This window comes from Pelmatolapia mariae, linkage group LG12 (genome assembly GCF_036321145.2).
Source record: "Pelmatolapia mariae isolate MD_Pm_ZW linkage group LG12, Pm_UMD_F_2, whole genome shotgun sequence".
NCBI lineage: Eukaryota > Metazoa > Chordata > Actinopteri > Cichliformes > Cichlidae > Pelmatolapia > Pelmatolapia mariae.
The window spans coordinates 13420086-13564264 of record NC_086237.1 but is presented as its reverse complement, the minus strand read 5'-3'; the positions used below and the strand labels follow the sequence as shown (position 1 = coordinate 13564264).

At 39.4% G+C, this 144179-nt stretch overlaps 1 protein-coding gene and 1 long non-coding RNA gene across 2 annotated transcripts; both read left to right on the top strand.

Annotated features, from left to right (window-relative positions):
• Window positions 1–35376: 35376 nt before the first annotated feature.
• On the top strand, window positions 35377–135861 carry galnt9 (polypeptide N-acetylgalactosaminyltransferase 9). Its single transcript, XM_063489793.1, has 11 exons — window positions 35377–36495; window positions 49265–49445; window positions 60451–60617; window positions 72553–72727; window positions 83168–83365; window positions 91450–91567; window positions 120302–120487; window positions 121901–122038; window positions 125807–125902; window positions 134581–134748; window positions 134869–135861. The coding sequence occupies exons 1-11, from the start codon at window positions 36255–36257 to the stop codon at window positions 135013–135015; spliced, it is 1815 nt and encodes a 604-aa protein (XP_063345863.1). The 5' UTR covers window positions 35377–36254; the 3' UTR covers window positions 135016–135861.
• On the top strand, window positions 94377–99154 carry LOC134638864 (uncharacterized). The gene is made up of 3 exons (XR_010095291.1): window positions 94377–94804; window positions 95616–95796; window positions 98411–99154. It is a non-coding gene; the product is annotated as an uncharacterized LOC134638864 (long non-coding RNA).
• Window positions 135862–144179: the final 8318 nt, after the last annotated feature.

The window sequence follows — 144179 nt, the reverse complement described above, 5'->3', positions numbered from 1 at the left end:
TACATCTTCCTACTCGGAAGGCAGAATTTCCGAGTTCTGAGTACAATTGAAAGCACCGCAACTGCAGTTTTTGTGTTGGATGTAAAAAGCGCACATGACGGTGTGACATAGGCTAGAATCATGGCGACGGTCAACGACGGTCCAGGCGTGCGATTTCTCTCGTGGAAATATGCACATTATTTTTTCCTTTCTATTGGTAGGTGGCACAGTGCACTTGTGGCAAGTAAGCAAGCTAGATGACTGGCAATCTTGCTGGGTATCCAGTTACGGAAGCAACACATTAACAAGAGAATTCTGAGTAAAGCCAAAGTTACTTTCCCTAGTAACTAGTTACTTTGAAAGTAACGAGTAACTTGAAGTAACTGAGTTACTTTTGATAGAAGTAACTAGTAATGTAATTACTAATTTAAGGTAACTTACCCAACACTGGTCCATAGATACAACTTATGTTGTGCGATAATGCAAATGTTTGTGTTTATCCAATACCAAGTAAATATATGGCCAGTACTGAAGATATCAGTCCTAATACTCACTTTTATAATTTTCAAGGATTTTTATTTACAGCTGTAAAGTACCTCTACACACTGCTCTGTTTTCTCATGCACTGCAACCTGCACAGTTCAGCTCAGTGCCATTGAATCATGTGACCATAGGGCAACTACACACAGAAAAGTAGAGTGCAGGGGTCGAAGCAAATTGTGCCTTCAAAGAAGTGTTTACATAGACATGTCTCCTTTCTGATGAACGAGCACAATCTCCTGAACTTACAGGAGAACAAACAAACTAAGGCACTGACCCTATCGCACTTGTATTGATCAGATACTTATACCAGCCTTGGCATCAATACTATCAATATTTGGATCAATCCGACCACCCCTGGATACACCAGCAGTTTGCAGATAAACCTCTACTGACTGTGATCTGTGCTTAACCTGAAAGAGAATTATAAACCCACCTTGCACACCTCAATATTAGAAACATTGTGTAGTGTATACTTATATTCTGTCTCTCTGTTACTTGTTGTTGAATATCCTGAAAAAACCTTTTTAAACATTTTAACAATGTGCTTTTCTGCTATATATATGTACAGACAGGAGAGAAGTCAAAGGTCTTTTTAAGGTCTGGGGCCACCAGAAGAGCTGCAGTGCGCATTGGTGTTGACTCCACAAAAATGTGGAACTGTACATGTGCCCTTGGGTTGGCCATTATCATCATGAATGAGATCACTCCCATCAGAAGGAAAATGTTTCATTACATGATAAAGGGGATGACTCAGAATAACTCTGAGGGGGCAACTCAGTATAAACCATGCCTGCAAAACGCTCTCCACTGCATAACATGCAACAGAGTTAGTTTTTTCATTCATTCGTGTGTTTGTTTACTATGTGCACATACAGGTTGTTTGTCATAAGGTGTTTGTAATGTAATTCACAACAGTCAGACCGATGAAGATTAGCGTTCTTCTCCGATTTTCTCACTATTTTTCAACCTGTTTCCTCGACAACTTAAAGAAATGCACTGCAGGTATAAACCCTGACCTATAGACGATAGAATGATGTGTTTATGGTTGACCACTCCACACTCAGTGTGGACCGCCTCACCTTTGGGTGACACTGGGAAACGGAACTGATGCCTGTCCTTGAAAACCAAGGATACTGGACAGAGTAAGTTGGGTTGATGTGGTTCAGGGTGAAGCAGTCAGGTTTAACAGGATTCTCTGTAACTCAAAGTCAAAACTTCATCCCTGCTCTGGGTCAACCAAATCCATAGCCCACATGCCAACACACCCACCTCCTTCTTAGCCCTCTCAGCACTTGAGATTGAGCTGACACCAGGAACAAGAAACAAACAAACAAAAAGCCCCAAACAGTCAGTGTATTGTAATTGTTTGGTAATAGAGATAGAAAACTGTTCTCTCTGCTTTCTATCTTCCTCTGTGAGGTCAGAGTTTTGTGGTGACTGAATTGCAACGCAAATGGATTCACAATTGCAAACCTGGCACCATTACCGAAGCCTATTCTAGGTCTCTGTTTCTCCCCTGGTTGTTTATCTCTTTCTTCTTTCTCCTTTCCATTTTCTTTTCCTTGTGAGGAATAATGATAACTGTGATGCACTCTGGGTAATCTGTAGAGAAGATAGAACAAGTCTTGTGGCATGCCCTTGAGACTTCAAATCAAATGGCATCTTAACCTTTATACAAATTGATTTCTTAACCCATCAGCTAGCATGGCCTGAACCTTGAATTATGTCACTGTTAGGCAGGAAATGTTGAAAACAAATCTGGTGATTCTCTCCTTCCCTCAGACTCACAAGATGGATTGTTTTTCCTGCTTGAAATATTCCTGGAACAGACCAGGAAATCGGATTTCATTTCTCACTCACACAACCCCTCTGCCACCTCTAATCCAGTGGTGACTTCCACAGTCATCCCCCCATCAGGCTTAGAGAAACACGATTTCCTCACCACATCAATAACTGGGGTTTATTCAGCAGCATGGTGGTCCATGTGGACAGGCCGGCTGCCCTGCCTCCTACCGAGGTTTATTAGTATGAAGGGACAAAAAGGTGCACTAAGACATGGCGACATAAAGGAGAAGCAGCAGCAGATAATAACGTACTCTACATTGATAGCAGTCTAATTCTGGGGCTGAACTCACTTTGCACAGCCATATGAATTTAAAGGAAAGCAACAATCAGGCTGGTGGAAATACATTACCCCACGTGCACGTGGCATTAACATAATTCAGTCTTCTGCAGAAGTAACAGTCAAAAAACCCCATCTTGATAGATTTAGCATCAGGACTGTTGGATAGACAGCAAAGATTTCTGAGAAATTAATTTTTCCAGTTGTGGAATGATAAAGGGCTTATTTCAATGTTGTTAGAAAGGATCATTCATTAATGTTAAAGAAATAGGCAACATTTAGCCCTTAAACTATTATGTAATGCTAATAATATAGAGTGTGACCAAGAAAGTTTTCTTTTCCTCTGTAAAAGCCTAAAAGTAATAAAAACAAAGAAACTGTTCTATGTGGAAAAACTTCCACAGCTCCATGGCGACCCATCCTAGATCCTAGTTCTCACCCTTGTTGTTACTGGTGTCATTCACGTGTCACTTAAATAAAGGAATTACATCACTTTCCTTGGCAGCAGAGAAGGGAAAGAAATGGAACAAAGATAAATGAGTAATTACTAGTGACACATGTGCACACTATAAAACAGAGCTCTTCATGTCCACATACTGTACATGTGTTTAGGAAGCATCAACTTCCTCTCCTTTACCCCAGATACATGTGCATGTCACATCACTATGTTTCCCTTCACTAACCATGTTTGTTGCTGGTATTTGAATGTAAGCACTCTATTACATTATTTATTTATTTAGCTGTTTTTTAATCAGTTCTTCCAAACTGAGCTGAGTGATGAAAACAGTTTCATTAATTAGTATTTTTCTACCTGATGTGAAAAGAAAACAAAAGAAAACTATGATATTGAGCTTTTCACTTCATCTGACGACTCTTACTAAATGGAAACAAAAATGGAAACAGTTCTCAGAAGTCAGGGGCACTATCATTATTTCCTTGAAAAAGGTCACACTTGAGACTTTCCAGTCAAACAAACTTAAACAATGCCAGCAAGGCTAGAAGCAGCAAAAAAAGATCAAAGACAGTATTGTAAATTTCAACATCTACCTGACCTTGCACATTACATGATTGTAAGATGACCCCATTTTTTTTTACCATGCTTTTTTAAAGAAAAACATTTGGTAGAACGGGTGGGTGCATGTTGTCCTGTTGCCCCTGAGAAACGTTGTTATCAGCATCTGTTGTCATTGAATAAAATATACTTTTTTAAGCTTCATGTCTACTCCCTCAGTGCATGCAAAATGTGTTAAAGCAGCTTAATATGGAAAAATGAAGTTCATAGGGCAATGGACATGTGATGGTAGGTGATGGTATGTTGTTTGCAGGTAGCATCGTAACAAAAAATATTTTCTTTTTTGTTAATTTAGGTCACTAACAAAACAAAAGCAGCAATAAAAACAAAACAAAACAGAATTATAGTTATTAATATCTCTCCAGACTGAAAACACCACTATGACATGGGTATCATCAATGTGCAGTCAGCAGCTGTGGAGGCACTGACTGTAATGGAAGCCAGATTTGCACATTAGGGATTGCGATATATAATTATTTTTTCAAAAGATAACCAGTAGCTTACAGTCAGTAATAAGCTCAGATTATTAGGGAAATTACTGATTACCCACACTGCATGTATTGCACACGCCACAAAATATGCCTGATACACGTGTGCACATGAAATACTCTGCTTTTCCATGTTCCCTTTCTTACATTTACACTCAGTCTGAAAGGGTTTAATTCTGGAGATGACCACAATCAATGCCCCAAACGCCCGGTATCGCTATAACAAACATGGTAAGACATTGTCTTTGTCCAGTTCAAAACAAGCATTTTGAACAGCTTTGCCAATCACTGGTAATGTGGCTAAGCACCATGCAGATGCAAAGCCTAATGAATGAAACTACAATAGGCAATTCTGTGTAAACGCTCATGCCTTTCCTTTCAAATTAAACACATCAACCATAAACTCCAGTTCATCAATTTATTTTATAAAACCTGTCACGTAAAGTAATCCTCTCGAACCAGTAAAATGATTAACATGTCGTGTAATTCACTTACAGCCAATATAACTGGCTCATTGTGCAGATCAGTGCTGTGCTGCACTCTCCCATATTTATCATACCTGAGTCTTGCAGAGGGTCTGGGTCGTACTTTAAGATTAAAAATGAACTTCCCACGCCGTCAGATTAATAACAAACTAACATCAGTGGGTAGTAGGTAATTTAAATGTGATTGTGTGGACGTTAGGGAAAGCTACAGTTAGATCCACAACAACATCACAGTGGATTTAAAATCAAATAGCCATCAAATAGACACTCAACTTTAATTCAAGGAGTTTAACAAAAAAACAATTGTTGTCATATTTAAAATTATGTTAGGTTGTCCAGTTATTGTTGAGCTTCTGAAAATAAGTTATAAAATTGGCTGTAATAGCTAAAAAGTTAATAGAAGATTAATGTTAAAGACCTTAAATAAAAGATGAAAGTCTGCACTTCAATTAAATTTTTAATGTTTGATTTAAAATCCACTGTGGTGGTGTACAGAGGCAAAATTAATTAAAATGATATATGTGTGATATGTGTAATTAATTTTAAAATATGGAACTGTCCAAGTACATACAAACCTAATTGAATGCAGAGATTAATAAATCTTCTTTTATATAATTATCTTACACTGTGCTACTCTGCGTTCAGTTCCAAATTGTGGTGTGAAGTTTTTCTTAAATACTAAAATACAGCCGGTAATCGAAATGCAAACAGCATGTTCATCCTTAGATCACAATACTGTTGCATATTAATCTCCAGCCACAGTGCTGTATATGACAAACAACATGACAGATGAGCAGTTCAGCAAAACAAATATTTCGATCCTTAATATTTTATGGGATCACTTAACAGATAACAAAGCTGTTTGCTAAAATACATTATAAGATTTACCTACAACTTTTAGGAGGACCCACTGGCTGAAATGTCAGCATCATTTCCAATTTGTTTGCAGAGCAGTGGCCTGGTGGCAAAACATCAGCTCTCACATTGCCAGACTGCTGTGAAGAGTCCATTGTGTTTGTCACCAACTGTCTACAGCTGTCAGATATGTTGTCTTTCATTTTCAGGTCCCAGCATGAAGTCTGTGGGTGCATGCGCACTTATGTGCATCAATATGAGAGCATGCTGGTATGTGTTTCAAAGCCTATAAACACCAACAATACATTTTCTACATACTATGTCCTCACATGTGCACAGACTGGTTTTCCCCACAGCAGTGACCCATCAATCGGAGATACTATCTCAGAGAATTGTGCCTTGGGTTTAGGCTCCTTTGTCCCTGTGACTTAGCAACCTGTGAGACGAATGTTCACACTCCCACTCTCATCTCTGACTCTGCTGCTGACATTTCCTGACTATTAGGGCCCACAGGGAATAATCTGTAAAATAGGTGTCATTTTCTATAATGAAAATTTCAATCACAAGAAGTCACAGTAGGAGTATGAAGAATAGAGGGAGGATGTAAAAGTTTATTGATATTTGAATTCAATTAAAAAACATCAGCTAGAATTAGTGTTATTATTGCTATTTAAAGAGGCTGAGAGCTAAGGCCCCCAAGCCACTTAGAATTAATCCATTAAAAAACAGTGACCAAGATGGACATCACTGTTCTGTTTAATCAAATTTTATGTTTATGGCTGGAGACCAGCCACATGTTTAGTAAGCCAAAGGTGGAGAGGAAAAGAATTCATGAGGATTTATGGTCAGTGGAGGCAAATTTTAAGTTGTGTCTGCACCTTCAGACACAAGACATGAAGAACTGTACCTCTGTTTTATCATCTGAGAAGAGCTCCTCTTCACCAAAGAACGAAAGCAGCAATGTTATCCTCTTCCTCCTCACCTCTAGCCTCATCTCCTGAACCAAAGTCAGGGCTCTAACACACTAAAGAGTGCATAAGCATGGTTATTTATTTCCAATATTGTTATTATTATAGTTATTTATTGTCCGCAGGTTAGACATGCGACCAGCCCATCATATAGAATTGACAACGAAATAAAAGCTAAACAAACAACAACAACAACAGCTGGTTATAAGCTATCATTATATCTGTTATACCTCTGATGAACAGTTCGATTCTCACATTGTATGAGAGTTTATTTAGTTAGATCGACTTCAAAGAAAGTCTCACCAATGCTGGCTAACAGACAGAAAAGTAAATAGACATGGACACATATTTACAGCTGCAGTAAACAAAGGACTAACAGCTTACACTCACTACAGATGATCAGTGGCCAGAGTTTGTCCTACAGCAGCCACCGTAGCTAGGATAATACAAGTGAATTGGGAACCAGAACTTTTACAGAGGTTTTACGTACTTCACCTTTAAGGTTTCGGCAAACTTAGTGGTAGTGACTAGGTTACAAAAAAGTCTTAATGAACATATTTAGCATATTAAAAAAATAATAACTGTGCTAAAGTTAATGTTTCAGCTTGAGAATCAGGAGCAACTGAAAAACTGTACATACGGCAAGATGTTACAGGAAAGAAACCTTGGACTGACAGACAATTTATTCATTTACCAAAAAATTAAATAAATAAATAAATAAATTTTACAACAAAAAAAAAAAAATCAAAACTCTGCAAACAGTGAAAGCCACAAACTGATACATGAAAAACACATCAACAGCATATCTGCTCGATTTTAAAAATAAATCCAACAAATGGGCAGAAGGCAAACTAACAGTTATTACCTCTCACAAGATACATCTCCATTCCCTTATAGTTTCTTTACACATAATATTCAGCCGATTACATTTGGCAAGAGGTATCAAATGACACATGAAGTGACAGGATCATAAAAAGTTCTTTTTCACCCATCTACACAAAAAAATGTGGATTCTTTTAAGCTTGACTTGTTTTGTTTGCCATTCACAGCCAGCTCAAAAGAATTCAATATGAAGTTGTGCTAAAAAAAGAAAATCATAAAGCTGATATCGACAGAAGAGTGGCTGAGCTTATGTAATACAAATAATATGTGATGTCCCTTCCTGTAAATCCTCTGTCCTGTGGTCAAAGCTCAATTTGTCATCAATAAACATGCCAAGGTATTTGTATCTGTCGAGCTCCTCCACAGCTTGGCTCTTGATAACATCAGCATCTGAAATCGATCAACACGCCTGGGGGCAAAGCTACAAAAAAAATGAATTCTTGCACCAGTCAGGCTGTCCATTTGTCCCGTGGGAGTACATCTGTAAAAGCATAGTCTGTGGTCGATCATATGCTGGGGTATAGTGCAGGAATAAAAACAACAAAAAACAACCAAATTTAATTTTCGACTACATCCCTAAGATACAAATGCACAGTGCAAATCATACAGGAATAAAAGATTTAGGAGATAAAACAAAGAATACTGAATCAAGTCAAATAAATGTGACCGATTAAACTATCAGCCAGACTTTGTTTTTCTGTTGGTTTTGTAAATAAAAAGTGCAAGATTCAGAAAGTATACTGGAAACTTTAAGAAGGGTAGGGGTATTATAGAAGAAATTTAGCAGGGAAAGTATTAAGACAGCTGCCCAAAGCCTCACTCCCTCTGCTGGTCTCCTTCTACCCATAGTTCACCCTGGTGCTCGGTGTTCCCCAGGTTAAGTGACGCACAGGCCACCTTCCATCTATCTTGCTTTAAATGGGTTTAACATTTTGAGCCAAAGCACACAGCCAATAGCAGCAAAATATGGCACGTCTCTTAAATATTAAAAACACACAGGGGGATGCTCTTTAAGAGTTGAGTACTGAGGGTGACAAATGATTGGAATCAGAATGGATCAGTGAAGGTTTGTTTTAGTTCTTTTCCTCTCTCACCCTCAATGCAAAAGAAGGCTGAGCTCAGGTTGAAGGGGGAAGCGCCTGACATATCTTTAAAAGCAGCGTGCTGTGCTCAGCTACTGCCTGCTGTGCACTGGCTTTGATAGCAGCCTGAGAAAAGTTGTATAAATGATGATGCTCATCATGCGGTAGTAGCAGGAGTTCGACATTCTGCATTGCAGCTCCAGTTCCCAGTAACTTGGTGAAGGTAAAAAAATACCTTACATTTTTAAGGATCTCCTCGTTGGATATTCCCTACGCGTTGCAAAAACAGATTCTAATATTTGAGTGAAGGCATTACTAACATTTTAAAAAGTTACATGTCATTCTGCAGCAATGAAAAATCAAAGACAAATGTTTTGCTCCTTTGAATTTTGATGTGTTTTTTTATGAGCTTGGTAAAAACACATTGGCGTTTGTGAACAATGTTTTATTAAAGCCCTTGTTTTCCATTTTGCCCATGAAATGAATGAATGAAGACTTGAGTGTTTCGTTTTTCCCGAGTTCACAGCTGGTGATGCAGTTAAAATTGTTTTAAACCTGTGACAAAATATTATTTTATCAATTTAGCCCATGAATACAATTAGGTGTAAAAACACCCCGATACCCAAAACTGTGTCTATATTATCAACACCAATCCAACATGTGCTGTACTACTTATAATAAAGATCATTTATGAGATGCAAGCTCATTCCTAAATGTATTTGTAGTTTTATTTTCGTGTTTTATTTACTATTTTCCATGTAATTAAAAATGGCTCTACAGTAAAATGGATTTATTAAACAGTTACAGTTTGACATATTGTGAGTTACACTAGTACAGCGGTCCCCAACCTTTTTTGGGCCATGGACCGGTTTATGTCCCACAATATTTTCACGGACTGGCCTTTAAGGTGTCGCGGATAAATACAACAAAATAAAACCAGTACCGGTACCAAAAAAAAGAAGATTTATTCATAACACACGGGAAAAGACCCAGGGAAACAGAGTTAACAATAAAAACAATAAAAAAATAACGATAAAAACCCTGAAAACCATAAATTTCACACCCGAGCCTCAACTATCGCAGCCCGGTACCAAACGGCACCAAACGGTACCGGTCCGTGGCCCGGGGGTTGGGGACTGCTGCACTAGTAGACTTACTACATACATTGAGACACACATTTCTACAACAATAAGATAATTTCTTCATACCAGGGCCATGTAGAAAGCATCACCGTAGTGGCTGTGTTAGAGAACACTTTAAAACTATGTGGTAAAATATTTTGTAGCTATCACTTACAGGACACATTTGAATGGATATAATTTCCTATAGACTGATACTGATGGTGTCATTTTCACCCATCTGTGAGAGATACTGTTAACACTTTGGTATGCTGAGTGGACACCTGCCATCCACAGCTGAATCTGCACTCTGGAGCTTAAAATCTTTATCTCTGCCTTTCCTTGTAATATTTAGAAGCTTGGAGCTATTAGTTTACTACTTCTCACCCAGCTAAACCCATAAAGCAAACCAATCAAAAGCCCAGTGCAACACGGAGGCTTAGAGAAATCTATTGGCTTTACTGGGCTATTGATCTTGCCCTCCAGAGCCAGGGCCTGTGTGTAGCTCAGAGTCTTTACAAGTAAGATAAAGAGATATCTATACCAGTAAAAAATGACAAAGATTTGAAAGAGGGCTGTTTACCTCTTTATTAGGGGTAAATTACTTGATTATTATTATCACATGTGGGGTCATGCAGCTTGGTGTCAGCCTGAAGCCAGTTGGATTTTGTCATTTCATTTCTAATGGGAAAATAAAATAAAATGTAACACTTGCACAGGTCATGGATGAGGCAGTCTCAAAAAATCAGCTGGCCCTTTGCATGACACGGATGGTCGATGTTTCCGTGCGATAACAGCAAATTGGAAATGTGGGAAGCGTGTAGTGTTCTTATTCACTAGGGCCTCTGTAGCAAATACCCATTTGCACAATATTGTTGGGTGAAGAAAATGGCTGAGCACTCAAGTTAAACTCATTAGCAAGCCCAGCGGGGGCTTTTTTTTTCACCAACTACCAAGAAATCCGAGGCTGCTTTCATTATGCATTCTCCCATAATGCTTCCAGTCTCTATTTGGTTGGATAAAGAGCATTTAAGATTTGGAGAGCAGAGACTGAAATGACACTGGCTTCAAGGAACATGCTTTAAGATATTAGTACATATTCTTAAACTGTGCTTCTTGATGACAGATCAGTCTAGATGGAAACATGTAAAGTCAAGCTTGATAGTTGGGAGTTGAATAGATTAAGCCCCCACTAGCCCTCCACCTTCCAAATGCGGTTTTTTAAAAATCATTTATTTTTTGCTATAGACCATCTAACAATTACACATTATAAATTAACTTATAGTATTAGCTTATTAAGGCAAGTATGGTGTGAAGTGACTCGTTAGAGCTGTTGTTTTTTCTTCTGATCATAACGATGATACATGAGCTGCAGCAGAGCTGGTCCTCTCTATCGTGCTGGTGACTGCAGGTGTATGCCTGGATCAAAGTGTAAATGGATCTTGGAGTCAGTTTGACAAATCCTGGCAGGCAGCACCACACACATCCCTGTAAGAACAATGCGGGTGAGAAAAAAGGCAGAAAACCACCCCTTTGTAGGCCGTGATGCTCAGGGGATCGATCAAGGTCAACACCACCTGCATCTGGTTTTGGAAGTACTTGTGTTCACTGATCAATATTTATCTGTTTATGAATCCTTGAGAAAGAGCGTTTCATCCCAGTGGTGTCTGCGGCCATAGAAAAAAAATCACATTACATGTAAGATGGCTCCTAAATTTTTTTTCCGTGTTTATTATATATCATGAAAAGGTTTCATTTAGATTGCTCTTTGGTCTAAATGCCAAACTGAAAAAGGTCAGCCTCTGTCATAATGGTTACACTTGGCACTTGCATATTAACACTCAGACAGCACCAACAAGGCTAAAAACAGGTTACAACTGCATTTAAAATACTGAAAACAGTTATTTAAGTGGCTGTAATCAGAAGAGTCGCAGTTGAGTCTAGAAAGTCAGGCACAGTGAGTGTGCATATTTTCACCATTATCATCCTAAAGCTTGTTTTATGACATAATGTCTAATCACTACATAAGCCGATTCTCAGCATATTCTCATTGTCTGCAAAACCATGCTTATGTTTTTGGTTTTTGTTTATTTCATAAACATGGATGTCCAGTTTGGTGTCCTCAAAGTTCTACCTTTGCTCTTGGCATTTTGCTTCTTATATGGTTTTCTGTCCAATAGTAATTGGAAACAGTGTCAGCACTAGGTTTACCACTTGTATTTTTTGTAGGCAGAGGGGCACACTTGTCATATGACAGTGACATAAATCAGAACTCTCCACACGTTTGCAGCCTGGTTATGTTGAAACTTGGAGTGACATGTAACCGTCTGGAAGTTGATCACAAGATAAAAATGTAATTGTAACCACCTAACCTTTGACTAAGTCAAGAAACGAGGACCTGTAGTTGTCCAGATGAGCTAAATTCAAGGAGGAATGGAGAGTGTAGACATGAAGTGTAGAGGGAAGCACTGAATGACTCATGCAATGCTAACTATTGTTTCAGTAAATACAGTCCATAAAGCGCCTTGGCTATGTTTGAGGAAGAATGCTGGATGAAGCAATAGATAAAGTATTAGTTGTTTGTTAGTGCAGAGAAAAAGTAATTCAAATGTTCCTGTTAAAGTACAGTCAGTGAAGTTTTATTGGACCCGCATGGGAAGTGATAAAAGCTATGTCCTTATCTGAACCTGACATCACACATGAAAAGTGTTTGGAAGCTCTTAAAACACTTTTGGACTGGTAGAGTCAGGAGATAACTTAAATCTTAAGGAGGCTTGAATGTTGCTTATCAAAAGACATGAGGTTGGGGTTAGGGTTAGAGTTATGAATAAAGCATGTGTCAAGGAGCTACTTAAAGGTGCAGTAAATGCAAACCCACGAACTTCCTTGAACTACTGCATGAAATTCGCATAGAACAGGAATTCGAAACTTTCTAAGCTAAATTGAACCTGTCAAGCTGCACTGTTCATGTTAAACTCGAGGGAAAGTAAACTCTCTGAGATATACAGTTTGAAAGTCGAAATCAAAGAAGTAAAATCGATGTTTGCAGCATTCACGTAACAACCTCATTGGAATTGTGAGTTGAAGATTGACAAATTAACAAATGAACTGAAGAAGCGTCTCGGATGAGAAGTGAAACGTCTCCAAAAAACTTCCAACGCCCAATCGCTTTTCTTTCCAAGCTCTTAAGAAAACAAGAAAAAATGCCTATCTGGATGAACAAGAGCCCTTTGGAACCAGAATGGATGAATCATGCACTAAAACTTTAAGAAAATAAAACACTGCCTCCCTAATGCTCCAGTTCTGGCTTTCACAGACCCTAAAAAGCCATACGTCTTGGATGTGGCATAAGTGGCCTTGGCGCTGTTTTATATCAGGAACACCCAGAAGGTTTGAGGCATATAGCATTTTCCAACCAGAAACTCAGCGCCTGTGAAAGATGCTATCCCATTCACCAGTTGGAATTCTTGTCCCTCAAAGAGGGCAGTTGTTGAAAAAATTCCATGATTATTGATTTTGGAAGCTTTTCACTGTATGTACTGATACCAATCCTCTAACATCAGCGCTCACTTTAGTGCTACAGAGCATTACCGGCTCTCAGATCTTTTCAAAAACCTTTCAAAACAGTTTAATATAGTTCATTATTTTCTGAAACTGATTTCAGTGTGGTGTTCTATTATTCTTTTTATTACATAGGTACTAGGTTTAGAGTATATTAGTAATTTGGCATTGCATTAGCATTTAAGTATGTGTTACTTTTGCTACTTTTGATACCCACATTTGATAGTTTTAAGTATGGACACTCATCTAAAGTAAATAAGACAGAAAACAACAATGAAAGAATAAATTATTCTCTCATTTATGTATTCACTATTCACATTTATGTGTTTACTCAATACAGTCAGTTTAATATATTTAAATAATAATCTAGGGTCCTTGCCTGTTATATAGATGCAAATGGGCTACAGATACATGGATGTCACTTGTCAGGGTAAAGAGGGAATGCAAGAGTGCCAACGTATTATTTCACAGTTTAAAAAGGCGGGGGGGGGGGGGGGGGGGGGGGGGGGGGCGGCTATTGCTCTGGTTGTCCCCGCAGCTTTATGGCATAAGTGCAAGATGAGGCTTAGCTGCTACAGCGAATGACTTATTTGACTTTATTTTATACATTGAATGGTTTATTCCCAAAGGTCATATTCCATAGGTTTTTGGCATTATTTACTTTATACAGTCAGTGGATTAACTGGTCATGGTAGGGGTCGGCATAACAGGTTTCAAGAGAATGTTATGTTAATCTCCGTTTACTTTCATGTTGCATCGGTCTGTGCTGTGACATCAAGGTTTGTGGTGTTAAAAAGGGTCTGTGTCAAATTCAGTTGGATGAGATATGTTACGATGATTGATATGGAGAGCTGTTGCGCTGATGAAATGGATTCATTGTGGCAACTGAAGATAATGAGCTTTACTCAATCAGCTTGAGAGGGTATCCAACTGCCATTTCAATTGAGATCTTGTTGACTGTTCGGGGCCTATTGGGGACAGACTAGCAGTGCTGCTGTCCAGCTGTGGGCTGTAGACTGTTTAGGAAGGACAGACACTTTTTCTTTTTCTACTTTGCATTGAATTTTTTGCAGACTTAAAAGAACAGAACAAAGTAAGAACAAACAAACATAAAACAAAATGGGTTTTTCAGAACCTGTTTTGTGTGCAGTGTAGTTAACCTGGAAAGTGTACAAAATTTGATAATTTTATATAAAACTTATATTAAATGATTTACTCACAACCAATATAAGTAGATTTAAAGCACAAATTGGAACACATGAATTTATATAAGTTCACATCACTGCTCATCATGATCCTTCCATATGAGACTGTGGTTCGTTTGACATTATGGCATCAGGTTTTCATCTGTTCCTACCATAAAACACTTACCACACATTACTACCATGGTACTCTCAGTTTAATTAATAATAATGATGATAATAATAACAATAATAATAATAATAATAATAGTCTCACATCCAAATATTTACATATGGATGCTTGAACCCCATGAACATTTGAGTTCTCTGGTTAAATCTCAGCACATTTTTTTAACGTGAAGTGATTTATGTTGCAAAGACTGGTATTTGAAACCAAACCCAGAGGTGGCAAAAGTACAGACATTCTGGACTTAAGTAGAAGTACAGATACTAGTGTTAAATGCTCCTAAAATTCTCCAGTAAAAGTTGAAGTACAGATTCAGTCTTTGCTCAAGTAAAAGTGAAAAAGTATAGATTCTGAAATGTATTCAAAGTAAGAAAGTAAAAAGTAGGTATTTGAAGGATGTTTCTACCAGCTATTTTTGTGCAAAGCTAACTGAACCGTGTGCTATATTAATGCAATAATAAAATAATATCAGTAGATGGTAATAGAAACTCTATTTCAGTCTAAATTTGAATTCTAAAAAATGTATTCAGCTTGAATCAGTAATGCAGAACATGAGCAGAGAAAAAGAAGGAACTTTAAAAGAAGCTCTATTTTCTGTTGTCTACATTGTAGATGGTGACCTGCTGCTCTTTGTGGAGTTATACACCTGAATTCAACCAGATGTAACAGATGTTTCATAAATTGTCCTGGCTGATTTCCATTCTTTACACTGACAGTGTGCTGTTTATGCTAACCTTTTTCTTCACACCCCTCACAGTACAGCAAACTAACCTGTTTATTCTGAATTTACCTGCAGAGTGTTTTCATGCAACCTTTAAATAACACAGTCTACTTCAGTTTTGCATCATGTTTCACAACATTAAAAAACCCACAATGTCACATGTACACAACCAATATCTAATTTAAAACATGAGGACTTACATGTAAACTTTAAATTTCCAGTTTATCAAACACCTTAAAATCTAACCTGTCTTCTTCCTCTGCTGTCCCGTCTTTCTTATCTTTTTCCATCTCTGAGTGAAGTTAGCTCTCTTCCTTTTCTCTCCCTGTACAGCAGGGACCTTCAGCTAGCAAGACACTGTACGACAAACTGCACACAAACAGTTTGTGTGTTTGCAGATGTTTGTTGAGCTGATAGAAATTTAATGCTCACTAATCTTTTGTAGCACTAGCTAGATGCGGAAGTACCGCAACTCATGACAACCTGTTGTGCCAGAAAAAAAAAAGCAAACACAACCCATTTAACCCGTGACAACGTCACATGATTGTGACCCTTCATCTCTTTTTATGCGTCATTCGTTGGTGATTAATGAGTGAATAGGATTGCCTTCCATGTGTTACTGTTCAGGCTCAAATTGGTTTGATGTTTGAAGGTTGACGTGAGATAAAAACCTCCCTTTTATGCCTTAAATGAGCCTATTTTTAAAATGTAAGGAGTAGAAAGTACAGATATTTGTTTAAAAAGAAAAAAGTTGTCAGAAAAAAACCTACTCAAGTAAAGTACAGGTACCTGTAAATTTTACTTAAGTACAGTAACAGAGTATTTGTACTTGGTTACTTCCCACCTCTGCCCAAACGACAGTATTTTTCTTAACCTACCCACGCGGCAAGTGACGGTAAAACAGAAACCTCCAATAAGTATGCAAACCATAGCCACCTGGTTGACTTGTTTTAGCTCGTTTTAGCTTAAAAAATATCTGATATTTAAAAATACATCATAATATGTGCTGTGCGAGTTTCATGAAGTACAGCTACTTTAAGAGGAGTTCAGGTAAGGGTGTTGATTTCTGTCAGCTGCGTCTTATGGCAGGGATCAATGCGCTTCATGTTTTCTAAGGTCTGCAGTGTGACTGGAATTTGGAAACAAAAATGTTAACAGTGTTAATCATTTTTTTCCATTAAAAAAGGATTTAAAAGCAGTTTATTCAGCAACAATTTGTTAGTAGTACTTATCCAGATTTGATACACAGCAGAGCTTCGGGGGGATTTGTTTTGGTTTTGCATTCTAAATGTTAGAGTCCCAAATTACATTCATGAAAATCGAAATTTTAAACATGCTCCGCTTCATCTAGTTTTAAATTTAACAAATGGTTAAATGAAATCTATTTATGGCCCCGTGGCAATGTTATTTTAAGCCATTTCATTTAAATAATGTGCAGTTAATACCAACATTTAGGGCACTCGATTTGGTGTAAAACTCAGTCAGCAGCGATGGTGTGGGTGCACAGGATTAGCAACAAATACAATGCCTATCAAAATGTCCCTGCACCACAGTGTTCTGACACTTTTCTTATAGAAAAGACAGTGCAGAACAGATCTGTCACAAAAGCTGCTCCAAAAAAGAAACTGATGTCCTTGTGTGGGTGGTGCAGCGTCACTCCAAGCCAATACTGTATACAGCGGTACGCTTTAAAATAGCTCGGGAGGAGGCAATACATCTGATTACTTTGTTTTTCTGATCCACTGTCTAGTGCAAGAAAGGGTTTAAATATTATTAGCCGATGACCTAGCTAGCTGCAGACCTCAAGCACAGCTTTGCAGGAACAAAAGGAACACCCACCATCCCTGACATTTCAATCCCAACGAAAGCACACACTCACATTTATCTGTATCTAGTTAGCATGAAAAATGTGGTTGACCCCACACATTTTTTCTGCTTGAGAGGCTTATATTAAATTGTTCATACTGCCTCAGTTGGCAGGAACACAGAAATAGCACAGAACGCAACTGCACCTCACACGTTTGACCTGAACTGTGCAGAAAGTGTCAAACAGCTCAAACCCTGGGGATTCTTCAGACATCCACCGAATTATTTCTGATAGTTTTGCTGTTGCGCTTTTGTGTGTGTGTGTGTGTGTGTGTGTGTGTGTGTGTGTGTGTGTGTGTGTGTGTGTGTGTGTGTGTGTGTGTGTGTCACGTGACCTCGGTGTCAAGAGGCGGTGAGAGAGGAACATTTCAGAAATAAGGAAATATGTGTTTATGTGAACCTCAACAGTAATCAACACAGTAATGAATGGCTTGTAATGTGTTACTATGAGCTAATGTCAATAAAGGTGCAAATACTCACTTTTGTTGTTTTATTTGTCTTTGTGGTGAGTTTGCAGCTGCTACTTAGTATCCCAGAGATACAATAAGACACCATTGATGTATCTTTTGTGAGCTACTATATGATAATTTTTTCAGATATTGAACATCTGTTTGCAGTTTCTCACAATCATTGCTGTCTCTATTCATTTTGCCTCTATCATATTAACAGTTATTCATGTCCATACACAGAGAGAAATTCTGATGATTCATCAGCTTCTTGTATTTGTGGAGGACAATGGTGGCAAATCAGTCCTGGCTACCTTTGTTGTGCCGCCTCTACTTACTTGTGATGTTCTTTTGTTCTGTGAGGTGTTTTTGCAAGAGAAAATATAATTATTTAGAAATAGTGGTTATCTCTCCATGATATGTAAATCTCTTGCCAGAATGCTAAATATCAAAATATATCAAGCCTTAACTCTAGAGAAACATTTTAAGGTAATTTAATTCTAACTAAGCCTTTCATGCTGAGATAAATGGCACATTTGTAAAGGGAAAACTATCACAGATTAAGCGGCCTGTCTTTTATGTTTGAAAGATGTTTTTTTTTTCTTGCTTCCTCTGCTTTTTAAGTATTTTCTTTCTTCATAGTGGTAACAGGAGACAATACCCTCTAAACATCCTGTACTCTTCCACAAAGGGCTAGTGGTGCCTTTTTGCAGTTATCTGTTGTGTGTGGAGCACTGTACATGAAAGGACCCAAATACAGCCCACCCCAGGCAGGCTGCAAAACAAAAGACACATTTTAATTCAAAGCTTGTAGGGGCCCCAAAGTCCAAGTGACAATAACAAGATGCACAAAAAAGGTAGAAAGAAAAAGTACAATAAAAAAACAATTAAAGTAAACAAATAAAGTAAATACACTTGGTAAACAATAAGCAAAAACCCACAGAATCAGTAATGTATGGCAAGAGTAATTAGAATGCATACAAACAGTCATGTCAGTTACAAAGGTACAAAAAACACAAGGTGGAGAAGTGCCTGCACCATGCCACATTAAGGACAACGATCTATTCAAAATAAAATAAACTTAAAAAACCAGAATCACATCGTCCTTTCCTCAGACTTCCTCTTCTTCACCGGGATTACGTCAAGCAATCTCATTAAAAAGTCCACTGCCTTCTCTCCTAGACATCTTCAAATCTCTGCTGGTAGGTCATCAGGATCATCTGCTTTTCTACTCTCCATAACTGCTCCTTACTAACTTCTATACTTCCTGATTTGCTAACTTTCATCCATCTGTTCTCCTCTCTCTCATTTTCTCAATTCATGAGCCCCTCAAAGCACTCCTTCCATTGTCTCAGCAGTATGGCAGGCTCTCTTCAATCTTTTTGTACATTTCCATCTCTCTCCTTAATCACTCTAATCTGCCAGACATCCCTTTCAGCTCGATCTCTCTGTTTAGCCAATCAATACAAGTCCATATGTCCTTCTTAAGTGTCCACCCTCACATGCAGCTCACTATAGGCCTTTTCATTTGCCTCGTTCTTTGCTGTACACCTGGCCTCCCGGCACTTCTGAGTATTTTTTTCTTCCTGACTATCCCACATTTTCTTTGGTAACGTCTTCTTTTAAATACTTCTGTGTACCTCCTGCGCCTGTCTCAACCCCTCACTGGCACTGGCCTGTCTGGCACTTCCATCATCTCCATCCACCTTCTTTTAATTTTAGACCTATTCCATTTCTCTTCCTATCTACACCATTGTGGAACAGTTTGAATCATTTCCAGTGCTCCTGTCCTTGCTTCCCTTCCACCTGATCTCTTTCATACACAACATATCTGCCTTATTTCTCTTTGTCATTTAAGATGCCTGTACTCTCACCTGCACACTCGCTGCTTCTGAGCTGCCGACTGATCCCGAATGGAAATCGGCAGTGTTTAGCAGATACTGAGTTCCCAAGAATGGGACAAAGGATGAAAAATGTGGACCATCGCTGGCATGGAGGCATCCACAATTTCTTAGTATGTGTACAGTGTAATAAAACCAGGAAAGAGGATGCAAGTTTCTAAAATATGGGCCCCACTGCTGATGAATCTTCATGTTTTATGTTGTTTTAGAAAAGCAACACAGTGGCTCGCGTTGCTTTATTATGGATGAGCAAATAAATGTGTTTTTCATGTTCTGGTGTAGGGAACCATCGTTATTATCGGCTCACTATGAAGAAGCATTGACAGGATAACAAATAACGGAAATTAAATTAGTGGAAAGCTATTGATATGACTGGATGATTTTAGCCAAATGGTAAATTAACTCTTATGTCTGTGACAAAATAACTGTTATATGATCGTCATCCGCACCCTCTTTGTTAAAGCTTGGTTTAGCCGCTCAAGCTTTGAGTGTCAAAAACAGGCAGTGAGTATGATGGAAAAAAGCTTATTTGGAGAGATGTTTAGTGAGGACAGTCAAAGCCAGTCGGATCTGATCCTCACCCTAGAGGGTAGTTTGAACTTTACTCACTGATCTGCACTTCAGGCAGATGACTTAGCTTGGATTAAAAAAGGTCACTTGATGTGCTGTATTATTATTTTAAATCACATTTGCAAGCCAAATCAGTACAAATTATGGATTGAAATAAACAGAATTCAGGTCACTCTCTTCAGTGTCCATCAAGTCAGTGCAGTCTTCCACATAGATTCTTCCTTAGAGCGCTCATGAACACATACCTAAACACGCTCTACCAATCAGTGCTGGCCAGCTCTCTGGTCTTTGCAGATGAATGCAGGGGTGTAAACATCAAGGGCAAGGATGCAGACAGGATTAGCAAACTGGTGAAAAAGACAAGGCTCTGTTGGAGAGCTGAGCCAGTACACCCTGAAGGATGTGAACTGAACTGAACTCACTCCTAGACAATGTGGGGTACACACTTGAGCACCAGGCTCTGCTTTAAATCCACAGATTTTCTTTTTCATTTCTTACATTTGTGACATTTCAAGTATGTGTGTATTGCATATCGTATCTTTTTTTTCACTTCACTGAATTGCTGACACATTCCAAAAATGCCCAAAACAGTGCAGTTATATGGAGATGTAACCATCTAATCTGGTTTGCTGAATTGTGCCAAACATTTCAAGCAGCAGCTTATTCAGTTTTCTTTGTTAGGATGGGTAAGAATGCATCCCTTTGAAAAGCGTTGATGAAAGAACGACAGTGAAACAGCCCCAGAATTAAAGGTTTCTTCCACATGTTGAAGATGTAGCGTGCCTACAGTGCTGTAACTGCTATGTCACTGGTTAATGTTTATGTACTGGCTCTTTAAAATTACATGTCACACATGTACTACATACAGTCAGGTCCATAAATATTGGGACATCGACACAATTCTAACATTTTTGGCTCTATACACAACCACAATGGATTCCAAATGAAACGAACAAGATGTGCTTTAACTGCAGACTGCCAGCTTTTATTTGAGGGTATTTACATCCAAATCAGGTGAACAGTATAGGAATTATGACAGTTTGTATATGTGCCTCCCACTTCTTAAGGGACCAAAAGTAATGGGACAATTGGCTTCTCAGCTGTTCCATGGCCAGGTGTGTGTTATTTCCTCATTACCCCAATTACAATGAACAAATAAAAGGTCCAGAGTTCATTTCAAGTGTGCTGTTTGCTTTTTGAACCTGTTGCTGTCAACTGCCAGGATGCGATCCAAAGAGCTGTCACTACCAGTGAAGCAAGCCATCATTAGGCTGAAAAAAACAAAACAAACCCATCAGAGAGATTGCAAAAACATCAGGCGTGGCCAAAACAACTGTTTAGAACATTCCCAAAAAGAAGGAACGCACTGGTGAGCTCAGCAACACCAAAAGACTAGGAAGACCACGGAACACAACTGTGGTGGATGACCAAAGAATCCTTTCCCTGGTGAAGAAAACACCCTTCACAACAGTTGGCCAGATCAAGAACACTCTCTAGGAGGTAGGTGTATGTGCGTCAGAGTCAACAATCAAGAGAAGACTCCACCAGTGTGAATACAGAGGGTTCACCACAAGATGTAAACCTTTGGTGAGCCCCAAAAACAGGCAGGCCAGATTAGAGTTTGCCAAACGACATCTGAAAAAGCCGTCACAGTTCTGGAACAACATCCTATGGACAGATGAGACCAACATCAACTTGTACCAGAGTGATGGGAAGAGAAGAGTATGGAGAAGGAAAGGAAATGCTCATGATCCTCAGCATACCACCTCATCAGTGAAGCATTGGGGTGGAAGTGTCATGGCGTGGGCATGTATGGCTGCCAGTGGAACTGGTTCTCTTGTATTTATTGATGATGTGACTGCTGACAAAAGCAGCACAATGAATTCTGAAGTGTTTCGGGCAATATTATCTGCTCATATTCAGACAAATGCTTCAAAACTCATTGGACGGCGGTTCACAGTGCAGGTGGACAACAACCCAAAGCATACTGCAAAAGCAACCAAAGAGTTTTTGAAGGGAAAGAAGTGGACTGTTTTGCAATGGCCAAGTCAATCACCTGACCTGAATCCGATTGAGCATGTATTTCACTTGCTGAAGACAAAACTGAAGGGAAAATGCCCCAAGAACAAGCAGGAACTGAAGACTGTTGCAGTAGAGGCCTGGCAGAGCATCACCAGGGATGAAACCCGGCGTCTGGTGATGTCTATGTGTTCCAGACTTCAGGCTGTGATTGACTGTAAAGGATTTGCAACCAAGTATTAAAAAATGAATGTTTGATTTATGGTTCTTATTCTGTCCCATTACTTTTGGTCCCTCAAGAAGTGGGAGGCACATTTGCAAACTGTTGTAATTCCTACACCGTTCACCTGATTTGGATGTAAATACCCTGAAATAAAAGCTGACACTCTGCAGTTAAAGCATGTCTTGTTCGTTTCATTTGGAATCCATTGTGGTTGTGTATAGAGCCAAAAATGTTAGAATTGTGTCGATGTCCCAATATTTATGGACCTGACTGTACTTACATGAATATACAAGCAGTTGTTGTATGGTAATTCTCACTGCAGCTCCACTGATGAATCACTTTGCACATGACAATACAATTTATTGAAATACGTGCAAACACACATGAAAATACAGCATATAGGGCAAAAACAGAGGTCGTTTATTCTTCAACACAGCCTGAACTCTCTTAGGAAAGTTTTCCTGCCATTTTTAAACAGTCTTCAGGAATAGTTGTCCAGGCTTCCTGAATCTGACTGACATTCTCTGTGTTCATATTTCCATCAATTCTGACAAGACTATGACTGAAATTAAGTCCCAAACCAGCCTCAACTATGTTTTTTAGAAATGTCTGTAGACATGCACTATTGTACTTCTCTCCCAACCTCCTCCTTACATAGCGATGACAATTTGAAATAGAAATTTCACATTTGGATTCATCACTGCCACTGATTTTCAGTCCAGTTCTTGCCCAATTTGGCAAACCTAAGCCTTTTCTCCCCATTTCATTTCCATTGAGACCATTTCTGAAGAGGCTTCAGCAAACACTAGTTCTTTGTTGGATTTTTCCTATTTTTCAAGAGAATGACTTTCAGGTGCTATTACTTCAGATACTCTAGCTCTGCTACAGACAGACTTAGGCCAATCCCTTTCTTTTTCTTGGAGCTGTAGGGTTTTAGCTAATAGCTTTTTGGGAATGACCTTGTGGATGCATTGTCTGACAAACTGCGTTATTATTGATTAAGTTTGGTGTTGTTTTTTGTAGATTTTCAAAGGAAATTTGAAAGAAACAAATGATACACAGGTCAGTGTATCATTTTAATCCTTGTGCTTGACTGTTTTAAAATGAGTCAAAACGCAGACAACTATTGCATAAGGGGGGGGGGGGACGACACAGTAGAGTAGTGCTTTAATTTCAAGTATAAAGAAATGAGAGGTGGCTTGAGACTGTTGTACAGTACTAAAGATAAATAACTTAGTAAGTTAGATCCAATTCCATTGTTACTTATGAAAAGAAATAATTAATTATAGTATTTCTCAATAATTAAAGATGTGGTTTTTAATGTTTTCAGTCACATTGCTTTAACTTTTAATAAAAAATACCAGCTCAGTTAAATGCGACCTCTTGTGTTATCAGCAAATACAAACTTTACATTTTTCTTTTTGCTTCTGCTAAAATTATAACAAGATTTCATTCAACAGAATTATTGGAAAAGTCAGTTTTATGTCATTCACTGTGAGTCATGAAAGACATGGGAACTTTGACGGAGCTGTCTTTTTATAGATTTGTTTTACCTTTTTTTAATGATTGACTGAGTCGGCCTGCTTAAGTGTCCACTCTCCCACGGACTGTTTAGAGTACAGGATATTGAGGCTACTGATGTTTTCTTTTATTCATCTTACGTTGCATTAAAATTCCAGTCTTACCTGCTGTGGATGACGCAGCAACCCAGCATCCCCTGCAGAATGCGCTGTGCATGTATTTAAATCTTTCATTACAAAGTTTCCGTCTGTTTTATAATCACGATTGAAATGAAACAAAGTAAACCATTACCATATTACTTACCCTACACCGTATTTGGAGGATGCCTGAAAACAAGACAACCTTTATCAAATGAGGGGAATGTGCAACAATAACATTTACTCCAGGAGAAAGCAGGGAATAATTACTCGTGTGTGGCTTGAAATAGAACAGTTGAACAGCGCAGAGATTAGAGTGCATCCTCCAGTGCCCATTAATCAAATGCTTTGGAATTAACTTTCAATTGACTTTCTTATCCTTCCGCATAAAATAGATGCCACGGCTGAAAAATGGAGTGAGCAAGCAATCTTTAATTTGAAGACAAAGTTTGTCATGCCAGTCAAAAAAAGGAAAAAGAAATGAAACGATGGAAGAGCTTCAATTTTCATTTGTGTTTCAAAGTAATAAAAGAGGCCCAGAAGTGCTTTTATTTCAATGAGGATTCTCCATAACAATGGAGAGCATATTAATGGGAGATGATTGGTGATCTTTGTGTTTTTTGAACATCCATTGTACTCCTTTGTTTCCCCCTTTTAGTCAAGTCCTTCTTAGAAAAAAAACGTATATGTGCTGTATAGATCAATCTTAAACTCTTATATTTTCATGGTAAAAGGAAGTAAAACCTGCCACTAAAATGCTTTAATGAATGTCGACAATTGTGTTAATGGGATTGTTGTCACTAATCAGCAGCAAAGTGTTCATGTAATGAATTTGTAGGTGGTTTTAGCAGATTTTTTTTTAGCACACCTGTAAAATGCTACATTTTCTGCTTTTTTGCTATCAGTAACTATGTTATCCTTGCTGCTGAATGCTAATAGATGAATTTAAAGCAACAGTTTGACATTTTGGGAAAGGTATTTTTTTTCTCGCTGAGAGTTAAATAAGAGGATTCATATCAGTCTCATTTGTGTATAGGGAATGAGACAGAGTTATCAGTACAGTGTATGGCTACAGCCTGCAGCTTAATGGCTTAGCTTAGCATAAAGCTTTGTGTTAGAATAGAAAAAATGTCTACCTTTTGACTAGCTCAGACTTGACAGTTAGGCACATAACCCCCTGCAAAACTGGCCTGGTCACTCTATAAAATGGACCAGCTAAATTTATCCAGTAAATCCTTCAGCAAAGTGCAGCTTCTTCTCAGCTGTATAACAGCAACATTTGAAAGGTCAGCAGGGATTGATTAATTAACAGCCTTTTATTGTGCAAGCACACTAAAGTTTCCACTATGTCTTCAAAGTCAGACTGGATAATGACATTTGGCAACCAGTTATAATTAGCCCAGACTGTGTATACAACTCTCTTTGGACATTTGGTTGGACAAGATTTCAAATTAATTGAATAATGAATCAAAGACTGAGAGTAAGCATATGTCCAGTTACCATACCCCCAGTGGCCTGTTAGAAAGAGAGACACAGAACCCCTAAAAATGCAGGGACAAAGTCTACATTTGTTAAAGTACGACGGCTCCAAGAAAACACAGTGGCACAGTTTTTTATGTAAGCAGGATGGCTAACGTTAAGTCAGAAACAAGAAACAAGAATTCAAATCTAAACTTAATTATAAGCATAAATGTATTTCAAATTAGAGAAAATGTGACATATTTGGTTCTCATTCACCTGCAGAGTGGTGAGATGATGATGTCATTGCCTCTAGGAGGCCGGATTTTTTTCTCTTACTCAGATGTCGCAGAGTCGTGGTTGGTCTGTGTGTGATGACTCACAGGTGTCCGTGGTCTGTGTAGTCTTCCAGTCTTATGTTCAGTTATACACAGTTTTAAAGGATACTTTGTTTGTCTGAAATATACACAATCATATTTTAATATATAAACAACGTGTGTCTGACAGCTAACGAAGGATTTGAAGGAGCATGTTTGCCACTATGTGGATATCTAAAATACGTTGTCTGAGGAATCTGAACACTCGTATAATGGGCACAATACAGTATCAGAGCGAACAAGACTCTCTCTCATATGATATTTAAATATCATCAAATGAAACATAGACTTGATTTTCTTTAAAGATGGGTCACTTTTGAGAATAAGTACTACAGGAGTAAGGTGATCTTTGAGGAAATATTTTTAGTAGCAGGGAATTTGTCTATATATTCTGGGATAGGCTGAAAAAATATACACACAAGAGGGTGACTCCTTTTTTGGAGAGTGTTTCATTTCAATAAATTAACACGGTAAATCTGTGTCTGTACTGCAATATCTTTGTAATGTGTAATGAGTTCTCCCTGATGAATACACTGAGCTTATATAAACTGGTTTCTGCTCAAGGGTTTGAGATCAAATTGTAGCTACAAGTGCTGTAAGATGCCTAAAAAGTAGGCAAAAGTTTGCCACAGCTGGGCAAAGGAGTAGTAGATCACTCTAATGTAGGCAGACCATAAAACTTAGCATATATGGTAATCCTGTTATTCAACCTCTTTTGAAAGCACAGTCAATATACACAGAAATTTCCTTCTTAAAGTCATTAGTAGGCTTTGACTTTAAAACCTACTGCAGAGACACTAATTATGCTGGAATTGCATTTCTAAAACTCCATAATGACAATCAAGGGAGCAGCAAACAACTGTCTTTTCTTTTCTTTTCTTTTCTTTTCTTTTCTTTTCTTTTCTTTTCTTTTCTTTTCTTTTCTTTTCTTTTCTAATGACTACAACCAGCCATGATACCATATAATACATACCAATTCAGTACTGGTTCTTCCTTCTCCTTTTTCCTTCTATTATGAGTAAATGGGTGTTACAAGGAAGCAGAAATCACCACGCTGAAACCATCATTCCAGGTGGTTATTCCTATTTTTTTGTTGTTATTTATTTATGTATTTATCTCAAAATTTGTATACTCAGCATGTTACCAGGGAAGGACTGTTACGTTTTTCTTAATAGAATAATTTTAATATTTGGTCTGGCACATGTTATCAATACAACAAGTGCTTTGAATTCAAACTTTAATCATATTTATTCTTGATTAAATCTATCTGGACTACAGCCTTACAGCAGCGCCAGTGCTCAAGTCATGGTAACATTGCAACAATGTTACAATTAAAGGCTTGCTGCTCACTGAAGCAGCAAGCCTTTAATTATAAATTAGAAAAGCACAATATGACAGCCAAGTCAAGACAATATTTTCTATGCTTCTGAAAAAAGAACACTTAAGTAGACAAGCTGTGTTGTTTGATTAAATGAGTTTCCTTTTACTGATTGAAGAGCCACGAAACATAGCAGTCCTCTACACTTGGAGTCAAAGAAAGGGCACATAGCTTGACAACAGTGTTAAATAATCACCAATCTCCACTTGAGTAAACAATTCTTAGCTTTAAATGGCAAATAATTAGTACAATAAAAAGGCGCAGCTTGGTTTTACAAAAATGCTGTGCAGGTTTAGAATTTGTTGTTTTTTAATTTGTAGTATGCAACATGTCAAGAACGCGAGCTCTAATCTCTTTTTATCCAGGCTGGATGATGCCTGCTTGATGGATCACCATCCTGCTTCACTAGCTCACTGTTGGCCATCATGGATCACTATCTGGATGCACTTTCATTATGGCTACTGTCATGGACCACTATCTTGTTATGCTGCAAAAACATCAATGACAAATCAAAGCCACAAGCACATGAAATTAGCTTGAGTGTGTGCTAGGATTTTGTAGTGAGCATGATATTTACCTGGTACGGTGCCAAGAACACTGAACGAATGGTTCTTAGAAAATTAGGCACGCTGAATTCTCTTTCGCAGCCACATGATCTGCATCTTCAACTAGTGGACTTCATTTCACCCTCGCCTCCGTTTAACATTACATCCCGATCGGCCTCTGGTGGGAAAGCTGTCTTATTTCTCTCTATCTTTTTCCTCTCGTTCCACCCTCTAATCAGCCATCAGGGATTGTGTGTGTCAGCGTGTGTGCATGTGTACAGGGATTGTGAATGAAGAGCAGTGCAAAAAGGAGCGATGACCCACAGTCCTCTGCACTCGCTTCGACCTCAACCGCTGCAGTCCCCTGTGGCTTTCCCTCCCTCCACGCACGCACACACCTCAGCTGCTGCACGGCTTAACATTCATTCACCACCACCACCCCTCCCCTCTTCTCCTCTCTCCACCACCCGCATGCCCTCTTCACTGGAAGAGCCACATAATTATTTTCTCTGGGAGACATACTGCTCGCGTTCGCCTCTATCTTTAATTACAATCAAGCAAAAGAGAGCTTTAACAGGAGGGACCAGGCATGCTGCTTTGATGTTGTCTGCTGCTGGCCCCTCTGCTTTTTTTCCCAGGCAAATGGCAGAGCGCTTACATGTCAACACCACCTTGAGCACCCAGCATCATATTCCTTGACAGCGAGGAGATGTAAAGCATGGTGTCTTTGTGTGAAGCAGATTGTAAAAATTTGGATGCAAATCTGTTGGTTCGTTTTTTTAAATTTTGTTGTTGTTTTCTGGGGTTTTGATGTTAGTTAAACAAAGGCCAGCATGTTGTTCTGCTATAAACCTAAATTCCAGTTTGGCCATCCGCATGTTTTGATCCCCGCTGCCAGTGAAGACTTTGTTCCTTTGGAGGAAACCCAAGCGGTGGGGATTTGTATGTGTGCAAGGAGAGTGTGGGCATCGCTTAGCTTGTACTGTAGGTTATGAAGCATGTCTTCACATAATGCATTCACGCAACACAAAGTTGCATTACAGTAAGATTGCAGGAGAACTATCAAAGCTAAAATATATTTAACTTAAATAGATTTGTGTTTGCTGGACCATACGTGCAGGAACTGGTTTGCACCAGGATGCATTTAGGCTTGTTTGTGCGCACGTGTTTGTGACTGATTAGCGGCTAGATCTGTGATTGCTGCTGTGAGCCTGTGATTAGAGTGTTGGCTGAGATGTTGGCTGCTGATTCTTTTGGCCACAAACGGACAAGAAGCCGGACTGAATCAGCGATTGCAGTCTGCCACCTTCTAGAGACGGTTTTCTGTCTAACTCTAAGCTCAGTGTAGCCCTGCTCTGTAAATAAAGCATCTGAAATGAAAGCTGATACAATGTCTTTTCTCATCCGTAGCTATTATGTCACTCACTTTGTGAACAATGGATGCTAATATCCTGGTATTAGACTGTGATACAAGTTATTCTTCTGTGTATTTTTGTTTAGTTATTGGATAGAACAACAAAACTAATGAAAGTCTGTAGAGTAAAGCTGGAAAATATGCTGTTGTTGTTTCAAATATGAGCCTGATGCACATAAATGTTCTTTCACAAGACGATTGATTTGATGCACTTGTCACTCTGTATGCTAAATATATAGCCATCCAAAAATATTGTATTTTTATCTATCTATACACAGCTATGGTGAAAAGCTTGCAAAAACTCATCATGGGCATGGATGTCATGGTAATTTTCAGCTTTTAATGATTTCTTTGAACTGTTTGTTTCCAGAGCGAAATGATTGTACGGTATATATCTTCAATGACTTTAAAAAACAAGAATTGGGGGCACGAGGTTGAATTTATATCGGATTGCCTCTCATCCACACAGGGTCAAAGGTATACATACACCCCCACTAATATTTCATTAAATGTTCCTTAGCAAGTTGCTCCTCAACCAGATGCTTTTGGTAGCCATCAAAAAGTTTTGACTTCTGGCTGAACGTTCGACCGCTCTTCTTGGCAGAATTAATGGAGTTCATTTAAATTGGTTGATTCACTGTTTTTATACATAGTCTAACAATTTTCAGTAGGGTTGAAGTCAGGGCTTTGGAAAGGCCAGAACCTTAACCTTAATTCTAAGCAAGAGTCTATCATTTATCTGTCTCTCAGTCTATCCATCTATCTATTCATGTGAATTAGTCCATCTGTGTGTGTTTGTACAGAGGAGGCTGATTTGTATTCATGCATTTAGTCAAGTAGAGCAAGTTTATTTTTCTCCCTGTTTTCACTTTTGGAACTGAGTCAAACTAAACTTCAGCAATAAGGACATGATATTATTCTACAAAAGCATTAAACTAAAAACTCTAGGTCCATAGAGCAAATTTATAATTTCATGTTTTAATTCATGGTTTTGTCTTTTGGGCAAAACCTTTTCATGGGTTCTCTTTGGGTACTCTGACTTCCTCCCACAGTCCAAAGACATGCAGTTATTAGGATTAGGTTAATTGGTAATTCCAAATTGTCCATAGGTGTGGGTGATTGTCTGTCTCTATGTGTTAGCCCTGTGACAGCTTGCCTCTTGCCCTATGACAGCCGGGATAGGCTACAGCCCCCTGTGACCTTGACGAGGATGGTTTTGTTTTTCTATAAAAACAACATCATTTTCTACTGTTGGTCCACATTTTCCATTCATTTTCAATTCATCAAAAACAAAAAATATATATATTTTGGATTTAAAACATATGCAAAAATTCTAGGAAATGAACTAATTTCTTCTGACTCAGCATCAATGGGATAGTATAGAAGGGCCATGAGATCTAACCAAAGATGCAACAGAGTAGTTTATAAGTGATTTAAATCTACCTGAAATCTATCTAAACTTTGTGTGATTCTGAATCCTACATTGCATTTATGTATTGTATTGCTTCACTGTGTTCCTTTGCTTACTATGAAACTTTTGTTTGGCATTTGTGCTTTTGATTGGCTTTGTTGGTCTATTTGAAATCACTCAACATCATTATGAATAAGTTCTACCCTTGAATGACTTTTAAAAAAATTATCCCTCTGAAGTCATCAAAAGATGGCTCTTGTGTGTTTGTCTGTGTCTCTATGTATATGGATCAAATTTCTCATTTCTGCAATGTTTTGTAAATCCATCAACAGTCATTTTTCTCACTAAGAAATTCTCCCGTCCACCGTCTCGCCCAAAAAACTGAAAACATAAACTGGAGGAATGCTCGCAGGCCGTGGAATATCAATCAGTCTCCAAATAAGTCGGAGGTGTCAGCAGAGTAATGGATTTTGTTTGAGAACGAGTCCATAGCTGCTGCACACAGGGATTTAAAACAATAATCTTTCCGGCATAATGACTGGGTAATATGGATAGCCCATTTATCTTTGATTAGTTTTTTTGATGTAGGGATAAATTCCCATGACTCCCTGTTTCATTATTCTTTCTAATTACCTGCACCGATTCGCCCATCAAGCATCGGTACACTGGCGCGATGTAATTGCTTCTGCCATAAATCAAGAAACATTTGGGGGCGTCTCCAGAGTATCTGCTCCATTAATACAAAAACATTGAGAAGCCAAGCTTATGCTCATATTGATAAATCTAATCATTAGTTTTGACATTTTGATATTTGATATGCACAATCTCCAGCTGAGCGTCTTAGCAGTCCTTATACTGATAATTGCTGCTTCTGTTTTACCCAAAAGCATGCGTACAGAGGCGACATCTGCTTCTTTCTTTATGTTATTCACAGGGTCAAGATTTGCCACGTCTCCACTTGGGAAAAAAAAGGCACTTTGCATTTGCAATTGGGATGCCGCTGAATGACGCATTATGGTAAAGCCATAGCTGGCTGCCAAGGTCAAGGAGCACATTGTGTCTTAATGAGGCCCCAGGCTCTGATAAACATTCGGCTGACAGCCCCCAGTGTTGCCTCATCTCTGTTGTACAAAAAAACACGTAAAAACTTGCCTCGAGCTGAACATCACATATTCCAGTCCGCAGGGTTATCATTCTAATTTAGTTAAGGCATTAGGCAAATCAACAGCTCCCGTAGCACCACAGTAGGGAGAGGTTGCTGGAGGTGGAATGTGAATGAGCTAAGTTAAGGCAGACAGAACTGGGGCTTAGCTGTTAGCCTCGGGGTCAAAGTGATAATGTATGAACTTAGCTCCAGCAGGCCAGCAGACAGCACTACATTAGTGACCAACGAGTGTCTCAGAGTGGGCGCTTTACTCTGAAAGTGAAACGGGAAGTTTGCATGCCAGCCAGTCAGGGACAAATGTGGATTACTTGCCGTGCCATAAAATTACTCATGTTCCTCATGTATCAGATTTGCCACTTGTTACTTTTAATGCCTTTGCACAGTGGTCACGCTGGCCTTTATTTGATTTGTTTGTGCCTTTGCCAAAACATTATGCATATTAACCACCGCGAATAGGAAAGGAAAACAGATTTTCTTTTCTCTTAGGAAAGCACATTTGCATTTTTAGGGAGAAAGTTTTGAATTAAATTAGCCTTAATAGTTTACTTTTAAAATGCTGCATATTTTATTTTGTGCTCAGCGCTTGCTAATTCTGACTAGCAATTTTGAGCTTGTATTACACTGAATACAAACTACTTTACTTGTAAAGAAATCCGGAAAAGGTTTTTTGTTCATTGAATTCTGTCAAGAATCCATTTTGCATACTGTTAGAATGGCAGCAACACAGAACTGGCATGTTGTTAGCTTGAATCTGCATCTGACATAAACACATTAGCACCCTGAAAACTGACAAGAAGTAACTGTGATGTTTGCCTCTGCCGTGGACATGTGTGATGTGTTGACTTCCAGCTGTCCTTGCTTTGTAGCATCTTGTCTGAACACATTCTCTTTGCCTGGCCTCTTGTGAACCAAACACAGAGGAGCAGCTTCAACTGACAAGAATGCCTAATGTACTAAAGTCACTGGAGTGTAGCAAACTAAATGGCCCCCAACAACGCACTTACTGCCTTGTGTTTTACAGTAGTTGCTATCTTCTTTTCAGCAAAAACATATCTAGGCTTAACCTTGCCTGGGTTCACTGCGAGATTTCTGTAGTGCAGTGTGTTTTCCTTTTCTTTTTAAAGCTGCTCTGGTTAGCGTTTTTGTATAACCAGCAGCTCAAGTGGTTATATTTAAAGTGAAAGGTGTGAGTCATGCTGATAGACACACAGGAAATTATTGCTCTTTAAACTGTTTTAGCATCATTCTTTTCATTACTTAGGTGACCTTGTTTTCTCCTACCTGATTTCCAGATGCATGAGGTAACTTTATTTTTTTAGGATGACAGCCCATAATAGTGTACAGCAAGTTCACAAACAAAGTTGCAATTGAAAATGTAGCTGCTGAAGTGCCGGGTATTTTCTAAGACCACAATAGACCTGAAAGAACCATAAACATGGTCACCTACAGTGGCTAGATCACCAATACTTGTTCTAAATAAGTAATTTTAATACATATCTACATGTGTAAACATGTAACTGCTTGCTGATTAGGTTGTGTAATTATGATTCAAGCAAAAACAAGAACAAACCCCAAACCACTTTCAATTTAATACCTTGTCTTGTTTGTTACCGTATCCTAACACTTTATCTAGCACCTTTGCTTGTTGTAGCAAATGTCCACTGTGGGAAAAGGGCTCTAGTTTTGAAAGGTAGACAAGTAAACTAGTTAGCTAGCATATATTTAAACTGAACATAAAATGTTCTGATGATATTTTCAGTGCATTGCCATAAATGTCTTATAAAAACACATAAATATTTAATTCCCTTTAAGTAATGAAAAAATATTCTTTAAATTCAGTTTCTTAAGTGATTATGGCAGCACGAGTAAAAGTTTTCTTTAAAAGCATGTGTTTATATTACCAGCAGACTGAAAGTATATCGATAAGCAGATTAAGTAGCACGTTTGAAATTAGTTTCTGTTTTTATATGATAGTTAACACCTCATGAGCCCCGTGAACACAGATCACATGAACACAAAGCAGTAGATATTTATGGCTTTCTTAACAGCGCTACTAGACTCACACGCTTTCGTCTAGCTCGTGCTCTCCCTCTGAATATGTTCGAGTGGCTTATGCAGAGACACTGAGTGGGATGACTGTGGTGCAGCTTGCAGTGACCCAGGTTAATATGGTTAAAACACTTGAGTGCCAGTGTCTGCAGTTACAGAGGCATGCAGGGTGCTGAATGCTGAAAACAAGTCTTCAGAGAGTCTTATAGGGGAGCGCGGGGAGCTGATATACAGTACTGTAGCTGCTGTATAAGCAGCTGTGCTTAGGCCTGCACGGTGCCTGAGGTGTCTGTAACAATGATTTCCCCACAGACTCTTTCTGCAAACTATGAATCAAAGCAGCACCTTGTGTGCACCTTATTATACATTCTATACAATGAAAATCCTTTTAAATGTCCTTGTTATGCAGACCTGGGAGCTGTAAGGCAATAGAAAGTATGCATCACCATCATCATCATCATCATCAGTATCATGACCACACAGGGAACAGTATGAGCCCTGCCTAAGCTTTGTTATTCTACCCTCTTAAAAAGAAAAACTATTTTGGATTGCAGGAGCTTTGTGGAACAAATGAACCTCTCAAGAACGTTTGTGCCTAGACTTATATGACAAGGTCTCGTTCTTTGAAAACACTAAAAATAAAAGCCCTCAAATCTGCTCTCAGAAAATCAGAACCGATTCCCTCTTGAAGACACGCACCATCAAGAAATGTGTATAAGTATAAAATAACTTACAAGCTCACGTTCATACCAAATGTCCTCCGACAAAGAAATGTGCAGACTATAGAGGCTTTAGCTACCCTGGCACTATCTCGGTGTAGTGAAGCAGCAAACAAACTGAAGAGCACAGATCTGAGATCCTCTGGTGGGTGTGAAGTGGAATCAAAGTACTTCGGGCAGCCACTACCGTGTCTGGGTTTGCCTAATCAAGTAAAAGTACACAGAGAGCCCGAAGCTCTTTGTACGTGATTTACTGGAGCCATAATTCATTTGGAATTGGAGATGAGGAGCTGGCAATGGCAGGTTACAGTATGGAGTAGGAGTAATTTGAACTGAGTAATGATTAGAATCTGGATGGCTCTATAAAACAGATGTCCTTCAATATCTGTGGGTTTAGTGTGGAGTTTCAGTCACCAGTGTGTGGTTTTGCTTGATTGTTTTTTCTTTTTTTGGTTGGCAAAACCTCAAATTCTCTCCTGAGAGTGGATTTGTATTATAATAAACAAATGTTACATGCCTTTCTAATTCAAATATATACATATTTATTCTGTTTTAGCTTGGCGTTAAAACTGTAGTCAAGCATGTGATTTGTGAAATGATCCTTATAGCCTACTTCTGAAGCAGAGCGTGTATGTATAGGAGTGCATGCATGCAACCTGAAACATATGTGCGAATTGGTTAAACCTAAAGGCTCGGCCTTGTGAATAACATAGAAAAACCATTTAACACATCTTCACACAGATTTCCACAGCTCACCTGTACAGGGGGTGGGGTGGGGTGGTGTAGATTGCTCTACCAAGTGGAAGTACACGCTGCTTCCATGGTCGCGCTATTTATTTTATTCCGACACAACACTGCTTGTGAATATTCATGATTGTGTGCCTCTAAACGTCAGGACGCAGCGGTGGCTCTTCCTCCCTGACAGAGCGGAGAGGCTGAGAGAGGAGCGACAGCATGCCAGAGCCCGGCTGCATCGCTCCCATCGACACCGAGCGTCGTTTGACTGCATTTGAGGGCAAATCTGCTCTCAACTCATCCCACGGTGCAGCGCCAAGGGAGGCAGCGATGGTCTGACGGGACACAAACACAGAAAGAGACTCGAAGGCAGAGAGAGAGAGAGAGAGAGGAAAAGGGAGAGGGGAGAAAGAGAAACGCCGCTTTGTTTTTGAAACGCGCACATACATACACACACACACGCATATATATATTTATTTATTTGTTGGACATAAGCGCATTTGGATTCATATTTGCAGAGCGGGACGGATCGGGTGACCACAACGCCTTTGAGGAAGGAGATGCCACAGAGGAGCGGCGAGAGCTGTGTGACGCTTCAAAACCAGGGCTTTTCTTGCGCGATGGACGAGACATATTGATGCTAAGGAACTGGCGAATTACCACGTTGCGGAGGAGAGATGTTTTGCAACTGCCGGGGGCTGCTCGGGAGGATGAATGCCTCCCGTGGCGTCATTTCTCGCTTGTAATATGTAGGTGAAGCGAGTGCAGCTGTTTGTCGACTAGTGAAGCTCATAAAAGCATCGCTCACTGGTTGGAGCCGAGCTCCGGGGACGCTACTAACATTTCCCACCTTGTAAGTTCTATGTGACCGGTGCGGTGTCCCACTACGGAGCCTCCCGAGCTGTCCGTGGTGCTGAACGGATCTGCCAGCCCTTCGGGTCTCCACGAGTTGACCTTCTCTCCAGCGAGCACAGAAATCACCCCGCCGCAAGACACACTGTAAGGTGACAAAGGAGGCCACCACTCATGAGCGTTTGCCGGGCTTGACTGAGTCAGCCAGACAATATTCTCCTTTCATGGCTGTGGCACGCAAAATCAAAACTTTGCTGACCGTCAACATCTTAGTGTTTGTGGGGATTATACTGTTCTCGGTGTACTGCAGGATCCAGGACCGATCCGAGGAGCTCATCCAGATAGGGCGTATTTCTGACCAGAGGCTGCGAGCCAGGAATGGCAAAGTTTCCAACTTGGTGGACAGGCAGTCAATTCTCCAGAGGCTGGAGAGGCTGGAGGATGTGGTCTACAACCAGTTAAACGGTAGGAAACTGCTCAAAGTTCTTAGTTGTTAAATCCGTGATCTATGAAAGCAAACATTTTATATTTAGCACACAGGGAGTCCTTGTCAGCCAATTTATCGGGTAATAAGATGCGCTCAGGTGAGTTTGACCTGGACCATGACTCATGCATTTTATTTATTTATTTATTTATTGTCAGTCTAGCCTCATTTCTTTGGTAAAAGCGCTTCACTGTCACATAAATTAATGGCTATATTATCAGACTTGCGCATTAATAGGATAATTATGCATTGTATACTTTTTGCATGTGCTTAAGCACAAATTATATCGGTGTTAATGTACTTCCCTGTGCTGTCACTGACCTGTTGTAAACTTCACACGAATTTCTGATAATTATCGAGGTCGGGGCAGAATCGCACTTGGAGAAAGTCTGTACGCCAGCAGCATTCCTGCCATTTCACTGGAAGCATCGCTGGTGAGATATGTCAGATTTAACTGGCAGTCTGCGTTTTGAAGGAGAGTCTAATGTACTACCTCTATAACACAATGACAGACTTTTACAGGATTTCATTACACGGGCATTAGTCTGTGGGTCAGATCTGGTCTCTTGACCACAGCAGAAATCTTTTTAAATCAGGTTACGTCTTACTCTGCCTTACTGTTTTATTTAATACATCTATGTGTTTTAAGCAGGAGAAGGTCGTGGTGAGTGAGTGGGCTTCAAAAGATTCATGAAATGAATGAGGCATGACTACATCAGCCTCAGCCTCTATGTTTATGTGTACTTCATGTTCTTTTTGGTCAAAGGTTAAGCAACCACACGTATAACCTATTTAAACGAGTTTAGCTAAAATATCCAGTGTCTTTTGCATTCCTGTAAGCGACTGCACCAAAAATATCTTTGAGTACTAAATAATTTTTTGGCAGTTTTTTTTTTTGCAATGAAAGAAACAGATTTCTTGAATTAAATGCTTTTTTTGTTCCAGAGTGCTCACTCACATAATAAGGGATAAGTGGGATCACAACTAATATGTTCTCACATCCTGTGATTACCACAGGAGTGCTTTTCTACCGTGCATCATGAACCGTACCAGATGCATCTGCATGAAGTGGCTGACTTGATGATGACTCAGTGACTGCTAAACTTCAGCCTTTTGAAGAGCGCATCCAGTTTGGAACTCTGTATTCACAGTTATTTGGGCAACCTTTTCTCTCACTAGTACAGGAGGGATCTGTTTTTGATCCAGTGATGCCTCATCTACAAAGGCTCTTGTTTTCAAGCCAAATAATGAGAAGGCTGCATGGTAGACTGTTACACTGAGTTACTGATTTGTTTCTTGACACTATAGCTAAGGCTTAATGATAGAGAGCAGAGATTTTATCATAACCTTTTAATAGTCAGCCTCCTGAAAGCCATTTAACCCAGAAACTTTACAATAAAGACATAAACAATTTGAAGAAAGTAAGCATGTCTCTTTTGCCACTGAAGTTGCATTATTTTATCTTAACTCTATGGAGAAAGATTAAGAAGACAAGGTGGGGCACTCCATTTGACTGTTTCCTTTAAGACCCTCACCAATGAATATTATTTTTTAACATTGTTTAGTAATTTGGAACAGGTTTTATCCTGTATTATCAACATGTGATTAACTGCCTGATAATTACCTGTGTATTGATTCTATTTAAGCTAAGTGTGAGTATTGCTGTCATTTGCGGTCCTGCTACTTTCTCTCTGCTCCGCATTCTGTTTTGCTTCTGTGTGCAACTTGAACAGCAAAACAGAGACACACAGTTTTGTTTTAGTAAATTTTAATAGGTAGAGCCTAGCCATTGCTTCAGGCACTTTGAATTTTCAGATGCACTCATATGATTTAGTTTATCCTCTCTTAACACCATGCTGTGTTCAGGAACATCCTGATGTACAAGTGAAGCAATGTGCATAAGTGTGTTGTCCTCTCCCTTCCCCACTCCTGCTTAACATGCAAACATTTTAAGTGGTACAGGGCTTTCTAGTGGATGCTGTGGCAGGAGTGTGAGGTGGGAATTAATTTGCATATTCATAGATCTGTGCATACAAAATCAGGCAATGATGTGGAATTACATCAAGACCATTTCAAGGCATAAAGAGGTTATTTTCATAGAAAAAAAAATCTAAATATATATTTTTAATGATCAGAGATGAGTTTTCAGGTATTTCATGAATGCAGAGGGACTTGTCGGGTTAGATGGTGAATGAGGACCCCAGATGGAAGCAGTGATCAAAATGAAACCAACCTTTTATTGGAGGCAAAACAGCAGAAAGAAATAAACTCCATGAACCAACATAGGAAGAATTAGGGGTTGCTCTAATAACTAGGAATCTGGCATAACCAGGGGTGTTCTTGGTGACTGTTGTCCCAACTTCAGATCATCATTGAGCTCCTTCTGTGTAGTTTTGTGCTAATCCAACACCTTGTAGTCCATTCCAGCCCTGTGCAACTCTACAGTCTTGTCCCTGATGTCCTTTTACAGCTCTTTGGTCTCAGCCATGGTGGTAGAGAGGTTGGAATAAAAGAAATTTGTTCTGTGGACAAGTGTGCTTTATATATATAAGGAGCTGAGATCATGAGAATCTGTATTGATCGATTCATTGTAATCTCTGTGCCACAGGGACACAAAGCCAATCCATGGGAACCAGAATTCAGGATGGTTTGTAAGGGATCAAATACTTATTTTACTCACTGACATTAAAATTTGCATTGTGTTGTTTTATGGATTTTTGGGTGATATTCGCTCTCTCTCCATTAATATAAAACAACAATAAAAATGAGAGACTGTTAAGGTCTCTGTAAAAGTGTGCAAACTTACAAATTCAGCAGGGGATCAAATAATTATTTCCCCCACTGGAGACAGGATGAAAGCGAGACAGTCAATACAGCAGAGTATCACTGCTACTGGGCATGAGCACACAGTGTCTGCACAGATCATGTTGACTGTGGGACTCAAGGTCAAACAATAGGCTTTTATATCTACACAAAATGTATTTTTCAGATTCTAAAGACGAGCTGCTGTCCCAGCTGAAAAAGTACGAGATGTACGTTGTCTCATTCCATGAGTGCGATGTGTATTTGAGTTTGTGAATGCCGACTATCTCCTGGAAGGCGTGTTTCCTCTAATGCTAGGCATGTGCTGTCAAAAGAGTCACATCAATTTCATAAAATATTCTCAGACCTGACTTGTCTTTGCTGTTGCACTGCTGAGTCCAAGTATCTGGGGCACAATTTGCAGGTTTTTCACAAGTGTGCTGAAGAGGGGAACAAACCACAAAGTGCAGAGCTGGCACAGTTCCCTGCCTGCCAGGTATCATACAAAATATGACAGAACGAAAGCATTTTTTTGACCTTGGAGTGAGATTCTTTGATTAACAATGACACTGAGTGTCAGGCTGTTACACTGAATTTCAAATGGAGCTTCACATGACAAGTTGCTGAATTCAACTGCAAAAGTGCAGCTGTACAGAGTGACAAATGCAGATGTATTATTTGTAAATAATCTCTATGCGGTCCAAATCATAAACATCAATCCGTTTCGGTATAGTCATTTGTCTTAAGCAGAAGCAGGAGCGCACAGTGGATGGATGCTGACTGTCACAGGCCTTGCATGATTTTTCACAAACTGTATTCTATGGCCACTGGGGATAACTATGGTGAGAGGACTCGACGCGCCAATAACTATTATCATGTCCAGCAGCGATATGAAGTAATCGCCCATTCCTCCTGTTGTTTATTGCCTACCTATGGCATGCCATGGGATATGCAGTACAGTCCAATTAGATTTGAAGGACATAAAAAAGTCAGAGAATTCTTATTTCACGGTTGCCTGAAGAACGAGCACTAGACTCCCAACAAGAAAACAACGGTCAAGCTTTTCCAGCAGCCCATTCTGTGCAGAAATGAGTAACATGAGGGTTATCAGCAGCATTGCTCTGCTGTGGATGCCACCAGCTTTGAGTAATCAGATGAGAGGTTTTAAGCTTGTTAACAAGCTTATGAAGTAGTGTTTTTGACTTAAGTACAACATTAGCACCGATAAATACTTCCTTGCAGGTACTTAGCTGCTGAAGCCCTCTAAGTCTTACTGACTTAAATGCACACTATACCCAGATATTGTTGGCCATTTAGAGAATTTCTTTTGACACTGTTAAAATGTTTTGTTTGGAGTGTTTTGGTCAATATTGAGATGGAAATCTTTTACTTTAGAGTTAGACATCCATCGTGAAGTCCTAATTTTCAGTTATTGTAGCGAGAAAAAAAAGCGCATGATTGCAGGATTAATTCACCCAGTGGAAAAGTTGACTGTGCCTTTTAAAGTGTATTTGGGAAAGAAACGTCGATTGATTGATATTCTATGTCAGTTTTGGCACAGCTGGAACAACTGCAAAAACAAACTAATTTGAATTATGTACTGTTCCCATTCACATGCTACATCATTTTGGCATTTATGAGATGTAGTGCACAGTATTGTAGGACTGTCAGCATAAGTATTCTGAAAAAAATGTTCTGAGAAAACTGTGTGTCGAAAGCTAAATACAGCTCATGATTTAGAAGCTTGTAGAACCGCCTTTTGCAGCAACAACTTCAAGTAATATGTTTTGAGTTTTAAACTATTAAGTCCACTCTTCTTTACGGCATTGCTTCAGTTCATCGAGGTTTGAGGCTCTCTTAAGGTCCCACCACAGCATTTCAATCAGGTTGAGGTCTGGACTTTGACTGGGCCATTGCAGCAGCTTGATTATTTTCTTTTTCAGCTGTTCTGCTGTAGATTTCCTGCTGTGCTTGGGATCACTGTTTACACTAGAATCATTAGAATACTTAGATATACACTGAAACTCATGGTCGACTCAATCACTGTAAGGTGTCCAGGTTCTGTGACTGCAAAAACGCCCGAGATCTTATAAAGTTCTAAAAAGATATAGTAAATCTGATCTCATTTGCAATTGAAGATGTCAACAGTTTTTTTTAAAAATGTCTCTTCCTTCGCTTTTTGAAGGTAGAGGAAGACGCAGCACTGGTGAAACATTAGCTTATTTAAATAACTGAATTAATCAGTGAACTTTGGTCTATGGTGCCTTTTGAAATTTTTAATGATAAAAGTAATACATTTTATTTAAAAGTGCCTTTCAAGACACTCAAGGACACTTAACAATAGAGTAAAAACACATAATAGAACAAAGACAGAACGAAGAACAATAAAAACAAGATAAAATAAACAACCAATAAGTTCACAGTGAATATGCAGACTTGAACAGATTTTTAGTTGAGATTTAAACTGGGGGAGAGGACCAATGTTTCTAATATCCAGAGGTAGGGAATTACACAGCCTGGGAGCAGAGCAACTGAAAGCTCTGCTTCCCATAGTGCTGAGGCAGAAAGAAGTGCAGCAAGTTGAATAGAAGAAGAAGATCAAGTGAGCGGGCAGAAAAGGTAGTTCTAAACAGGTCAGAAAGGTAAGGAGGAGCAAGGTTATAAAGGGGCTTGAAAGTGAACAGAAGAAGCTTGAATACTATTCGGAATTTCACAGGGAGCCAGTGAAGTTCCTGAAGGATAGGGGTGATGTGCTAGTAGGAGGGGGTTCTGGTAATAATGCGGGCAGCAGAGTTTTGAACCAGTTGAAGCTTATGGAGGCACTTTTTGTGGAGACCATGTAAGAGAGAATTACAATAGTCAATGCAGGAAGTAATGTGGCTATGAACTAGAATGGACACAGACTGGATGGAAAGAGAAGGACGTAATCGGTTAATGTTGCATAGGTGGAAATAGGCAGAACAGGTGAGATCACTGATGTGAGATTTATAGGATAGTGAGCTGTCAAGGATGACACCAAGGCTCTTAACCAGAGGTAAAGGGAAAACCGTGGAGTTCTCAATAGTGAGAGTGAAATGATTTGCCATCAGTAAGCTGGATTTGATGCCGATGAGAAGAATTTCAGTTTTGTACTCATTGAGCTTAAGAAAATTAGAACTGAACCAGAATTTTAATTCGCATAAGCATTGTGTAAGAGAAGGTGAAGGTCAAGGTCAAGTGGCTTTATTGTCATCCCAACCATGTGCAGTGGTACAGTACACAGTGAAACAAGACAACGTTCCTCCAAGAACATGGTGCTACATATGACATATAACAATTGACACAGGAATACATAAAGTGCAATGTGCAAAATTGCAAAAAATTGCAAACAAAACAAAACAAAACAGAGACAGTGCAACACCAGACAGAACAGAACAGACACAAGACGATGCAGACACAACAGTGCAATAGAAATTTGCAAAAGACTGAGTGCTGTGCAAAAAGTAACTTGGTGTATGAAGGTGTTCCTGTATGTGTGTATGAGATTGTTCAGATAAGTGCTTGGTAGTGACATGTATGATGTGTATGAATGTATGCGTGTGTTTGTCAGTCCAGTGGGAGAAGAAGGTGGGAGGGAGGAGTCCGGCCTGCAGGAGAGATGTAATTGAGTGTCATCGGCAAAACAATGAAAGTGAAGATCAAATTTAAGGAAAATGGTACCAAGAGGAAGAAACTTTATTATGAAGGGAAGAGGGCCTAAGACTGAACCTTGGGGTACACCAGAAGTTACAAGGAATAAACAAGAGTGGAAGGAGATACGTTTGGAATCAGGCTAGGTGCGTGTCAGAGATGCCAAGAGAGGAAAGTCTGTTTAGAAGGATGGAGTGAGAGATAGTGTCGAAGGCTCAGATCCAAAAGGACGAGAATGTTGAGAAGACCAAAGTCAACTCTGAGTAGAAGATCATTAGTCACTTTAAGTGATGCGTTTCTGTACTGTGACATGAGCGGCTTTTGGTCATATTTGGTATCAAGTAAAACAAACTACAAGAGCTTATATTTTGCAAAACAAACACACAGCTTCAGCTGTTACATTCAAACATACTTGTGTTTTTACATAAACCCGTACAGAGCGGTTCAGTGTGGGGAGATTTCCAGAGCTTGACAATTGATAAGCTGCTTGGATAACTATTGTTCCGAGAGGGGCTATAGTCAGTCAGCAATTGCAAGATTAAGGTATTTAAAAATAGGCTTATACAACACATCAATATTTATATATTTGGTTATTTTCATTGTGATTGTCTTACATTTGAACTTACTTGGATTGGACACCAATGAAAGTACCTGAAAGCCATTTGATTCGCTGCCTCTCTTCTTTTATCACCTTAGAGCAGAACTGCTCTAAAAATAAACTTCTTAAAAAAACAGATGTTGGTGTTAGAGAGCCCATGTACTGCTATTGTGTCTACTCCTTTCCTCTGACCATCACTGGAAGCATCATTGTCTAAGCTCAGCTGTTGTCCCACAACTTACAGGCACACTGAGGCGCTTGTCATCAGCCATGCATGTCACTTCCTGTCTTTCCCCACTGCGTAGGAGCTGATGGGCTGGCAGCCTCGCGGGTCCAGCTGTAGCACCAGATATGCTTCTTATCTATATACCCAATTATAGGGAAAAATCTAACGCTGTTTATAGGCCAAGCCAGCTCAAACAAAGACTTGATGAGGATGGAGAAACAGCCCTCTCACTCCCCTCCACGCTGGCATGCGCTTGGCACTCAAACTCAATTTTGATGATACGTATCATAGTGCGCATATACGTTTTGCAGCTTGTAATGGTGGTGGCTGCAGGGACATCACATCTCTGCGTGATGAATCCTGATGAAATGAATTATATTATAATAATGATATGTAGATGAGGCGCTGGTTGACAACACAGTTTCAGAAACAGATAACAATCAATTCTGCTCAGCCTTGAGGAATCACGATAACAAATTCAGCGGCTCACCTGACAATCAGCAGGCAGCCGCAGAAAATAATGTCAATTTCAGATGGAGCGAGCATCCCTCTTATTTATACTGCTGGCTTAGAGTCATGAAGTGATTACATTACCAACATTTAATGATGATATCCAGTGACTGAAGGGCATAGGCCAGTTTGCCAGGCTGGATAACTGATCATGTAAATTTTCTTCATGATTTCTTGATGCAGAACAGCTCCTACATCCTACGGAAAGGAGTTCCTCATGACTGGGTCCCGTCTCAGTGTTGTAACATTCTGACACACTTCAAAGACTTTTTGCTATTTTTCCATCGACGACCTTGTTCTTGCCTCATTTCATTGCACACTTTTAACCCGACCAACACGGCAGTAAACATGAAACTTTGAATGATTTATTTTATGCTTTATATCTGGAGTACATGAGCTATTGTCAGTGCTTTTGCATGTTTAGAGATAACTTAGTGGTCTAATTGGTATCAATTTCCAAATCGGAGTTCTCATCCTCTTAAGATGCCTGGCTCCCAGATTTAAACCAGTGCTTCTCCCAGCTCTCAATGTTTCATAGATTTGTTTTGGCCTTTGAAGACTTTAAATCTCTTTAGAATGAGTTATTTTCCTCCTCTTCAAGAGACCACTGAAATCCTCCACCTCCCCTCAGCATCAATATTTAGAACTCTGCTGCATCACTTTGGACACACTTAAAACCACTCATGCTCTTAAATCATTTATTAAAAATGGGGTCATCTTTGAATTTGAGACTCTTTCTTGTAAAGGTCACATCGGATTCATTCTGAAGGTTGTTAGATAATTTATAACTGTTGTGGCTCTTACTGTATCATGTCAGATGGTTTTGGACAAACGGGTTGCGAGGAAAGAGCGCAGAGACGGATATAAGCTGGGACACAATGAGAATGAAACCGGTGCATGTCGTCGCAGATGAGCCACATTGCGCTGATCCTTTGGATGGGAGTGAGGCCTGAGTGGGAGAAGCAGATGCTGGGCTGTAATTGCCTCAAAGTGAAGTTGTGAAAGTGCAATGGCGCTGCTTGAAGGGCTACTACCACTTCAGAAACAGTGAATGGGAGAGAAGCTCACAGAAAATGTGAAATAAAATTTTTTATGCTGGAATATTAGTTTTCATTCACAAGAGTTTCACATTTTCCTTTTTTTTGACCAGAATACAAGAGCCTACTAGCTGGATGCTTTTATACAAAGTACCCCGCAGGATCATGTGTACATACATTTTTAGCTTGTGTAGACGCTGTGGCAGGAGCGCTTTTAGTCCTCACAATGTTGGTACCATGCTCTACCCACAGACAAACAGTCTAGGTATTTCTTTCAGATAAGCTTTCTATCTGAAAGCTGTCCATTTTTGGAAAGAAAATTTGCTGTGCAATAGAAATATGTGGCTTTTGCATATTCAATATGCATATTATGCATAATGTATGCATATTCAAGTGATTACTTCCAAACCAATTTTACACGAATAGACACCAAACTCTAGAAAACCTGATGAATGAATCAATGCCAGTGAAAGCTATTTTACTATATGAAGTGATCTCTGGAGCAACATCAAAACAGCAGCTAAATTTAAAAAGAAAATCTTCAATAAAGATTATTAAAGCTTGTTGCTGTACAGTTTACATGTCAGCAATCCAACCTTTTGCTGAAACGCTAACAGACAGACAGCGGCGGATCAGACTTTAAGGTCTCATCCCATAAAGGAACCTTCAATCAGACCGAGGCAGCTGTAGACAGGAGGGAAGCAAAAAATAACGCAGTGACCAGAAAACAAAGCTGGCAGGAGTTGTCCTGCTTCCAAGACACACGCAGAGACAGAGAGGCCCTCCAGACTTGAGACTCTGGCTCTGGAGGCTATCTGTGTTATTGTGTGACACAGGCAGCTATGACAGATGGCTTGTCCGTGACGTGAACCCCACCCATACTTGTCAAAATGCCACCACATTGGCTGGTGTCGGGCATGCTAAATCCCTCTCGTGGGAGAAGCCAGTTTGCAACCATTCAGCTCCAATTACAAATCTTCAGTCGCACCCGAGGATTTGAGGCCATCCAAATATGGTGATTACTCCTCAGTTCCTGGAGGGGGTGAAGCTGAGAGCTGAGCTCTTCATCGGTATGCGCTGTTTGCTTACTGTCTGTGTGTCCATCTGTTGATATGGAGAACAGACGCAGCTCGATTATTCTGTGGAGGCCACAGTGGAAGCTTGGCTCGCATAACAATTATCTGACATTATCCCACAGTTTCATGGAATTTTAAATAGTCAAACAATAGTGAAGGCTGGCACGAACGCATGACAACATGTCCTTATAACAGTTTCTTTGTAGTTTAGACACTGCACAAAAATTATTTTTGGAGGGTGGGCGCTGTTAATGGGAGTTTTGCAATGCGGGCTTTTTAATTTTCCCATGGCAAAGACTTATATTGTATTTCTCCCCAGAAAAACACTGAATATAAAAATCGCTATTTTACAAACATGGAGATTGCTTGCACCACAAAAATTGCAGTGTTTGTAAGCCTATAAATAAGGACAACAATTATGTCCTCATATTAAGATTTTATTTTCCTGTGATGTCATCAAAGCATTACTATGTGCAATTAAACATACAGTGCAAAGTTCTCCAACCTGATGACAGATTTTCAGCAGAGCCAAAATGCTTCTAGTAATGGCTAAAGTGGAAATATAGCTGGCTCAGGGCAGCTGCTTGTGACCCAGGAGGGTTTGGATTTTCAAAAGTCAGAAACTCGGTCCCCACCTCAGTATTTTACAGTACTGTGGAGGTCTGAACATGCACTTTTTTTCCCCCTCAGCCGAGATGTCACTTTTGACACCGCACGGCATTTTTCTCCATCCCTTTCTGAAAATGTCAGTGTCACAGCACCAAAGCGACGGCTCGTTAAACACAGTCATGAGTCATTTTAATAAGAGCAGAAGGGTGGTTTGAGTCCGGCACTGAATTTAGCTGTGTTAGACCGAAGGAGCATACTGTAACACGATTGAGGCTGAGTGAGAACGGGCTCCCATTCACTGCTAAGCACGCAGCCAGGCAATCTGGCCACTCTTTGGGCTCTTTGTGAGATAAAAGGACCTGCATGGAACAAGCGCTGTTTGAATAACCACTCCACGGTCGTGGTACTGCTGCACACATGCTCCCAGAATGCTTCTATAATTAGCTGAATAGAGCCATTAGGTGTTCAGTGCAACATCTGGTGTGGCCTTGTTGAATCAAAGGTTTCTGAAATAATCAGTCATTTCAAATCTACAAGAACAAACTAAGACTTCAAGACAGTGAAGTTGTGTATGATCAAATCAGAATATTGTTTATACAAATTGATTTTGTTTTACATCTATGCTACCACCAGCTGTTCAGCTGATTCACACATAGTGAAGACCCATATATAAAATCATGCATACAATCATTTGACACATGCTCGCAAAACCGCGAGCTACCACGTGTGTTCTCTAAGCAAATTAAAAATAGTACAATAAGAACAAATGCTTATGTGATGTGTTTGCAGCAGTCCACACACATTCCACATCGGAGATTAACCTCAGCTTTAGACCGGATGCAATGTCAGGCTGAAGATGGAAACTGAGTGTAACGGCTTGACAACAACTCCACGGTGATCATGCCAGATTTGAGATCCAGATTGTTTTTTGCCGATATTTCAGTAGGATTGCAAGATTTTTTTTCTTCCTGTGAAGGTTTTGCTTCGGTTATTTCTCGTATCATTTCAGATAACTGGTATCAACCTCAGACAGAGTTATTAATTAGTCTGCCATCTTTGTGATCTTAATTAAAAGGAAACCCTCTTAGAGTTCTCATGCAATATGGGGTGGAAAAGGAATGCTTCTGAAGTCTGAAAACCGCAGACTAGTGCAATGGTTTGCAAGAAGCGTGAAAACCACTGATAGTTTATAATAACTGAAAAGAAATCCCGGAACTCTAAGATGTGAGGGATTTAAAGACACACGAATTTGGTCAAATTAACACTATTGAAAGTCCTGCTGTTTTAAAAAGCTAAGAAACAAGTATCTGAAAGTGACTTGCCAACTGCGTTCCTCACTGGAGTCTCAAGGAGGTCCCGATGAAGAATCTTCCAAAGTCTGATCCATCTCTGTTGTCGTGATTTTTTTTAAAGTTGTTTATGATGTGGTGCTGATGTTTTTAAAGTGCATCCTGCATATTTATCTGGAGCATATTGTGTTTTGGATGTTGTTAAAAAGGCATCCACACAATAATTTGATCCAGGGAGAGTTATTCACAAAATTCTAAACTCTATCTGTTGTCTCTGTAGTAGTAATTTTAGGTTTTTACTTATTTATTTTGTTGTCAGTCAAACACTGAATCGAGAGCTTTTTAACAATAAAAGGAGGAATTTTTTAATCTGAATGTACAAACAAAAAGACAATGCACATCTAGCTTTATAATACGGAGCTTTGATTTGATGGCATCAAAGTGATATGCATTAATAAAATGGTAACCCGAACAAAACGCATCAGTAACCCAGGTAAAACTATAATCATTATCCTTCTCAGTGTGGGTTTCAGAGAGTTTTTCCTTTCACACTTGATTAACCACTGACAGTTTCATGCCTGCTGTTCCATATGTGACCTAAAGTTGTGCACTATAAATTCTGTCTGGTGTCTGTTGTAGAGTTGGCCGTTCTGCCACTGTGTCTCTCAGCTTCAGCTCTTCTTTGCTCTTCCCTGTGACGTCTGTGTGGGTGTTTTGCAGCTTCTTCATTGACAGACACTGTAATGGTACCCTATGGATGAGCCCCGCTGGGTCTCAGAGCTGCCGTGCACCGGTTTCTTCACACTGCTAGGCAATGTCAATCACCTGCCCCCTCTTCTCACCTGTCTATGTCTGCTCTGTGTCTGTATATGTGTGTTGGAATTCATGGCTACATCTGTATAATTGTCTGTCGCATGTGTTATTTTCTTGGCAGGTTTAGCAAAGCCCATGGGGCTGGTGGAAGGGCCCGGAGGCCTCGGCCAGGGGGGAGCTGCTGCCACTCTGGGAGAAGATAGCCGCGATGCCGAGAGGAAGTATGAGGAGTATGGCTACAATGCTCAGCTCAGTGATCGTATCTCCCTGGACAGGAGCATCCCAGACTACAGGCCTAAGAAGTATGTCTGCCTGTGTTTCTGCTCATTTTATGTCATGTACATTCTTCTTCCAGCTACAGCTCTACACCTGTTTTTTTCCCCTTGTGGCTGGCTCTGTAGCCTTCAAAAAAAGACTTGTTTTAGGTTTGGTTGGCTTTATTTTTTTACTGCATGAAATGTAAGGCAGAACTTACATTATCATTGAGTGCATTGTGCATTTTTCCTCGTCCACTTCTTTTATTTATTTATTTATGTTTTGGTTATCCTCTGCGACATTTACTGTGCAAAGTTGAAACAGACCGTAATGCAACTAGTGTTAGAATTGATAAACTGTACAAATATAGCCTGGGGCTGAGGATTAGTGGACTTTGCAAGAGCTTCTTGCAGGTTCAGGTGAGGTCAAAAGTGCAGGGAACAGTCATGTCTTTGTAATACTTTCTTAAAGTCAGAAAGTCACATGTGGATGTGTTCTTACTTTTACATATTTTCTTTTTCATGCATGCAGCAGTAAAATGAATAGCAACCATATGAGTTGACTCAGCTTCTGGGTGCAGGCCTCCACTGTTTTAGATGTTTTTGAAGAGACAGCTTTGTGTCAGCAGTATTTCTGTGTAGCATGTCTTTAAGCTAAGGGTTTAAAAGCTCACAGTGTACACTACAGCCTCCAGGCTCACTGTGTCCCGAACATCAAAAATTTAAACACCTCAGAAAGAAACAGTCTTAGGCTAAGTTGTAGCATTGCCACATATTAAATACTGACCCCCTGGATATTTACCTTAGTCTTAGCTGATGTTTTTCCTATTTTGTGTTTTTTTTCCTGCCATAAAATGGTATTGGTCTGTGCTGTTCAGGGACCCAGGTGGAGCGACCTTCAGCATGTTTGCTTTTGAGAGCAATTTAACTGTAAATGTATATTAGCCATATAATAGCTCTGTAGATTATACAGATTGTATATATAGTCATGCAATAGACTGGCAAACTGTCCAGGGTGTACCACACCTCTCACCCAATGAGTGCTGGGATAGGCTCAGCCCAGCTGTGACCCTGAAGCAGAAGAAAATGGATGAATGCATAGAGTCTGTGGAAGCTAGCAATGAGGTAACAGATCATTATATATCAACTAGCCGAACTTAACTAAGCCTCTATAGCATGCTGTTATATAGTTTTAGCACATATTTTTTTAGATCGATAGATGTAGCAGTGCTGTACATTTTTCTTTTTTTTTGGTTTTCTGACGTTATATAATCTTTGATGTCAACTAGCTAGCTGACGTAACATCTAACGAACTCAAGCTACCAAATCGTCTTTTTAGTGCATGCCTGGACATTATGCTTTGTTGTTACACCTGGAAAAAATGGCACATTGATCATTTCACTGGAGTCAAAAGAATTTGGACCATTTTTAACCCTCAGTAGTTTCTCAGTGATTGCTTAATATTAGGAATTGAAGGAGGTTTTGGAAAGAAACTAGCTAATCACGTCAAGATAAAAAGCCAGTTCCACTGCCAGCATGCATGTATAAGCTTAAGGTGAGACGCAGCATGTTCCTTCAAAGTGTACTATTATGTATTTTCAGGACTTCTTCCACAAGACACTGGACCCACTGTACTCAGTACCTGCTGTAGGCTAGTTGATGAGGTGTCATGTAGGCCAGAAACTGTCTCATGCCAGTTTTCATATTAAATAGAAAACTGCTAATGTCACTCTTGTAAATTTAATGGCAACAGCGGGAGAAATTCCTGTGGTTTATATCATTAATTTTGCACTGGCTGCACTGAATGTCCTATTAGCACATGGCATGTAGTAAACTTGCCCCAAATTTAAATGAGGAGCCTCATAATCCAGCTACTTTTGTTTCCTAATAATATATAATATAATTTTGCAAAAAGTACATTTCTACTGTATTTATGGGAAGTGACATGAAAGTACATTGCTAGACATGCCTAACATGACAGGAAGTGCAATAAGATGAAAGCAACATTTGAGCTGTTTTAATGTTAAAATGTAGATTTTATTTTCTTTGCAAAAGAAACCCAGTAGACACCCAACAAAGAGCCTTAATTTTCCTTTTTTGATGTTATATTTTATATTTAGAAAGTGAATTATAGTTATGAAACAATAGGAGGTGGAGGAGATGGCTTGGGTTTTGGGGGCTGTCAGTGGCGTTGATATCAGACAATGTCAAAGAACAATGGTGACAGGCAGAAACACAGAGAGGAAATTTGACAGCCCAGAGAGGGTTTTAGTGTGGATAGCTAATGATTTCATCCATGCTGCTTTGTTTTAAGTTCTTTTTCACGCCCAGAAAAATTAGACAAGAGTGGAATGGGAAGGAGGAGATTGGGTTAAAAAGAGCTTATTAATTAATAAAGTTAGCTAGGACAGCTTCTGGAATAGAGAGGTTTTATGAAAGGTTTTTTTTTTTTTTTTTTAAATTAAAAGGGTTGGCTGGTTGTTGGAGGGCTGCAAGATAAAAAAAAAAAGTGTGTGTGTGGATGGTTTGGTTTCCAGTTTCAAATGATGCTGCCTTTATTAGTGTTAGTATTCAGATGCTTATTGGTGTTTGGATTTTGTGCTACTTCCATCGTTGACCAGATTCTGACAGCTTTTCTTCATCCGCTTTCCTCTTTCTCTACCTGTGTTTATGTGTCCATATATTAATGCATGTATTTTCACAATTCTTCACCCTCATATACCCATATACACAAAGACATTCTCAGACTCCAAAAATAAATACACAATGTCAAACTAGATAAAGCTTTTGTCTTTTTTATTTTTTTATTTTAGAAACTGCATGAAAATCAATACAGTGGAAAGTGAATGCAGTTTTTTTTTTTTCCTTTTCTGTTTATGTCACTGAAGTCGCACTTTGGAGAACAATAGAAACATCGAAGTGGTGCTCTGAGCATGTGAAAGAATTGTTTGGAGGAATAAAATATTGCGTGTGCAATCAACACAACAATGCAACAGCCAGCGTTGTTATTGCACTAGTGGTTGTGGATTTCTTTGTTGCCTTCACACGTTGTCTTTCTAGTGTTTTTGTCCAGAAGTTTTCAGTTTTTTTAAGGCTCGTGCAAAGCCTTTGAGAAGATTTCTGCCTCTGCTTTAGAGCAGGGACCTTGTTCTAGTCCCCCTTTTAAAGTGGTGTGACACCAAAGCTAATCTAGAACTGAATGTATGACTACGACTTCAGTTGCTGTAATGTACACTAAATCTAATGAACTCTTAAGATTTATATAAGCAGTGACCTGGAAAACATGTGTACATCAATCCGCAAATCAAAAAGTAGTACGTGCTTTTGTCCTACTTATTGTTTTTCAGCAGCGTCTGATTACAGTTAATGAAAAAATATTAACACCTAGCAACTATCCCGTGTTAATATTATGATAAATAATATTATGATTATGATTGTGACTTTTTGCCTCTTGTTTCTACCTGGTAATTGTTATTCGTTGTTGAAGGGTGAGTTGCAGTTTAATAATGCAATAATTATGATAATGAATAATGCTGAATCTTTTTTTTTACTGCGTTTGCAGCTCTTGAGCTTGTTTTAGGATCAGAGGACAGAACCTATGAAGCAGTAAAGTTTGGCATGCTTAGGGGATTTTTTGTGACAGAAATTACATTTTCAGCAAACCTGTCATAGGTTCTGTCCTCTAAACACTGACACGCATATCACTTCTTTTGACTATATTAGTAACATGGCATATGGTTAGCCATACAGTGTGTCAGTCACCTGTCACAACCAATAGAAGCATGCCTTGAATCATACCAGTGGTAGACTATATAGCTCAAATGTCAGGAAATACTGTATGGGAATAATATTCACATATCTGTTTAATTTCTGTTTGGTTACAGACTCAAAAACAATATACATTAGGTTGATTAAAATACAGTGAAAATACAGGACTTTCACTTTTATAGATGCAATAAATAAGTTTCAAGGGTCTCTTGTCTTAAAGTACAACATCTTTGTATCCTCCCTACATGGACTCTGTGGTTGTGTAACCACTTCACCTTCTTTTCGCTGACCATACTTATAATGGTTGCTTTTGTGTACTGTTTCAATGAATATAATATGCTAATGAATATGTGCTATGATAACTTGATTGAATGAATGACCTGTTAGGTTGCTGTTTTTTTAAAGGGAGAACACTCTCAACTATCCATGTAGCACCCACTGGCTCTGTTCCACTTGTGAAGACGTATTGCTTCAATCACCAGTTTTCTCAAACTTGATCATGAACAAAATTTATAAATGCATGAAGGTCTTCATCTTAGTTAATTTGTAGTCTGTGTATCTTATTGAGAAACAGTTGCTGTAACATTATAATGATGATCTGCAGTTTATTGAAAGAGATAAACATAGAGACCGCTTCCTCGAGGTCTTTTTTAGTTCCAATCTCTACTACACCCATCGTCTGATCTATTATCTCTGTGATTCTCAAATCCCCTTTCAAATTATCGGTTGTTATGGAAAGTTATAAATTTTTACATGGAGAATTTATTAAATTAAAATGTAAAATTAAATCCACATTGGACCACAGCTTGTACTGTAGTGTGTGCAGTGCAGCTTTGCTGACACATTTTCTCCCCCAACATTATATTGCTGAAGGAACTGCTTGCTTCTTGTCTTTTTCCCTCCCAGGTCCACTTGGTGGAATATTTTGTTTCACTCGTTCTGTCTCGATGAAACTTGCTCACTAACAAAGCACAATTCTTATACAGCAATTAAGAGGTGTTGATTAAGCCTAGGAAGTTGAACAGATCTGTTTGTCAGAGTGAGAAAGTTTGTAAGTTTGTCTGTTTCAGAGAGTTTAGTGATTGCTGCATCAGGAAAGCTCACAGAAATGTATTGGAAGGTTTAGGTATAAAAACCTATTAAAGAAAAGACCACTGGCTTCCTGCTTTAGGTGGCTGCACCAGCCTTGTACGGTGTGCAAGAGAGTTACATATTTCTGATTTCTAATTCAGATTCAGTAATTATATCCTGCCGGCAAAAGGTGACTGCCGCAGTACCGAAGTGAGGTTAAATGCAGGAACCAGGCACCTCCTGTCTAATGGGCTTTTAATTGAGCAGAAGCCATTGAGCAGAGAGGACTTTGATGACTACAGGGAAGCAAAGTCCATCACCATAACCAAAAGAATCTACACATTTCCAAGCCCTCTCTTTTTAAACCTGCCTGTCGACAGCAAAACCAATTCATAATAATACAGCAGCGTTTGTGTCTCTCACAAAAACCTGTAATCCCTGCTCGCCACCTGCTAGTCTGTATTTCTTCTTTCTGCCCTTCTTTCTGCAAGTGACATTCTTAACTGAAATACCAAAGGACTTAAGTAGGCTCTATTTTATGTGACTTTGTACCTGCCATTCGCTGTCCTTGGGAGGCTTAAGTATAACAGCTCATTGGGCTGTGGAGAGCGAAGCGATAAAGGCAGACAAGCCAGAGAGATTACTGATGCCCAGAAAACAAACAACCAAATATATATATATATATATATATATATATATATATTTATACATTATGTAACTCGTGTCACTGACAAATCGAAAAATACAATTCAAAGCATCCAATCTGCTTTTCACCCACCGGTTATACGTGAGGATTTTTATTCAATTACTCCGAATCTCACCTCTATCTTTATTGTCACTTTGCTGATTTGATTTCTGTTTTGTCAAAATAGCCGTTAAAGCTAAAACCGTATCGAGGCGTAACGCGTGCCCTTCTTCCCTGAGGACCCCACGTCTTGCGTTTGCCCGCCTGTGGGAGGGTGATAACCAGCAAGGGAGGCTGAAGAAACAGGCTTACCTCATCTCCTAAGCGTCTGATACTGCAGAATGGGATCATAAGGTCTCCGCGGTGCAGAAGCTCCTGCTGCAAATTGATGCTCTTTCCAGTGCTACAGTTTATCGCCCGGATGGCGGGTGGGGGTCGGCGTGAGTGGAGTGTTGGTGGGGGGCAGAAAAATGACAAAGCAAACTATTATCTTTCAGGGAGGAGTGTTCGCAGATTGGAAAGTTGCTTTGGTGTTGCCTGCAATGCGCGGGTTATGGGAGGTTAATGTGAAATTACACAGCAAATAAGAGCGGCCAGCGGGGAAAAAGTCAGATGGAGTGGCTGGGGCTGCAGGCTGCTGGAGAAGGAGAAAAGGGGGAGGTGTGATAGGAATACATCTTAATCTGGCACTCTGTTTCTGTCAAAGCTTGTTCCGGGTCAAATTATGAGAGCTGGCCAGTGAGCTCAGTCCCATTACTAACAGATGAGTCGATCGCTCATCCTGTTACGGCTTTACAAGGCTTCCCCGCTACTCTAGACAGGTACAAATTTAAGGTTGAGCGATGCCCTAAATTGGATCCAGTAACTAGGGCAATGGAACTACAATATCACTTTACGATGTCGACACTGAAATCCACTCTCGCACCACGTCTCAACTAGAAGCAGCCATGCTGCCCGTGACATTTTCAAGATTACTCTGGTAATGTTCATTAAACACAATCTCTGCACTGCATATATGACTGGCAGGGGTGAAATATACATTACTTTGTTTTGCAAATTTGTCATGCTTTAATTGTGTCTCTGCAAAGGAGAGCTGCGGCACAAAAGAACCCTCCTCAAACTCACTGCCAGATTTGTCCTTGTATTTATAGACCTGGCAGGGCAGACTGAGAGAGGCAATAGAGAAAGCTGCGAGAGGGAACAAAGGAGTTTCTGAGGGAGAGCACAAATGCACACGGAAGGGCTGCAGTGATACAGTGAAGGGGTTATCAATCAAAACGTTCGTGCATTTACTCGTACGCAAAACACAAGAATCTAGCTTAAAGCATAAAAATACACAGAGCGCTTCATCATAAACACTCTCTGTGGCTTGGTTGTCCTTTTATGAGCTCTGCTGTCAAATACATGTAGGCTGTGGAAATGGGTGTGGTTGATAACAGAGCGTGACGTCAAGCTTTACAAGTCAAGAGAAGCAAACATGAACAGCTAGAAGCTACAGCTGGTTATAATTCCTGTGAATAAAAAGAAATCAGTATTGGAAAACATCTCATAAAGACTACAGTTGCTTCGCAAATAGTTACTTAATAAACCCAAATTTAAAAAAAGAAAATCCAACATCATGCCGGACAATTAATTTTGGTTTTTTTTCTTCATTTTCACTGGCTGTTTGGTTTAGTTTTCATCACTAAAAACGACTCTGTTATGTTTAGGAAAAGTAGTTTCTAAATGCTTCTTCCCAACAATAATCCTGCACAAATTGCACTCAACAGTATCCTGTACATTTATATGTCATGCCCAGCAGTATCCACATGTGACAAGTTGGGAGTGAGTTACCCATCTTTATACATATCTCTGTTTTTGACATAAAGATAGTCTTATTTTATGTTTGTCCCTTATTTCTTTCTTATTTCTACACCGATCAGCCACAATATTAGAACCTGATACTGTGTAGGTCTCTTTTGTGCAGCCAAAACAGCCGTGACACATGAGGGAATTGACTGGGACCTCATGGGGTATCCTGTTGTGTCTGTCACTGGGAAATTGACAGTGAATAGGGCTTGTTCCAGCGCATCCAGTGAAAGCATGATTGGACTGGGATCTGGGGAGTTTGGGGAGGTGGGTCAAAACCCTTGAGCTTTCTGTTGTGTTCAAGGTACAGAGCTAAAGCACGGTGATGGTGCCGCTGTCCAGGAGTACCATCACTATGGATGGTACCTGCTGAAATGTTTAGGTGGGTGTTAGGTAGGTGTCACATGAATGATGAGTTTGCCAGCTGGACATTCTAGCAAGATAGTTAACATTCATAAAACATGTCTGTTTTTTAATGCTCTGGCTGAACAGTTTATGTCTCCAGTGATAGCACATGCGATATTTTGCATTTAGACCTCAGACTTCAGTTGAAAAGAGAGTTCAAACTTAAAGTTGAGAGGCATTAAAAAGTTTAACTTTTTCCAAAATTCATATTCGCTATACTAAGATGTGATACGGAGAGCATGCAACAGATATGCAAAGTAAAAATGCAAAGTGGATGAAGGTAAATAGAAGACGACCTTTCAGAAATGCTTTTTTATATTTTTATTTATTTATTTATTTTAGAGAGATATGGAAAGCATTTACTATATAACTTCACAAGTAAATAAGATGCCATCTGCTGTGCCATCTCACATATTTGCTACTTCTTCCTTTGCCAGTTCTCATTGTTAAAAGGTGAGAAATTTCTTCACTCTCGTGCACACAAACACACACGCTCACACACAGACACTAAGTGGCTGTGCAGTGAGCACCAGGAGTCTTCCACTGGGTGGAACAAGGATGTAACTATAGCACCATGCCGGGCTCCATCTGCTATGTGGCCATCCCTCTGTGGCCTGACCCCACGGATGCTGCTGAGTCAAAGTGACATTCTGGTTCACAGGGGTATTAGAAAGCCGAGCATCAGCAGAGAGGTAGCTCACAGCAAGAGTGGACGAGCAGCAAACATACCTTTTGTTTACTTCTCTTTTTTTTTTAGAGTTTACACACCAGTTTTGATTTTCATATCAGTGCTAAAAAATTTCAGTCAGGACAACTACAGCCAATAGAAAATTGTTATTTCCATTTCAGTAAGTTATATTTGGATCTAGTGGGAAGAGCAGGGCGTAACCAGCTTATAGATAAGACAGGTAAACAACTTAAATAGTGCACCCTAGATGAGGTCTGCTAATTGGATGCATCAGCTGAGCCATTGGCTAATGTGAGCTGGCACTAAGATCGGCTGATCTGGGAGATCCCAGCATTTGTGGCCTGTCAGAATATGTCTGACTACATGAGTATAGTGATAACTGAAAATATCACCACTGTCATTACTGTTTTTACGACTAAGGATGATGTCAGCAGCGTTGGCGCCTCTCCGTCTTCGTATTTAGCAAAACACTTTAAAGGCTGAGAAGGATTTACTGAAGCTAAATGGGAATCATAGTTTTGTTTACCCTGTAGTTCATTTCTATCACTATTCAGACGCAGAACAGTACTAAAAGTGTTTCCTGCTCTTGTAAATAATTCAGCCACAGCAGTTATAATAGCCACCTCATTATCCCCACATAATGAATTAGGGACGTGAAAACATGGGGAAATAAAAGCAGATGTGAGTGAAATGTGTTTGTCAGGCATTGAATTCTGAGCCTAATTGGGGCCGTGTGGCGGGGGTGGGGGGGGGTGGCAATCGCAAGATGCTGACTGCGTGTATTCACAGTTGCCATAGGAATCAGTTAAGTGCTTCTGTCCAGTTAACACTGTTATTTCTTACTGCAAACTCGCAGTGCGTCTTTCAGAGAATACTGTATTTTTCCGGAAATGACAGGGAAGTTTGCCAGACTTGAAAACAACTATTATTAGCCGAGGAGAGTCTCAGCATCGTGACAGAATGTTTGAACTTAGAACAAGTGACACTAGTGCACAGATCATTTTAATAATTGGGTCAGTCTCGGTAGCGGCACGATGTAGGACTCTAATCACAGATGTACAAAAGGGGTTGCTGTGGAGTCTGTGTGAGGAGGAGGCAGAAAGTTGAAAATGGATAGGGAGGGCTCCACGGTTATGAAGGATGAAAGGAGGCTGAATGGGAGAGGGAGGAGGACACCGAACATATCAGCAGCCTTTCTACTGCAGGAACCATGAGCAGACACCCTGATTGGCCCTGTAAGCCTTTTTCTGTGCAGTATAAGATCCGTCTGACTCACACAGTGATGTAATCATTTTGTGACAGATGCAACCCTGCATTCATTTTATGTTATTTTTTCTCCACCTCTGTGGCAGATGGTATTATGTTTGAATGAGCAGCAGTCTGTTTTTCTTTATCTTAATTCCAATAGGTAACTTTTTTCCCCTTTTTTTCAAAATGGCACATGTTCCAAGTCAAAGCAATCAACATTGAGTTTTTCAGGGACTCTCAGAAGTACCCACTCCAGAGTAGGTCCTTTTATTTTCCCTGAAAATGGCCGTCAGAGACTTTGTTAAATTGTCTAATAGTTGTTTCGCTCAGTATTTCTAGCATTTGTATCTCAGTTTTGTGTACGTTGTTTTTGAATCTGATTTGGTCTTACATTTGAGAAGAACACAGAATAGCAATCTTTATTATTGAGTCTTTATTATTCATGTATTTGGCTTCTTCACATTCAGCACACACTCTCCCATTACACACAACGGAGATAAAACGCAGTCAGTTTGACTTTTGGCTGCCTGCTTCTACTAGGATATGTTGTCTTCATCGTACCATTAGCACTGAAAGGAAACTATAACAACAAACTTTACCCTCCATGTTACCAAAGTCATACTTAGAGTTTCTGGTAGGCTGGCTGTGCTGTGTGTTTTTCCATGTGGTCTTTTTGTTATCTTTAGTTTCTTTTCTTTTGCAGATGAAAACTGGGTCATTAGTAAATTATAATATTTATTATTCCTCTGCCTTTGAGATAAATAGTTGTGCATCGGAGAGAAATATAAGAGTGTTTGCACTATGAAAATTCCTCTTTTACAGAGCATTTTACTCACTCAAGGGAAAAACTTCTTTTTTAAATCCAACCAGCAGAAGCAAACAATGAGCCCGATGTTAACACATTCAACTCACGAACATCTCTGATATGAACATTTTAGCCTTTGATATGGTTGTAACTGATGACATTGTCTCTATGCTACTTGGTCCTTGCTTACCTGAACACCTAAATGGAACAGAGCCATTATTAATGCCATGAGTTACTCCTGTGATTTCCCTGCTACAACATTTCAAAGTGTCAGCTTCAGCTTTCCTGAAGGTCAGAACAAGACCCCTGAGATGGCTCCACAATTTTCAAACTTGGCAAACTTTTCCTTGCTGTAGACTCACATTAACATACATGTATAAAACTCACAATCTACCTTGCAGAAAGCAACCGCTTCTTGAATATACTCTTTCTCTTCTCTAATATATTCATATTAATCCTTTTGAAGGAAAAATGCAATTAATAAAGTCAGCGTAGGTTTAATATCAGTGAATAATTTTTGCATTTCTTTTATCAGGTGTAAGCAGATGACGTACCCAGAGGACCTTCCTCAGATCTCAGTAGTCTTCATCTTTGTGAATGAGGCTCTGTCAGTGATCCTGCGCTCCGTCCACAGTGTGGTCAATCACACACCGGCACACCTGCTGAAGGAGATCATCTTGGTAGATGACAACAGTGACAGTGGTAAGACCTTTCACGGTTTTATTAATATAATATCTTATATTAGTTTTAATTCTCTTAAAAAAATACCAGTATAGTTGTTTTTGTGTTGAGGTCAGTCTTTTTTCTCTAACATTAACTGACAGCTTTAATTGAAATCTAGCCAGTTACTAAGGTTGGATACCCCTTACCGTATTTCCTTATTGCAACATGTTTTTGTTTTTTGTATCAGGATCCTATCTCTAAGTTTATTCTCGGACAGGGAATTAAAAAAAAATCTTATGGTTTGCTTATTCAGTTGAGACAGCCACTTTATTTATCTCTGGCTGTCTTCTCTCATGGAACAGCGTGATGTTTTTAAATTCATGTCTGAATTGTTGGTCTGTTTATGCTACGGTATATTTTAGTATTTTCTTATGTGTTCCTGTACCACACTTTTCTGAGTTTTTTTTATGTCTGTTTGGGTTTGTGAGTAACGGTTGAGGTGATGGCGAACCCCTGAGGGTAAACACTTGAGCACCAGGTTTTAAAATAGCATAAAAAAAGTGGGGGGAGCAGGGATGGATTTGTCTCATCTACACTGCCGTGTACTACTGTCTCCATGGCGATGTGGGCAAATCCTTCAGTGGTCTCCACTCCTCGGTGCCCACAGCAGCTGATGATGCTTAGCTTCATCTCCCCAAAGCTTTCCTGTTTGGAGAGCGAGTCACAATGAACTAGATTCCAGACCACGCTTGGCCCTTCTTCACTTGGCACTGAGTAGCAAGCCTGCCTCCCTCAGGCTGGCAGAAGAAAAGGACGCATAAATAACATACTAAAAGAAGGCAAACCAGGAGTCACCACTGGCATGTTTCCATTCCCCACTAAGCCTCTAACTGCCGACCATTAAAAAGGGAGGCTTTAAAAGTCAGCGAACAGAGAGAATGGAGTCTGACCTCATGTCTCATTATATCGGCAGGACTGTAGTAGTAAACAAAACCTCTCCAGTGACTTCGTCGATGGATTATTTTAAAACGAGGAACAGTTGTTATTATTTAGTAATACGAAAGCTCTGGCTAATTGGGTTGGCATGTGTTCTGCAGTCATTTCCCTTTGAAATATACTTGGCTTCCTGTCTTTTTTATTCTTTCCTGCTTTTTAGACTATGTATCTCGCCTTCATAGCGTTCACCTATGTCTTGTTTCCTACTAGCTGCTCAGTCACACTGCAGTAAAGATAGGACAGCAACCTCCATCCAGCTAGAAGCAATTGGTGGTTGCCCCATGATTCAATTGAATGTTTTTGCATTTAGCAAGTGATTGCAAGTAATTACGATAACCAACTGGGTGCCCAGTGTATGCACATGCAAAGTCCTCAACCTCTGGGCGACCAATAGGGGTGGATTTAAAAAATCGATTTCCCAATTTCGAGTTTGAACAAAGCAATTTTGATTCATTAAATCCTGAATCGATTTTGAAATCTAAATGTATTTTGCCAGAAATGCCAGAATCTCAGCTTCAAGCTCACAAAACTATTTTATCAACTGCCAAACAGCTAAAACAGCAAATGATTAAAGAGCAGGTAAACGCATGCCGCAAAAAGATATAAACACAAAGCGCGACCCGACGACACGCACACGTATATGCTGTCGGTGCTGAAAGACGATATCTCACAGATTCTGAAGCTGCAGGTTTCGTCACTCTCCGATCCAAATTCATCAAAGACAAGAAAGCCTCATTTCTGCTGTTCAAAATTTAAACTTTTTTAAAATTATGCCAAATTGCAAAACGCTTAGCTGTGTCTCTAATTAAACCTCTGTAACTTTGCTCTGCTTCACTTCAGCAGCATTAGGTAATGTTCATATGTTGATTCATGGTTTTCCTCAGTTTTTGTTCTACTGCAGAATATTTTTAAGGCGGTTATCTGCCATAGAAAGCCAGGCCAGAAAAATCTTCATGTTTTCTGTTTTTTATCTTCAGTTACTTTGACACAAATGCACCTGCTGTGATGCTGAAACCTCACCAGTGAAGTCTCACGAGTGTCAGCTTTGTTTTTATATATACATATAAAATATGGATATGTAATGATAAATGATCACAATGATAATATTTTTGACTGTCTGAGTCAAAATTGAATCAATTGAATCAAATCTGAACCTTGTGAATCAGAATTGAATCAGTTATAGAAATCAGTGACAATACCCAGCCTGGTAACCACTTTTAATTGCAAAGGGATTGTGCAGGTCATCTGCAAATAATTGCAGTCCAATTTATAGAGGAAGAGAGATTGCCAGAAAATTTCAATAAATCCAAGTCAGCTGTGCCAAGCTTCTATGTGTTTCTTTGCAGTAGGGGACTCAGCTCTGCTGGCTGTATTCTGGTCATTTTCTCATGCATCTTAGGTTTTCCAGCACAGATCTTTTCCTGATTTATTATAGCTAATCACTACATTATTATAAACAGCTGCAAGTAGTTGCCAACTTGACTACATTCAATTGCAAACTGATGGCCCTGGTAGCAGGTTGACTACGTTTTTGTCACCATCTTGAAGTGCCAAAGTTGCTCTGAACACTGCGAGTGTTGGTGAATGGTCACAGACCTGGTCAACATCTTCAAAGCAGCCATTTCAAAGGCATCGATGATGCAAGTTCTGGTCATGTCACAGTCTCCACTTGCTGTTTTGTCTAGTGTGATTGTTTCTGGTCCAGTACCTGCCTGTGTTAGCTGTCTCTTCTTTAAGGTTCTCATTCAAAGAGTGTAGGACACATTAATGCAGCCAGTCAGTCAGCAGCATTTGCAAAACAAATACATAATTAGGTTGCATTTCCAAGTACATGGCTACGTGTAGAACTCCTTCAAAAATCTAATTTTGAAGCAATTACCTAAAGGGGAATAAGAAAAAGAAAAAAAGGAAAAAAGAGGAAATCAATTATGTATTTGTGAAGTAATAAAATATGGGTTTACAATGTTTTTATCCATTCATAATCATTCATTTTGACTGATTGCATGGATTCAACATTACATTTCCCTTCAGTCCTGGAATTATACCAGTATTCAACTCACTCTTTTGATTTTATCTTCATCTTTATTGTTTTTTGGTCCATGTGCATGGTTCAGCAAAAAAGTAATGAATGCTGGCTCAAACATAAAGTAGCAAAACATAAAGCCGGCCTTCCTTTACAAGTTATTTCACCCCAGAATTGTGGCCACTGCAGGAATGGAAGCTTGTCAAAACTGTCACAATAAAGTTGTCTCTACGCAGGAAAACGGACAAATTAAAACTGCTGTAAAAGAGGTTAACGTTAGTCTGCAGACATCACACTACATGACTAACAGCATGTGACTGCACTGTGCTTTAATTGACCACTTGCCTCATTCATCTGTAATGAAAGGTCAGTTTCAGGTCATTATCGCATCCATCAGCTTCTCTTAGTGTATGTTTACCAACACTGATGATAATTTGTGCAGATGTGTGAGCGGTGTCTTGGGAGTTGCGGTGCTGTGACATTAGAAAATTAACATGCGGACTGGACTGTTTGACCTTTAGTGGCTGCCTCTTACTGTCCCTGCTCATTTAAGTAAAACTCAGTGAAATGAACTGAGGCACAGCCACTCCTGGAGTAATGAATCGCACACAGGAAACATGTTTGCCATGCCACAGCGACACATTTTCTTCACTGTGACATTTGTTTGATGACAGGTAGCACTGCTTCTAGTGTGCTGTACTAAATTTACCCTTCCCCATTGATGAGCTGTGGCTGTGTGTGTCAGTCAGGATGACTCCAGTTCATAGCTGTTCATAATGCTAGTAGCAAGGAAAGACTCAATGAGGCCTACAGTATTAAATTCCAGCAGATACCATCATAAATTGATAACTTAATGATTCATATAATGAAAACACGATATAAACTGAAAGCCATGTTGATTACAGCTTGTAATATAAATTTCAAGTCAATACTGAATTGCTTTAAACGTTGCATACATTAAATCAGATTTATGCTTCAGAACAGACGGGCGTGCTCATTAGCAAAGAGCAAGAAATTCCTCTCACAGACAATTAATTAGGGAAAGAAAATGCACATTCAATTGAATATACAATTATATATATTTCTTTTTGTTTGAATGGAACTGAGTCCTCATTTGCAGAAATAATTAAGGAACAAGAGTTTTCTTTGATTAAATTTGCAGCAGGAAACAGAAATCTAGAAAAATAGAAACAGCCTTCCTCCTGCAGCTTTTCTTTCTCTGCTCTAAGCTCCTCCCACCAGCAAAGGCTTGAAACAAATATACGAATAAGAAAAAGAGTTCGCACAATGCAGAACTCCATTTCTTTATTAACTGCATCTAGTAGTCTCAGAAAAAGGGGTAAGTATGATGGTTCAAATGGTTTTATTGTAACCGTCGAGTATAAATTGCCATGCGTGTTATATTCTATTGAAACTATTGCTGCAAAAGGTAGCAAATTTATTCCACCAGCTGAAAAGTCATCCATTGCAAAGTTATCACTGTTTTAAACTCTGCATATCAACGTCTCCCCACACACCACAGAAAACGTTAAATAAACCAGCTGTGACGCTTGTGACTGTTCTTGGTCAGTCGTTTTATAGCCACCATCTAGACTTTCGTTTCTGTAATTTGAGGTCACTACATTTTTTTGTCTTATAATTCTTATATGTTACAATCAAAAAAAGAGCACCTTTGTAATTTCACTTGTTTTATTTTGTCTCATGAATTATTGCTTGATGTCCTTCATTGTTGCTATTTGTTTGTTAAAACCACAGATAGAGATTTACTGTGACAATACTGCCATTTGTGAAAACATCTGTGTGCAGCTGATGGTTAAAAATTTTTTCAATTCATTCTGATTTTTTGTATTCAAAGTAGAAAACAAATATGGAATGGTCAATTTGAATGAGTATACCAGTGCAATTTTAGGCACTATATGCTTCAAAATAACATTTGTTTTTGAATGTTATTTAAACACATCATGATATACATCGTGTATCGTGATATAGCCAAAAAATATTGTGATTTTAGATTTTCTTCAGAATAAATAAGTTGCTCTAACTTAGTTATCTTAAATAAGCGCCACCAAGTTTCCATAATTTTTTTAAGTTCTGGGAACATAAAAAATTAAATTAAACTGTCCTTATATAACACATGGTGGTGAAGGTGTGCATGGATTTTTTTTTTCCTGTTTTAAAAATAAGTCATACGCCTGACTTTAGTCTTACCCAAGTGTAAGACATGTGATCTTGTGTGAGTCTTTGAGACCTCTGTGTCATCAGCTTAATTTTTCTTTTCCTGACAAAAACATGAAGAAATTGCTCAATCAAAATCTTTAACAAATTTTTAAGCAATACATGCAAAAATTATTCCAACTAAAACTCACATATGCAAATTGATGTTTATTTATTTATTTTTTAATAGAAGGTTCAAGAAACAATTCAGTTTAAAAAAATGTAAATGTTCTTTGTTTCATGGTTCAGGCGTTACAGGGTTAACCTGGGATTGGAATCGTGCTCTCTCTCAGGGGAAACTCTGGCCCATCGCACCACCACGTCTTACTTCCTGTGTTAACCTTTTTACCCTTTTAGTCTGGACTGATAAAACTGGCTAGGCTTTCTAAATCCAGATAACAGAGCCTAGAGTAGCTACAGGACTCTAGTTCCCTCTAATTTCACTTCCAATATATTGAAAGATTAACGTAGACTTTTTTCCCCTAACGATGTCAAAAAGCATTTTGCCTGCTACAACTTTTACAGCTTTCAGTCATTGCTTGCAGCAAACAAGCTGTACAGTATCTCCAGCAATTTATCTGTCAGTTATTCAGAGAAAATCAAGCAAGATGTTGAGCGATAAGAATTTTAAATGAAGCAGATGCACAGACATTAAGATCAGGTACGTTAGAAGAGGAAAAGATCAAACACCAACCAGTTTACTGTCATGCTGTTCCCAATAAATGCACGAGAGGTGGGTGACCTCAATATTGCTGACATGCCGCGGCACAAATCATTTCTGCAACTCTGAAGTCTGTTGACAAAAACGTTTTCCACTTACAGTGAAGAACTGTACTGTACTCTGACGCAGCGTTTCAGCTGGAAGCTTTCGTGTCAGGATGACAAGCACATGATTCCTTTTTTAATATTTAATCCATCATCACATTACTTGTGGTGAGCCAGTTTACCCATTAGGTAACTTTACTATTCTGCTCATGATTGATGAAAGCGATCGATATCTGGCCTGTTCAGGGATCAGTGTCTGAGACAAGTCAATAAATCCAGAGTTAAAAGAATGTGGCCTGTGGTTTGTGTTGCACAAGTAAATCTCTTTCCTCTGAAGGTGATCATTTTACTTCGCCAGACAAAAACATAATTAAGAGGTGTTCTGAGGCTGGTCTTACTGGAGGAGAAAATCCTGGGGGTTAATTTTAATAGACTGCAAGTTAGACATCTCTTTGGACAGCAGGAAGGAGTGAATGTTCAGGCTTTAAAAAGAATGTTCAGTAACACTTCATCATCCACCCTTAACACAGCACTCTATAATCTCCCATGACTTCCAGGGATTCATGGTGTTCCTTGCACAGTAGAGTATGTATTCATTTAAATTCACAGTATGATGGATAGTTATCCTCTGCCATGTTGCATTGCCAGTACTTTAAAATGTATTCCCAGCTCCATAACTCTCTTCCGATGGATGCATTCCAGCGTTTTATTTGCAAGGATCAGAGAGAGTCCCATAACTTTTCTTCTTTCCAGCAAAGCCTAGTAATTATTACACCCTAATAGCTTTTATTGTATTGTAGCTGCAGGGTAGACTGATGATGAAGGAGCCTCACTGCACAGGTCCGAAACCTGCTATGGGTGCAATCAGAACTAAGCTGCTGAGGTGCTTTACAATGCAGCTTCTAACAGTGACTGATTTAAATGCAATAAGATGAACCCTACAAACCTTATAGTTCATAAATTATTTTACGTGATGTTATTATTAAATTCCCACAACGTTTTCATCTGTATCCATCCCTTTGTGATCCTTTAAAGAGCTGGATAAAAAGTAGATGAAAGAGAAAAAGTCAAACTTTAATAAGTCCAGCTTTTGCAGGATGGAATGCTTCTTACCATTTGGGACACATTAAAGGGGTATCAACACAGAAAGTGACTAGCAGTGACCAGAGACCACAGAAAGTCAATGTCAGCATTCAACCTTCAAGAGATGACAGGCACAGTAACTGCTGGTTACATGGAGTGGGTGTACAATACACTGGAGACAGCAGTTATCTAGGCAGTGGCTAGGGACCAACTGCTACAACTCTTCTGTGGGTGCTGACGGATCGCCAGCGTGTCGCAGTGCTGGAACAGAGAGACAGACATCCATTTGCATTCACAGTGCCAATTTAGAATCATCAGATAACCTAACCTCACTAACTGCGTGTCTTTGGACTGAGGGAGGAAGCCAGAGTACCTGGAAAGAACCCACACAGACGCAGGAAGAACATGACATGCAAACTACACCCAGAAAGGCCCTGATGTTGGATTAGAACCCAGGACCTTTTTACCTACCTACACCACCATGGTGCACATCATTACCGATTTATAAAGGGGGGAAAAAGAGTCATAAAATCATTGACTTTTCTCTTGACTTTTAATTTGAGTGATTTGAAAATGTCAAACAGTAGAAGCTGATTTTGATTGTCAGGATGAATGTTCTAAATGACCACCTCATATGTGACATCAGCAGAGGAGGTACTCAAATAGTTTACTACTGTAAATGACTCACAGCAGACCTGACAGTTCAATGCTTTTCAGCATACTTGCTTTATTAACTTGGATACTGTACACACAGCGGCTGCAGCTTTCCAGCTTAGCCGCACACATCACCATGCAGATGCTGTGCAGGTGCGTCCATCTCTCAGACCACGCCCCGCCACAACTACAAAAACAGAAAAGATGTCATCACAGTCACAAATATTAAAACGTAATTATTTTACAGAAAATGCTTCAGATGACTGCTCTGTAGTAGTGGCAAAAGTACTCGTAATAGTACCATGGTGTCAAAATAAGAGCTGGGGCAAAGCTGCAATATAAGTACAAACTACTAGTATGCCTTCAAAGTTTGTTACCATGGCACCCTTGTTAAATACATTTACAGTAATAAATGGTCATTCAAATTCTGTTTAATTGCTTACTTACCTGATGTATTGTTCACATGGACTCCAACACCATTAATCTAGCTTAGACAATTTTGTAAATTGCCTATTAGGAAAGTTGTATCTAATGCATCTGTATCTGTCTACAAAATGAAAGAATACCCTTTTTTTTTTTCTTTTAGCTAGGACCCGTGGCAAATATGAGGGGCATCTATTAAATCTCCAAAATTGGATACTTTTGACTGGGGTCCCCTAGGACCTCAACATACTGGTACTTTTAAAAAGCAATATGCAAAATAGAACTAGAAACGAATGATATGAAGTCATTAGGAACTAAATGACAAAATCATGGAAATTAAAATGATGGAAAAAAGCCTCAGGGGTCTGCAGGTACTGCAGTTAGTGGGATTACAGGTTAATTTAGTGTTAAATGCTCATGCTTTTTTTCTGTCTCTTCGAGGGCCGGTAGGATACCAGGAAATTCACCCTCTCTCCCTGCAGCAGTCACCGCTGTATGTTAAGACCTTCAGCTAGAAAAAGACTCCTGACAATCCTTCACTATGTCTCCTCAATGACACACGGGGGATTAGACTGCCATTTTTTTTTATACTTTCACCGGCTGATTTATGTTGCGAGCTGAAGTCAGAAGCTAGGTTTGGATGCTGTTCAGAGCCGATGTGCCACACGCTTCCTTATTAATCTCTCCCTCAGAAAGTGGAGCGCTCAGCAGTAACCCAGAGGAGAAGCTCAAACAGCCATCTATCCTCCAACAAAACACAGACAGCAATTTGCACAACTGGCTGTTTACCCATCAAACTTTGTTTCCAGTGATGACAGCCAGCCTCATCCGTGAGATAAGAGCAGAGCAGAGACAATATTATAATCCAGTTGGAATAAAGACTTGCGATGAGGAATGCCTTAGGACTACAGTAACTTGTATAGAAATCGTTAACTTGGTCTCATGTGACTAGAATAGAAATACACAACATTAATATAGTGAATGTACTTATAAATCTATACTGAATATTAAAGGAAAAGCTCATGTTTTCCAGGAGTTTCTAATTAAATGAAACAATTACTGGAAACTGGATGAATTTCTAAGTATTCTTGTGTTTGATATGCTCCCCTTTTGTTTGAATGGAAGCATGCTTTTAGTATGCTTAGAATCAGTGTTCTGCTTCATTATAAATCCTTATTCACAAAGATGCAAAGCAGAGGTTTTTACTGTTCTTATTTGGAATCTGAAGCAGACCTCTTTTTTGTGTTTAGTCCTCTCAGACCACTATCAGACATTTTTCTTTTGACAGAACTTTGACTTTCTGGATTCTTCCTGTATTTGGTTTGCAAATTCTGTATCAATGATCAAAGCTTGATGTATTGATCTTCTAATGGCGTACCCACTTTTGGTCTGTCTTATTACGGTTTGGATTCCACTGATCAAGTTTCTATCAGACTAAACGTTTTAGATTGCTGTGCTCTGTCTGCTTTGAAACCTTTAGTATATCCATGGTTTGATGCTGAGAAAGCCTGCAATGCTTTTAAGTAAGCAATATTCTGCTGGTATCCCGACACAGCCATTTTTATTGCAGGTCAGCAATGGCTGCAAGTTGATTGTCTTGAATAAGCCTCTAACGAGTACATCAAATCCACCATTGTCCTCTAAAAGATGCTTTAATGGAAGCAATACAACTGAAGAAAACTGAGCTTTTTTTTCAAAAGCGTTAAGTTGGGTGAAGCTTCAAACTTCATTTCAAGTTCTGAATGATTCAACTCAGTTTAGTTTTATTCATATAAATATCATTTATCTGATAACATAAAGAGACATTCACAAGATAGCTGTAGTTATAGCAGATGTTATCATATGAAAGTGCAGAGACTCTGTAAAATGTAGGTGAAAAAACAGAAAGCAATGATTTGCTAATCTCACAAACACATATTTTATTCACAATAGAACGCAGAACACACATTAAATGTTTAAACTGACAAATTTTAATATTTCATGAAAAAATCATTATTGGCTTGTTTTGAATTTGATAGCAGAAACACATTTAAAAGAGTTGGGACAGGAGCAGCAAAAGGCTGGAGAAGTAAAAGCTCCTAAAGAGGAGAGTTTCTAAGAAGAAAATACAAAATAATATTCTTCAAAATAAAAATTGTAAAAATTTTGAGTATCTCATCATCTACAGTTCATAATATCATCAAAAGATTACGATCATCTGGAGTAATCTCTGTGTGCAAGAGACATTAAAAACAGGCATGATTTTGTTGAGGAAATCAGCGCAGGGGCTCAGGAACACTTCCAGAAATTCAAAAAAGCTGGTTAAAGCCCTGCATGCAAAGAAGAAGTCATGTGTTTTGGGAAAACATGCACAAATTATCTAGACTAAAGAGCAGAGAGGCCATCCAGCTTAATCTCAGCAGTCATTTCAGAAGCGTCCTTCATCGGTCATATGGAGGTGCATTAATGCCTATGGAATTGGCAGCTTGCACATCTAGTACAGCATTTTTTAAGAAAAGGACTTGTATAATTCAGTAAGACAATGGTGCACGACCACATACTGCTGCATAGTGCAGATTTAGCAAACACATGGCTTCGTACTAAAAGAATCTGAGTGCTTAACTTTCCCGCCTGCAGTCAGATCCTTTCACCAGCTTAAAACATTCCTCGTCCAAAAAAGGTCCAGCAGCTGGTCCACTCAGTTCCCAGACACTTGCAGACTGTTGCTGAAAGATGAGAGCAGTAAACACAGTAAGCACAGTTCAGTCGTAACTTTCGTTAGACGTGTTGCTGCCATCAAATTCAAAATGAGTTTATATTTTTTCTTAAAATTGTACCTTTGCTTGGTTTAAAGACTTGATCTGTTTTCTGAGTTCTATTTTGAATAAAATATGTGTTGATGAAATTTGCAGTTCATTGCATTTTGGTTTCATTTCCCAACATTTTCAGAAGTGGACATTGTGGAGTTAGCTCTAAGAAAGCTAATGTATTTCACAGCCTTTTGAATTTATCCAAATTTCACTCCAATACACACTGATGTGAAAATGCTTCAGTTTAACTTGGAGAGTACAGGAAACTAAAACTGACAGCTGGATATTTGACTTGGTGACAAACTGCTTACTGCACAAGTAGACATATTTAGTGTCAGGATCCCAGATGTTTCCCTCTTCTTCTTGTTGATGCCTCGGGTCTTATTTCTCGTATGCACTTATGCTCAGCTTTTCAGCTCATACAGACTTTGTTCTGGGTACCTTAGTCCCATTTGTAGTACATCATACCACACTGGAGGTATGAAGGAGGTATATAATCATGTTTTTCTGATTTTCTTGGTCTCCTAGCAGAAGTAACTGACCAGGAGGCACCATGACCACATGTAAAGTCACCAGAGGGCGATCAGTTGTCTTTACCTGTGGGATGGGCAGGACTCTGTTAGGCTCTGTCTCTCTGTTTGACTGAGCTGGCAAACCTCAGTCACTGATAAGCACACATTCATGAATCACTGAATAAAGCTTCAAACTCAGAGTAGATGAGGTGTGTGTTTGATGAGAGCTGGGTTGGCTAAGAAAGTAATGCTGCTGATTGCTCTTGCTGATGAGTACTTAGTAAAGAAAAGTAATGGCTTTTTTAGTGAGTAATACAGATAACGGATTGCATTTTCATGTACCTTTGGTGATCACTATTTCTCTTTAGGTGTAATCTAAAAGTTAAACACTCTGAAAGGGAAAAGAAGGGATTTTTAAGCAAAAAATCACTGACTACAGCTACCTTGTTAATGTTTTCCTGTTGTCATGTGGGTGTCTTTTAAAGGAGGGCTCTCTCTAATCTGGTCTCTTCCAGTGGAGCTGAAATTCAACTTGGATCAGTATGTGAACAAACGCTACCCAGGCCTCGTAAAGATTGTGAGAAACAGCAAGAGGGAGGGTCTGATCCGGGCCCGTATACATGGCTGGAACGCGGCCACGGCTCCCGTCGTCGGCTTCTTTGACGCTCACGTCGAGTTCAACACCGGCTGGTAAGGTCATGTTTAACTTGAAAAGGTCTAAGCCGTTTCTCTGTCCTCTCTCACCTTTGCCTTTGTGCTTTGCTTTTTATGTTTTTTAGAACAGAGGGATGTCATGTAAATTTATTATCACTCAATTAATGCAGTCTGGTCTGATCTAAGCGTTCTGATAAAACACCAGGCGAGGTTCTAACCGAGACAGCATTTTTCAGGACAATGGCGCTTATTATGCAGAAGGGTTTCTAGCTGGTAATCCTTTTCCTTTTTGCATTTCCTTTTTTAAATTGTAAGAATCACTTTTGGTTAGAGCTGGATAAAAAGACAGCCCGGCTAATATGGCATTACCTGTCGAGCAAATACACACTTACGACAAGTGAGAGCGAGTCAAACACTGTGAAATGTGAGAGTGAGTGTAATTAAAGAGGTAGCTCAAATGTTGTGCATTTCAAAATTATTTTACGTGTGGGCTCTGGGCTCATTTTGTGATATGAAATTACTTCTGGGGGTCTCAGTCCAATGTCTGCCTGCTGCTTAAGTTTAACAGGAAACAAGTAACTCAAAAAGATGTAATTGGCACCTAATTTGAGCCTGTCATGCCGTCAGTGTCGGATGAAGCTTTGTTCCCTGGAAGCTGCCTGAGAGTCAAGAAAGGGACAAGGAAGAAGATGAGGAGGATGGCAGAAGACTGAGTCTACAGCATCTCTGAATGCTTTTCGATCTTTACAGCTAAATAGATGCAAGAAATGTAAACACATCCAAATGTGCTATTCAGATTTGTGACAGTTGTCACGCCAGTTCTTCTTAGTCATAAACTGGTCAAAAGAAAAACACAAAGAAATTATGCACATGTCTCTACAATCAACGGAACTGTTGATCAAACCTCCCAAAATTTGCCAAATAAGTCAAATCTTGCTTATAATTATGACATTCAGATATTTCCAGTGTATTCAAGAAACTGTAATGCTTCCACAATTAGGACAATAAATGTAAGCAATATATAATCAAGTAAATACTCCTTCACTTCTTCTCTCCAGACTTCACTGTTCACTTTAAAATAAGATGAAAACTGATATTATAATAGACATAACTGATGAAAACAGAATTCTAACAAGCCTGAAAGTCAGTATTTAGTATGACCACCTTTATTCTTTAACACAGCCTGAACTCTTGTAGACAATCTTTCTTGTAATTTCTTTAAACAGGCTTCTCGAAGGATATTCAAAGTTCTTCCTTGGATGCTGGCTGGCTTTTGTTTCATTCTCTGTCAAGATGATCCAAAATTGCTTCAGTAATGTTGTGGTTCGGGCTCTGGGGAGGTCAATCCATGGCTGATAGTGTTGTGTATTTTTCCAATCATACATGCTTTTACTGCATTGGCACTGTGTTTGGGATCATAGTCACACTGACAAATGAAGCTGTTCCAGTCAGATCTTTTCCAGATGGTACTGCATGATGGATCAAAATCTACATTCACAATTCAGTTTGGAAAAGTAATGTGTGTTTGTGACAGGCTGCTGTAACAAAGTGCCCAAAGTTACAATTGAATTTGTTTCTTTTTGGGGTTTTTTGCTATTGTTATGGCCCATTTGTCTCACTTGCCACAGATGCTCCAGATCATCTTTGCGTTTATCCAGTCGGCTATGCAGCACATTGTTTCTATGTCATTCTGGTTTAAACAGCATTTTAAAACTCGTCTTTCTTTATGTGATGATTTTGATGATCATTTAACAATCATTATTTATTCCTTGGGCTCATTTACTACTACAGTATGGGATTCTGTGTTAAGCTTTACTTATGAATTTGCTTTTAAGGATTTTCCGAAAATGAAGCAACTACAATGATTATTTTAGAACAAATATAAACTCCAATATTAACTTTCTATTATACTACCAGTAGAGTTTCTCTGCTCACAGGTAAAACTTTTATAATAAAAGACATGGGAACTTTGTGTGTTTATTCTGTAAACTGGCACAATGTGATCAGAATGTTCTGTTTTGCTTCATTAAGATGAAATTAAAGCACTAAAGGTCAGAGTGGGCCTGACCTATAAACATCCCACCACAACATTAGTCAGCAATCAAAGGGACCTTTACCAAGAGATGACTTGATAAGCCGCGGTTATTGAAGCTTGACGGGCCATTTATGGCCCATATGGGAACTACGGGCCCAGAAGTGGCACGACCCGGGCAGGAAACAGCACTCACAAAGGAAGTTGCATCAATGCCTAGGTGCATATCTGATAATAACTGACACCCCAGTGGTTCCCTCATCTGCTTCCCCATCTGTTCTTGCTCAGAAGTAGACTTGCCTGTCATTGATGCAACAAACCCCACTCACCTCCGCGTAGGCTTCCTCCTCTCCATCCGTCCCTCTTCCACATGCCAAAGCCACCTCAGCATATTTTGTTCACGTTGGCTAATCTGCTGCCACCGTGCGACGCTCTCTTCTTTCTGCTCCACACACCTTCACCGATGTGTCACCTCCGTCTTCCTTTGACAACCTGCAGCTGTAGATTTGTTAGTTTTGTTCTATTTTGCAGCTCCGGTTTTTGCTTTTTGCATGAAGTGTTATTTACAGAAGTCAGTGGAAAGTAGAGCAGAATGCCTGTGATTTTTTTTTTTTTTTTTTTTTTAGTAGTAGTCGCCGGATAAAGGAATATAGCAACTGAAGAGATGACAGCCAACTTCAACAAGCTTGCTCACGCCGCTTAGATTTCTTTGTGTATGAGAGAGTGTGTGCATTTATTATCTACTGTATGCCTGCAAACATCATGCACTCTCTTACTCAGATTCACTCGCGGTATCTACACTTTCTATTTGTTCAAACGGAAGAGAAGCCGTTTATCATAATGTGATTATTCACTATGACACATACAGTGATAAGTGAGATGGATGTTTCCTCTAGATGTTGTGGTGAATATCCCTCAATGACCTTGTACACAGTGCCTATGCATACTGAACCAGAGACAATGCTGCCAGCTCTTAGTGGCATCGCTGTGATTCATTGGCATGGTATTCCCCGGAGGTGCTGTACATTTGCAGCTGAAATGTATTGCTACTTCGCATAACTTATTATTGGGTTTAAGCAAACATAATTGTATCATGCTGTATCACGCACTTAGTCATTTCCCATTCCCTCACAGCATGTTGGTTTATGACTGTGGTTCTCAAACACGGGGGGCATTAAGCAACTGCAGGGGTGGGAGTGGGGGGTGACCAGGAGAAAAATATGAGGTGAATAAGCATGATTTATGGGGATTAAAAACAAACTAGAGTTTGCTAAAATTCCCATTCGAGGCTTTTTTATTACTTACTTCCACCGTGAGTGCTCATGACTGATAGAAATTATGTGGTGTCAGGTGCTTTTTTTCAGCTTTGTAAAAGGAAGATTGTAAAAAAAAAAAAAAAAGAAGTTGGTGAAGCACTTGTTTTTCAGGAGTTAATAAGCAAACGTTTTGCACCACAAGAGCGATGGAGTCTGATTTCTGTGGCTTTGCGCCGCTTTAATATGAGGATATGAAATCGTTGTTGTGGTTAATGCGGTTTTGCACCGGCTTAATGCTCGCAGTCTATCTTCTCCTGTAGTTTCTAACCATCCATCCTTTGGGCAGCCGTTGTCCATTGTGTTCCAAAGAGGACCAATTTCCTTCCGCGTGCTATGTAAATAAACAGGATTGATAGCGGAAAAGAGGAGCACGTTGTAATTAGAACCTACTGTATGCCATACTTCAACCAAACGGTTGCGGAGGGGAGGAAATTGATATTTATTTGGTTTTGAAGTCTCTTGCACAGTTGCAATCTCAGGTTATTAACGATTAACGATTAACAACGTAGCAGCAGCTCCCCGTAAGTGTGCGCTGGAGATAAGGTTGTCGATGCAGGGAGGTTGTAATGAAATACATGCTTCAGAAAGCAACACTTTGATGAATGTTGAATGTTCTGCTGCACTGTGACCTGGTGAGTGTTTGTAAGAAAGAGACAAACTGGTGGAATTCAGAAAGCTAAGGAATGGATTAAACAATCCTCTTTAAACAATTTTTAATTATGTAATATTTGCCACATGTATATTTGATATTGGCTCCTTTGGTAATCTCACAGAACTCCTTCTGCTTATTATTATGCCATGCAGGTGCAGTGGTATTATATTAAATTCAATGGTACATAAATTCCAGAGGTCTTGAAGGCTGGGGAAATATTTTTTTAGATAAAGTAAATCATGTTTTTCCTCTCGCTCACAGCGTCTGGCAGTGGCTCAGTGTTTATATCTGTCTGGAGATGAGAAAGGAGGCTGCAGCCTTACTGAGTGCTTCACAGAGCACAGGCCAGGCAAACCTCCAAAAAGCACTGAAAAGACAGGGCTTTATGCTGCCTTTACGTTTGTATCATATCAACCACGTCCTCGGCAAATGCATTTAGAAGTGGTGAGGAATCTAACATTGCGCCTTGATCCTTTTCCAGTTCATGCCTCTGCATCCCGCTATCTACTTCAAAAAAGCCTCGACCCTGTAATGAATTTAAATTCTGCATGGCTACCTTTCCCTTCTTTGAATCCTTTTTTATTGGAGGCAGGAGACTGGTCCAATATTAATATCTACTCTACATATGCATGTCTGAGCTGCTCTGTAAAACAGCCAGGCGAAAGGACTGTGGACGGCTGCACATTTAAAGATTAATGCGCTTAAAGATGGCTAGAGGCACTGCAGGCTTAGATTCTTTATCCTATATAACACAGCAAACACAAATTAGCACTGTCAGATCTAAATTGTACCATACTGCAATGTCAGTTTGACTGGTTTTAAAATGTTGTGATGAAATACAATTTTTTAAAATCCCAATAATGTGCAATAATTTAATTGGCAATTGCATTGGCAAGGCCCATATTGGGTTCACAACCTGCTATTAATCATATTTTAACTATAGTGAGAAACCTGATCATAAAAGCGCAGTTATGAAAAAACCCCAATTCAAAATAAAGATAAATATGTTTTAAGAACAGATTTCACTCAAAGCAGATTTAAAGACCTCAGTGCTAATAGATCATTTTTTGTCTGCTAGGGGTCTGTTAGGGTCATTTTTTTAAAGTTACTGAATTAAAAAAAGCTACTTCTATAGGGCAGCTCACACGGTCTGCAGCATTGAGTTTAATGCAGAATTAAAGAAGATCTTATTTTAGGCACTTAGGGCCCTGCTGCTCTTAGGGTGTAGTTAGATCCCATTATCTGATAACTCTCTGCCTGAGTATCGTTCCCTATTTGAGATCCATTAATCTGAAATTTTTTAATAAAAAATGCAGCCTTGAAAGGAGGACTGCGGGGCTTTTACGTCAATTCTGGACAAAGGTAGGACAGATAATGAGACATCCTGTGATGCTGCTGTTGTTAAATCAAGTAGATATGAATAGATTGTGTTTCCTTGATTTTTTTTAATATCTGAAATGCATGCACAGCCTGGTGTGAACCTCCACAAAAGTGCAGACTGCACTGAAAGACAAGTAGTCAAAGAGTTCATTAATCAAGAGGACTTCTGTTTTGAATATAAGAAATGGCATTGTGGAGCCAGCGGTGATGGATGTTGTCAGCATGTATTTGCTGTACTGGATGAGTCATTACTGGTAGAAGGGAAAATCTCATTGCTATTTGCAACTGAGCATGATTAGGACCGATGTGGATGAATAACGGCCTCAATGTAAGGAACACGAGATAGCAGATAAAGAAAGGAGGATGACACAGCCTCGTCTGTCAAAAGCAGATGTGTCCTCATTTCCACACTGTCTCTTATCTTATCACTCTCGTGTATTCCAGCAGTAAAGAAGGTGTAGGCTGGGTTAGGGTGTTGTGGGAGCTCAAGGACAGAAGGAGATGAATAGAAAAGGTTGGAATGACAGGGAGATCTGCCCAAGGTAAGGAAGTGCTCAGAGCAACACTTTTGCTGAGCATGTCAAGCAAAGCACGTCATGCGTTCTGCTACAGTAAAAAAGTCTTCAAAGTAAAAGCAGAGCCTTTGTTTCACTACATAGTCAAGCACTGTATGGCACATCTGAGCCTTCAAAAAGATTGTTCTTACGCAGGTTAAATGTGTGAGTTGGAGACTGAATCATTGGATTGAACACCTAACCCTTTAAGTGGCTTGGAAATATCAAATGATTTAAATGAAAATAAAAATCAATGCAAATTTCACTTAACATAAGGGTTATTGTTGCCTATCAGATATGTTTTATTCTTGTAATACTTTAAAGAAGAAGAGGTAGAAACATATGTACGTCATCAAAATGAAGATGTAGCTCTGTATGAATGCATTGTCAGTTATCATATGATTTGTATATGTTATGTCTACTACAGTATCTTGTGCAATATTAACAAGCTTTTATGATTGTGCCTACAAGGCACCACACATAATTACACAGCTGTGCATCTATATATATATATATATATATATATATATAGATATATTAGGGGTGCAACGATACACAAAATTCACGGTTCGGTTCGATACTTTGGTGTCACGGTTCGATATTTTTTCGATACAAAAAAATGTTCATGCCTTTTTAATTTGTCATTTATTAAAATTATAAATATATATTTTAACTCAAAAGTACAGTTTTTAAATTTAATGTTGCTGAAATGACAAAGTAATAAAAAAATAAATATCTGATGGAGAAATCCCTCATCTTTGGAAAAGAGAGTTTATTACAGAGAAATGGCTCTTTCCAAAATAAAAGCTATACTATACGCTTCTTCTGGGGTATACTCTCAGCAGCATATTAAACATATCAGGTCCCCATAAGGAGAATCATGTGCTAACGGCTGTCTAAATGACTCGGGTAAAGTCTGTAGCATGCGTGCTTGTTGTTTTTGTCTGCTTCCACTTGTCTTTGCATTAGGATGATGTCGGAGTAAATGTGCAGTCATATTCTTTGTGTTCCCACTAGTGCTGTCAGCGTTAATCTGAAATGACGTTAACGCCACAACACGGCAAATCTCCGTTAACGAGCTACCGCGGATCGCCCCGTGCGTGGGGCTGGACAGCGTCAACACGTTAACGAGCAAACTGCACTAACGCAGTAGTTCCCACCCATGTAATTGAACACTGCGTGGCACATCCGACATACTGTTTTACTTTTGTCCATAATGCGCTTACCTTCAGGGTCATACTTCACATGAAGACCAAAATAGTTCCAAAGGCCAGATCTGAATGAGGGTGGGGGAGGTTCAATTTACCATGTTGCAACGAGCTAAGCTTCTGTCTCGCTAGCTTGCGCTGCGCTTAGTGGATCTGCACTCGACAGTGCAGCCTAGGCGGAGTAGTCGAACGCAGATCCACTGAGCTCTCAACACAGACAGCATCGTCAGAAGAAAAGTTGATAAAATAAATTAAAAATCTTGTATTGATCGATACACATGCGTACCGAACCGAAAGCACTGTATCGAACGGTTCAATATCGATACGAGTATCGTTGCACCCCTAATATATATATATATATATATGCAATATCTGCAGGAGCACAAATTGTTGGCAATTTAAAAATATTTGATGTTCCATTACAGTAGTTTCCCTCATATCAAGCTTTTTCAGCACATCATCTGCAGCAATTTGCCCCACTTTGACCCGCATCTGTTAATCTCCACATAGGCAAAGAGACATTGCTCCGTTTCCTGAGATCAGCAGCAGACTTTCAGAGTTTGCGAGTCAATAAATATATGAAAATGACCGAGCTCCGTAAAGTGTTCTCCAGCATCATGGACCCCAACTTCTAACATCTGAATGATGCAGTGCATGACAGTCAGGTTATGGTTTATATTTTTACACAGGAGTATGGTTGCTCCTCTGTATCAGCCCATGACAGGAACCGCATGATCATCCAAAGCCAACAAACACTGTGTGCAGTTTTGTCAGAGACAGCCTTCACAGAAGAGTTTCTAACTGTAGTATGTTGCAGACAGTGGCCCTGAAGCATAACTGATATTTAGCTGAAAATGTTTTGTTTTGTTTATTTTTTGTTTTTTAAACTGTCTACTGTAGTTTAGTCTACTCTGAATTTTTTTTATTTAATTAATGATACTTTTCACTTTGAACTAGTGAGCACCTTATTTTTTGTGAGTTAATGAAAAATTACAGCGCAAATGACCTAGATCATCTCCCCTATGCAATGTTATCGCTAGGAGACTGATCAGACTGAAAATAAAACTGTAACTGGAACAGAGGCTGGGGAAGCTTAAGTTTGAAATCTATAGGGTTAATTTTGTGAAGGGACAAACATTTGACTTAAACTATCATTGTTTTCCCATAACCAGGTAGCCTTGGTGCCTAAGTGAAGAAATTACATTAAATACAACTGAATTAAAAGACTGACACCACGTCTGTTAATATGAAGTTTCCTTAGGTTTATATTATCATAAAATATATTTGTATAAAATAAAATGAAGACAAAAAATAAATGAAAGAGCTTTCTTTGGTCTGTACCACCATTTCTAAAGCTAAATAATACGTCATTATTTTGTTCGACTTACCCACATCCATCAGTAAAGTCACAAATTAAATGAGGGAACTCGTGTTTCTCTAACAGTTAATATAATTTGGGAGTAAGTACAGATAAGACTGTATGTTCCAAAGCATCCATTTTCTTAAGCACTTGTCCCATACAGGATCGCGGGGGTGTCGAGATTATTCCTGCTGTCATAGGGCAAAAGGTGGGCTAGACTTCCAACAGGTGGCCAGTCAATCACAGGGCTTTCAAGTTATTAAAGGATTATTTTGTCACCCAAAACAGTTCAGTTCGTATCACTCCCCTCTGTAGTTTCTGTCCTTTACCTTCATGTGATAAGAAGTCATTTTGTTTTTGGAAGATGAATGAGTTCCACTTTTTGAAGAGGGCGAGAGAGGAAGTAGGACATGAGTCAGGGCCAAGAAACTGACAGTTAGAAAACTGGAGAGGGGAGTGTGTTTTTTTTTTTTTTTTTTAAAGAAATGCATTTATCAAATAATGATTGCAGCCAGTTTTTGTTTTCTTTCTTTCTCTTTTTTAATTTGGAAAAGTGTTCCCATAACCAAGTAGCATATGAACCATATGAAGTGCTCTTTTAAAAATATGGAGGACATCGTCTGTTAGCATAGGAAGATTATACAAATGTAACTAGGGCCAGAAGCACATGACTGTCATTGTGTTCTGCCCATGGCCAAGCTAAGGAGAGGTTATTGCATGGTATGCAGTGCTATGTTTTATAGACCAAGTGACTCAAATCATTCTAAATGTCTTTTAATTTCCTTTAGAAGAAAAGTGTTTCCTTTGAAGATAATAATAGAACTATTAACTATTACTACATTTAGTATTAACAGAACTGCATTTTGGTGATTCTAAACTGACTGTAGGTGTGAATGTGAGCATGAATGTTTGCGTCTCTATGTGTTAGCTCTGCAGCATGTCAAGTGTGTACCCCACCACTCACCCTATGACAGCTTGGACAGGCTCCAGCCCCCCACAACCCTGAATCAGATATGCGGAAGAAAAATCAATGGATGGATGGACATACTGGAGTCTTAGCTTCACCATGTAACTTCTCTTATATGCTGTAACTAAGATAGTTGTGAATTGGTTTTATCTCATTAATTAATATCCCGATCTTGCCTTAAGATTTTTAAAGTCTGTGAAAGCGTGTAGTCCATTTAATATGTGCCAGCCAAAACTGCCTGGGAGGAAAAAAGTCATGAGATGACAATCACAGCAGGGCTGTTTCAGACTCTACCTTGCAACCGTCCGCACAGGGTAAGAAAGTAAAGAAGAAGAGTGGATGCTTCTCCCAGGAGCTGACTGAGAGTCTCTGTTCAGCTGCTGTGGTTGGTTTTATCAGGCTCCTATCAAGAGTCTCTCTGTAATGCGTGTCACTGTTTGACATTGAATTTCGTGAGTGAGCGATATCAAATATGATATGATATCATTTGTCGTTACGCAGAAAATTCATTTTGCAAGAGCTTCATATCATCAACAGGAGAGGGAAGCAGATGCTGGAAATTGGTTTGAAAGTTGAATAAATGCTGGTTTACCAGACTGCATTGACACTGAAAAAGCATGTCAGTGTGGCAATGGTTTAAAAGTCGAGACAGCGTCTGCAGCTATCTGTAGCTGCTCCTGGCATTTTTTTGTAACTATTGACGAAAGAAGTTTTTGTTTAACATTTAAATGCATTGGTTTCCTGCACATACGCATCCACAGCTTTCACTTTACATTCATATTCAGTTAAGTTATTCATTCAGTCAGTTTTGACCAGCATTTTTGCAATATTAATGCTTCAAACCTCTGCAGAGCAGAATGAATATATGCACAGATCTGTTACTTGCCCTGTAGCAGACTCTACACCTCTCACTCTTTTCTTTCACCTCCTGCAACTATGCAATGAATCTTCGGCATACCTAATCCAGAAAGCCAGCTTTTAACTTCTGTCTCTTTTCTTATCCATAGGTCTGAACCTATTCTGACCCGGATGAAGGAGGATCATACCCGCATTATCTTGCCCGCCATAGACAACATCAAGTACAACACGTTCGAGGTGCAGCAGTACGCTAATGCCGCCCACGGCTACAACTGGGGTCTATGGTGTATGTACATCATCCCTCCACAAGAGTGGCTGGATAGGGGCGATGAGACAGCCCCTATCAGGTGAGGGCCTCAGCCGGTGCAAAGTGTCCATTATAGATGAGGATGTTTGATGAAATATGAATAGCCTTGGGATATGACTTATTCATATGTAGAGGCATCAAACTCAGGCACACTATAGTTTACTATGCCACACGAACACATGAATAAATGCTGCCTTTAGAAAACTTTCCAATTACAATGAAAAATATCATTTTTAAAGCACAGGGCCTCAGCGGTGTGGTGTCATTAGTGTAACTTTGTGTTGAGTATGAGCAGGGTATTATAATATACCACCTTAGATTAAAGGAGAGCATATGCTTCTGTCGGGTTTTTTATATAACTCTAGAAATGGTTATGTGTATCCCTGGCAAAACTCTACTGGAATGCAATACATTAAAGAGAAAGAGTGTAGCACATCAGCATTTCTTAAACTCTTGTTGCTCTTGCAGATGTTTTGGCTGTTTGGATAGGATGGGGACAGGAGCTGAACTTGTTGATGAATTTGGATTTGTCCCCTGTGACTGTAGAAAATTTGTGATTGACGATTGTTAGTAGCTATAATGATGTTTAGAAGTCTGCTTAAATTTAGTTTATTAGAAGAATAAAAACAAGTGAATTTCACCTCTGACACCTTTACTATATCAGTGAACTTGTTAATAGTCTTGTGTTATATAGAACTCTTTAAAGATGCACTGAACTTTTCTTATGTTGCTTTATAATACATATCTGTAATCACGTAGCGGTTTTGTTTTAGTGTTGTAAGGCCAAAGGCAGTGCAAGCACCAAGAACATAAGGTCAAGGCCACCTGACTCAGCTTAGCTCTTGGTTTTCATCTTCCATAATTATGGGGCTGCTGGACTGCTTAATGTTGCTGCATCCCTGGTGCATTGCCACTGCAATTTTACAACTAGTGCTACAGTAGAGCATCAAACTTGAACTGAAGATGGCACATCCTGACACATAAACATAAATATAATCACAAGGAGGTGCGGGTCAGCGGTAGCGAGAGATCGGCAGCTTTGAGCTTCCTTTTTTTTTTATCCCATTCAAGGATGCTTCAGTAAAATGGATCTAGCTGAAGTGTTCTCTGAACACAGTTCATCTGGTTAAAGAAGAAGTATTTCCTCTTTTCTCAGACTGCATAGACTCAGTAATACATCTGTTGACAAAGACAAGCATTTACAGGAGGAAAAGGGTGCTGTTTTTAAAGATCTGAGATGTGGAATGTGCTAACAGGCCTTCATCTCTGTATGAACATGAACTGAGTGACCCATTTAATCAGACATTTAAACTGACTTAGATTCGTAAATGAAAAGGCACCACGTTTTTGAGATTCCTATACTGACAAGCACAAAACAAATACTAAAAGATCAATGACAGGAGTAGAGGGCAAAAACATTCAGAAAAATCAAAAGTAGAACTGATCACATACTGTTAGTAAAGTAGCTAAATTTGGCTACCCCAAAGGCCTGATCAATGAGGATCTGTGGCTGCATGTTCACCCTGCTGCCATCTGGCAAGCAATACAGGATCTGCTGCCTTAGCACCAGACTTTGGAGCCGTTTCTTTCTTCAGGCTGTGAGACTACTGAGCTCTTCCTCCTCACTTCGCCACAAATATTAGCTTAATTTACTTATTTATTTTAGCAGCATAACAGGAAAAACATCCGAAACGTCAATGTACAACCCTGTGCTCCACAATGATGAATAAATGCCTGCAGAATGTCAGTGCTGATTTTGTAAAGCGCTAAAAGGAATCAATAATTCTTGTCTGCTGGTGTAAACCTATGTGCAAACAGCATTGCTGCTATAAACAGAACAGGTAAATGTGCTCATTTGTATCACTTAATGTCCTGGCCACTGCATTTTAACCAAGCTATAAGCATGAAACCTCCTGATGTTTACTGCCACAATGTCTTCCATTATCCCAGACACCAAGACATTCACACATTCTGTTCAGTTCTGACCACAGGCAACAGAAACATGAATTGGAAGCCAGAGTTTCATTACCTACCACAGACCAGTGCTGGAAAAGCAATAACAGTTTCATTTGGTACAGGGTGTTCTCATACAAACAACTAGTGTGGACCTAAATATTGGATGTCTTATCAAAACTCCATGAGAATCATGTATTACCAAATATCAATTGCTAGAGTTGAGATAAAAAGAAATGATAAGAGTAGACATTCACGCATTGCAAAGCTGGTTCGTCTTCCCTATTGAAAGTTTGCTGAAAATGAACAGATCGCCTCAAGGGCCAGCTGAAGTGTGTCAGCTGGGTGGATTCCTATTGGAAATCATTTTCCTGCTTGCTTCCTCAAGGTTTCTACTCATCAAAAACAGAAGCTCACTCACAACGTCTCTGGTTGTTTGGACGCATTCGATGACAAAGAGAGTAAAAGGGTACGAGAAGGCACAAACATGTTGTGAGAACAGATGATTGCAAGCATTTTGGAGATATTGTGAAGCAGACTCACTGGCAGAAGTATGTATTTTGATGATGTGGCTCCATCAATTAAAAGCACTGATTCAAAAAGAAATCTTTTTTTTTTTTTTTTCAAAAACCTGTTCAACAGCTGTTTGAATCAAGCCAGATCTAATGGAGAATTTTACCTCCATTTCATCATCTGGAAGAGACGGAGTCTTTATCTTGCCATATATTGCATACATCTATCAGACATTTACACTGCTAGCAGGAGACAAGGACAAGAGTTGCAAGGGGCGGATGAGTCCTGCAGGCTGACCATCTGCACACTAAAAATAACTAAACCTCGTGACGTTAAATGAGAAATCCACTGGATGATTACACCATCAATCTGTGATGTCTGATGGACTCCAGAAGTTGTTTTGTGACTTATGATTTCCTGTTTTTTGAAGGGCATACTTTGTTTGAAGTCCCTGTTTGATAAACCTCGGAGAAAGGAGATCTCTGTTGTGTGTACCTTCAGGTACAAAATACAGACACAACAACAGCGTTGGCTGAAAGGAAGCAATAGAAGTGTGCGTCATTCGCCCATGCAAAATATTAGCAAAAATCAATGCCAGACTCTTTGTGTTTTATATTCACCCACTTGCATAAGAGTTTATTGAATGTTCTTGTAATGGAGAAAACTAGTATGTTTTTTTTTCTTGTCTATAACTTTTTCACTGCATAAAGACCTTGCAATACTATGTAGAGTAACCTGTGAACCAGGCTGTCTGCCTTAACTAGTTGGATGAAGTGAAGAGAGAAAAGAAGAGCATAGGGAGACCACAACTAAAAGAAAGTTCCCAAATATTTCCAGAAAGTAACAAACAGACAGAGGACAAAGTACAAACTGCAGGAGAAACAAGACACAAGGTTAATAGCATGCAATAGTGGCATGTAAATGCCTGCAGAGTAAAAGAGAGTAGAGGAAAGGTGCTCAGTGTATTATGGGAGTTCCTCCAGCAGCGTGTGCTTGTACCCATGTAATTATGAAACCTTGCAGGGTCACCTAATCCGGCCCGAAAGATAAGCGTTATCAAAAAGGGAAGTTTTAAGCCTCACCCGAAAAGCACCCAAACAAGGTGCTCCTTTCAAAGAAAAGGGACCTAATAGTTAAAGGCTGTCCTTTACGTTCTGCTTTTTAAAACTTGGGGAACCACAAGAAAGCACTGTGAAAGCAAAGTGCTCTGTTGAGATGATATAGCGAGGTCTTTGCGATATAGTGCAGCATCTTTAAGGGTTTGTATGTGAGAAGGGTTTTGAATGCAGTGAGGAGAAGCTAACAGGGTAGAAAAATGATCTGTACTGCTAGTCATTGTTAGTTCTCTCACTTTTGCATCTGGTAGAGGCTTTTAAGAGAACTATTAATGCATCCTTCTGATAAGTAATTACAATAGTTCAACCTGGAATTCACAGGTGGGTGGTCTATTTTCTCAGCATCACTCTGAGACAGGATGAATTACAAAAAATCCTGAATGTAAGGTTTCTAACAGGGGTACTGGAATATTTGGTATGAGTCAGATTTATTAAAGAGGAGCAAATTAGCATGATGATGGAACTGCAAAAATTTCCCAAGGGGAGGTTAAAGTTCTGGGGGGGATCATCTACTCACTTCATTGTAATTTATAAATACAGCAAAGCCAGTTCCCATTAATGATCAGCAGTATTCTATGAAGAGCGGAATAAATTGGTCGGTTGAAAACAACCAGGCCTGGTGTGGAAGTAAATACTGTACTAACAAAAATAATGCAGTGTAAGTCCAGGTCTCCCAGCATTACAATTCAAACACACATCAAACACACTTCAGATCTGTTTAAATCCCATTAACAGGCATTCCAGTATGGAATTTAATACATTCAGTACTATTGGAATTCAGTTCAGTTCAGTTCAATTCTTTTCTATTTGATCAAAATAACAGTATTAATAAGGACCAGAGACGTGTGGAGCTTAGTTCTAAAGATTCTAGTTGAGGAGTCACAGCTTTCAGCCATCCTCCAATGCCAAATAAGACATGGATGCAAAATAAGATGTGACCTTTTTTCAGCATAAATTCAACAGAATTTCCTATGGCACACTTTAATAACTCATGTTTGCACAGTTCATTTAAATACTGTCCGCCCCGAGTCTTGCTCTGTGAAAGGGAAACTCTGAAAAAGGCCAGCCATAGAAATGCCTGTGTCCGCACCTTTCGGCCGTTATATTGACATGGCACCACTTACCAACAGCAGCGTTTTAGTGCCAAATGTTTTAGTCCAGCAGAGCCCATTAGTAAATCTGGGCAAATATAAATGATAATCATTCTGTAATAGCATGAGCATGAGCATTTAATAAGGACCAGAAATAGTTAGTAGAACAAAAGAGGAATGTCTGTTATTAGGTTTAAGGGATTGGATAATTTAGAATTGAGGGGCAGAGCGGATGACTGAACCAGGCTGTTAGCTGATATATTTCAAGGTTTCAGAGATAATATAAAATAATTGCTTGGTCATCTATCAAATCATTTCCCAACTTTTTCATAAGTGAGATCTAATGCTCTTTTATTTAATTTTATTTAGTTTGTGTTTTTGGTTTTGTTGTAGAAGTCATTAATTTTTATTACGTCCATATGAATAGTTCTTCATCTTTTGATTTTGCTTTTTGTTTCTTTAATTTAGGTGGTCAGGGAGCAGACTCGGTCTCTGTGGTGTTTTGGGGGCTTGACAGCTGAAGGGAAATTGCAGAGAAGCAACTCTACTTTGTGGTCTCATTACTTTATTTTCAAATTTTAAAATGAATACATTAATCATTATATTTATATGACAGATGCACCACCCAAAGTGGGATGGATGCTGTCCCTTTTAATCAGACCAGGTTTCCCTTGCTTGGTTTCTAATTACCAGTTTAGCCCTCATCCTTTGACTATTTCAAGCACTTTACCATAATCAGTGCCATAGTCAGTGTCATTCCAGTGGATATAAATGTTTTTCTTTCCTTCTTCACATATTATTCTTTGCCAGTTAAGGCTCTGGTCTTAAGAATATGTTGGAATATATTGGCCTAATTAGCCTAATTTAATTGGATAGTTAATGCCATTAAATACCATAAGATGCCTGCTTGATAATGTTGCCACCAAACTTGGCAACAATTTACTCTTTTCTTTTTTCTTAACTTAAAAATACAAATATGCAAGCCACATTCTCGTATCAATTTGTGGATGTTTGTTTCACAATATAAATTACACAGTGTGGAAAAATGCTAAACGATCAGTCGGTGCAAGGATTTTATTTCATTGTCAGATGCGTCCAGCTTAATAAGGTGCTGAGAGTGTACTGAGGGAGAGAGACGGTGTTTACCTTGCCAGGAAGCTTAATCTAAAGGGAGCACTCAAAGAGATTTGCACAAAGTTTGCAGTACAGACAGGAAGGCCACTTGTCAAGGGAAGTGAAAGTATAGGATGAATCAGGCCGAGAGTGTGCAGGGTCTGTCTTTTTCATCTACACAGCCAGTAAAAAATGATGGCACTTGAAAGCCTGTCTGTCACCCCCTTATAATTTAAACAAGACTGTGTGTCAGGAAATAAAAGTATAGAACTCTGCAAGCATGATTCATAAAAAAAGATGCTACTTTTAATTGTTACTGCGAGAGTGTTTAACTAGAACTGCCAATCTGTGATCGCAAGCAAGTTTCACTTTTAAATTGGGTTTTCTTTATTGTGTTTGATTTTCAGCTATTTTAAATTAAAGTGACACAGCTCATGAGGCTTATATACTGTGAATGTCAAGCTCTAAAGACATTTCTGAAAAAAACAAAAACAAATGGTGAAAGTGCTTTCTTGGCGATATATTGGTTCAGGGGGTTCGGAGCTCTGCGTCAAATTTTTATTTATCTACTGGTGCAGGATTTTCAAAGTAACAGCCCATGGTTATATTTCAGTCAGCGTTTTATATGGGGGTTTAAACCTAAAAGCACCTTTCTTTTTGGCTTGCACTCCATACAGCTTAATGCTCTCTTTTAATACAGTCCGTGAATCAAAATGCAGCTCTTGAGGCACTTTACAGTACTTCCTATTGCTATGTCTGTCAAACTGAAGTGGCTGACATTCATGTGTGTAACTGGCCGCCTGTGTGTGTGTGTGTGTGTGTGTGCATGTTTGTGTAATACATGGTGAACTTACCCCAGGTATCATTTCAGATAGAAAATTCATGCTTTTCATTGGTCACTTTAAAAAATAATGCTGTTCAAGACCCTGTATGACTATAATGCTCTTAATGGGGCTTTGTTCTGAGCACTTTAGATGGGACCGATAATAGTGCTGAAAGTAGCCCTGCCGCCTAAGTGGGACCATTTCTTCTACTGAAGATGGAAAATCTTGCTTTTGTTAAAAAAACTTGCACCCTCTAAATGTTTTATATCAGCTAAATTTTGGTAGATTTTAAGTAAAAAGATCTTTTATTTTCTTCTTTATATTGTATAATGTGTTTCATTTTGTTTTAATTATTATAGCAGCCATTGATAGGTTTGTCTTACAACGCATGAAATTTATTTGCCAGAATGATTGACTGTAAAGTTCACTTTTTTCTTCAAATAATTAGATAAACAAAATATGCAATGAAACTGTCACGTGGCTCTCATTTGGATCGCTGGTGCCCAGAATTTTGGACAGAAGTGGAGATTTCATGGCTGATAAAACAACTTACTCACCCCTGTTGGCATGTACTTCAGAGTGGCTGCTGCGGTGAGCTAGTAACCGCTTGCGCTCAATAACACTGGACCTGTTGTATGTGAACTTTCAAGTCCTCTCATTAGTGATGAATCAAAGAGTCATGTCAGAGGCAAATCAGGTACCTTCAACTAATATAGTTCTCCTGCACCTTTACCACTCTCCTCAGTAATACTGAGCAGTTTAGTGTCTTTAAGCTTATAATTGTGGTCTTATGGCTTGAAAAAATTCTGTTTTATTGCAGGGTATATATAAGCTGTTCTTTTTCAGCACCTTTAGCAAAGGTGGTTACCCAACAGAGGTGCAGTCTTTGTGCTTAAAATTAAACTGAACTAGTGTCTGTTTGTTTTTTCATCTTTCTGACATTTCCACACCATCCCTCAGTCAATCAAGCCTCAGTGTTCTCCTCATTTAGAAAAGCAATGTATAAAAGTTTTTGATCTTTGGTCATAATCTGGCTTTCTTTAAAGTTTTACTTAAAGTTCAGAGAACAGCAACTTGTCTGTGTCTTTGTCGAACATTAGGCACTGCTGTAGAATAGAAACCCTCTAACTAACTTGCATGATGATCTGCTGGAGAAACGAGACCATCTTATATATTGCAAAAATCTTACACATCTTACACTGTTTCTTTCTCATCTCTTGGCAATGTCTGCTGTAAGATTGGGCCTTAATGGAAACAGTCTTTCTATGCTATACAAAGACATGTACATGGAATATCTGCAACACACATTTATTTGCAGTAATTGAGGTTTAAAGTTTCGCTTTAAAACCCCACTTAAACCTGTCTGGGCATTTAATGTACATTAAGAAACCTTAAATTAAGTTTTTTTGTTCTGGTTTGATCTTTTTTTTTAGCTGACTTAAAAAAAAAAAAAGGTGGGTTTCATGCGGTTCAATTCCATTGACGCATGCTGTGTCTCTCACTCTGCCCGACTAGAACTCCAGCCATGATCGGCTGCTCTTTCGTGGTAGATCGGGAATACTTTGGTGAGATCGGTCTGCTGGATCCTGGCATGGAGGTCTACGGAGGTGAGAACATCGAGCTGGGCATGCGGGTAAGGACCACATTTTATTACCCAAGCTGCTGCTACAATGTAGACTTTTATAAACAGCCTTAAAGGTAGACTTTTTTTTGTTTCTTTAAACTAAATGAGAAGCCACTGTGTTAAGAGAGAGATGAAACCTCTCAGAGAAAAGCTGCGAGAAAAGTTATGTTGTTAATGAGGCTTTCCTTCAAAGCTGCAGAGGTTTGTGTCTGAAGTTCTACACCGGGAAGGCCACACAAAGAGCCATAATTACAGAGCCAATATTTGAGGGGGTAATGCTTAGATGAACAGTCCTTGTTAGAATGATTTGTGAAATCTGTATTCAGACTTTGGAACAGCTTATGATCAAGTTTTCTTATGTTTCACAGCCGGAGGGATACAGCTTAAGAAACAAAACCCAGGGGCATCAACAGAAACCATGATTAAACTTTCCAAAGTTTTTCAGATGGGAGTGGAGGAGGGAAATAAAAAAATCCCCTTAATGCAAATCTTTAGCCAACCCAAAGGCTCTAAAGCTTGTATACAGAAAATGTAAATCTCTTTGGCTGCTGCTTTGAGTTGAATTTAACGCTTCATGTGAGCGAAGGGCTTGCTGAAGAATTGGTTAGCGTTTAAATTCAGAAAATGTTTCTCTCCAGCCAAGTGGAACCTTTCTGAATCGAGACGCTCTCCTTGGGCTTATTGCAATGAGAAATGCTTGAAAGATCCCACTCTTCATTTAACATCATGCCCGCATACATTTCAAAATCTCGAGATTCCATCAACGACACCTCTGAAGTGTCGGCTGCCTTTGAAAGAGCACTTAAACAGAGGCTGGAGAATGTTTTCATGTTTGTGCAGTGCTTTATTGAAGACATTTATAGTTGCTGATGATTATTTCAGAGCCTTCTATTATTCCACGTAGAGTGGCTTTTCCTGTTTATATAAATGGCACGATTCATTGCCGTCTGCATAATGATACAATGATCTGGCCTCTTCTGTCTTTAGCTCATAGTTTTACCATTATTATGTAGTAATAACTCAGTATTTTCTATTATGTGCCAACCACTGACAGCCTCCCCCAAGGTTACAGAGTTTTCACATTCAGCAGCCCTGCTTATATGCACCTAACAAACCATGCAGCTGTGTTAGACGATGTTCGTGGGGGAGATCAATTCAGCTACAGCAGCTAAATAAACCTAGAACAACTCTATTGAACTGTGTGATATAGTTTAACAGTGAGCACTGGCTCTGATACGCACCAGCTCCTCATTGTCTCTCTTTTCTCACTGAATATTTACTATCGCTTTTTTCATTCATAAAGTAAGAAGGATAACCGTCTGTCTGCAAACAGAGTGCCATCACAAAGGCAATTACCTATCCTCCTGTTTGGCCTGTCTGTGTGTGGAAATGAAATACATGCCACGAAAAAACAGGCCATTCAGCTCACACACAAGCCTGACTGGGTCGACAGTCAACAACTAGCTTCGTCCATTCATAATGTACAGCCTTTAATGGAATGGAGTCGGGATCCCGGCAAGTGAGCCGCAATTACTCCTCTTTGGCTACTGCGGCTCAGGCAGCTCATTGTAGTTCCGGTTGAAGAGCTGCCACTGGGATAGGTTTGATTGACAAGAACATGTTTAACAATTAGCCAGGGCAGCTCACAGGAGCCCAGGATCATCTGACTGCAGGAGCCTGATGAGAGGCAGGGTTCACATTCAAAGGTTATGGTATATTTATCATCTAACGTGAGTTGTTCCTTTGTGTCTAAGAGGGATGCAGAGAATCTTTCGTAAGCAGAAGGGATGTGCAGGGGCTGATTAGGCTGCACATAGCAATGTGGTGCGGTGTCACTTTTGACAGGTAGACAACAGAATAAAACCGGGGAGGAGGGGTTTCTCACCGATGTGTTTGCTCAGGAGTGAAATCATTTATAAGCTAGGACCTGTAAATGAAGAGAGACAGCAGAGGCAAATCACACTGATGAAAGATCACGTAGAGTTCGTCTGCAGCCGCGTGATGTCACTCTCTCGCTTACATAATCACAACAAATAAAGGAATGCATTAAATGCGTTTGTACTGAATGATTTTTTTTTTTTAAATCTTCCAGAGAATCTTTCATTGCCCTTGTAAATAATTGCAGATGGCATGTTTGAACTTACCACAAGGCCCCTTTTGCAAACAGAGAAAAATGGTTTGGGACAGTAACGGTGAATTCTGCCAGAAGTGTCAATATGAATTTATCTTGCAATGTGTCTCCCACACCTGCTTCACTGAGTCTTTGCTGATATAGAGCCCCAGTAGACCTGGACACTGCCTTGCCTTTCATTTTTCAAATTCCTATGTGATACTGTGATACTCACTTCGCAAATATAATACTACACAAAATCTACCAGGTATGGAGGACCACAAGAGCCACGCGCATCGAAATAAAAATTTCTGTGCTTTAATAATGAATTGTAGAATAAATTCTGCAATTGTAAATTCATTTTTGAATTCCAATTTAATAAACTGCATTTCAAAATCCTTTTTCCAATTGCATTTCAAAATCCTTTTTCCAATTGCACTTTAATAAACTGCATTTTAAAATCCTTTTTTCAGTTGCACTTTAATAAACTGCAGTTCAAAATCCTTTTTCCACTTGCAATTTAATAAACTGCAGTTCAAAATCCTTTTTCCACCTGCAATTTAATAAACTGCAGTTCTAAATCCTTTTTCCACTTGCAATTTAATAAACTGCAGTTCAAAATCCTTTTTCCACCTGCAATTTAATAAACTGCAGTTCAAAATCCTTTTTCCACTTGCACTTTAATAAACTGCAGTTCAAAATCCTTTTTCCACTTGCAATTTAATAAACTGCAGTTCAAAATCCCTTTTCCACCTGCAATTTAATAAACTGCAGTTCAAAATCCATTTCCCTTTCCTGTTCGCTCCGGGATTAGCTGCTGGATTAGCTGCTGGATTAGCTGCTGGATTAGCTCTTCGATTAACAACTTGCTGGAGGCTATTCAAATTAGCCACACCGTGGGATGTAAGGAGCTCTCTGATTGGTTGGTCAGACACAGGCTGTCTGCCAGCCTGGATTTTTCTAGCTCATAGCTTCGCCCTGCTAAGAAGCGTGTGTGCTTGTACAAAGGCCGTTCAGCCTCGGGATTTACACTCGGCTCGACACGGATATGTGAAGAATGAAGGGACCCTGCAGCGAAACGGAGAGCGCAACCTCTGACTGAGTGCCTGTCTACACAGTCTGACCACCTGTTGAAGGTAAGGTGCTAACATGGCTAACGCTAGCATCACCGCACGTAGCCCCGTTATTTTAAGGACATCTTAGTTTATGAAAGTTTTACGTCGCAGCTGTACGAGCTAGCTACGTGTTTTGTAAGCTGCTGTGCTCTTCACAAATAAAGCTGGAAGCAGCTCAGACTGTTAGAACCAGCACTGAGCCCTGTTACATTTATACAGTGTTAGAGCAATGGCTGCAACCTACAGCCTTTAAACTAGCGATTAAAATGCTGACAGTAAACTCGTCAGTCCAGATGTTACCACATTACTTTGTGATACTTAAAACAACTGAGACAGGCTGATTAAAATAACAGCTGTCAGTTCTCTCATTCCTTATATCAAGACTGGAGATCACACTACTGATTTCAGTTCATTTAATATGTGAGTGCACAGATTCATTCTCAACTGGACATAAATGATGATCAAAGGTTGTATATATGATGAATTCATCAAATCCCAGCCTCTAACACAGTGCGCTGAATCTTAGCTTTGAATGTCCAGTATATTCTAATCAGTGCAATGTAAGCATTCACTGAACCTACAGTATCTACACCTGTGTGGCAAATGTGTGGTAAAGATACAGATAATGAAATTTAATTATTAATACAATATACATCATGAAAAATGAAAGCTGAAATTGATTCAGTTTAGTACTTTTCTCTCTATGCTCTGTGATTATAAAGGCCTTAAATTCTGTGATATATACTGTAAATGATTTTCACAGAGGTCTTAAAGTACTTAAATCACTGCTGATAGTCTGGTTGTTTATATTTTCACGTTTTTGTGTCTGTAGGGCTGTTTGATGACGATTTGGACTCCTCTGGGAGATGAGGACACACCCACATCTGTTCCATACTGCAGCCATGGATGGTGTTACAGCTCCGAGTCAGCTTTGGGCCATCAGACGCACACACTGGAAAACCAGCACCTGGACTTCATGCAGGAGAGATGGCCTCAGTGATGTAGGTTCATAAGTGAGTTCAAACATTTCTGGCCTCTTATCACTTAGATTCCTTAATCTTAAAAGTGGATGCATTTAAAGCAGGAACTGCACACCTAGCTGTCAAAAGTTTGGCAGCATGAGTAAAGTTTTGTAGGGTCCTTGTTAAAAATTCCACAAGCACCACATTTGTCATATATAGTTCATTTTCAGGGCTCGCAAAATCGCTAGCCCGACGTCCCGGGGCTAGCGATTTTTCCAGTCGGGCTACCAGAATCTATCCCTGCCCTGCCCGTCGGGCTATCATAGGAAGGAAAAATATATGTCAATGCTTTTGCATTCTTTCGGAAATGTAGCTGGGTAAATATGTCATTGGCATCGGTGAACCACTGTCAATATGTGACTAGGGCTGCTCAATTAATCGAATTTTAATCTAAATTACGATCTGGGCTTTCAACGATCATTAAAAATGACTGAGCCGATTATTAGCACCTCCCTCGTGCTTTACTCTCGCGCTGCTCCGTGTGGCAAATCGAGCGCACCTCTCTGCGTTTCGAACACGCCTCACAACAATTAAGAGGAGCTAACAGAGGGAAGCTCGGAAAGCTAAGCAGAAGTTATTTGGAGAGGAGAGTGACTGCCGTTGGTTGAAAAGAGGTTAAAAAAAAAACCCTTCAGTGGTGTGGAAACATTATGGGTTCGCGGAGTCAGACGTGGATCAAGTAGACATAGTGTGTAAACTTTGGTGTTGTAGCTGCACCACAGAGCGACATGGCAAAGTTCACTAAACATAGATGTTTACATTTTATTTTTTATATTGCAAACATTTGCACTGTTATCAGTATTTGCACACTATTTTATACTATTTTTGACAATCTTTAAAGCCATTATTCAATACATTGTTATTGTTAAATAAATATCATCAAATAATCGAGATCTCAATTTCAGTGAAAATAATCGTGATTATCATTTTTGCCATAATCGAGCAGCCCTATATGTGACATATTGAAATCGCATTTGAATTTGCGCTTGTTTTTTGCTTTCACTTTGCAATCGCGCGAACTGTGTATAGAGAGCGACAGTACTGATTGGTGAGTGACGATAATTTGCGCACCAATTCCTCTGACATCGTCTTATCAATCGTTAGTTTGCTATCAAACATGACAAGTGAAATCTCCCGCAGGAAGCTTAAACATGTGAGAGGTTGATCGCGCAGAGAATCGCTGAGCGTTATGTGAGTGCGTGTGTAAAGGCAGCAGGATATATATTTTAGTTCTGCTGAGCCAAATAAGACCAGTCAGGGTGAAGAAGTGACAGCCAAAGAAAAGCTTACCACAAAACGGAAAAGTTATGACAAATCAGACTATAAGGCAAAAAGAAAGTGCAGCTTTATGGTTTCATGGACAAAAGAATTTCTGTGGCTGGAATATGACAAGCTAAATAACCAGGGGTGCACATAAGTGGTCCGCAGGTGCGCATTCGCTGTCAAAATAAAATACGCGCACAAGATAAGAAGTTGCAACGCGTGTTTGCGTCCATAAGATTTTCTGGAGGAGGACAGACATTTGTTTAGAACTCTTAAAGATGTCGAAGAAGCTCCTTTAAGCAATTACTTTGGTGTTCCTCCACCTCCAAAGAAATGTCAGATGGAGTCCGAACCACAAAAGAAGCGCGTATTCTAGGAAAAGTGGTTGCAGGAGGTGAGCTGGCTTTAAACAAATGATGAACAGAGATTTGGTGCAGAATGTGCCGTGAAAATCCCACTCTAGCAGACAAAAACACTGCCTTTTATATGGACGCAAACGCGCGTTGCAACTTCTTATCTGGTGCGCGTCTTTTATTTTGACAGCGAATGCGCACATGCGGACCACTTATGTGCACCCGTGTAAATAACATAATGTTCTGCCGGGTGTGTTGTTGGTTTCCCTCGATTTCTGAGTCGACAAGTGCCTTTGTTACTGGGACCAGTAATTTTAAGAAAGGCCCCCATTAGAGCCCATGAGAAATGCAAGAAATTGATTATTGCTCAGTCTGCAAATAACATACTAAAAATCAACCTGAAAAATCTGTTAAGAACAGCCTACTATGTTGCAAAGAGTGAACTACCACTGGCAAAATTTAGCAGTCTTTGCAAACTTCAAAAAGCAAATGGCCTAGATCTTGGTTCCACTTGCCTCTTACCCGTGACTCCAGTGGAAATTTCAAATTCAGGATCTGACACAGACTGATTCCTGTTGTACAGTTCTTACAAGTTCATAGAAATTTCTGTTCAATTACAACCAAGTATTTGAGTTGATGATTGTAATTTTTATACAATATTGTAATTTGTGTTTCAACAATTTTTTGATTAATGTTTTTTTTCCGTTACGGAAACAAAACAGGAAACAAAACATAAAAAAAATTGCTCCCTTATTTATTCGGGCTACTTAAATTTATTTTGGGCTACCAAAAACTGAAGAGTCCCTGCCCGAAGGGCTACCAGGGATTTTGAAATTTTGCGAGCCCTGATTTTGTACAGGACATTTTTGAAATTATAAACTATATATTCTAGTTATCCACTTGTCAGTAATTTTTGAGTAAATGGATGGCACTGATAAATCAGTGGTGATTCACCTGCAAATGTTTTTAACAAACTTTGTTTTTTGTAGAATTCATCAGCAGCTGTGAAGAGATGCATTTGAATATCTTCTGGTTCCACTTTTCCTAACCTGGAAGCTGAGGATGGCTGATTTCTGACAAGGACACACACCTCAGCGCTTATCATGGGTGTTACATCCTCCGTGCAGCAATTCCAGAGAAAACGAGAGAGCAACGACCACTCATTAAGACCAGACAGAAATCTGTCCCTTTTTGGCAGCTGTGGAAACTTCCAATAAGAAAGTTTGCATTCTTAGAACAATGCTGGGTCGTGTGTGATGTGTCATCATATGAGGATATTACATTTTGACTTAATTCTGCTCAATTAAGTGTTTTGATCGTTGATCCAGTATAGCAGCTTTGTGTTGTGCAGCAAGTTAAAACCCATTGTCCTCACGAGCACAGCATCTAACAACTCTCCTTAAAAAAACCGAATGACTTTAACTGGACACAATGGTTTCCAGTGGGAGATACATTCATCACTCATCCGTGACACTGGAGAAGTCACCTGGATGAGTGATAAAACAATTTTCCATGGAAAATCCAGAGGAACTAAACTTTGTTGTTGTTTCTCTGGGCTCAATTTCAGCCTCAGGAGCATCTCTCAGAAGAAAACATTTTGCCAATAATCAGATAAAAAGATTGTTGAACCAGGTGGTATTCTCTGGAGTTTAAGACCAAAACTGAACTCAGTGAATTGACATTAGACTGGAATTCATAAGATAAATCGAAATACTGCTGAAGCTGATATATATATATATATATATATATATATATATATATATATATATATATATATATATATATATATATGTATGTATGTGTGTGTGTGTGTGTGTGTGTGTGTGTGTGTGTGTGTGTGTGTGTGTGTGTGTGTGTGTGTTTTTTCTCCAATTCACCAGGTCTGTAAAGTTCAGTATGACTGTGGTACATGATACAAAAGAATAAATACAGAAGAATAAAAACTTTATGTGAATAACTTTACTCTTCTTAAAAATAACTCATAAAACAAGTAAAAGTACAAATGTGTACAAGTTAGAGACTTCCTCAGTAAGTTTACACTCTTTTGGAGTGATTTTAATTATGTGTTAAAGAAGAAAGAGATTAGGAGGTGAGGTAGAGGATGCAGAGTCCATCATCACTGAGGCCGTCTCTCCTGCATGAAGTCCAGGTGCTGCTTTTCCAGTGTGTGCGTCTGATGGCCTAAAGCTGACTCGGAGCTGTAACACCATCCATAGCTGCAGTATGGAACAGATGTGGGTGTGTCCTCATCTCCCAGAGGAGTCCAAATCGTCATCAAACAGCCCTACAGACACAAAAACATGTGAAAATATAAACAACCAGACTATCAGCAGTGATTTAAGTACTTTAAGACCTCTGTGAAAATCATTTACAGTATATATCACAGAATTTAAGGCCTTTATAATCACAGAGCATAGAGAGAAAAGTACTAAACTGAATCAATTTCAGCTTTCATTTTTCATGATGTATATTGTATTAATAATTAAATTTCATTATCTGTATCTTTACCACACATTTGCCACACAGGTGTAGATACTGTAGGTTCAGTGAATGCTTACATTGCACTGATTAGAATATACTGGACATTCAAAGCTAAGATTCAGCGCACTGTGTTAGAGGCTGGGATTTGATGAATTCATCATATATACAACCTTTGATCATCATTTATGTCCAGTTGAGAATGAATCTGTGCACTCACATATTAAATGAACTGAAATCAGTAGTGTGATCTCCAGTCTTGATATAAGGAATGAGAGAACTGACAGCTGTTATTTTAATCAGCCTGTCTCAGTTGTTTTAAGTATCACAAAGTAATGTGGTAACATCTGGACTGACGAGTTTACTGTCAGCATTTTAATCGCTAGTTTAAAGGCTGTAGGTTGCAGCCATTGCTCTAACACTGTATAAATGTAACAGGGCTCAGTGCTGGTTCTAACAGTCTGAGCTGCTTCCAGCTTTATTTGTGAAGAGCACAGCAGCTTACAAAACACGTAGCTAGCTCGTACAGCTGCGACGTAAAACTTTCATAAACTAAGATGTCCTTAAAATAACGGGGCTACGTGCGGTGATGCTAGCGTTAGCCATGTTAGCACCTTACCTTCAACAGGTGGTCAGACTGTGTAGACAGGCACTCAGTCAGAGGTTGCGCTCTCCGTTTCGCTGCAGGGTCCCTTCATTCTTCACATATCCGTGTCGAGCCGAGTGTAAATCCCGAGGCTGAACGGCCTTTGTACAAGCACACACGCTTCTTAGCAGGGCGAAGCTATGAGCTAGAAAAATCCAGGCTGGCAGACAGCCTGTGTCTGACCAACCAATCAGAGAGCTCCTTACATCCCACGGTGTGGCTAATTTGAATAGCCTCCAGCAAGTTGTTAATCGAAGAGCTAATCCAGCAGCTAATCCAGCAGCTAATCCAGCAGCTAATCCCGGAGCGAACAGGAAAGGGAAATGGATTTTGAACTGCAGTTTATTAAATTGCAGGTGGAAAAGGGATTTTGAACTGCAGTTTATTAAATTGCAAGTGGAAAAAGGATTTTGAACTGCAGTTTATTAAATTGCAGGTGGAAAAAGGATTTTGAACTGCAGTTTATTAAAGTGCAAGTGGAAAAAGGATTTTGAACTGCAGTTTATTAAATTGCAGGTGGAAAAAGGATTTTGAACTGCAGTTTATTAAATTGCAAGTGGAAAAAGGATTTAGAACTGCAGTTTATTAAATTGCAGGTGGAAAAAGGATTTTGAACTGCAGTTTATTAAATTGCAAGTGGAAAAAGGATTTTGAACTGCAGTTTATTAAAGTGCAACTGAAAAAAGGATTTTAAAATGCAGTTTATTAAAGTGCAATTGGAAAAAGGATTTTGAAATGCAATTGGAAAAAGGATTTTGAAATGCAGTTTATTAAATTGGAATTCAAAAATGAATTTACAATTGCAGAATTTATTCTACAATTCATTATTAAAGCACAGAAATTTTTATTTCGATGCGCGTGGCTCTTGTGGTCCTCCATAACCAGGGGTCACTCCTCCAGCTGCCGTCCCTGCTATTTCCACCGAAACTGGGGAAAAAGGAAACCTTTTGAAATGTGGTAATTATGCTTATGCTAATTCTTTCACCACATTAAAGCAAGAGGAAAATAGAAAACCGAGTCCACAAATGCTAACAGCTCAGGTTTCATTACTTCTCTTTGTAAATAATAAATATAAATAAGAAAGGTCTGTGCAGAAATGAAAGCAGCTGGGCTTCTTTTTGGTTTTAGGCTATATAAGTGTTGGACTTCCATCAATTTCTGTTTCCAGTGAGTAAATAAATGTCTGGCACTTCTGGGAATGAAAGGATTAAGGTGTTAATTTGACATAATTCAAGCACTGGGAGTAATATATAAACATGTTGTGCCCTATAAGTTTATGAAGCTGGGAAACTCATCAAATTCAGCAAACTCCGCAGGCAGATCTATAGTTTCTGTTAGCTTCATGCAGCTGCTCGCAGCTCATTTTTGCTGCCTAAATGCACTGTGTACTCTGTGTTCACACAGTGCTAAATGCATTTAGTAAAAGACTTGTGCCATGCTAAACTAAAACTGCTACATTCAGTCATGCCCTTCCCCTCACATCCTAATCTAACAAAGTCAGTCTGGCATACCATTTTATGACTTGCAGAAATTTAATTCGTAAACATTTTTGCCCGCCAAACTATGATGGCAACCATGTTACTGCCAGAAAAAGTCTAGAGTCTAGATGGGTTTACCCACACAATATGCCCATGAGCTTACATTGCCATCAGGAAGCCATCCAAGCTGCTTCATGAAATCTGTCTCATTTTCATAACAGTCTAATCAATCAGTCCAAGAACCTTGTGAAGTGTGATCTCATGGGGTGGCCTGCTTGTCTTGATGACATTTATTAAACTCACCAGGAACTCCTTTCAGGAGTAATGAACCAAAAAATAATCTTTTTTTTTCTTCTTTGAAGCCCCATCTCCATACCCACCTGGGCTGGGCCTCAAGGCATCTGCTCATAATCTCTCTGTAGTGAGGAGAATTGAGCTAATTAAAGTGTAGCAGTACCAGCAGCTAGACAGGAATGGGACATAATTACACTTCACTTGGTTCTTTCTGTATCCCAAGCAGAGTTATTATGGTGGGATTAAAGTATAGCATGTAACGGTCCAGTATATGTATTATATTGGTTTTAGATCAGTGCATTTTTTAATCCCATGCATTTAAAATGTGACACTACATAACAGGTTAGACCTGTTGCCCCGGTTTGTTGTAATAACTGTCAAATTTAGATAAGCACTTGATGGAAGTTTGAACATGAAGTGTGATGTCATCAAGGTTAGTTTGTTAGCCCAATATGTGAAAGGCATCTGAGTTTAGGACGCACTTAATCTTCAGTCTTGTGCAACTGTCTTGAGCAACCCCTTTTTTCTATATATTTTGTTGGGAAAATGGTAAATAGAGATTTATTGAAATGTGCAAACATGTATGAAAATATAGTGTTCGAGGCAAAATCCTACAATTCAAATCAGTATTTGTACTCTGGTTTCCTTCCATAGTCCAAAGATATGCAGTTAGTGGGGTTAGGCTAACTGGTCATTCTAAATTGCCCATAGGTGTGAGTGCAACTGGTTGTCTGTCTCTATGTGTTAGACTGGCAACTTATGGATGAATAGCTTCTAACTTTTGAAAACCTAGAAGTGACAGGTGACACAGTAACTGTGCAATCATACAGCATTTTAAAATAGTTAGCTAGCTAGCTAGCTTGCATTTAGATGAAGCAGCGCTGGTTCCAGTGCAAGAAACAGCGTCGATGTTAGCTGCAGGTTGCTTACTAACACCTGCTCATGTTCTGAGGCTGTCAAACAAGCTGAGCTCAGAAAAGTAGATAGATGGATAGAATTTTATTTAGAACATGGAAATACAACTGAAATAACAGGAGAAAAAAAGAAAAAACAAAAACAAAACTTTATAAAACATCAAGTTTTCGTGTATATATCTACATCTACAGAGTGTGTGTGCTCAAAAAAGAGTAGGATGAAGTTTACACTTTTCCTGTTCCTAATCCCTTATTTCAAATTTCATTACTTACAAATCCATATTCAGAATTCACTATTCACAAGTGTCATTAAAAGTCACTTTCAGCATTATGACCCTGCATAACTGAATGTTTTAAGCACTGTGCATTATCATTACAAACTCAAATGTCTGAAATACAATATTTCTCAAGTAAAACCTTTAGACAGATAATGTACTTTTGTCTTTCGCTATTTTGCTAATAATTTATTTCTTTAACACAACTCACTGTTTTAAAATCTGTTATTCATTACAAGGTGACAGCGGCATCCACCTCTAAGTTGTAGCTGGTTAATAAATCTACAGATTGATCCTTTAGGCTTATCCTTTCGTTTTGCTTCTACAGAAGCATATTAAACAGAATGTGCATGTGTAATACATTCATATTTTGAGCAACAACTCTGATTATCAGACGATAAACCCAGCAGCTCAGCTAGTGCTTTGCATCTTATGCCACCCACCACTTTTTACCAGATGGTGGCTTTGTTTACTGAAAGCAAACAGTGCCCCCACCCACCCAAAAAACTAAAAAAGAAAATCAAAAACAAAGAAAATATAAATTCAAGATGAACCAGTAAGCATTACTTCAGGTGGTACTATAACAGGTGCAGCCTCGTAGCAGTTGGTGGATGCAGTCAGATGTTGCTGTCAGTTTATTGTGAGAACATCTGCCCCACTGATACAAATATGAAGCCCGGACAATTTAACACAGTTGATTAACCTCACAAGCCATCTGGATTTGAAGATACAAATGGATTCAAAGGAAGACGAAAGCCTCCGGATGTGTTCGTTTGTAAAAGATATGATGACTGTACACATGGATTCTCATCAGTTGATATTTCCATCTAACAATACATTGTGTTTCACATGTGAGAGAATATATGTGAGAGAAATAGTTTCTTTCCCTTCGAGGGCAGAAATTCTCATGCTACATTTTGTTTCCTGCCCTGAAAGTTGTCATCATACTGTCTATCTAATTATTATTAATGAAGACAGGGCTGTTAGAGTCATCCGGTTGCTGTGTGCTGTTGACTTTCTCAAAGAATCTAATAATGTGATGGTAATAAAGAGCTTCATCCGGCATCTGTACCAGGATTACAATAGTAAATGTTAATCACGTTTGTGGTTTCGGTGACCTATCATGGGCAGCTCTGAGAAACCCACAGCAAGCTACCTTTTACATAAAGCCACCCTCCCTGGCTTTTAACACATGTCACACTAGGAATTATCTTCATTTAGCATTCAGGGATATTCAGATCACACACAGAATATATCTTCACTATTCCCTGTGACCGACTCAGACTCCTCCTCCAGGCTGCAGCCCTCCGCAGCCGAAAGCAGTCACCTTGAGAAAGGACAGAAATGTCGTTATGAGCCGTAGCCATCTGTGGACACCAGCCATTCTGGCAGCTTCCAAATCAACATCGTGCTCATGTCCATCAAACGGCAAATGACAGTGGGCGCTCACCATATGTGAGCCCTTTCCAACAAAGTGAGTCATTCCAAAGATGAGAACAAATCTAATGCCTCCGAGGGATTCTCATGTTACACTTTTGCAAATAGAAGGAGATAAATGTGGGGAATTACTGGACAAATGCCATAATGAGGAATGCTTTATTGGACAAAGCATCGCATAGTGTCCAATATGGTTGTCCCATATGGTGGTGCGTTTTCACACCAAAATAAACACAATTTGTGGCGATGTTTATGCTGAATTCTTTTTTAACAGTTTAAGAACTTGTTTTCTTCCACTGTCTCTTGTCTCTTCAGTGACCAGTGTTGCCTAAGGTATCCTTTACTCTAACCTTGCGTTGTTTCATCACCTTGTCAAAGGCGTGATTCATTCTCTCGCCACAACATGTGAGAAACTATCTGCTCTCCAACCGACGTGAAAGCAACAGTACCATTGGATATTGATCAAGCATTTGTCTTTTTTAAATCCTGCATTATTCAGGGGCTGAATCAATCTGTTGGGGCTTAATGGACTCAGGTTTACTTACTTCATGGTTCATTACTGTATGTTCCAGCCCGAGTCCGTCTATGGGAGAAAAGACAAATGAGAATAGATGCGGCAGTAAAAGTTACAAGACCCAGATCGAGTATTGTTTCAGAGGAACTACCCCAGCTACTGAAGGACTTATTGCGACCATATGGCAAAGCAGAGAGCTTCTGCGTATGCTTTTTTGTACTGACATTATAATACGTGATTTGGATTTATGCATCGACATGTTTGGTGCATGCATAATTTAAGATTTATATGGTCTTCTTGTCTCCTCGTGTCTTATAGATCCAGACTGTGTCCATAATTTACACCACAATAGAGTGTATGTTTGAGAAACATATGTTATGTTTGGCATTTAACGATGACATCGAGCATACTCCTCTGCTTCAAGTGGCTTTGGAAAAATTACTTGGCTTCCTGGGCGTGAGCGTACCTCAGAGAGTTGCCACTTTGGCGTTCAGAGCCAGAGGGATAAGTAATTAGACAGGCCCTGTCAGCTTACTTATTATCCCTGTGAATCATAAACTTCATTAAAAACCTCCTTCAGTAGTGACTGCAGATACCCCCACCCTAATTTGAACACATTCTGACAAGGTAATTAAGATTATTTCACAAGATTTGTGCATTTCGCATCCTCCCACCATTGAAGACAATCGAATTATATAGAGAGGTATCCAAATGCTCTCTCCGTGGACAGCATCATCACCAGAAAACAACAACAGCAACACTTGACAGGCAGATTGGCTCATCCCATTCATTATCTCAGCATTAGTTAATCTGTTCACGTAATTGCTTGTGTTAGATGTCTAAGACTCTTGCTGAAAACTTGAAATGATCTGACAAGGCCAAAGTATTTGACGAGCACTTGCGCACACTGATTTGGCCGCAGCAGCAAATCAGCTGGCATATCAAAGAGGAAGGGCAGCAACTGGGTGGAATTAGCTTTTGACAGGCGTAGTTAAAAGGGCCTACGCGTCTGTCTGTCTCTCCATCAACAGCCTCCATTTTATGGATGCGCAGGCACGATGCCCAGCGATGGCACTGTCACCTCACAGCAAAAGAAGTTCTTGCTGATGGGCTGTGGACTCTGCATGTATTTTCTCTGGGTCCCTCAGTTTCTCCTGACAGTCAAATGACATGCATGTTAGACTGATTGCTGATTAAAAACTGGGAGTTGTCTGGTGACAAACTGCTCACCCATCTTCTCTGACCCTAGTTAGGCAATTTATCACACTAATAGAGTTTTTAAAAAAAAAAAAGAAAAAAAAGAACAGCAAATACTTATTAATGTAGAAGTTCCTATGAGCACCTGAAGATGAATCAAAGTATAAAGTTGGCATGTATGTGCTGAACTACTTCGTGACTGTGAGCTTCTTGAACGACCAAAATATACTGTGATAAATATACTTCATCTTAAGTGGATTTTTCTGACCTCTGGGGAGCTACAGTATTTCCAGTTGTTTCGTGCTAAATGACGCTAAGAGCTGCTGTGGATACTTCATAAATATGACACATATGGCCACTGACAGATCTAAAAGACTTTACATGGGAGAGCAAAATGGGGGCAAGAAGTCTAGGCAGGGTGGCACATACCTCTTCAATGAAGTATGTGAAAATCCCCTATATGTAAATGGAGTCAACAAAATATCAACAAAAACACTTTCAAACTATTTATTGTATCATTATCTCTTCTAAGAAAACAAAGACAGTTTTTAGGTATAAAGTTCCCGGCTCTACAGCAGGGGGCAGTTGCCCCCCTGTAGATCCGCCCCTGCTTATGGCTTAAATGAGGTATTGATTTTCTCATGTAATTCTCTGCAAGTAATTAAGTGAAACTTTCTGGGAGTCTCCTATTAATTAACCTGAATTACTTTTAAAAAACTAATACAGATGAAAGTTCACTCAAGTTGCAGCACATCAGTAAAATTTGAAGAACATTCAATAATGGCTCGAGGGCGCGGCTTCACGCCAGGTAAGGCAGAGGGAATGAATATAGGTATACTTTGCTTGGTGCTCAGATTTCAGTCTTTCAAAAGCAACCGCTGCTCAAGGAAAAAACTTATTATACGTTGTTCACTGCTATTTTGAATACTTGTCAACCTTTTAAATAAATGTAATTTTGTAAAAATGGGAATTTATCATTTATGCTAATGAGCCACCGCTGTAGTCGGTCCCAGAGAGCTGTCAAAGTTACACATGCTGCTTTGCTGATGGAGTTTGATATGTTATGAATAACTTAACACACATTTAACTCTTCAAATGTGGATGTGAAATTGAAGCGTGCTGCTTTATCCAGTGAGATCATTTTAAGTTACAATTCATGAGAGAAATATTGGACTAGTGTGAAGAGAGCAAAGCATGTTGTGCTGTTGTGAGTACTATGTTCCCTGCTAGATTTCTGTTATCTGAGGATAACAGGGTGTTGGTACTTGAAACTGCTTTCTGGTCTGGAAATTAGCATTGGTTTGAACTCCGGAGCTATAGACCAATGAGTGACAAATTAAAGGAAAATCCACACATTGTGTTCTATGCTTCCAATCTTGGCTCTCACTCAGTAGAGCTCTACTGGATGTATAGAACAACAGTCTTCCGAACATATTCCCCCATTGCTTGTTTTGATGATGGTAGCAGAGAGCACTGTGTAACATGTTGGTCCAAAATCTCCCACAGTTGTTCAGTTGGGTTGAGATGTGCTGATTGTGAAGACTTGAGCATGTCTTCATACTCACCAAACTCCTCAGTAAACCCTCATGCCCTATTGATCAGGGAATTGACCTCCTGAAAGAGACTACTCCCAAACAGATAGAAATGTTTCTTCATAGAATGAAAGTGATCACTCAGAACAATGTTGTATTGATTTGCAGTGGCCCCTTACCCTTAGAGGATAAGTGAACCGAAAACAGAACCAGTAGCTCCGCAGGGGTCAAAGGTTCGATTAATTTGAAACCTGTTTAAATAAGGGAAATGGTTAGCTGCAAGTCTAAGCTAATATAAGCTTAATTTTCTGTGTTTAAAAGCTGTTTTGCCTTCATATGACAGAAAACTACATCATAGAAAATCCCTTGATATTTTAAAATCTTAATGTCAGTCATTAGAAAAGTTGTAAATATACCGTCTGGTCTGCCAGCACCCTCAATCAGCATTTCTTTGAAATAGGTTGGACTTTTTGCAATAATATACTACAAAAAGACATCCCTTGGGTTGAGGCTGAGAGCTTTTCTGTTGAGAATATAGACATGTAAAATTCCCCAGATGCTACTGAGTGCTTGAGTGCTTGCAACTTACTTCCCCAAGAGGTTACAGAATGCAATTTCACAGCTTTCTTCTAAGATATTTGTAAAAAAAATTTCCACATGAAGTTCAAAGAATTTCCATGACAAAGGTCGGCAAAAGAATCCATCCAACATTTCTGAGGATGAATACAATTCTTTGTCTAAAATGTGCTGGCACCGGAGCCTTTTGTGCCGACTGCAGGGATTAAAGGCCTGTATACTTTTTTTTAACCACGCCACTGGTTATATCAGTTTATCCTTCCCTGCCCTCTAAGAGAGAGGAAATTAACACTTAAATGTCAAAGTAGAATCGTCAATTAACCTATTAAGTGACCTCTAAAGGAGTTAAATTTCCTCTAAGATTAAAATAAAAGTGTATACCTCTGGGTCATTTATTAAATGGTAAGAGACATGAAAATGCTGTTTATAATGTGAAAGGGAATACTTGTCACACATAGATAGATAGATAGATAGATGGTATAGTATGTGGTACAGTATAAAGTCTGGATGACCTCAGCACATCCTTTCATCATCTAATACTGGGCTGTAGCTTGCAGAGTTGTAATGGGCAGACAGACATAATGCTTGCCAAAGTGGTGAAACCACCTTTGTGGTACTTTCCCGCTACAGCCCAGGAGCAGATTGGTCTCATCACACCCATCTTCAAGATCTTGATCTCAACTACACATCTGTAATAGCCTATGTTTGTAGCTTGCAGATTTGTGATACAATTTCACTGACAAAATCTCTGCACATACAGGACATTGCAAAACTTTTGAATGGCTCATTTCTTTTCCCATCATTTTGCTTCCAAGGAGCCAGACATTCTTATAATCTTTAAAGCAGTTTTGCCAATAATTCCCTTCAAGCTTTCTGAATCTCTTTTAGTGTTTTTATTAAAACACTGGCTGCTTTTTAACCCATTTAACTCATTTTCTGTCCAGTTCTTGTGCCTGACCATTTTCAGAGGATTATTTTGTTTTGTTTGTTAAGCCACTGAACACTGATCTATACATAGAAGGGCACCTAACTTGAGGGATGAACCAGTGCTGTGTCTACGCATAGACAGTTTAGGAAAGAACCAAGTTTAGACTGTGTCTTCAACCACTTTGTTACTAATTGTCAAGGCAGGTAAACGAGGAGAAATGAGTTATGAGTTATGTGAAGTTACACAAGAACTGAACTGAAAATCAGTGGCAGTGTGAAGTGATGAATCAGAAATTGATGGAAATACAAACACATAGAAAAACACTATTTATGGATTGGCCTCCCCAGAGCCCAGACCTTAACATTATTGAAGCAGTGTGGGATCATCTTGACAATGATCTGAATAAAAGGCACCCAACATCCAAATAAGAGCTTTGAATGTCCTTCAGGAAGCCTGGAGAACTATCCCTGAAGACTTTACATTACATAACAAGGAAGATTGTCTAAGAGATTTCAGGCTGTGTTGAGGAATTAAGGTGGTCATAGCAAATATTCTTTTCAAGCTTGTTCGAACTGTACAAACTTACTTTTTCCATTACATACTGTATTTCCATATATGTTTTAATCAATTGCTGCACCTTTTTGCCATGTTCCTTGCAAGATACAAATAAACAGTACTGTGTAAAAACCTTAAAGACTGATGTCACACACACAAACAGGTAACCTCAGGACAAAAAAAAACAAAAACACCAAAGCCATTTTGTCACAGCTGGTTAAATAAAAAAAAAAACATATTATATATTAGAGTTGCTTTTGAAAAATGCATGTTATATGAAAAATATACATGTTAAGTTCGTTGTTGTTGTTGTCATGTTATACTGCGTGATGCATCTTAATCCATAAGAATCACAGACCTTCTGGTGTTGATGTGATTTTGTGAGAGACTAACAACTGGGATTTAAGATAAATGTTAAATGCTGATGGGAGCGCAAACTCAGCTTGGATGTGTGCTCAAGTACAGATGATAAATTCATGTGTGTGCAAAATCTGAACGCAGCAGTCACTGCAGGATGTCAGCCTGTTCGTTTTTTTGAATTGTTGCTTTCCCACAAACCAAGCTTTGATAGTGGAAATATTTCACATACTTTGAGCATGCACAGAGTTCCCCAAATTTTCCTTTATCACAAGTCACCACACTATAGCTGAGAGGAATATTACATAAACGCAGCCACCTGAACGTAAAGGGACGAGCTCTTATAAAAGTTTATTCCCAATTCTCAGCTGCCAGTGTAGCAACGACACAGTAGTTTTTATTATCTTCAGCTCCATATGGAGGAGGGAAAAAAAATCACAAGTTTGGTGAAGAATTAGGCAGGTAGACTTCTCAGTTAGAGGCTGGATTATATCACTTTGCAATGTGACACGTTAAGCAAGAGCCCGTTATTCTTTTCTTAACTTGTGAATTGGTCTTAAAGTTCCTGTTCAATACCACCTCTAGCAACGTGCCTCCAAAGTGTCAATAATCTGATGGGTGTGACTTTCCAAAGAAAGAAACCATTAACTAAAGCATTGATTTTTAGGGTACTACACCAAGTACGTGAGCATGTACATATGTCGAGTGTATAGGACGAAACGGTAAATGTGATACATTTGTAAACTAGTGCAAAGGGCCAAAAATGTACACATAGAAAAAGATCAGGCTCCAAGCAGATTGCGAGCATTTGAGCTATCAGCATTTCTTGTCCTTAATGAGCACTTCAAAAAGTACCTCATGCAGGATTTTGGCCTCCAAGTCAGTTCCGAGTACTGGGGAGGGCATCTCCCTCCGTTTTGCTGCCTGGAATCTTAAATGCATCTAAATGTAGGACATGAAAATCCATATGCATAATTTCACTGAATGTATATCAAGGAGAAACTCTGTGAAAAATGTCACAGTAGAAGAAGAAGAATTTGTGTGTTTGTGTGGCTAAAAATGACATAATGGTATATCTTGTTTTTCAAATCAATGCAAAACTGTCAGAGCTCAAGAGCTCCATCTAAATATCACATTTAAAAACTGATATTTCCTCAAACCTGCCGGTAAATGTTTTTGTCATGCACCGAGAATAGCTGAGAAACACGGAGATGAACCCCTATGGACCCTGAGCTAGTGCTACACTCATTTGGGCAATCCCGAGGCTTCTGTTTGCTACTGCAGGATAATTCTCCTCCCTGTCTGTCAAACATGTTAGCTGTCAAGCTGGATGTGACATAATATAAAGTCTGCCTGACCCCGGCACATTCTTTCATTATCTTAGGCTGAATTCTCAGCCGCACACTTGCTCTCTCTCCCTGCACTGCTCTCCATTTTGACCAGTGATGGAGAAAAAGTCTGATGGCTAATGTCATTTTTGCAGTTTCTGAAAAACTTGCACCGGTGGGACTGAAAAGTCAGCGGCTATTTTTAAACGGCTTAGAGGCAGTAGTGTATTCCAGAAGAAGTACTTGTTGGATGGGTCACACGGTGATCGTCCAGGTGTGAGGAGCCGAGAAATGAAGCAGGGTTTTTAACTTTCTCTCTCTTGCTCGCTTTATTCCTTTTTTCTCTCCACACAGTGACACAATTCTTATTATGTTCAAGTGTCCAAACAACCATGAATGTTATCCCCATTTTTAAAGAACTCAGCCTGAATATCTACACTCTTTTTAGAAGCTCAGCTTTATTTAGGTTATCTCAGATGTGTAAACCTAGAGACAACAAAAGCTTTTTGAGGGGAGTGCTTTTAAAATCGAACTCACTTTACAAGAGTGCTACAAAAGTACGGAAGTTCTACGGAATTTGGTGCAAGCCCCCAAATCACGTGCCTGTTTGGTAGACTCGAGAGGGACTGATATGGCTGATCAAAAGACCTGTTTTATTTCCAGCATCCATAAATTGTCAATTTAGGGTTTTTTTTTATGTGGTTTGCATATTGCTACCTACACTGTTTAAGTCACATGTCTATTACCCGGTCTGGTTGAGCGGCCATGCAGAACACGCATGATATGTTAGCCCTCAAAACAACCTCAGGGAATCAGCTGAGCCTGGTAGTCTGAAGCCAAATCACTTGGGCACAGGTGGTTTGGGTATATGCCAATGAGCAGCACTGGAACTTACTCTGAATTTGAATTGGCCGCAATGTTTAGTTTCCGTTCTGACTAGTACAAATGTTGATCAGGTCCCTTACAAAGAAACACCAATCTAGCCACACTGATGATGCTGCATTTTGTAATGAAAATATATGAAATGATTTATTACAGCAGCAGAATTTGGCATCAGACTACAAGTTCATCACTCCCCCTCTGAATGTGATGCATATGAGCATATACTGTGGAAACTGGGGATGAGTAGCTATCCTCTACTGGGTGATGCTGTAGTCAGTGAGGGTGTGAAACAGCAGTCAGCTATGCAGGCCATGTAAGGGGTAAGAAATGGGAAGTGTTACAGCTTAAACAGACAAATTTTCAGGGTGTGTTCGGCATATTACGTGAAGAGAGTAAGGCATGTTATTTGTGTATGACACAGCACCGCTTGAGCTCTCTGATTGAAGTAGCTCGCAGGCTCCATTTAAAGCAAGTGCTCAGTTCCAAACTCTGTCTACATGTCCACCATCAGCCTCCATGTACTGCATTTTCCTGGTGTATTGACTGTATTGTTTAATGGCACTGATAGAAGCCTGTTTATGGCTGTTAATAGCTTTTATGCTCTTTATGGCTGATGTTTTCGGCAGCCTCGTAGAGCTTTTCACGCAAATGGTCCAGCTGCAATTAACTAACAGCATGTACAGAGACAATTAAATTAAATTAGCAATTACATCACCACAACATCAAAGTACTCTGTGTTAAGTGCTCTCACTTAATGATGCAGAATGCAGTTTTATGAAGGGTCACCTCCAAATGGACTTCACAAAAATCTAGTCCTGAGAACCTGTGGGTGGGATGTCATAGATTAAAACAGTCTTATTTGGTATTTAGATTTTATTATGTTTCCACAGTTATGAATATTTAAAGGTGTAACCTGTATCTGCGGCATGCTGCTGCCCTTTTGGAGCTCTGTTTTTACCGTATACTACATGAAACCAAACATCCGTGTCTGTGTGGAGAATATTACTGTATGCTAATTTATTTAAATTATTAGGTATTGCGATTCCATTAGTAAGAAGAGCAGTGCATTTAAAAAAAGATGCTTAATACAGCACAACAATAATGAAATGAGTACAGCAACACAAAATGAGACCCTGTCATGAGCAGAGGCACTCTCTGCATGGTGTTAATGCTTTCCTGTGTGAGCAGAAGTGCACAGGCATCCTTATTATGTCTTTATACTTCGGAGGAAAATATCTGCCATTTGGTCTGATTTGCTTTGTGAATGCTTTTACTAAAGCCTTGTTTATGAGCCTACAGGCAGCAGGATGGAGTCATAAGCAGTCCTGGAATGTAACACGTACTGTTTTAGCCAGCAATCTGTTGGGCACCACCTGTTTTTCCTCCAAATCACCAGCGTTTTTCTCATGCGTTGAAAAAGGTCACATCAGCATTGATGATCCACACAAGCAGAGCTGACTCCCTGCAGTTGCCTTAGATCAGGTTGTTCGTTGCTAAATCAAGAAAGAAATGTACCCTTGCCCCCCTCCCCATCTTCACTACCAGCTTTGTGGTTAGTGGCTTGTGATTAGCTCTTTCACATCAACACATAGTGTCTTAACTATTGAGAATAAAAGTGGCATTGGAAGCGGATGTTCTCTTTTGTAGTGAAGTTGACTTTCAACAGTGGTACACATTTACATGTAGGGAGAATTGTAAAACCATTGTAGAGGTTGATTCAGTCCAGCGAAGTGAGAACAGAGTGGAAGTCCCAAACTACAAACTGCTATATAGACTGTTTGCACAACCAGCAGCCAATAGATCTGGTTATGAGGGATGCAAACAGGGACAGCAAAAGTAAGACAAGACCAAGACTTTGTGTGTATTGCTCGGAATGAGGGGTAGTGGCATTTTTTTTATTTTATTTTTTTAAACATTTACTTCTGGGAGTTTCAGCCTTTATCTGACAGGCAGACAGCAAACAGGAGACCAGGGAGAGAGTGGGGGCAATGACACAAAGGAAATGAAAAATCCAGGGCAGACTCAAATCCAGGCCCCCTTAGTAGCCTTTGGCATATTGGCTGCTTTCTAAACCAGGTGAGCTCCCAGACAGTGTTCTTTATTTGAATGAGACCCAACAAGCAGCCTATAGGGGAAGGGAAAAAGCTTTAGCACTGCATGGACCTGAACCTAGTCTAAGCTTTGCTACAGTGTAAATACATCATCATCCAAACGTTAAATGATCCAGTCAGATTCCAGTCAGATTAACATTATTCAGCTTGGAATCATGAAAAAAGACATGGCCCCAATAGCTTTCCAGAATCATAAGATCCTGGGCCTAGCCCTGTAAATAACACAATTATTATTTTAGCTTCAGACTTACAAATGATATTTCCTTGTCTCATTGGCATTTGAAGTATCACCTTGTGAAAAAGCTGTTGGACCTTTATCTGTTGAAATGTTATCACCATTAAATCTCAGAAGCAGGAAACTTTATTAGCATGCAGTTAACAAGCAGATATCATCGCTGACAAATGCAGTAAATAATTGATGGAGGATCAAAATGACTTTGAGAAGATTGTAGTACAGATAGAAATGAATTATGCAGAAAACAAATAGAGGCAGCCTTTGTCCACCTGGATCAAATGAAGTTCACTGTATTAGAAACCTATGCTTGAAAGGTCACTTCAAACTGGGGCACCGATATTACTCCCTTTCCGTTCACTTGTAATGTCATGATAATGTGATTTGATATGATTACAGAAATTATAATTATAATGTTAAACACTAATGAATATAATAATTAAGGATAAATGATATTGGCAATAAGGATAAACCACGTTAGATAAAATGCATGCAGAAAACATCCAGAACCTGTCAGGTTTCACCATAGAGGAAGCACATAAAATGTTATGCTTAAAACACATAAAGCAGGTCCATTTGATCAGGACTGCTATCTTTTTGTTGCTGCTGTTGAAATGTGTCTTTTTCAGTCCTATAAATTAGAAACACCTGCAATAATTAAAGAAAAATGTGCACAAGTTAAACAGAATCTTTTTATATACATACTTAATAGTTTGTGGGAGTTTAGATGGCTTTTTAATTTGCAACAAATCCTGCTGTGAAATATACAGTAATATAATTAAAATGAGAGCTGCTTATAGAGATAAGATGAAAGGTCTGGCTGTTACAAGGGAAATAATGAGCGGTGGAGTGTATTACTGTTGCCATGCTAAAGCAAAGAAGAGAAACAGCTGGTACTCAGTGTATTTTATTTATTTATGTATTTATTTGTAACATGGAAATTAAAAAATACAAAATAATTTGTCTCCTGCTTCTTATAGACAAACAAATGCATCATTTTAGACAAAAAACTCTACTTGAAGCTTAAAGATAAAAGTTTAAAGTAATGCAACAAAGCTTTAGTCTGTTTAGCCAACTAGTTAGCACACAGCTTTCTGACCCTTGCAAGTGGTTGAGGAAATATTGATCAGCAGTTTGCTTTCAGCGCCAGGAAAGCTGCTAACTGCAATTTCACTTGTACACATTTTCAATTATCCACGAGTGCTTCATAAGTGGTTAAAACACTGATAGTTTTACTCACACACAATCAATTTGGAGCAGGAAACCAAAGAAAGACAGCATTACGCAGAGCTTACTATGTTTCCAAAGGCAAGGGGGGGGATCTGCAGGGACTAAAGGCTTCCCATTAAATCGGTATTGCACTCACACCCACACAAAGTCGCCAACCGTGAAGACTGTTGCAGAAAAACAGCATTTGTCATGAGCAGCGGCAAAGCAGGTAAACCCTGCTCCAAAGTACTAATGGATTTTTTAGGCCAAGGTCATTGTGGATCATCAGGAGTGAAGAAGAGGGGTCAGTCAGTCAATAGAGGTTTTTAAGCTCAGGTCAGCCCCAGCGAACTACTTCACCACTGATACAGCTGAAGCAACTGAGGGTTTCGGCGTGAGAGGACAGATGCTCTGATTGCCCTTATTAACTTACAATTAAGCACAACCTCACAGACTCCCTTTAGCACTACAGCAACGTGTAACATCAGGGTATCTGTAGTTTTAATGTGAACTGATATATCCATTCTTTCATAAAATGAGAATTTTCCATATATTTCCTATTCTGAAATTTACACAAGCCACTAATGAATTTAGCCCACTAAAAAGAATGCACATACCCAAAACATATTTTTTGCCTGTGCCATTAAGCTCTGTTGTTTTAACAATTAAAGAACAACTGAGTCATGCAGTTTCCCTGGGTGACATGTTTCTTCATTACAGTGAACACTGTACAGTAGTTTATTTTGAGTCAAGCCCACGTATTCCGCCTTGCTGCCAGAATATCAAAGGAACAATGTGGATTAAACTAGTCCCAAAATGATGCACCATACACCACAGCTTGGATAACATTTTCTAAATAAAAAGCTGTTTAGACACATCTCTTTGGTTTATTCAAACAACATTTCATTAGATTTATTGAGAATAACAAAAATGTAATTTACATTATATTGCACAGCGAGTTTTTTCCCTTAATAAACAAATCCAGGGATTGGTAAAAATGCTAACTGATGGGGTTGAAAGGAACCAGTTCAGGTGCTTTGGCCATCTGTGTAGGATGCCTCCTAGGCAAGGGGTTTTGGGCATTGTCCTCGTCGTAGGAGGCCCTGGGATAGACACACTACACGCTGGAGAGCTTGTATCTCTCACAATTCTGCATCCTCCTGGATGAGCTGGAAGATGTTGCTAGTTGAGTAAAAACTGGGCTATGCTATTTAGACTACTGGCCCTGCGGCCCAAACCCAGATAAGCGGGAATGGATGGAAGGATGGATGGTTGGAAGAATGGATAGAAGAATGGACGGATGGATGGATGGATAGAAGAATGGACGGATGGATGGATGGATGGAAGAATGGACGGATGGACGGATGGATGGATGGATGGATGGATGGATGGTTGGAAGAATGGATAGAAGAATGGATGGATGGATGGATGGATAGAAGAATGGACGGATGGATGGATGGATGGAAGAATGGACGGATGGACGGATGGATGGATGGATGGATGGATGGATGGATGGATGGATGGATGGATGGATGGATGGAAGAATGGACAGATGGATGGATGGATGGATAGAAGGATGGATGGTTGGAAGAATGGACGGATGGATGGATGGATGGATGGTTGGAAGAATGGATGGAAGAATGGATGGATGGATGGATGGATGGATGGAAGAATGGATGGATGGATGGATGGATGGATTAAAATATGTGAGGACAATCTTGGGGGAGACGCTACCATCCCATAGAGCAGGGGTAGGCAACTCCAGGCCTCAAGTGCTGCTGTCCTGCAGGTTTTAGATCTGTCCTTGATCCAACAGATGATTCAAATTGCTAAATGACCTCCTCAACATGTCTTGAAGTTCTCCAGAGGCCTGGTAACGAACTAATCATTTGATTCAGGTGTGTTAACCCAGAGTGATATCTAAAGCCTGCAGGACACCGGCACTCGAGGCCTGGAGTTGCCTACCCCTGCCATAGAGGTTAGGGGTTGATAGATAGTTTATAAATGGAGACATATTTAAAGAACCTCATACAAAAAAATCCATACTTGTCCTTTACCTAACTATCCTGTCATATCTCCCCAATACTTGGCACTACTCACTGATGATCTGGCCTACATATAAACATCCAGCTACACACGTCAAACATTTCTTGATTGCATCTGATCACAGGTTGTTAATAATAAATCACTGGGAGCAGGAATCTCTGAATATATTTAAATTACCATACTAATATACTCTGTTCATTGGTGAAAGGGCCTTTGCTTAGCACTTTTAGATTTCCAAATGGCATCATGAAGTGCCTTCAGAGTTCAGTAGTACTCTTTTAGTCTTACAATAAGAATCATGGAAGGAAAGACAGATCAAGAGTTTGAATCATATATCATTATTTTGAACATGACCAAAAACAGACGCTGTATTTATTCACATCTTTTCACATAACATTCAATAAGCATGATGTGCAGAAAACAGGCATCATCCCAGATCTGCACTTAATTGAAAAAATAGTTTTGCAGCAGCATGTTCCTTAAACACCAAGCAGGGGGTATCGTTTTGGGGTCATAGAGAAGTTAATGAATGAGAACATCTGTTACGCTTTGTGGCAATTGTCATTAAGAGACTGTGGGTGGTGGAGGCGGTGATATTTTGTACGGCTGGAAGGACATGCCATATGCTGTGGCCTTCCAGTGATACGGCATAAGAAACTGCTCAGGCACTTTGTAACACCATGGCAGAGATTTGAAGATATGGATGTGTTTTTGCAGAGAGTTTTAAAATTCAAATCTTTTCTGGCACTGAAAGAAATGGGTGCATTACTCCCATGTGACTGCCTGCCACTGTAGCTTTCCATTGAGTATGTCAGTCGAGGGTCACAACATCACAAAGTCTGCGATCAATCAGTATTCTGAGCTGTGATTGATGCTTTTAAAGATAGCATTTTTCACTGCCTGGCTTCAAGCAGTATATCCCTATTTTTCAGTGTCATATGCACAGCACTCCGTGGCATTAGAGTTCTCCAGTTGTCATAGGTACCTCTATGAAGACTGTATCTACAATATGAGCCATAGGCTTACAAATCCATTTGTCACTCATTTTGTCGCTCACTTCAGCAAATAATATAAATAAATATGTAATAATGTAACAACTAAATGCATCTTTGAGAAGACGTGTGCTATGTTAGAAACAAGAAGAAGGACATAACATAGCTGTAAACTAATTGCAAGTATGTTTGTCCTCTTTAATAATGATAACCTATGCTGCACTCTGTCACTTTGAATAGTGGATAAAGATTGTGACCCTAAATGTGTAGCAGATTTCTATGTGTCGATGCATGTATCTTATATTTTTCAAGCAGTTCACTGATGGAGATAAATTGCAGCAAGCTCAAGTATGACCATGATACCATTGACAAATTAATGAAGATGCCTGTTTGACCTTGTTCACTCCACTATGAAAAGTCATTACAAAAAAATCAAATGCATTTATTTGAGTCCTCATTTGTGCTTCTACCAAGGCTGTTTGCATGTGGCTTTTCAACATTTAACTTCATATTTTAATGAATATTTTTGCTCTGAAGTGGAATTCATTTCTGTTCAATATTGTAGCCTTTGATCGACACAGTTTCCTTTTTCATTTTTCATACTACATACAAAATATACCTTTCTCTAGTAGAATCTGAATTTTATAGCCAGTGAGGGATGATTCCTGTATTTCCAAAAAGACATCAGATTATATAGACATCTATTATGAGCAAGGGAATAAGGGATAATAGCCAGCTCTGCATTAGTCAAAACCAAGTTGTAATAACCAGCAAACCAGTATTTTTTGTATCAATTAAATTAATTATCCTTAAACCTCAATGCCTGTAGTTTGATTGGCCTCTACATTAGGCGGGAGCTGTGTAGCTGTTGATCTGAACTCTTTCTTTCTGCTGTGTAGGTGTGGCAGTGTGGTGGGAGCATGGAAGTCCTCCCATGCGCCAGAGTGGCCCATATTGAGCGCACCAAAAAACCCTACAACAACGACATAGATTACTACGCCAAGCGCAATGCCCTGCGAGCCGCTGAGGTGTGGATGGACGAATACAAATCCCACGTCTACATGGCCTGGAACATTCCCATGAATGTAGGTTTTTCTCTGTCTTAGATCACACCCTCATTCAAATCCACGAGCTCTCTTTTGCCCCGTCTCCTCCCGTCACACTTTCTCATTCAGACATGCAACCAGGGCCTCTGGAGACGCTAGTCAATAGAAATTCAAAATTCAGATTTCATCCCGTTTGACCTTCACACTGGCAGCAGAGCACAGGCAGAAAGCAGTAGATGCTCTTTCCAAACAGATGAGAGAGGTACATCAAGTGAAGGAGATTAGCCTCATTTCCAGTCAGTTTAGTTTCATACGTATCAGTTTCATTTAATTGCTTTCAAGAGTCTACGGAGATGACCTGCAAATAAACAGCTATTTTCATTAATAAAGAGTTTAATATTGAATCCTAATTGCCTCTTCAGCCATGCAGAATGAGATGATAGTCAGTGAAGGACATCAGTGAAGGCCTCAAAAAAGCCGTCCAGCACAGCTCACTGATGTCCCTAACAAAATAATTACAGGATGTGGGCTAGTCACACACTGGTGTGGCAGGCTGCTGATGCCTGCATGCCGCCTGGAAATGTTGAGTCGAAATGTGGGAGCTGGGGGTGGCAGCACCTTTGACAAAGTAGTCAATCAGACCACATCCCTTCTTGAGTGTAATTACAAGCACAGTGGCATGGCATGTTATTACCTCGGCTGTCCTGTGGCGCAGAGTTATTTTGTGTACAGTAGAAAGGCCTAACTACGATTATTCCATCTACCCCACTCCCTCTCCTCCCAGCCTCCCCCTATACACAATCACTGATTTTCGTTATTGTCTAAGGTACCTGCTGAGAGCACAATTACCTTGGTGGGGGAAGGCTTTATGATTCACCAGAGCGGCCAGCTCCAAGTCCAAACACCAAACAACATCTCAGTGAAATTGAATGCATTTTTTAGTGTCGCTTTATGGTTGCTACAAAAAGTGGATATTTCCATCTAGAATTCATTACTAACAGATGTTGGAAGCACGTTCAGCAGCTGACTGTGGATTCCAACACAGATGGGGGCGAACTGACTGAAAAGTAGATGGCTGCATGTGTGTGTGCATGTGTGTGTGCATGCGTCTGAATCAAGCCTCAGTGCCAGGTAGTGCAGCTATTAGGCATTCCCCCAATCAATCTGGGAAGCCACCTCCGTAATGCCGGCATGGCCGTGAGGGCTCATAATTAAGCAGCTGATTAGAGTTTGCTCGGCACGAATCACGTGTAATGAAAGAACAATGAAGGTCCTTCATGACAGGTGCATCTATCCATCTTTTAACTAAAAGGTTGGTCTTTTCTTTTCAGCACCTCGACACTCTCGCATATTCCATTTCTCAAGCAGCTTTCACTCTAATAATTAAAATGCCTGCTGGCTAAGAGGCTTTTTCATGTGTGTTTTTCTTTGTTTTGTACCATTTGTTGACAGAACCCTGGGGTTGATTTCGGGGATGTCTCGGAGCGCTTGGCCTTAAGGAAAAGGCTGCAATGTCGGAGTTTCCGCTGGTACCTTGAACACGTCTACCCAGAGATGCGAATCTATAACAACACCATCACATATGGCGAGGTGAGGAAGACATTAAGCAAATGATTGAAAGTAAACACTGATTTTGCCATATCATCAGGGGACAAACACCTTCCAAAGAATTCAACTTTTGTCTTGTCGGTCCAGATACGATTTTCTCAGATGTCTTGGGGATCATCGTGATGTATTTTGGCAAATGTGAGACGTGCCGTGTCTTATTTTTTTCCTTGGTCTCCTTTGGTCTGCCAGTAATCAGGCCTGAGTATGTTTAGTGAAACTAAACAAAAACTGGGATTAATCACAGATAATTCATGATTAAACAAGAGGGGCACTTACTTTTTCACACAGGACCAGGTAGGTTTGGACAACTTTTCTCCCTTAATCAGTGAAATCAACATTTAAAAACAGAATTTTGCATTTACTTTGATGATCTGAAACATGTAAGTGTGCCAAATATTCACAACACTTGGAAATCAGGAAGGGGGCACTTACTTTTTCACACCACTGGAGTTTGCAGAGGATGTGAAAGCTGAGGCAGGAAGGCTGATCCTACAAATAAATCAAAGAAATAAAGGAGTGAATTATTAGGATGTTTTGTGACATGTGATGATGACCTTTAATGTGATGGAGTGGTACATCTTAGAAAAAAACAAACGATTTGAGTGTAGCTAGTCTAAGGTGAATGTATGATATTGCTAAGGAATTGCAACATCACCACACAGGATTTGTACCAGCTCCTCATAATGAGTTTTAATCAAATACTTTATTAGTTTTCCATTTTAATTTGATTGGGCTTGGCTGTGCACTCAGCACAGTGGGGGGAAGACAACAGGATTATAACAGGTTGAAGAATTGAACACGCTCCTGACTCAGACACTATTTGGAGGTTCGCTGAGACGCATTGTTTACCTCATATCAATTTCAGCAATGGACACCTGGAAAACTAGAAGGGCATTGGGAAAAAGCGCAGATCACTGCCAAAGGCTAATAGTCTGATCAAATATCATAATCATTTATTAGTCAATCGTAAATAATGCAATATTCATCTATGTATGGGTTTAAATTACAAAGTAGTAACTGCAAACATCACGTCACAATAATGCTCATTAAAGCAATGCGACACACTCCCATTCTGGAACTGATGGGATTTTTTGTATGCCCTAGGGGAGGTTTCCAACTGAGGACAACTGTTGGGGGCCCCCTTAACAGCCTAGGGTTTTGTCTGGCATGCCTGTTCACAAGCTGCTGGTCTGACTGAATTATTAAAACCTTTTTTTTTTCTCTTTTTTTTTTACCAAATCTGGCCTGGTTTTTACTAAATCCCACTCACAGACAGATGGACAGGCAAATAGGTGTGAACAAAAGAACAGCCTAATCAATATGCTGCATATCAGAATTCACAATTCATCAAAGCCCTATGAATTTACTCCCCCTTTTGTTCCCTCTACTGCCTGTTTTGGCTCTGGCACCCAGATGGATTCCTCAGAGTGGCATTAACTTAAGTGGCACTATTTCAGATCTGTCGACAAGCTGGGTAACATTTACCTTGTCTAGCCACACAGCCGGCAGAGCAGAAGTGAGCCTCATCTGTCACCGAGCATCAGCACCGCGCTCGGCCATGCTGACCAGACCAGCCGAGTGGAACCCTCCCTGACAAAACTACATGATAGACATGTCGCAACCTGGAAATGAAGCCTTACTCATTCAAATCACACCAAACATGGGCCTCATGCTCAATGCATCATCTGCAGGTCTGGAGGACAGGGGGGAGACTGAACTGGGACTGGTCGTGTCCCGATAATATCTATCAAAGCTCAGTCATCGCTTTGAGAAAATACAGCCTCTGTGAAGACTGCTGTGTGAACAAACCACAGTGGATCTAGTATCACAGAGGTATTGTGACATGCACAGAGGAATTAAATGGTGGCTCACATTCAAGAGACTATTATCTACCTTCTTAGATAATAAATAATAATAGGTTTTGAAAGGCTGCTCTGATACTATTATTTTGGTTTGAACCAAATGTGAAACCAGTAATTTATTAAATTATATAATGTTGGGCCATTTTCATGGGGTAACATTTTGTACAAAATATTCATATTTACCCAGTTTTCTCAGCTCACAGGGATCGTCTTTGGGCTGTTTTCTCATTAAAACCAATGCTAAAGAAGTCTTTTCCCTGATTTAGTCACTTTCTTTTAGACTTATTTTCTAGATTGACACTAAAAAATGTCAAGAGTAAAATAAGTTGTGCAACAATAACCGCCCAACAGACAAATTAAAATGTGTCCCAGAAAGCTGCCATTACTAATGTCTTGTTGAGCATTTGCTACTGTACTATCTGCAGTGCTCGCACCCCTTTTCCTCTCTTCTTCACTGCATAGACTGTGCCTAAAGGAGAATTAAATCCCACCTACACTAATCTGTAAATAAAATGGAAAAGAAAGGCAGGAGCCGACCGAAAAGGCTGAGAAGAGAGGCAGTAAGAAAACTGCTCAGTAATACTCAGCGAGCTTGTCTCTACCAGCTTCTCCTTTCACATACACCAGTGGTTCGCAAACTGTGAGGTGCACCCCACTGGTGGGTGGAGGTGGAGTATGGAGTTAAGCTATTAATCTATTTTTTAGGGGGAAATATCTTCTCAAATATGTTTTTAAATTCCTGATTTTAAAAAAATATACCTTGTGGTACTTAACACCTTATGTGCTTGATACGTATGCACTTTTGTCCTTTTGTCTTTCTCCCATCACTACAGCCCCTTCCTGAGCTTGGTTATTTCTTCCTATTAAAGGGGAGTTTTTCCTTCCCACTGTCGCCAAGCGCTTGCTCATAGGGGGTCATCTTAATTTTGGGGATTATTTTTATTATTGTAGGGTCTTTACCTTAAAATGTAAAGCACCTTGAGTTGACTGTTGTTGTTATTTGGTTATATACAAATACAGGTGAATTGAAATGTCATGAATAATCCCACAAATATAGGAGCATAGGCATTTAGATCAAGTTCAGAGCTTTGACATATTTTAAACAAACTGCATACTTTTTCATAACTTAAACAAGTAGTTTTGTTCCTTAAAGCTAGTCAAACTGCAAGTGCAAACTCAAAAACTAGAAAAGAAAAGACTGCATTCAACCAGAAAGACCTGTAGGCAAACTTTCTCCACTAGCCACTCCGATGTGAATTAATCAGAGAGAGAGAGAAAAAAAAAATTCCCTTCCAGACTTAACTCAAACTAATAATTTTACATCTAAATACAGCCAAAATCATGGCAAACTTTAACTTATGTATATGCTAATTTTGTCAAAAGACATTTCCAAGAATTACATCTGGACTTTCCGTGCAATGGAAGAGTGTTGCAAGCTTAATTTCAGTCACTGTTTCATACTTTTCCAATTTTCAGACAACAGACACCCAACACACATATAAAATATGTAAATGAGAATAATTTCATTAAGACTTCTGCTGTATTTAAATACAGAGGGCCCAGAGTGTAGGAGGTGGTAAAATTATCTGGCACCATGCTAACCGTATACATATAACACGTTCCTATTGTTGAGGGTACACTACCATTAGAATCAAATAGACTTAAATAGAATATAGAATAGAATAAACTTGTGTGGTTCTCCAGTTCCTCAGATGCTTATGTACTTGAACAATTTTGTGTTTGCTCTTGCACCTAACACTCAAATGTTCAAATGGAGAATATTTGAAACAAGCTGTTTGTTTGGTTGTTTTTAAGAATATTGGATATGTAAAATACTGGAGCTTTCAGCAGCTTCATAGAAACAACATCTTTTTTGTTTTTCTTGCAGGTGAGAAACAGCAAGGCCAGTGGCTACTGCCTGGACCAGGGTTCTGAGGACGATGATAAAGCCATCCTGTACCCCTGCCACGGCATGTCCTCCCAGGTCAGCAGATCTTTCTCTATTTCCTGTTTATTTTGACTGCTGTCTTCGATACAGATATTCAACAGTCAGTAATGCCATTAATTAAACTGTTTGTCAGTGCGTTGTATTGATTCTTACTCATTTAAGTCTGTAAATTGGGTGTCTTTGCAAAAGGTAAACATACAGAAACCTACAGAAAATTCTTTAGCAGATTTTTTTTAAATCAACACATTCTGCTTTTTAACACTAAACCTAAAGATGATGTGGTGCAATTAGTCTCCTCTTTAGGCAATGTAGCATCCAAGTCAAGTTTTACATAGTAAGTGTGAGGCACAGACATGCTATAAATAGAAATGTGTTCTTCCCATTGGTACTCGCTGATTAATATAGACCACCACACACATCCCTTCTAGGGGTTTTTAAGCAATGCAGGATGCATATACTACAAATATTCTCATGGTTAAATTAAATTGAGGTCTACCTCAGAATACACATAGAGGGAGAACTAGCATCCTGTGAACTTAATGCTAGTTTGAAAGACCAATACTCACCACACGGTGTTCTCACTTTTTACAGATTAAGTTATGTTTGGACACTGCAAATATTTCAAGTATTCTCTCAAAACCTGTTCACTCTAAATGATGTTTCGACCTATCATTTGCTCTTGCAGCCAGAATAAATCTTCAAAAATCTTCCGCCCCTACCATGTAACATGACTTGAAGCAATGTTCCCTCTAAGCTGCGCATGTGCGCAATTGCGCACTGCTGGCACAGTCTCTGCGCACAGAAAATCTGCGTTGCGCACAAAAAAAAACTGACAGTACCTGAATTGAAATTAAAATTAATACTTTAACAATTCTGTTTTGCAGTGTGAGTCAGTAAGTGACTGGCTGCTCCACCTTGGGATTAGAACGATGCCACCTTATCCCATAGTCCAGCCAATAATGCGATTCACATTCGTATATACACAGCCAATCAACGTAGTTGACAGGCTATGACAGCGTCCTTATGTGCCGACACCGGTGTTTTAGCTAGCAAAGCAGCGTGGCTGATGTGGAGTGAAGCCACATTAATGACAACGTGTACAACCATTGGAGATGTGAGCAGGACAGACGGAACAACTGACGGGAAAAGTGTGGACTTCATACCAGTTTTTAAATTGTGTTGATAGGCCACGTAAAACCAGAGTTGTGATATAAAAAAAATGCAATGTTTGGTTTTCTTCCTGAATACTGTCGTTGTTTATATTTACTGCGGGAAGAAACGGTAAAAACAGCGTTTTATAAGGAAAACGCTCGAAAGCACTCTCCGCCTGTGAGCAAAAACAAAACCCCCCCGCCTCCCCTTTCCTATTCGTCCAAAAAGTACCATGTCGACCAATCAAAAAATGATATGGCAACGTGGCAGCTAGTTGTTAAGAAACGGGGGGAAGTTTTAGGAGTGACGGCGGTGTTTTGAGATGTGAGAGATTTGAGACGTTTAGCGCAAACCTTGTGTAGTTAGTGTGTAGTGTAGTCAATAGTTTTGTTAGCAATGAGCAATGAGACGACTACTGAATGTTACAGGTGTTACAGGAGTGATACATCTCCTGTTGTCAGGCCTGCAGGTATCAGGCTGTTGTTCTCCTTTATCTCATAGTGGACAGAAATTATTTTTTGGAGTGGCACAAATAATTTGTGTGGCATCAGATTTGATGCAGAACAGCTGATTGTTCTGTAAATAGTTTGAAATGTTTATTTAAAAATGTATTGGCTGCATTTAAAAAAATAGCTGCAAAAAACGTTGTTTGCATAACTCAGTTACTTTTTTGAAGAAGTAACTATATAATTAATTGCCCAGCATTGGTCATTATATACTATATGTTGCAGACAGAGAGTTACAGGACTCTCTCCCAGACCACAGACTCATACTCATAATACAAGTCAGAGCTTTATAAAAAAAGAAAAGAAAGAAAGTTGTGTTTTCGAAATTGGAGTTCAAGGTATTTTTACTTCCAATAGTCTTAACATACTACACAGGTCAATGACTAGATTTTTTTTACATTTTCATTGTAAATGGGCTAAAGCAGTTAATTAAAGGTAGTCTAACATAAATGTAAATGCTGTAATTTGATTTGATTTTAATAAACTATTTAACTTGGATGGATTCGATGCTGGCGTGACCACAGTGCACACGTCTGATGTCGCTCACAGTGGTGCAAGGGATCGCTCAGGGAGTTTGTGTGTTCGCTCAGACACATAAAAAATTAGAGGGAACATTGACTTGAAGGTGTCTCGGCTTCAAATTCTGTACCCACGTGAACTACAGCTTCTCAATCTCTGTGACTTGACCTGAAAATATTTCTTGACTTTATCTGCATAGGAGTGCTATTCCTACTGGCGTCAGTGTTAATGCAATGACCTGCTCGGTCCAAAAATATCTGGATTCAGTAGATACACCAGAAAGGCTTAGCACAGCCCTCTGTAGCAAACTGTAATCAGTATACTGTCTGAAGTTTGCCAACATCGTCAGTTAACAGCATGCTTACTAATAATAACAGCCTAACAACCAATCAATGTGACTAGCTTGTTGCTGTCATAAGTGGCACTCTGTTCATCTTATTAAGCAACAATTAAACAATCATTGTCAGTTTCTGCAGTCAGGCAGTTAGCGTGCCAAATGCTAAACATGTTGCTATCTACAACAATGAAAGTTTAAAAGTAACAGAGGTAGAGTTATATAATCAAGATTGGTCTTAATATGTGATACTTAACCTGTGTGGGTGTGACTATATGCTATATATATATATATATATATATATATATATATATATATATAGCATTCCACCCCTCTGTCTATCTGACACTGTCATTATTTAAAAGCAAAGAAAAAAAAGCCCTAAAACAAATAATTACAAACTCTACATACCATCTAATAGCCAGCAGTGGTGGCTCTTCTCGTTGAAAAGGAAGACAGATTGGATTGTCAGTGAGAAAATAACCGTGCTCCTTACTTTATTTATTACACCAAAAGAAAAGTTTTTCCTAATGAGGTTATCAAAATAACCTACTACTTTCAAGTCTCTCACCCCTTAGATACAGCCCAGTGCTCATTGTGTGAATTATGGTCCCATTTACAGCAAAATAGGCAATAAAGTAGGGTATGCTTTAGGGCATGGCTACCCTGTATTTGATAAGTTGCTACTGTATGAGCAAGTCCTTCAGTTTCTCATCCCTCTTCTTGCTCCGTTTGTCAGATTTTTTTCTTTTTGCTAATTTGATGACAAAAGCCAAAATGCTCAGTTCAAGGTTCCACGTGGTGAATTTTAGAGCAGCAACATCCATCTTTTAGGGATTTGTATATATGAAAGGAATGTGCAGCAGTTAGGCTACTAAACATATATATGCTGAAGAGAAACCTATGAGGAGATGGATGCACTTGGACATCTTGAAATGAAAGCAGCATCGCAGTTACATACGCTTTATTGATGGCTTTGGATTTTATATCTATCTATCTATACATATATTAGTGCTGGACGACGCTGGACAGCATCAGCGCGTTAACGAGCTAACCGCGCTAACACATTGACACCGTGCAGCCCCACGCACGGGGCGATCCGCGGTAACTCGTTAACGGAGATTTGCCGCGTTAATGCAGTTATGCCTTAAATGTTGCTCATCTCCGTTTAATTAATGTGTACTGTGAGCATCACTTGCCTTTATTGTTGCTGATAAACATGCATGCACTTTGTCATGGCACTCAATGTACTCTGGTTTTGCAGCTGGGTTGGAGAATTTGCAGCAGTTCTTTTGGATACTGAGACAACTTCAGTTGCTTTGGTCTCTTCATCCCAGATATCCCAGATAGACTCCATAATGTTGAGATCAGGGCTCTGTGGGGCCCGTGCCATCTGTTGCGGGACTGTTTCTCTTCTTGTTGCTGAACAGATCTTTCTGATTCTGCTGTATTTTGGCGGTGGTTGTTATGCTGCACAGTGAATTCAGGAATGAACTGCTGCCTCCCCGACAGACTGAAACTTTTTTGCTATAATGTACACTGTACACGTATACATGATATAAGCAGTGATCCATGTGCAGCAGTCATTTAAAATGAATGAAACATAAGAAGGCAGCATGTTGCCTCCTGTCCTCTTAATCAGCTCTTGAACCCCATGCAGGTTCCAAACAGAGTGTTGAAGCTGGGGAGTATGAGATGACATGAACATGCAAACAGATGATATGCAAGCACTAATTTAAAAATGTGAAAAGATCAGTCAACATAATCACTTATAGTGCTGACATACAGTATGTCTGCAGTTAGATTTAAACACACGAAAAGTGAAGAATTTTTCAGAATGTGATTAAATATGCTGCGATTTATTTTTCTTTAACGGTAAGAGAGGAGAACATGCAGCTCTTGGGAGTTTGGTATTAAATTAAATCCGAAACTCATTTTAAATGTGGTCAGGATTTGAAGGAAACACTGGAAAACTGGGGCACTCCCAGGAAACAATTATATGAATATGCAGGAGGATGCTGCTGGGAAAAAAAAGAGAAAGCATCTTCTCAGCACAACCTTTACTTGAATAGATACCAGAACAAATGATGCTGTGGGTGGAAGGCCCTTGTCCTGTTTTTGTGCTTATTTTTCTTTTGCACAGTGAAACCAAATCCAGTTCTCAAGATATGCATGCAAAAGCTACCCATGCATCATTTTTCAAACATTTCCCAATTTTCCTGCAAACTGCTCTCGTTTTTGGTGATGCAAACCACCCCACTGGCCTCTCCTGCAAAGAGCTCCGTGGGGTCAGTAATGCAAAGCTCGATCAACTCTTAATCCTGCTCCCCAGGGGGAAATAAACAAATGGAAATGAATTTGATTTCTTTGCATCATTAGATTACACTGATGACTGACATTATTTTAAGCCAGCTGTCTTCAGTTTTGTCATTTATAGAATTTCTTCTTTTAAGATATAAAAAAAAAAAACTAGAATTGATCAGAATAACTTCTCGCTGTGCTTCAGAGAAGTGAGTGTGTGCACGCTCTCCCTGAGGAAATCTAAATCATGGATAATGTCTCACATTTGTTCAGCAGTGCAAAGCAGTGAAAGGATGGTGGTGGAGCCACAGAGCCGGCCCCATTACACTACTAGCGTGTGCGCACATCTAGCTTCATAAAGCAAATGATGCAATATTTTATTGTCCACTGATAAAATTTTAGGATTGCTTTCTTTGCTGTATCATGATCCTCCGGTAATCTGGCTTCTCTCACAAACACAGGCAGAGTATGAAGCTATCAGCAGGCTTGTGTGTGTAGTGATGTGCGTGTTTCATTTAATAGTGGCTCAGTATTATTTGCATGTGATTTAATAAAAAGAAACAGAGTGGACAGCTGTGTGTAGTAACGATACACTTCTCTGATAAGAGGCTGCAGATTTATCAAAATATCTGTCCTGCTGTCTTCAGATGGCTACAGGCAGTTAATGAACTTAAAGAGAAGCTTTTCATGCAGTATAAAGGACAACAGATAGAGTTGACGTGACCTTTTTTTTAAAAAATTATCTATTTTAAAGGGTTTCGCAGTGTTTCACCAGCACATTTTAATAGGATTTTGGTGTATGTTAACAAAATCACACGCTCTGTTTCGAGGCTTGGCCACAAGACAAACTGTGGTATGACTTTGTGGTGCAGCAAGGAAGTTGCTCCACAGTTGCACTATCACCGTGACAAAGAAGACTTGCTATTAGCATGACCTCCAAAAAATGTTCTGCAAAACTCTGGTGATTGCAGAAACGCAATGGAGTGTGTAATGTTGCTGCATGAGCCACAGGTTAATTGGCTTGGCAGAATCATTTCCTCGCGTTAATTATTTGTTATGGACTCATTTTAAATGTATTAGCATATAAAACGCTGCCAGACTAAGCTGTAAACAGGTATTAGTGGGGATTATATGGAGTTTGTCTTGTGCCGAGTCATAGTTTACACCTTTATTAAATCTGTTTAGAGCATTAAAACCTTGAAAGACCCAAGAGGTCTACAGAAAATTCTTAATAAGACCATCTGCAATAATGACCTCTGCCTAAAGGTCATTAAACTGTGTCTCCCATTGTAGTGAGTTTCAAATAAATAAATAATAATAAGTTTCAAATGTGCATGTGAATGTCATCGCTTGTACAATGAGAGTTCCATACACGTATTTGGATGCATATTTTACTAGGATGCTGATGAAATATGTATCGCAGTGATCAGCTCAGCCAGCTCCAGTAGACCTCAAGTGAACCAAGATATGGTGCTTTATTGTTTTCCTGTTTGTTCTGAGTGCCTCTTTATGACAGAAAATTGGATTAAAATCCACATGGATCTCCCCTCTCACATGAACAATCACCCATAGACGCAGCATGTGCATTTCTAGTTTCTCCATCCATGCTCTATAAAATCCTCCACTCAGACAAACATGCTGAATATGCTGAAAACATTTCAATGTTAAAATTTATTGAGTAAAGCACTTTAATACAAAGCAAAATGCTACAAAAACATTACCAGGTTTAGAATTTTAGTCTTTATGGGATTCATTTTACAGGTAAGCAGCTCATCTACTAATCGGAAGGTTGGAGGTTCGATTCCTGGCTGTTCCAGTCTGAATGCCAAATATCCTTGGGCAAGATACTAATCCCAAACTGCTCTCTGATTCATCCATCAGTGTATGAATGTGTATGAGTTATAGATTTAATGCACTTATGTTGAAAAAGCATAGAAAAAAGGAGTGCTTGTGAGAATAGGTGAATGAGGCAAATTGTATGAAGCCCTTTGAGTGCTTAGAGTAGAAAAGTGTTATATAAGAACAAGTCCATTTACCTTAACAGTTTTATAACAGTACATATGTTTTAAGTTTTTTTTTTTATTATTTTCAGAATTTTTATGTGATTTTTTAAGTCCGACCATTAGAGCAGCTGCTCTTAAAGAAAATAATGAATAATTGAAATCACATTGGTAGAACAGTTGTGGGTTATTTTCACATGAATAAAGTAAAATAAAGAAATACGTTTTTCAGAAATCTTGATTCCTGTTATTACACTGATTCTTCCAGGAAGTTACATAAATACAGTTGGTTATATAAAGTACGGAACATGTTACTACCTACTCTGTACATGACAGATCGTGCATTTTGACGATTTAGGGTAGTCAAAGCAGCTTGGCCGTCATAGTGAAGACCTCCCTAGCTTTGGGGTCTCATTTTTCAGAGAGGATCATTCCCATAAATTATAAATGTTATCTCTACTGTATCCTTGCGTAATAGATACGTATCACGACAGAGGCTTTCATGCACCGGATTACACAATGAAGGATCAAATTTTGGTTGTTAAGAGAACCATAAATAAGCTGCACTGTGGCTTCAATGCAAAGTAACTTGAGCCTATTTTAGTATATGAAATACAAAGCTTATTAGCAATTAACAACTGGAACGGTGCTAAAATCTAAACTCCAGAAACTGCAGCAGCTTCCATACAAAAATCAATCAGTATAGTGTATCATCATAGCGAGAGAGCTTTAAATGCTTTAAGGTGGCTATTTAATTAGTTTGTGGTTGATTACAATTCATTTAAAGTAACTATTAAACTGTCTTAATATCTGTGTTGATATTATGACTTGAATTTAGTTCTGTTCATGCCAAGGGTTGCAGGAACAGTGCCTAAATACAGACTCTGAGACAGACAGAACAACTTAAAGCCTGCCTTTTATTTCAGCTGGTCTACAATCTACAGAATCCTAAAGTCCACAGTGGACACAGGAGGGTGACGAGACACAGCTGAAACTAAGTAAAACAACAAGTAGAGGAAGTAAAACAAGGCATGTGACTATCAAAATAAAGCAGGAAGAAACTAAACACTGACAGAAATGAAGGCTTGACAAGACTCAAACAGATACTGGGGAAGCTTGGAGTAAACTAAAACATGACGATTCAATAATAACAGAAAAAAGAATACAAAACTATTAACTAAGAATTCTAAATATCAAAAGATTATAATCAAAACTGAAAGAAAATAAAATACGCCAGAGTTCAGAGTCCCAGAAATGACCATGGCAGTTCATTTGACTTCTATTAATTTCCCATTATTATTATTTTCCTAAATTACTATTGTGTTATCATGCCTACCCAACATGCTCTCTCTCAACATATCAATGTGGGATTTATTTTTTAATTTGTACATTAATTACATACAAGGAAAGCAGAGAGACAGTACGTGTCACCTTTCAATTTAGAGAAAATTATCCTAAAGTTGCTATATATATATAATTCAGGGCATTTTGTAATTAATCGGGAGTACAGCTGGACGATAAAGTGGGAAAGATGCACTCATGGAGGTATGTGGTATTATGTGCCCCAAACATTAGGCTAAGGGTTTCAAACATATGCTCCAGACAGAACCGGTGCAGATGACTCAGATAAGTGAAGGAAAAACACAATCTGCCAATCAAACCTTAAACCCATTTTCTCCTTTCTGCTTCTGTAATTTCTGCCTGTCTGCTTTTGTAGAGCAGAATAGGTAAAGCACATTACTGCAAATCACATTCAATCACATTCAATGAAGCACATTTCCATCTTGCGCTTTCCACCGATGCCCTCTAAAAAGTCAAGTGTTTGCTTTTTATAAAGCTGTGTTTTCCACTGTGCTCTTTAATTTAGGTAGTGTAACACATTTGATTCCCTTTGGCTTGCAGCTGGCTCGGTACTCTACGGAGGGGCTTCTCCAGCTTGGTCCCCTGGGGTCCACCACCTTCCTGCCTGATACAAAATGCCTCATTGATGATGGCAGAGGACGTACTCCCAGTCTGAAAAAATGTGATGCTGTGTCGAGGATTTCCCAGAGGCTTTGGGACTTTACACAGGTAAGAAGAAAACGTGTAAATGGATTTAAAAGTGATGATAGCACGTGTGCATGCAATCTGTTTTTTCTTGAAATGCACTTTAAAAATTTGCCGTTATTTTTGTCTGTGTTTTCATTGCAGAATGGGCCAATCATCAGCAGGGACACTGGCCGATGCTTGGAGGTAGAAATGTCCAAAGACGCCAACTTTGGCCTTCGCCTTGTGGTCCAGAGATGCTCTGGTCAGAAGTGGATGATACGAAACTGGATTAAGCATCCCAGGCACTGAAACCAGAGAAAGACCTCTGAGACAGTTTGGGCAGCGTTTCAAGTCACAGTTAGATCTTAAACTGTGGACAGTTCAGAGAGAGCAGAGCGCCGGTGGTGCTGGTGTGTGGTATTTCACACCACAGACTACACAGTACACTGGGTCTCCCTCAGGCCACAGAGCTTTCCAATACTGAGTTTTAAAGAAGAATATGATCAATCTGTGTGTTCCACTGAGCTGCACATTCATACCAGACCTTATGGCAGGCTGCACTGTTTGAAATGGCCCACATCTGATATTCAGCTACAGTTGTACATGTATAGAGCAAGTCATCTGAGTGCAGCCCCTGAAGGTGGTTCAACGTTCTAGTAATTATAATGTTTCTACTGTAAAAGTATCAGCTCTTTGGAGATGAGAAAGCGTGGGTGGGTGTGTGATTTTTTTTTTTTTTTTTTCCCTGAGTGAATCGGAGCAAATCAGAAGATATAATTGCTGTCAGTTGCCACATGAAAGTGATTATTTTGGGCTGTGATATGGAAAATTGCTTTGGACTTAATGTGCTGCCCTGGCAAGACATGTAATAGGCTTCAAAGGGGCTGCCCATCATTAGATCGGGGGACATTTCAACTGCACTCACATAAACCACGACGGTTCTTTGTTTCTTTGGACTGTATTGCTCACTGTGGATACGAGCAATCACGTGCCTTTTTGTCTCATTTTTCTGCTTCATCTGACCAGGGAATGTCAGTCCCAAAAGCATGTACAAAATTATTTGAAAGTTATTAATATATAAAACAATGTATAAAACAGTCTAATGATAGTAATATATTGTAAAGGGAAAAAACAGTGGAAAATTGATATCCGTAATCCGATAACAATTAGGATAATAAAATCATTTTTATGACAAATCACCTCTTTGATGTTTTTTTTCCCAGCGCTTTATGAAACTGGTGTCAACTTTGGCTTCCTGTTGACACTTTTTTGTTTGTTACTACTATATATTGGAAGGCCAGAAGCAATCAACGGCTGCAAAATCACATGTCTTTTGTTGTGCCCGCTCTTACAACCACCTCAAGCCACCATCGGGTCTCTATCCTTGTGAAATACAATTGCTTCAGATAACTCACAGGGTAGTTGGTGTTCAGAGAGCACAGAGAGCCTTCCAGTGATTTTGCCCAGAAGGTAACCTCTTTACCATTTTTCTCCGATGTAAGCAAAAAGGTGACAGCCGTCTGGAATGACTTAGGTGCTGGTCTCTTTTCAAATGTTTTTACTGTGTCTCTATCAGAACATGCTATAATACCTTGACTACACCAGCACTAGAAAGGTCTGCACTGCTCTCACACAGCTTCCAGTTATATGAGGTTGGCGTTTATATGGCCTCGGCGTCAGCAAAGTAGCTTGTAACAAATACATGGTGTTTTACAGGGTTCTCTGTAAAACTCGTATACAGGAAATTTATTGAACATGTTTTTTTGTTTGAAAAAAACATCATCAACAGTTTGCTGCTAAAATCTAAAGTATACTTGAAGGAGACATGGTAGTCAAAGGATCCTGAATTGAAATCTTTTCGAGAATACCGCAAGAGCAAAGATGGTGATAGAAGTAACACTGCAACTTTTATGTTCACCAAAGCTTAAGTTAACCCTGCTATAATACAGTGTGTCTTTGTACTCTACACAATCGGGACTTCTGCAACTAAACTTGGCACACATATTATTGTGTGCGTGTCAGTAACATGCACCTGACAAAAATGCATGAACTTTATACTGTTATTTCAGCAAATTTGGCTTCATAAGTTGATGTGCCAAATGATGTAACATAACACTATATCCATACTGTAAACATCACAATTTCAAGGTATCAAAAATTCTTGCTGCTTTGAGCATGTGTATGACAAAAGAATTTCCCTCGGGATAAATATCTTATCTCATCTAATCTTATCTTATCTTATTTATGTTATCGTCACAAGATTAAAATGCTACATGCTTTTTTAAGGCATTACAGGTGCACAAATAAAATAGGTTACTTTAGCTAATTGGTAGGTGTTGCTAGGCAACATAATGATGAAAATAGTAATTGCACTGGTCCTTATAAAGAGCTTTCCTTCTTTGAGTAGAGTTGGGTTGAGCACTCAAACAGCTTTACGCATGTCTTGTTCACCCAAGCAGCCCAGCTTTTTACTATTTCTAAGTGCTTTCTAGCTAACAGTCAGAAACATTCACACTCAGTGATTCGGTATCTTCCCAAAGGATAGACTGACATGCAGACTGGAGTAGCCAGGGATCAAACCAGCAACCTTCAGTTTATTAGGTGACCTGCGCTACCTCCTGATCCCCTGCCACCCCAATCATTAGGAATTACTCAGTGTGATTCATCATAGGCTGGTTGCACACCGCCATGTGAATAAAGATTTTGTTGAAATAACTTTGGATTATTTGGTTATATTTATAGGCTGAAATAAGAGTTACAATGTTTATTATTTACAGTTAAATCAGGTTATAGCCCCCAGTCTATTACATGTTACATGCTCCACAGGGGAGTGTACTGAGCCCTCTCCTGTACTCACTCTACACCTACGACTGCACGGCCACTAGCAACTCCAACATCATTGTGAAGTTTGCGGACGACACTACAGTGGTGGGTCTTATCACCAAAGCTGATGAGACGGCCTACAGGGAGGAGGTCAGCGCCCTGACCCACTGGTGTCAGGGCGCCATCTCACCCTCAACCATCTCACCCTCAACATCGTAAAGACAAAGGAGTTGATAGTGGACTTCCAGAGGTGCAGAGAAGTACACATCACCATCAACGGCGCTGCTGTGGAGAGAGTGAGCAGCTTCCGCTTCCTTGGTGTACATCTGGCTGAGGATCTTACGTGGTCAGGACACATAAACAAAACAGTGAAGAAGGTGCAGCAGCGGCTCTTCTTTCTCAGGAGACTGAAAAGATTCGGCATGAGCCCCCACATCCTCAGGACCTTCTATCGCTGTCCCATTGAGAGCATCCTCACTGGATGCATCACCACCTGGTACGGCAACAGCACCGCTTACAACCGCAAAGCTCTCCAGAGAGTAGTGCGGTGCTCTGAACGGATAATTGGAGGTGAGCTTCCCTCCCTCCAGGACATCTACAGGAAGCGAGCCTGAGGAAAGCGGGGAGGATCATCAAGGACTCCAGTCACCCCAGCCATAAACTCTTCAGACTACTTCCATCGGGAAGGAGGTTCTGCAGCATCTGGTCCCGTACCAGCAGACTGAGAGACAGCTTTTTCCATCAGGCCATCAGACTGCTGAACACTTCATAGACACCTCACCTTCACTTACCAGAACTTCACCATTATGCACTCCATACTGTATATAAATGCCACTTGTTTTGCACATTTCCAACTGCCAACCTCTGTATATTTTATTTTATTGTTTATTCTATTAAATTTTTAAAATATGTATATAAATATATATATACACACACACGTAGATATACACATTTAGTATACACATTCAGTAATGCGCATACAGTCTTATATTGTACATATATTTATTCATATAATTCTCAGATTTACCCATTCTTATATTTTGCTTGTTCTTATGTTATTGTATTTTTACGCACCTCTGTTGCTTGTGAAGCTCGCACACAAGAATTTCACTCGCATGTACTGTACCAGTGTACCTGCACATGTGATGTGACAATAAAAGTGATTTGATTTGATTTGATTTGATTTGTTGTTTACAGCACAATAGATTTCAGTCATGTTTATCATCATAATAACTCATATGGATAAGAATATTCATGGACTCAAGAAGTACTTGAGTGCCAGTTTTGGTTGTTCAACCCCTGAATGTGTCTAAATTGGAGTTAGAGGGCAAGCAGACAGATTTTATGTCTTATAGTAAGATTAAAACTGTGTTTGACTTTCTATAGTACAGCAAACTGCCCGTGTCTACTATAATTTCATTTTATCCACTTAGCTAAAGCAGCAGGAGCATGACTACTCAATTTGAAAAAAGCTGAGTTTTTTTCTTACACAAAAAACTGCCTGTTTTCTTGTTTAAAAAAAGTATCAACATATTCTCATAAAGCTGCCTTTTTCAGTATTAAAGCCATTTTGCTGTATGTAAGTGTACAAAGAACTGACAGTGTAAAGACACACTATCACTAAAGGAAATAATATTTTAGTTCTACATTGCAGTCGGTATTTCCTGACAGCATGTTTCCCACTGTGGTCTGTGCGTCAGTGTATTTGCTGCATGTATATCTTTTAACATGAATGTATAGAGAAAAATCCACTGTTGGTAGAAATAATAAGCAGGTAATGAGCATAACATTTGCAGAAAAGAAACATCCTGCTGTAAAATGTTGCTGTTTACTTTTGTGCCCTCCACTCTCATATTTCAGATTCTATTCTTTTTCATTGTTGTATGGATACATTTAAGAAATTACAGTTCATTTTCATGACTTTGAAGATGAAGAGCTTAGTGGCATTGGGTTAGTCAGACCAAGTGAGAGTCAGTTAGGAAGTTTAAGGTAGGACAGTCTTAAAGAAAAAGGAGCTGAAATGGCCAACATTTTATTTTTTTAGAGTTGTGACTTATAGAAAGCTGCTATAGTAGGTGTCTGTAGGATCCATCCATATTCTAAAGGCCTATTTAAATTTTTTCTTCCAGCTGGTTTACCCAGAGAGATTATCTGCACTTGCCACCATGTCATGCTTCTTTGCCTCTAATCGTTTCATATAAGCAATGCATCATCTCTATGTCCTCGGCACAAAAACCATTCCTGCCCTTCTAAGGTAATATCTTATTCTGGTCACTGACATGGTTTACAAATACATCGTCACTGAAATGTCTCACTGCCCCTATGTCAGGAAATAGCCTGAACCAGGAAGTTATAACTCTAGCAATATGGATTTCCCCTGACTGAACACCTGCAAAATAATGTTACCACACCTGATAGAAAGAATGGATTCAGTGGGTTACAGCTCTGTGCCTGTCGGGTCGATTTACAGCAGGCTCCAAGGAACAGCACGAATTGAGAGCTACAGTACTGCATGTTGCTTAGCTGTATTTGAATTAGTTTAGTTTTTTCACACCTAAAATAACTTTTAGACATAGCAGTTTAGATTTTTATAGTTCGAAGTGACCGTCATCTTAGATCACCTCAGTGACTCTCTGAATTCAAGCCTCAGCTCTGCATGAGCAGGCAAGGTATGAGTGACAGCTCAACCAACACATTTTGGGTGGATTATAATTTAAAGTAACATATGTGAATTAAAGTTTGAGATTAAATTCAAGAAAAGCCTCTGATTGTCTTACAGGTGAGTGTGCCTGGTGAGCGTTTGAGCACTGTACGCTCGAGCGTCAGACAACAGCTCCTGAATATGCTGCAGCAGGTGAAAAGAAAGGTTACCTTGCATTCAAATTTTCATTTTCTCTCACAGCCAATGACAGTGTGACAGTGAGTGATGGGCTGGAGAGCAGGAGGGTATAGGACCGTGTGTGTGACTGAGTGGGGGCTGGAGGCGGAGAGCAACGATGGGGCCTGGTGGGTGCTGGATGGACAAGGACATCACATCAGTCACCTGAGCCTGGGACCCTCGTTCGTTCTCATTGTGATGCTGACAGTAGTTTTTTTAATTCCTGGACTGCAGCCAAGAGGGATAGGTGACTTCATTATTCAGACAGCAATGGGCTGTGGGTGCAGGGGGCTCTGTGGCTTCTCTTTCAACAGCATCTGATACAAGTGTGGCAAAATGCAGCAATTCCAAACCGATGCTAATTCCCAGGACCAATATACAGTTACTGTATACAGTCTGCACATATATTCTTAACTATGAAAGAGCCAGGAGAGTAATCAGTTTATTTATCTGCAGAGAACCTGACAGCAATTACTGGTGTGTTTGGAACGCACAGAGATCTGGACAGATACCCAACTCAATAAGTAAGAAAGTTTTAATGAGCAAAGTTAGGGGGGTGAGCTCAAACCTGTATAATTATCTAGTAAATATATCTAAAGATACATTCTGAGCATCGGTGCATTGCAGATGTTATCTTCAGACATGCATATTTAGACATATTCATCAAAGCCATTCAGCTCTTTAGGAGATTTTTATTTATTTATTTTGCTCACAGCCAAAATGACCTTTTTGTTCTCTTAACTCAAATTCATCCCCAGGGGTCTTTTTTTGAAAGTCATTGTTTCCTGCAGTCTGCTTAACAGCCAGTCTTTATAGTCACTGTCAGGGTCATTCTCATACTGATTAATGCCGTGTAGTTTATGAGCCTTTCTGAGGATAAAAAGATCATTTTTCTTTACAGTATGTCACCACTTTATTAGCTTTTTCTCGGGGCCAGCCAAGGCTCACTCTATTCTGCGTTCCCTTGTCGTATTAAAGTCCTTGTTAAGACCGACCCACTTACGTACAAGTCGAGAATAAAAGAACACTCAAATAAACTCGACATATATACGATGCACTTTCATTTTGAGGTCCCGTTCTGTAATTGTATCCACTATACCAAAAAAAAAATCCTTTGATATGGAAAAGATATATAATGGGTAAAAGTCATTAATTCTAACTGTAAACCAACTCTCCTGTTGGTCCTGATTTTATTCAAGGTTCAGCAATATACCTTCCAAAACCTCTACAACAAAACAAGGCCGATTTCAAACACTACATGTAGCTCCATCATTGTAAAGATATATAGAAAATTATATTAATTAGAACATGTAAAACTCTGATTACTTTTTGCATTTGAATTAAATGAGCTGCAATGGCTGTAGTCACAAAAAGTACAAAAAAAAAGCTGAGTGTGAAAAATTAAGTACATCATTACTGCAGCCATAGAAATTGAGAGGCTCTAAAAATTGAATGCACTTGATTAACTGACCAGCAGCACATGTGAGCACCTCTGTAAAAGCATACACTTTAAAGTTTGCTGGTTTGGACCATTCATGAGTGTGTTAACACAAAGCCAAGGAGGAAATACATGAGCAATGATGTTAGAGAAGAAAAAGAAGCAATTGTTGCTGCCCATTAATCTGGTAAGGGTTATAAGGGCATTTGTAAACAATTTGAAGTCCATTATTCTACAGTAAAAAGACTGTTCACAAGCAGAAAACATTTAAGACAGTTACCAATTTTCCCAGGAGTGGATGTTCCAGCAAATTCACCCCAAGGTCAGACTATGAAATGCTCAAAGGAAACTGTAAAATAAAAACCAAGTACATCTTGGACTCCACAAGCCTTAATTAGCATGTTAAATGCTGAAAGCTGATGACAGCATAATTAGAAAAGGACTGAACAACCATGGATTGTTTGGAAGGGTTTCCAGGAGAAAGCCTCTTCTCTCTAAAAGAACTTGGCAGCCAAGCTTGAGTTTGCAAAACTGTGCCTGAATAAACTAGAAGGCATCTGGAACAATGTCCTTTGTACAGACAAGACCAAAGTGAAGATGTTTGGCCGTAATGCACAGCACCACATTTGAAGAAAACCAAACACAGCAAATCAGCACGAATATTTCACACCAACTGTCAAGCATGGTGGTGGACTGGTAATGATTTGGGTTTGCTTTGCAGCTAGAGGACCTGGGCACCTCGCAGTCATTGAGGCCATTTAGTCTAGCCCAAAGAATCGAAGCAACATTGTAAAGTGCCAAGTGGGCCAAAATTCCTCCACAACAATGTGAACGACTGAAAACCATTTCTTCAAAGGTGCTTAGTTTTTCACACAATGCTTCTGTAGTAAAATGACAGTTTGATAAGTTGTGTGTTGCTATTTATCAGATCTTCAGATTAAACACAACCTCAGTGTTTAATCTGAAGATCTGTTTAAGTTGAGATGATTTTAAATATGTCCTGATATGCAAAACCGAACTGAAAGAGGATGTACTTTATTTGTCACATGACTGTATTTCCCCACAGTCCCCTCCATATAAATAGAGTTCAATTAACTGCATTAAGAGTGTAAGAGTGTCATTTTTCTGGCTTACATTGTAAAGATGTGTGGTGTGTATTTTGTTGCTCAGAGCATTTAAACAATGTGTTCATTGTGTACTGTTTCCAGTATATCATAAATAATTCTAATTAAAATGTTTACTCCATTAAGTTGTGTACCAAATCTTTTGGTACTACAGAGTGCAGATCTGCTGAGTCCTTTAGTCCTAGTGGAGAAGTGATTATGTGAATTTTCCCAGTTCCCAAACTTTTAGTGAGTCTTTAGCTACATGAATCTCTAACACAGGCAGTGTGGGCACAGCCTGGACTTGTTCAATGCACATTACTCTATTTAGACAACTTTTGACTGTTCACTGTTGTCACAGTGACCCCCCCCTCTCAGCTCCAGACACTCTGCTATCAGCACCGATCCTCCCTCCACACACCTCCGTCCCAGCGCACTACTGCGTGAATAAGGAGACGGCTGCTAGCCATGCCAGCTGGCTTCCCCTGGCACGGCCCCCTGAACCCACTGTGCCACTCCTCCCCTGCAGTTGAGCCGCAAACCCCACCCCACCACCACAGAACTATTTGTTCTTGTTTATTCTTGCACCACACTCCACTGGGTTTTGCTGAAAGCTTTAAAAAACTGTTCATAGTGCTTCATCGTAATAGGAACAAACAACTAATTGCAGGAATAATCAGTAACAAATAGACAGAGAGGCTTCCAGGATTTCCCATCTTCAAAGTGATCTATGCACGCTGAAGCATTTACCAATAAAATTGAAGTAATGTGTTTTGCTGTTATAGAAGCAAAGATCAATAACATAAAAGCTATGTTGTCGATTTTCATCATAAAATGGGCACTGGAGTCCTAAAACATCTGAACCTTTAAGGCAGCCTTTGTATACTGATTATCATGTACAATACAAACTTCCTTCCAGCTCCAGGACTGTTCTTGAAGATGATGCAGTATTTTGTTAATGTCACTATCAGCAAAGACACAAGTAATTGCATCTGGTATGCATACACATGCCTGCAAGTATGTGTTCCCAGTATGTGTTCCTTCTAGTAGTTGCTTGCACTATTTTATATATTAATGCAATAATGCATGTATAGAATGAATTAGATAAAGCAGCGGAAGAGAAAAATTATCAAGGGGTGAGAAGAAAAGAGTCTAATGGCGTAGCATCCAGAAAGTATCATGGAGAAAAAAAAGAGTGATAGTTTGGGCACTTCAACCATATCAGCTGTCA

Bases quoted from the DNA above. Each gene is read 5' to 3' on its own strand.
- galnt9 (XM_063489793.1), top strand. From the start codon at position 36,255: ATGGCTGTGGCACGCAAAATCAAAACTTTGCTGACCGTCAACATCTTA. The intron at 36,496-49,264 runs GTAGGAAACTGC...TTTTCTTGGCAG, and splicing joins GGTCTACAACCAGTTAAACG to GTTTAGCAAAGCCCATGGGG. The intron at 72,728-83,167 runs GTAAGGTCATGT...TCTTATCCATAG, and splicing joins GTCGAGTTCAACACCGGCTG to GTCTGAACCTATTCTGACCC.